Genomic DNA, 121,896 nt, shown 5'->3' on the forward strand with positions numbered 1-121,896 from the left:
AAAGGACAAACAATAGTGTAAAATTTGCAGATGCATGCAGAAATGCACTTATCAGATGAAGACGAGTCACTTCATAATTAAAAATAAGATTTCTTAATAATCTAGATCTAGACTAGATATGAATTTTACTACATTTAGTCATAAATTTGATTGCTTACCAAACATTTAGAGCACCAATGAGATAGGAACATCCTCAATTTTTCATACACAGCCAGTTCATGTCTGATAGATATTGGTGGCCCACCAATAGGAGAAGATCTTTTATGACCAGCGAGGTAATAAAACTGTATTGTTTTTACTCAGTCAGTAGCTATACGTTGTGGGCCCTATAAGGATTCGGCTCAGGCTAGATGGATAGTGACTTGGGCTTCTTTTAAAGGACTCTCTAGGGTTAACTAAACACAACCCATATGGTCAAAACCTGTTGGGCACCCAATATAAGTCTTAGATGGGTCTCAAACGAGTATTAAAAAAATCAGTTGCAACATACCTAGAACATATATTGGTTCCACCTTATATCCTGAGTTGTCCTACATTCAACCACAATAGGCAGATAGCATGGGATCATCATGTAACCCACAGGCAATTCTCATACTTTTTTCAGCCCTTTTTCTACCAATGACATTTAATAACTGTTGCTGCAACCGGTCATGATTTGTACTGCACTACAGCAGGAGGACATGTTAAAGATATCTCCATCATGATTGTTCACAGTCCACAGTCATAGCAACCACAATACTGTCACTCTAGCAATGCCAGGTGTCATTCCAACATGTCGGACAGGAAGTCTGCTCCCGTCACCCAGTAAACTTTATTAGAGGAACAGGTAAATACCACATGGTTCAGCTAAGCCCTTTCATTAGATAAAATGGAGAAAATTAGGATGTTACCATTTCATTAACACACTTTTGTCAAGAAACTTTGATATTTTGGATCAGTGAGGCTCTTTTCCATTAGTACCAGCTCAGTTCAGCTTAAAAATTAACTCTCAGAATAGCTAAGTCACCCTTAGCTGGTTTGATTTTTGTAATGGTGCGTTCACACCAAACGCTATTTCTGCAAATTTTTTGGCCTCATTTGTGTGCTTTTGCCCGCTTCACATTCCGCGTGAACTCCGCATTGGCATTTGGCAACAAGCGGCAACGCTTCGCCGCGTCATCAAATAGGAGGAGCTTCCATCTGCTGCTTGCTGGTTTCAACTGAACATGCTGGACATGGATTTCACGGATAATCACGGTGTTTTACCTGTGGAGAGCTGAAAAACGCCGCCGACGTCAACGTCCCTGGTTCACCAGATTCTTCAGGAACGGGAACAGTTCGGAGATTACCACCACCTACTCCAGGAGCTGCGTCTGGATGACGGTCGATTTCAGCGGTACTTCCGTCTATCCAGGACCCAGTTCGACTATCTGCTGCCCCGCGTTGGGAGACGAATTGGCCTCCGGGATGCCAACTACCGGCGACCGCAGTGAAGCCAGCCCGAAGCCGGACACCGGACACTCAAGCTCCGCGGAGCCAGCGGCATCCAGCACACGGCCGATCCGAGTCAGGCACCCAGATTTCGGCTAGCTGCTCTCTGTTGCTCCCTCTTCTGACGCGCGGTGGTTCACTAAGGACCGTCAATAAGTTTCCGAACCAAACAATCGTGGAAAATCTGAGTGCCTGAATCGGATCAACCGTGAGCTAGATGCCGCTAACTCCGCGGAGCTTGAACATCCAACATCAAACTAACTTCACCGCAGTCTACTGGCGCTGTATCCCCGCTGCTGAACGCCTGTCCATCTGTCTTCGGTGAGTAAATAAATCTCAGCTCAGTAAAAAAACAGCCAATTTTTAATGTCCACATCTCCTAAATATAAGATATTTGTGCCTAAACATAACCAGGCCAGGTCCTTTCTGTACTTGTCTCAGTAAAAGTAATTAGTTAAGTCATACAACTCTGGCTTGCCACACACCGCCACTATGATTTGGTCCTTCATCTTCACTGACAACCGCTTCTTCTCCGCTTTGGTCCTTCACCCTACGTCACAGCCACATCTAGTCCCTGATTGGTTGATGCGACGCGAATTTAGGAAAAAGTTCAGATTTTTCAACTCGTCCATCGCGCCGCTCCGCTTCCGCTTCGCTCCCGCTTCGCTTGCCATGCCTTCCGTGCCGCGACCTCCGCGTCCTTCGCACCGCGCCACGCCACTCCGCTACTGAACGCGCCTCTACATAGGAATAACATGTAAATTGGCCGCTCCTTTCGCAGAAATCGCGTTTGGTGTGAACGCACCATAACAGAGTTCCTCTCGTGACTCGACCGGTGATGCCACCCCCTACCCAATCATTGACTGGAAATCTTCTGACGTCCCATTTTCAGCTCGGCTTGGCTCGATTGGAACTCCCTGCCAAATAGATACTAAAAAATGAGCTCGTTCGTGGCAACAGTAATGCAAATCACTAAAAACCATGCTGAGTCAAGTGGAGTCGAGTCGATATGGTGCCAGTGAAAAAGAACTTGTGGACTATTTGGCCAACTGAGACTGGCTAAGTGTGTTTTTTAGTTTGTAAAATGCTCTTTTGGGTTTTGCCTTATAGTATTTTGTGTGGTTTTCCTGTATATTCTCTTTTATCATTTAATATACTGTAATATAGGACTGTGCAAAAATGGCAAACAACACCTAAATACTTTATATTTGCCTTCAAGGAGCCACACTTTCTTGTAATGTATTAAAGTGCTTGAGGGATTTTCTGTGGACTTTAGCTGAATTTTACCTAGTTTGTGTGTATAAATTGTAAATTGTAAATACATTGTCTTGTAACAGACTGCAAATGAAATACCTAAAGATCCGGTTTAAAATTAGATCTTCGCTGAGTTGTCTAAAATGTTCATCCACTGAGTTAAGGAGCGTTTTTTATGCCTAAATGATTAATTACAAACAAAGGTAGGCAGGAAATAATTGAAAAAGTAGCCAAAGTCCAAAGATAAACTTCCAGAAAGACTGGAAAACTCTTGCTCAAGACCCCTTTTAAAAGCATGGAAGCAAACTCATTTTGCACTCTCAAGGCCAACATGAATCCCCTGCAAATACTAACTATTTAACAAACTTAAACCTAATAAACAGATACCCTCAAATTACTGCAGTCTGCTGGTTTAAAGAAATGTACGGCAGAATATTAACGGGATATGATGCAATGATCCATAAATCATTGTATAATTGCTCTAATAAAAACAGAAGCTAAGCTTTAACTGAATGGAAAAATAAGCAAGTGGCCCTGAGAATTATAAAACCAATTTACAAGCGGATGGTGGAAGCTTAGACTTGCAGCGTATGGTTGAATATGAGGGATTTCCAGACTGGAGTTAAGAGAAAACCAATGTTGTAATCGCTCACTGTGAGGCTCATGAGAGAGGAAATGTTCCCATGAGACCAGAGAGGGAAAACTCCCCATCGTCTGCTTCTCAGCTAGTGTCTCCGAATTTGCTGGGTTCCCACACCCTGAGGCCCCGTGGCTACACACATGGAGGACCCAGGTATGTGCGGTATGTCACCTGCACACCATGGCAGCCATCAAAGTCCCGGACAAAAGGCTGTTACACCCCCCCGGTGAGAGACTTTATTTAATCACTCAGGATGACATGTAAGAGTCTCAGTTCCACGAGAGGAGTTCAAATTATGTAACCGGCAGCCCACCCAGAATGGCCAATCACCCCCACACTTTGCAGCACATTCTCAAGACCCACTAAGTGAGCAACGAGGGAGCACCCATCCCGTAAGCTTGGCACCCTGTAATGCACATGGCGTGAGAAGGAGGCCCCCGTTGGGGACGGCGGTGTTGCTGCATTTCCACTGTACAATTACACTCAATTAGTTTGAGCTACTCAGTAATACTATCAAATCTCTTTATCTGACAGCCTCACAATGGCAGAGCCAATCAGATAACTCTGAGCATTTCTACCCATCCAAGCCATTGGCTTTTCTCCCCAGCGTAGTTGTATGTCTCCACTCTGCATTGTAACAACCAGCTATAATGAGAAGGAGGAGGAAATCCAACCTCCCAAAAAAAGACTTCATGCTGGAACAAACAATCTCGGTTACTTATGCTTAAATTTAGCGTGGATGCGACTAATTTGTCTGTTTTGGAACAGTTTTATTGTTTTGGACAAATGAGCCAATGAAACAAGCTCCAAACAAGAGTGTGGCACCAAATCAGCACGTAAAAGAGCTTTATACAAGGAGTTGGCTTGACAAAAGCCAGGGGGATTGGGCTGAACTTGTACACTTTTGAGATAAACTGGAAAGCACAACCACATGCTGTTTATTCAATACAACTCACGGCTATTCAGCTAGCGTTTAATCAGTAATTTGGAGCACTTGATTATTAACTCTCCCCCGCAGAGTGTTTTCAATTTAGGCTTTTGTTATCAATTATCTCTAAGGATGGTTGCACTGCTGCACAGATTATCAATGCTGCTATAGAAAGAGGGGTGTAGAGGAGAAAATAGGGACATACCTTCGCCAATTTGGGCCTCTTTTGGTTGATGAGTGACTTTAAGGTTTCTGGAAATCCATTTGATGCCTCATCTTAGAAAGAAGCATGTGAGGCTGATTTGCTTGATGGAAATTAAAACAAAGCAACCAGGACAATAAATAAAAATCTAGTTATTTTGAGGTGTTCTTCCCATTTTAAAGACCTTTACACTCCAAATTAGGAACATGAGGCATGTGTTTGTCAAACCAGATGCAGCAAGGTGGGAAAACTGGCAAAGCTCCCAGCAATGTGCAACTTCTTGTCTACACATTCCTTGCTTTAACGCTGTTTGTGTATGCTGCTTAAATCCTCTACACACAGCACATCATCCCTGAAAAGCACTGAAAAGACCTAAAAAGGTACTCTAAATATTATCCAATAAATTGCTAGTGAACAGAATACTCCATGTTGTACAAAGGGGATGGTCCTGGCAAAATAAACCCTCATAAAAGGTATTATCGTTCAGATTTCTCTAATTTCGGAACCTCTTGGACTGGTATCACTGGTTTAAGTTCTGCACCTTCAACATCTCTTAATTTCCAAGTTTCTAATGTAGTTTGATTTTATTGACTCTGTCTAATAATCAGGACCTAAATGCTCCAGGTACTGAAAACTTGGATGATGCGACAATGGTATAATGGTTAGGACCCACATGTATTCATTATATTCTCTGAGAAACTACTTTTATCATTAAAAGCTACAGTTATTTACCCAGACTTAGTACAAATGAACTGTTAGGGTAAAATCTATTAAGGTTCTAGGATGTTAGTTGTGTACCACCTGTACCGTAACTCATATTTTAATTTAAAATACCCATGTTGTGTTTTTCATATTTTTCCCTGGTGGGGCCCAATCTCCTGTGTTGTGTTATATGAAAATGATATGAGAAGTTAAGACGTGGCCAATATAGAATCCAAATTTTGCATGCAGGAAATAGAAATGAAAAGTTGATTCAGTATTTTTTTTCTTTTGCGAACAGAGATGTTTCTCATTAAATCTGTATGGGTAATTAAATGGGGCTAACCCATGTTGGTCAGGTCAGGTAAAGCAAAAATAGATGCTAGCACACAAAAAGCTCTCACATGGGGCCCTTAATTTTGCTTACTTCCTAATCAAATGGGATCTCTAAGAGATTGTCCATTGTTAGGCCAAAGTCAAAATATATGGTTGGTACCTCCTCCATAGATTCCAAAAGAGAAAAAAAGCCCATTTTAGCCTATTTCCTACCCCTTTAGGGCCCATTTGAGACTGTCCATAAATTTAGGATAAAGCAAACAAACTCACAGTGTCTACAACAGAGAGATCTAAGAGTTAATTTAACACTAATTTAAATAGGGCCCCTACCAGATTATCCAGGTTAGACTAAAGCAAAAATATACATTTGTCTACAACAGACATTATGAAAAATCGCAACTGCCAGACATTATTCTAGTTATATATGGGCCATATATGAGACTTCCCCTAGGTTTAGGGACAGTCTCATTGTGGGCCCACTTCCTCAGTCTCATTTAGGAGATAAAAGATTAAAATAGATAATAGGTTCCAACAGAACTTGTGGGCATTCTTGTATGGGTCCCCTTTTCAACACATTTCCTAGCCATTTGGTTCGCATACGAGATTATGAAGTATGTTAAATAAAAGAAATAGATATCTAATTTACTAAATTTAACAGGCAAAAACCCATTGCTATGCTGTATGGGGTCCATATTCTGCATATTTCCTACTCATATGGGCAAGATTGTTTCTTGAGTTTTGTTTCAGCACCTAGACTTCAGGCGGTGTATCTGGCCAAATGACCTAATCTAACTAATTTAGCTCTTAAGGAACCACATCTACATCAGAAACCTGAGAATTTCTGAAGTGTCTTTTTCTTAGAACAATATATTTATTCCATAATATAGTTGTTCCTTCTAACCGTGGTCAGTGTTTGACTTTCTCTGACAAATCTCTGCAATTTGAAAATAAAAATTGAAATCACAATCATGCTGAATCAACGTCTACATTTTTATTTTCGTTAGTACTTTTGCAACCTTTATGATTTGACTGAACTGAACTAATGTAACAGTCTTTTCTGTGTATAATGGACCTCTGACTGTGCTGACCTACTTAAAGCTGGCTGGCAGCGTGAACCATCAGCTCACAGAACGTCCATGCAGGGCCGTCGGGTTTCGCCGTGCACATCCTGGCATGACGAAGAGAGTTTCATCTGCAGGCGGGCATCAAACGATAAAAATAAATAGGGGCAACAGAATCAACCCAGCAACATGACAATTATGTAACGCAAGCGGTGCCCCAGTTACTCACAATGCTGCTGTATATATGCATGGAACAAGCTGGAAAATATGATCCAGATCAGATGAATTAACCAAAATGTTAGATTAGTAAAGGCAAAAAAAACCTTAACAGACTTCTGAGACCATCGATGGATGTTTTCTATGAAGATTGGTCATGAGGTTGAGATAAGGCCTTTTGTCACAATTTCTGGGACCCTGGTGGGAAATCTCTCATCTTGACACCCCAACAGAACAATACCTCTGAATCAAATTGGTTGAACTTCAAGTTCAGCTGGTCCTAACTGGTTTCCAGTTGCCAGCAAAGGAAAACCAGATCAATAAAAGCTTGTCTCCACTGTAGAAAGCACCTCCTGTGTTTTCTCAGATGCCTGAAAAAATACATATATCTGAGGCTCATATCCTCCCAGGAAAAGTAATGTTTATGAGACTTGGTGGGTTGATCCTTGCCAGGGGCCAGAGACAGCAGGTGCCCCAATTTAAGGGTGGACTAATAGACCAGATTAAACTCGAACTGAGCATTCTGCAACCGTGATTTATACATATTTAACCAGCTATGTAACATTACATCCAATCCAAGTGATTTGAGCACAACAAATGTGTCTCTTGGTGTAGTAAATCATGTCAAATATCTGCATATTCAAAGCAAACCCTTTACGTCTGAGTCTTCAGCTTCAGATTTGCTGCAGAAATGGAGGCAGTTTGCAATTTTTAATGCTGGACGTTTACCAAAAGGGCTCCAGGCTCCTCTGTGTCCCACTATTACAACAACTCAGCTTCCCTGTGCTCCTGCTTCTCCAATAAATCATAGAGGGATGAAAAAAAAAAAAAACAGTTTTTTTTTCAGTTGTAAATGACATGTGGAGAAAAAGAGGGAGAAAAAATGCACGCATGGATAGTCGAGTGGACAAATGCGAGCGTGCTGAATCATAAAGCAATGCTGCAAACATGACCCACTTTCAGTCTCACAGCAACATGAGCTTCTGTGTGCTCAGTTTGAGCAATTAAAGCCACAGTGTCAAGCAAAACCGGTACAGAAAAAAAACAGCCATCAAACAGTAGACAATATGGTGCCATCATCCAGACGTCCAATGCGTTGAAGAAAATCAAACATTCACAAAACTTGAACCGCTGCAGGGAATTAATAATAAATCAGGATGCGTCTCGTCTCATCAAGTGTGTCGCTGTGGCATTCCTTCCAGACTTACTCTGTTATCTCAGCTCAAGTGGAAAATGATGGACTGATTCTATGATTTTATGCCAAGCAATACAGAAAAATAAATCAGCATGGAAGCTCGATCAATATTTGATGCACACAGGATTAGAGATGTTATCTTTTGATTAGGGTGCATGTTTTAATTTTACATGTTGCATGTTTCTAAAAGAAAAGTAAACATCTAACTGTAACTGTAAAGCATGAGCATTTACCTGTATTTGCCAAAGATAAGTCCAGAGAACATTTTAGAAGAAAATAATATACTTTTTAGTGGAAAACGTTTTTCAGAAACCGCTAAAAAGGATGGTTGGTTGTTTAGCATGCACTAATGTACATTAAAATTCAACTGCACCGCTAAGAAACTTATATATAATATAAGTTATAATATAAATGTTACTTCACATCCTGCTGCACTATGCAGCCTCTCTGTCTGAGAAACATCTACTCACCTCGGCATGCTGAATGCTTCTAGGGGGAGGTGTGGCAGGGGAGTTGGCCCATTTTGAGCAACTGGGGGCACTCACAGACTATGTACAGTTCATTAAACATTCAACCATATATGATCATGCGATAATTAAGTATGGGGGAAAACATTACGTAAGAAGTACTCTGTCCTGGTGTAGGCAGATTTCTACAATCCTTCATCCCAGTACACATGTGCAATACAAGACAGGATCTTAAGCAGCAAATATTATGTACCTGACAAGACTTCAGTTCATTTTTTTAACGCTTAGACCCACATTGTACGCATTTGGATTTTCAAAGGACAGTTCTCCCTTTCAAAGGCAGGGCAGCAGGACGATCTTTACCTCTGACTGTCTGGAGCTAAATGGTAAAATCAGGTTGCAATGTGGGAAAGGGGGGCGGCGAAAAAGCAATCCCGCAATCTAGAGCCATTTCTTTGAAATGGTGTGGATTGAACAGTCTTAAATCTAAATGTTGATTTTTCAACAACAAAACCTCTATTACTGAGTGAAATTTGAAAAGCATTCTTTGGTGTTAATGCACTGCACCACAGTGGGCATGACGTTGCAGGTGACCCACAATCTTTTCCTTCACCACTAGCTTTTGATACCATCTTTTCCTTCATTGCTTGACCCAGGGTAGGAGAGTTAAATAGTTCAAAAACTGGGATATATATAAGCAGGAGGGGATTGTTGTTTTAAAATATGCCAATATTTAACTTATCCTTAATATTTGTAGTTTTGTGTTTTACTTGGCTGATTTACTTCTTAGCTCCACCACAGTTTACGAAGGTGTTACGGTTTCTTCGCCACCTACGGAACCAGGAGACCTGTACCAAACAACTCAATCTTATCCCTGTAAAAATCTTGAGCAAAAACAGAAATTCTGCAAATATAATTAATTGCTAATAGAAAAGAGTCAGGCACACCAGTGGAGCCACTGGAAAAAAGATGTCTGTAGCCCTGAAGAAGAGCCAAAGATGTAGCAGCCTTTTCAGACCAGCTATGCTTAAGTCAGTTGAATCAATTTATAAAGTTTATGTTCTCCGAGTTAGTACACTGTTTAACTTCCAGGTACTGTTGCTTGTCAGAGTAGATGGGTAGTCCCATCTACCCTGGCCCAAAGCCCTTATAACAAGTCAAGTCACTAAAGTAAGCTGACCTGTGTCGGCTTTATTAAAGCCTGACAGTAAGTACCAAACAAACTAAATCACAAACCCTTGGAAATTGAACTTTTTAACAAATGCTTAAGGTGTTAAATCTTGCATTTGTCCCTTGAAATTAAAATAACCATTTCCAGTCACTTGATTTATCATTTCCTGTGCAGTCACTGGATATCTGCTCCAAACAAGAGGTTAAGCTTCTGCAGACACAACGCAGGAGACAGTGAAAGGCTGCACTTGACATTCCAGCCATGAGCCAAAACAAGGTTTCACCCCTGTTATTCACAGGAGCGACCCAGCATTGAGATAAGCTTGTCAATCACTGCTGTATTTAACGAGAACAGGTACTGGAAGGCTGTCTGTTCTGCCCAGTCCCTAAAGATGGCTGGGCTTTAATTGAAAAGGCGTAATGTTCGAAACACAGGCTAATTTCTGTTTACTTTAGGAGATTTCCTAACATCTTTTTTAACTTAACACCCAACAGAAGCGGATCTTTCCTGGGAAACAGATGCATGAACACAGGAAATGAAACTTGACACTATGAGAACTTTCTAATTTGTTGCTTGGTGAGAAGTGCAGTCCAAACAAGCCAAAGACAGGACACCAAGAGAGTAGAGAAAAAGCAGCCGATCTCAACCTTACTTTTGAACATTAAGCTGTTTAGTCAAGGACAATTGTAGAATATAGGATTCACTTACCGGTAGTCCCCCTTCTAGAGACAACCTTTTTAACTGCTCTCTCCTCTCCAAGTGTCTGTTCATGGCCCCACTGCCAGTCAGTGATCCGCACACCTGGGAAGCCCTGGAGGAAGGACAAAAGGGGAGGTGTGCTGAAAGTCAACAAGGAACGCCTCACATCCGGCAGGTCACATTTGCACTTTTACACAAGATCAGAGTCCAGCTCAAGAGGTGTTACCTGTGGCTGCTTTCAGTTTCTACCTCCTCTTCAGTAATGCTCTTTAGCTTGACAGGACTGATGCTGCTCTCTCTCTCGCTCCCAGATTCCCGCCCTTCCACCCAACTGTTTTTCTAGGACTTTCCTAACAGAGCTGGGAACCAGTCAAACCTTGCCTGAATGAGCCTACTGCAGAAAACAAACACTTCACTTCATGCATACTACTCTTCTACAAAGAAACCGGGGTTCTAGGCTCATTGGGGGCAGAGTAAACAAATTGGTGAGGATGGGGTCAGGGGTTAGCTCTTGGACACCTCAGGGTGAAACATCTATTTCGATTTGCATTTAAGAGTAAGCAAACATGAGACGACAGTAAAACAATCTTGCAGGAATTTTGTGACCACAGGAATAGGGTTGAACCACCATATTACCACCACATCACATCAGTGATTGTAGACAATATGAGACAAAAGTGCACAGAAGGTTGAAAAGGAGCTGACAGCAAAACTGAGGGAGCTACAGGAATTTTTGATAAGTACTGGTTGTTTTCTATATGTGACAACAATATGTTAGGAATTAGGACCAGGAATGCAACACAGAGGCAATTTCCTCCAAATAACAAAATCCAGGCCTAGCTAAAATCTCCCAAAACCTCATAGGAGAATATTTTCTGATCCGGTGAAACCAAAGCTGAACTTTTGGAACACTATTCCAAAGATTTATTTGGCCTTAAAGACAAACTCTCCACATCTCTTGAGGAATCAAATCTAATCACAGCGTTGTTTTTTCGTGTTTTATTTTCATTAAGGTCAATGCAATTTTGAACTGTTCAAAATAAAAGTCAGTTTTGACCCAAAACATTCAGATGTCAACCGGAAAGCTGAAGACGAAGGGGAATTTTAGTCCAAGTCCAGAACTAAATATGTGATAATCTGTGAGGTTACCTGACGATTATTACGCCTTTGGTATTTCTGACATTTTCCCTGAACAAATGTGTTTCTTTAGTTTAGTTGTAGAGGCTAAATGTCACAATAAAAGGTAAAAAAAATATTAAAAAATTAATTCTCATCATCTTATTATTTTTAAGTCATCAAAATGCCTTTTTGAGGTGTGTATACTTTTTAGATCAGCTGTGTTTGAAATAGATATCTATACTGTATCATATTATTCAATTTGGCTATTTGCCATCCAACCCACTTCTCCATTTGCACATCCCAAACAGTGCCCTGTGCCTCTGCTGTAGGCTGGATCCGTTACACCCCGTCTGAGGCTTCATTAGCATGACTGCACTTGTCAAACATCAGCACACATCAGCACGACATGTTCCATATACCCCCGATCTGATGCGTCCGAGCTTATCGACAAACAAAGCCGCAAAACATCGAGCTGCCGAAGCTCCGCTGCTGATGTTTGTACTTCTCAACTTTGCACAACCTCCCTCTCTGCCCCCATTTCTGATTCACTCGGTGGGGCAATCCCATACAGGAGGAAGTTGCCTAATCAGTGAACAGGATGTGGGACGCAGTGCTGTCTTTAATGATGCAGAAACATCAGATTCATGCCTGTTGTTTGCTCTGGTGCTGGGACGACTAATTGAGTGAGTGTACACGACTCGCGAAATGCTGGTTTATGTTTGGGTTAAAATTCGGTTTGCCCTAGAGATTAGGAGAGGAAGGAGACCCAACAGACACTCTTGGGTCAAAGATTACTTGGGGCAAGTTCAATGGAATGGAGAGTAAATGATTAAAATGGATTACAGAATTACACAAACCTGGCACAGAGAAACACTGACAGTTTCCGTTTAAATGTATAAGGGTTGTAGACCGATCAGAAGTGATAAAGATTAACCAAACACTTTACAGGGCAGATGTCAGGGGCATTTAGATAAAGGCAGGTCATGAAGCACAAGAACATGCATACAGCTGATGTTGAACAAACTGAGTCAGGATCGGTCTTTCTGATGCCACCAGCATTTCAGATCGTTACATAAATGAGAAGGTCATGTTTGTCTAGAGCCATAATGACTTCAATTCGTTATGTATTCTATGCTACAAACACACTATCACTAAAAATACACAATGCCATGTATTGAATCTATTACCATCAATAATATAATACCAAGAAGAAATGTTTCTATTTGGAATTTCCAGATCCAGATTTGCTGGTTTCACAGGAATTTATTAAGGGGTCTCTTAGTAAACAAAGGCTAAATACAAATGCTGACCATGAGTTCAGTGTTCACTACTGTTGGTCTATCACATGAAATACCAATAAAATACATTTAGGTTTGTGGTTGCAATGTGACAAAATGTGAGGCAAAAGCTCAACAGGTAGTGATACCTTTGGAAAGAAACGTAAACGAAAATTTCAAAGAAGTACTCTTAGGACAGATGCTCAAGCAGTGAGTGCTCTGGATGTCTTTATTCTAATTCATAATAAAATTAAAGATGTCTGAAATTACTAAAGATGATGAGTTTTCTAATATCATAGTGATGACTTGCTTGCACATCAGATTGAATTTTCTTTTCAGACCAAGGGCCTAATTGCAACTACAATCTGTGCCACCTTTTCTGTGTTGTAAAGAAGCCCTCCTCCAGTGCATCCAGACACAACGGTGTCGTCCCATAAAGTGATAGTGCGCTAGAATTATGAAAATGCAGCTCCAAAATGGCATTGCTGGATGTATGATATCTCTATTATTTTTATTTCTGACAGTCAAAATATGTTGGCATGTACACAGGTTCTCTCTCTCTGCCATCTGTCTTTGAACCTCGCCACAATGACCGCAGACATTTTTCCGCACCAGTTTGCGCCTACATTTTAAATGCGCTAAATTTAGATGCAGAAGCTGCCTCTGAAATCAGTTCCTGGTTTGATAAATCTTGTAGTGGGCTTATAAGGAACTACATTTACATATCTTCCCATAAATTTGTGCGTTCTGGTTATCAGCATATTCATAAAGGCAAACACGCCAAAAAGTTCAAAAAGCTAATTTTACACACGCAGTATAATTTGCACCTGGTTTCTAGATCAGCTTTGCGCACGCAATCCGGTTTGCATGTGTTTTTATACACGCAAACCTTTCGAAGATCAGTAGCAGCTTCAGCCTACGTTTAAAAAAATAATGCAACTAACTTTCATTAAAACTCAATTTAATTTATGTTAAGATCCAAACAGTTCCAAGTTAGGTTTTTTTGTATAGTTTTCCAAACAAAAGTAATTTTGAAGCACATGACAGTAAATTAAATTCAACAATCCAATTCAGCCAACTTTTGATCCAGTACTCAAAAACAGGTACACGGTAATTTAAACTAGTTCCAATATTATTTCCAATTTATTGCAAATAAATGCAGTCCATTTCCAGTCAGTTCTAATCATTTGTCCCCAAAACCATTAAGACTTGACTGGATCAATCAAGCCATATTAGAAATGGTTAAGGTTAACAAAAACAAAATCAAGTTCATTCAATGGCAAAATGAAATTGAATTGCATCTTATACTTGAAATTGCAAGGCTTTAATTCTCTAGAGGTTATGTTGAGGAAAAAGCCTAATTAATTTCTGCTTTTCTCTATTAAATGTCTATAAGAAACTGCATTTTTCGTTGACTTACAGATCACATTTCAGGCTGTGCACGGTTTTATAGAAGTGGTAACCTGGATCTCATCCTTGAACTATTCACTGGGCAGAAATCTGACTGGCTGATGAAATTTATAGTTACGGCTGTGGTCCCGTGATGTAAAAAAGCAGCACCATGGCCAATTTTCCTCAGACGACCAACTTGTTGACTGTCCACAGATAGATTAAAAGGGAAATGAAACACTTAGAAAGACTTGGCATGGACAAATGGTGTTTTAAAAATGTGGTGACAGGATCCATTGACAAAACCTGATTCAGTAACTAATAAAAGTGGATACAAAGATCAAAGCAAAGCTATTTAAAGTCATGCCATTTTGCTGAATTCAGCTTAAGATGTACCTTTTTTGACAGCCCAATGGTGGTCCTTGTATTAAACCTACTCATGGCTGCCCTCCTTCCACCACAAATTCCAGTGATTTACACCAAAACCAATTACTGATATGTTAAAGCATTGTGGTGTTGACCAAAGTGACACGCGTCAACCCCTATAGGCCCACACAGCTCCCATCCGGCCCCCCAGCCAATGAATGTTCATGCCAGTGGGGTGGAAAGGATATAATCAAAGGAGGCCAGGAGGACTCTGACATCTGGGAGTCTTTGTGTTGCCGGCCTAATTAGATGCCAGGGTGTAGGGAGGAGGCGAGGCAGGATGGTGTGTCTGTGTGCAACGAGGTGGTTGTTTGAGGTGGGAAGGCTGAGGGTGGGGTGAGTGGGGGAACTCTCTTCTTTAACATCTGCTCCAGGAACAAGGGAGGACCCAGCTGAGGTCACAAAGCCCCAGACAGCTTCCAACTATACCAGGGATAATGTGGGGGGGATAACAGCTTAATGATAACACTTAAAGCTATTGAGAGATCACGGTTCTGAAAGCAGACTATGTGCCTAGCAAATAAATGGTGATAATAAGCACAGATTGTCCATGAATATGGATTGCCATGGCTTAGATTTGATACTGTTCCTTTGTAGGGTGGGATGACTTATACAGATGTGAATAAAAGGGGATTAGGTTTTCACTGTTTCTGCAGTTCCAAGCAGAATGACCATTTAGTTAAGGTCTGCAGAAGAATCATAGCTGTTCTGTTTTTTTATCTTTTAAATGACTTTTACTCCACCCATATTCAGAAATAGACAGATATTGGTGCTTCAGTCTCAGATTTAACTTTTCCAGATTGGAGTCAAAATCTGGATAGATTTCCCGAATTAAGATATGGGGTGTCACTGATCCATTACATGATCTTCTATTTTTGTAGGTTGTCGGGGGTTTATTTGTGCTTTACATCACTGTTCAGTTAAACAGTTAAACTTTGATGATTTGTTGTTCAACTTCGTAACTATTTCTTGGAGTTTTTAGCTGATAATATCCCATCTAATAAAGTATTCTGCCAATGGGTTTTGATTTTAATGGGTTCAATCAGATTTCGTCAAACTTGTTTTGTAAAATTTACAATTTTCTCATAGAGAAATTAAAGAGACACCAAGGAAGAATTAAACCATTGGGAATACCCAACCAGTTAAACATTAAACATGTGCCCCATCCTAAGAGGTCGAGGTATTCTCAAAAGTGTTGCCTCACCATTGGGGCAGTTTATCTCTCAGTTTAACCCCTGATTTTTTTTAAATGCCTAAACTTTTGATCCTGGGCTGTAAAGTGGCAAAGTTGTTAGCACGTTTGCCTTCTGGGTTTGAATACCGGCACTGGGGTCTTTTTGCATGGACTTGGCATGTTCTCCCTGTGGTTTCGAAAGTTTTCTCTAGGTATTCCAGATTCCTCCCACAGTTCAAAAGTATCCATGTTAGGTTTATTAGTCTCTCTTAATAGCACATAAGGGTGAGTGTGTCATGCACGTTGCTGTCCAGAGTACACCCAGGACAGCTTTTCCAATGAGCATTGGAGAAGGACACCTGCCCTGGCAATCTTGCAAGGATAAACGGGTGTAGACAATAGATAGATGGAACCTTTTAATTCCTAGAAACATTCCTCAGTCATAACACATCTTGAGAGCAATCAGACTCCAACATGATCAGCAATACTGCCCTTTGTAACCTAAAACACTCATGCACTGTCACATCTATAACAGTGTGCACAAGTAAGATATTTTTATCATTGTAGGCTTACAAAGATAGCCAGGGGGTGCCTTGAACTTTATCCCCTTTTCATATTTGACAAAACATTTAATTGAGCAATAGCCACATTAGAAACAACAATCAAAGAATCCCCTGTGGTCTGCAGCCTTGAATGGCCTTCATTGTGAATTGGTTTAGTCATGGGTTATACATTAAGCTATATTAAAAATAATGAAGCAGATACATTTAAGCAAATATTTAAATGGCCATCTGGAGGAAAAGAATGCAGAAGGACCAGCCAAAGATGTAAGAGGAGCTTGCGTTCAGCATGAGTTTTCAATTATATCTGTTGTCTGCTGTAAGCCTTTAGAAAATGTAGAGAGCTGAGAATCAAAACCCTCTTGGCCAAATAGTGTTTCTGTGATCAATACCCCTTAAAAAGAGCACATGCCAGGATGTGCCAGTACCAGAACATGGATGGAAGGGGAGATTGGACATTGATTGGTGCACCCCTTTTGCCCCAGGAACAAATTCATTTAGTCTCCATGTCCCGTGCCTGGTTTGAATGAGAAGGACGCTGAAAAGAGGTCAGCGCAGAGGCACCCCCACCCCTTTTCTAGGTGCAAAACCCACTCTCTCTTCATTTGATTTTCTGAATGATTAATCCAGATTGTCACCTCCTGAGAGAAGAATGACTGACTTGGAAAATTATACGTTTGAGTTACTCTTTTAATTTGCCTCCTTACATGGAGGAAAGAAGGATGGAGAGGTTGGGGCTGGCTGCTATTACTTTCCATTCAATGAGGAGAAAATTGAAGCATGCAAGTGTCTGATGTGAGGTTTACGATGTGGACAGAGCAGTCCATTTTTGTTCTAGCAGCACAGATGGTCTACAGTTATCGGATGTTAGGAGTCCCCCTACTGGCTGGCTTTTCTGATACTGTTTCTGCATGTGTAACTGTACAGTTGACACCTGGCAGTATCTAATGTGGAATTACATCATAAAGGAGCATATTTTACATTGACACATTCTTCTGCTGCTCTCCTGTTCTACCACACCCCAAAGGTGCTCTGTTGTATTAAAATCTGGTGACTGTGGAGGGCATTGGAGTCAAGAAACCAGTTTGAGATTAATTGTGCTGCGTGACATGGTTCCTTTATCCTGCTGGTGTGGCTACCAGAAGGTGGGTAAGTGGTACTAAGAGCCTCAACGTATCCTAAGAAAATATCCCCCACACTCTTAAAACACCAGCAGCAGCCATCGCATTGTTCATCCATTGATTCAAGACAATATGGATCCATGTTTTTATGTTGTTTATTTTAAATGATAAATGTTGCAGCCTAAATCAAGGCTCTCTGGACCAGGCAATGTTTTTTTCCTATCTGTTATTGTCCCATTTTGTTGAGCATGTTTGGATTGTATCCTAATTTCTTATTCTTAGCTTATGAGTGGCACCAAACTGGTTGGAACAAGCAATACTCTCTTCTCTTAACTAACAACGCCTATATGACATCTCCAAGTTACACACAAAAAGAAATTGGGATGGTTTAAGGGTTAAATTATGACTTACATTAAAATAGCAAAAATGAAATTTTGTTTAGAAGGCAAACTATCTGTGGCACAAGTCTGACTGATTTTAAGCCCAAGTCCCACAGATCTGCATTTGGCTTCTCAAGCACAAGTAGAGTCCAAACATTAAACTATAGACTCCTTAATAAGTAGGTGTAGACACAAATGATGCAATTTTTTCACATAAATATGCAAGTAGGATGTGCTCAAACCTTTCAGTATAGCTCTGCATCCTTGAGAAAGAACGTCCCACTCATCCATCCATCCATCCATCCATCCATCCATCACTCTTTACTCTTTACTAGAGCGGCATCGGGGATGCAAGGTTGCGTACGATCTGATGTTTGTGTACATGTCAATCGTAAACTGGCCAAAATTAAGGCTAGCTATTTTAAACCTTTCTTTCTGAGCTTATGCAGAAAAATAATCTGAGCCAAAGAAGAGACAGTATCTAAAGAGAGGTTGTGTCTAGGCATATAAAAATAGTTCAGGATAAAACAATATAAATATTATTTATTTCGTTGTGTTTTGCTTTTGTTGGTATTTGTTATCTGCTAAGCTAATGCTAACGGCCCTTGAGCCTGAGTGCTAACAGGCTTCTAAGCCTTGAGGCTAGTTTATTTGTTGTGGGTTGTGTTTTAAAGTTTTGACAAACTGTACTTGAATGAGTGGTTTAAACACAGATCAGCCATAACACACTGACAAGTGCTCATACATACATTAAAGTATTAATGATGCTTTAAGGCACATGTAGATTTTTAAGGGTTGCCATACCCGACCGTCTGAAAGTTGTTTGGCTAGTGATTTCCTGATTAGGAGGTGCCCTGGTGATTTTTAGTCTGACTAATTATATTATACTTATTAATAGTTGCTAATAGTTGACCTGCTGATCTGAATGTGACAAGTCCACGCTAATTGTCCCTTCGTTCGCCATCTGTTGAGAGATAATAATATTTTATTTACCCATAGGATTTGCAATGTGAACTGCTTGTTTAAACACATATGAATTGTTCATTTATAATTTGACCTCATTTCAAAATTCCTCAAAACAAACCTTGGTTCTTAAACGCACATATTCACACTGAACTGGGATATATCATTGCATCATTTTAATGGTTTTGTTTTTTTTCTTTGTTCCATTTTAGTAGTTATTAGTTTTCCTCATTCTTCTCATTTTTGCTTAGTATTGTAGTTGAGTGTTACTAGTCTAGTAGAAGAGTTCATTAATTAAATTATTTAACCTGAAGTTGAATTATCTTTGTAAAACAATTCTAATATTTTGGAATGTTGTTGTGTGTTTACTCTGTATATGTGTGCAGAGCTTGCTGTTCCAGAACACCAGTACTTGAATCTCCTCTTTCATCTGTTGTTCTATAATACAGTTGTACCACACCACATTGGGCTGGGATTAACAGGACCATACCTGACAGTCTAAAAGTTGTTTGGCTAGTGATTTCCTGATTAGGAGGTGCCCTGGTGATTTCTAGTCTGACTAAAAGTTGTATAATCTAACTTCATTAGTGATTCTGTTAATATTTAATTGTCAATTATAGTTATTAATTATGGAAGCAAATCGTTACCATATTTCAAATAAAAAAGCATTTTCAGAAATGCTTTTTCATTTTAAGAATGTGGCTGCATTGTCTGACTCATAAAGGAAATTAGTAATCAATAATCCTATTTGCATTTGCATTTTCTTCTTCACAACTTCACATTTTATGCCATAATCAAAAAGAAAACAAAGCAGACATTGCTTTTTCGTTTTTGTGGTCTGCCTGCAAAGTACTGCCCAGAACTCGAAAACAAAAAAGCATTCCGAGCGGCAGGCGCAGCAGAGTGACGTCAGCAGCCGCTCTTCCTCAGCTCCCTGCTGACCGAGCTACCCATCTTGTTCGGTAGGGGGCGCTGTGCACGTCTGCATTGCATTACATTGCAAACATGCCGAGAAATTGATTGAATTGCAGCAGGGCCGAGCTCAATTTGTGGCAGTGGCAGGCAGAACTGGTAGTTCCAGTGCCAGGCAGTGGCAGTTCCGCCACAGCCTGCCACCGAACTGCCACATCCTGATGCAGGGTGGCAGGGGATTCCGCGAGGATGCCTGAAGGTGCCAGACCGGCCGTAAAAGCTTGCCAATGCGGTTGCCGCTGTTTTTGTGGAAGCTAATGCTGATTATCGGCAAATGGGATGTCATTGTTGTTATAGCCTGTTACCTTTAAATAATGATTTCATTATTGATTATTATTTAATAAACAGCTTTAGACCCATAACATCAGGTGATTGTATTTACTTGACATGGAAAATAAATAGCACTATGTGTATGTGTGACGTGGTGAAAGGATGACGAAGATTTATTGCACAAACAGCCGGTTTATTATAGATCAAGAGCGGCTATTCTGAATTCTCACTCACAGAAAATTATATAAATAAATGCTTAAAAACACGCTGGATGTCCCAGGCCATAAGGCTGCCACGAGGGTGCCACAGCCTGCCACCGGAACTACCAGTTCTGCCTGCCACTGCCACAAATTGAGCTCGGCCCTGCTGCAATTCAATCAATTTCTCGGCATGTTTGCAATGTAATGCAATGCAGACGTGCACAGCGCCCCCTACCGAACAAGATGGGTAGCTCGGTCAGCAGGGAGCTGAGGAAGAGCGGCTGCTGACGTCACTCTGCTGCGCCTGCCGCTCGGAATGCTTTTTTGTTTTCGAGTTCTGGGCAGTACTTTGCGGGCAAACCACGAAAACAAAAAAGCAATGTCTGCTTTGTTTTCTTTTTGATTATGGCATAAAATGTGCAGTCGTGAAGAAGAAAATGCAAATGCAAATAGGATGATTGATTACTAATTTTATTTATGGGTCAAATAATGCAGCCACATTCTTAAAATGAAAAAGCATTTCTGGAAATGCTTTTTCATTTTCAAATTTTACATTTCAAATTTAATTTTGGTATCTATTTGCTGGGGTACATTTTGAAAAATAAATCTCAAATGTCTTTTTCATTTTAATTAAGTGAAAGAATGAGCAGTCTTGAAGAAGAAAATTAAAATGCAAATAGGATTATTGATTACTAATTTCATTTATGAGTTAAACAATGCAGCCACATTCTTAAAATGAAAAAGCATTTCTGAAAATGCTTTTTCATTTGAAATATAGTAACAATTTGCTTCCATAATTAATAGTTGCTAATAGTTAAACCAACCACTGTTGCCCAAGAGAGGTGCTGTGGTTTGTTAGACTGAAAAATCAAAATTTGTTCATATTTGTTAATTATTAATATAATTATGAATAGTTGTTAAAAGTCAAGCCAAACATATTGTTGCACAGCAGTGACTGTACTAAATTCCACTGCCAAATTCAAATTGAGGTTGTATACACACGCTAACCTGCTTAGAAAAGCTTGTCCAACACAACTAAGGCTCCAACCTTTCAGCACTTTAAGACAAGGCTTAAAAGACTGAATACACCGGTTCTCTGATCTTACACTAAGCAAACATCTAAATAACCTCTTGACCTAAAACTGTGTCAAACAAGACAAAGGGAAACAAACTGCTAACAAGAAAATGCCTTTCTTTGACACATTTAGTGATAGGGATTCTGTCTGAACTTGTCCGAGCAGTTTTAAATCTTGTTTAGTCAGCAGTGCTTAGCAGGGAATTTTGATGTGGGTTTAACAGAAGGGAGGGGTTGAAGGTCCAGTGGAAAATAAAGAAAAACAATGACTACAATGTCGTCATTTCACTCATAAGGGGACTCCCTGCAGCTCCCTGTGCTTATCCCATCACATGCATAGGATGCTTTAATATACATCCTGGAAAAAAGATCAAATCAACTTCCTGTTGTGGGACCTGCAACTGCAACCTGGTGTACTTTAGGCAGCAGCGTGACTCTCTGCTGAACTCTCTCATGACAGTGCTGCATTTAGAAAAAAATGCCAGAAAAACACTCAGAATGCCCAAGGGTGATGAAGCAAGCCAAGAGAGGGCAGAGGAATTTTTCCAACCATTATCAAAATATACAACTCTGCCAACACCCCCCCCCCCCCCACACACACACACACACACACACACACACACACACACACACGCAGCTAGGTAAGCAAGCATCATGCGATGGCAGGTCACCAGAAAACTGAACACATGCATTTCATCAGCACACTGCTGACAGCTTGAGAAACAACAGTGTGTTTATGCTTGTGAATGTTTCCACTTGAGGTTTTTCTCTCACGGAGAACTATTGTAGACATTGGTTTGATGTGAAACCAAGCGCAAACACTTAGTTTTTACGCACAACAACTGATTGTAAGCACCAAATTACGGCAGTCTGGAGGGAAACACTAAAGTTCTTTTTTGATTAAGAAATGCATACAAAGCTAGTCATATTTTGTAAAAATATATCAAAATTAGCTTTCGGGAACACTGGGATAAATTACTTTTACAATTTGTCTGAATTCCTATTTTCCAATAAAGAATTTTTAGAACCATTCTTAACTATTTTTTTGCTAAAAAAATAAAAAGTATTTCCCTGCATAAATAAAGCTACACCCAACACTTAGGTTTCTAATATGATCACAGCACAAATGGAGTAGTTTTATCAAGCCTCAATCAAAAACGGCAGAGAAAATATTTATTTAGACCACCTTCTCTTTTAGACTAACATGTAGACAAACAACAACACAAAATGCAGAAATAGCTTTATGAAATATTTTTGTATTGTGTATGAATCTGACTTGACTCAAGTCATCAAGTTAAAGTCCACAACTCTGCTGAATTTTAAACATTTGATACCTTCAATTAACGAGCGATAGATATATAGCAGCTTGCCATGAGCTAACTAGCTTGCACTATTCACTATCAGCTTAGCTAATTGCTAATTACTTTTAATAAAGTTAAGTTACATTTTGATTATCTTTTACCTTGAGTTAAGCGGCAGCTTTGTTTAATGCTAATTTTATGGTTGTTTTTTTTACTAGTTTACAAAATTTTACTAAATTAACAAGCTAATCAGCAAAGTAGGGAGATATCACAGTATATAAGCAGATATTTTAGCAGACTTATCAAGATCAATTTTTACAACATTCAAACATTTTGGAGCTGCACGGTGGCGCAGTTGGTAGCACTGTTGCCTTGCAGCAAGAAGCTCCTGATCGGGGGTGTTTCTGCATGGAGTTTGCATGTTCTCCCCGTGCATGTGTAGGTTCTCTTCGGGTTCTCCGGCTTCCTCCCACAGTCCAAAGACATGACTGTTAGGTTAATTGGTCTCTCTAAATTGCCCTTTGATGTGAACGGGTGTGTACATGGTTGTTTGTCCTGTGTGTGTCAGTGTTGCTCTGCGATGGGTGTACCCCACCTCTTGCTTGTAGACTGCTGGAGATAGGCACCCGCCCCCCCACGACCCTGTATAGAAGAAGCGGGTATAGAAAATGGATGGATGGATGGATGGATGGATGGATGGACGGACGGACAGACGGACGGATTGATTTAAACATTTTGCAAGCTAGATTTACTGAAGTTAGACTTACCTTTATAGTGCGAACTGCAGTTTGCACAACCTTGCAAAATTAAGTAAGTATAAACTTTGGTGGCTGTTTTATGCAGTTACTTTTTGCTAATTTTACAAAACGAAATAAATTAAATAGCTCATTAGTAAGGTTAAGGCCAATACATACAATGCAACAACAGAGAAAATGATTATCTTACCAAAGGCTGCAAGAACAATAACAAAGCTCTTTCTGGCCAGGACACTATACTTAACAAGAACTAAAGTGCAGAACTCACAGGAAGTCCTCAAGGGCCTCTTCTACACCTACACAACCTTCATATTTCTCTGACACTAGACAAGAAAAAAGTTCTGCCCTGAATATGCATCAAGAACAAGCTGCATGAACAGAATGGTGTCATTTTGTTCTGTTAGAGAGAAAAAATGCCTTTATTCTTGAGTATGTATTGGCCTTTAGAACATGTTCTATTATATAAAGGTTGATTTAAAAAGCTCAGTGGACACTAATTATTACCTTTGGTAAATGGATTTCCTACTGGCTTAAAAATCAGTTTAGATACCTTAAGCTAATATGCTAGGTGGCAACATTGGTTGTTTTACTTTGCTTCTTTTTTATTAAATGTTATTTCATCTTCTAATGTAAACATGCTTGACTTTAAGGGGATATCTTGGAACATTATTTGTAGACAATTTTAAAGTTTTTAGTACACTACAATTAGCTTGATAGTAATCTCATCAATCTGAAAACACAACTAGCCAGAACAGTTAGTTCCTTGGTTTGTTCATAGAGCAAGCTGTAAAAGATCAATGGGTGCTGCACCGTGAGTCATGACAGCATGACAACATAACAGAGGCATCTATTTTTTCTTAATATCTTATGCAGTAAGTTGTATATAGCTCTTTTTTAAACCATTTTACAGTTTTGCAGTTAATTTGATTCAAATCAGTTTATCTATATAATTCTCAACATGTGGTTCAGATCAGTCTTGATAGATTTAACAAAGTGAAAATTAATTGTTCAGCTAATTTGATATCTAGTTATACGGTTTGTATTTTTCGAGAGACGGCATGAGCACCATGTTTGATTTTAGTATTTTTTTAATTTTGCATATTTGCAAACAGCTATGTATGTGTTTGTGATGAATTGTGATGAAATTCCTTTCTGTATTATTTGGTGGCAATTGCACAAATCTTATTTAAAAATACAACTTAGGGTTTAAGTAAAGACTAATGTTTTTTTGTGTTTGTTTGTTTTATTCCTAAAATAAATTCATGGCATAAGGTTCCTGTTGCTTGACTATTCATTCATCCCATTACACTCTGCACCCCGTTTGGCTCATTTCCCCTAACTATGTGAAGCAGTAACAGATGAACTCCACTACACAAATAAGCAGGAATTTAAACTTACTCAGCACCGGCTGGTTCCTCTCCACTCAACAGGTCTAGAACTCCCAGACACTCTGAAGTGTTTTGGTTGGGAAGACAACATGATGATGTGGACTCTCCTTTCATGGCAGCTGAAAACATGCTGTTGTAAATTCCCCTGGAAGTGTTGCAGTGGCGGCGGGGGGAGCCACACACAAACACACACACTTTAACCCACTATCTTTCCTGCCTAAGCTGGAAGTCTGCAGCAACACCCAGTAAAACTTGTAAATAGAAAGGCAAGGGAGGTGGTGCAGGAGGGAGGCGTGGTGGGGCGGGAGGAGAAGGAGAGTGAGGAGAAGTTCCACATTACATCACCAGCAGCTGTTGACAGGGCTGTGTTTATTAACTAACTGCCAGGGCCTGAGGAGGCGCTCCACATGCCTCACGCTCTCATTGACCTGAAAACAAGACAATCCTCACTCGGATTAAAAAAAAAAAAATCATCTATCTGACAGATTAGCGTTTAGGTCCAAAATACTTAAACATTTAAGGCTCCCTTTAAAACAAAGATTCTGATACGTTTGGAACATCTTACCCAGATATTTCTATTTCAGGCCTCCCTGTTTAGCTTTGTGCTACCTGTCATGTGTGTACACTGGCTATGAGAGCTGCTGACTGTCGCTGCTGACTCCAACAGCAGCGACTGGAAAGAGGAAGCTGCTGCTCCTGCCGCTTACATTCCTCAAGCGTCTTGGGCTTGGCAGAGCCTCCAGTCTCTTAGCTCAGCCTGCTGCTCCCTCCAACCCCTGCTCTGTGTCTGTTTCCTTTCTTGCCTTCCAGTTTAAATGGAGGAACATGACTCGCAGCTTTACTGCCAAGTAGACTTCTCTACGCCGGCTGGTAGCCACCACCAACACCTCTGCTTTTCATTGGCCTCTCTGCAGGGACCTCCTTAACTACATGTCATGCCACCCATCCAAGACTAAAGAAACCGAACCCAATCAGTCAAATTAGCGTTATTCCTTTCACATTATTTATTTCATTACATTTGCTTTTAGATTTTGAGACGCTTTAAGTGAAAGAAAGAAATTATTCGACCTCTTACAGAACTTGTCATGGAACAAATTTTAATCTAAGATAAATATAACCTGAGGTAATACAAAAAGCTATTTTAAGTGATAAAATAGGTTAAATTTTGGTTAAATACCCAAACCAACCAAATCACTTCAACAAAACCTGTCTGACAACATGAATAGGCTGCAAGATCTCAAAAAGCAACACATCATTTCCAATCTAATGAAATTCAAGAACTGATGAGAAAACAAGGTAACTGACATCAATCAGTGTGGAAAATCAGTGTGCTTACAAAACCAATTAAGACTTTGCAACCACAATGACAGCCATTATCCACAAATGGAAAATACATGGGACAATGGAGGACCTTCCCAGGACTGGATGTCCTACCAAAATTATTTCAAAAGTGCATTGATGACTCATCTAAGGGTTACAAGAGAACCAAGGACAAGATCTAAGGCACTGCAGGCCTCACTCGCCTCAGTTAAGGCCAGGGTTCATGATTTAACAATAAGGAAGAGTTTGGGCAAAAATGGCATCCATGGGAGAGTTCCAAGGCCAAAAACACTGCTGACCAAAAACAAAACAAAGGTTTGTATACAATTTCACCAAAAAACGTTAGTGACCCCCAAATTTTGGAACATTTTTCGGAAGCTGTGCCTCCTGTAAAACTAACACAGGGTCATATTGACAGTCAAACATGCTGGCAGTAGTGTAATACCCTGTGTTGTTTTGCTGCTTCAGGACCTGGAGAACATACAGTAACAGATGGAACCATGGGTTCAGTTCTCGAGCAGAAAATACTGAAGGAGAATATCCAGCCACCAGTTTGTGCTCTTTAAGCTCAAGCACAGTAAGTATGTTAAAAGTAAAAACAGAAGAAATCTGTAAGGGGGCAAATACTGTTTTCATGGCACTCTGCTGCATTCCTGATGTTTGCAAATAAATTCCCTTCTGTTGTGTTTCCATTCAGTTCTTTGGCTCAATAGGTTCCCACCTGGATGATTGTTCAAATGAAACTGAGAAGGTGGGCGATGCCGCAGGATTTAGAGAAAAAGAAGAGCACCCAAAAGAAGAAAGCCACGGGTTGTCTTTTCATCTCAAGCATTCGGTTTAATGTGAATGTCAGGAGCTAACTGGATACAAAAGGCACTGAATTAGGCTGATTGGGATCAAACATTATGAAGGAGAATAGTAATATATAATTAGACTGGCTATAATTTCTCTCTCTCTCTTTGTTCTTTGATTGTGACATTGGAGACTTGTGATTAATTCGTTTAATCTAATAGGAGAAATGAAGAAAAGACTTGAATATAATCAAAGAATGCATGACCTTTAATTTGCACAATAAATGATGTGGATATCTTACTTGTTAACAACAGGGACAGTCGTTGGCTCAGATTTCTTTTAATGCCACTTTAAATGTCTTGGCATAGTTTGCTACCTTTGAACACCAGGACAATAATAACGTATGCACATCTTGTGAGCATATGCTCCTCTTATCAGATACAATGCTTAGATCCCCATTTTCCATCCTAAATTACATTCTGTCTTCAATTATCTCCCCCGCCATTTACTCTTATCTTGCACTAAAGAAAGACATTTCTACGCTCCTTAGGTCGCAATCTAAAAGTAGCCTTAAGTTCCTCATTGTGGGCTGCATTTTCTTTGGTTTGCACGTGTTTGTGCCCCTAACAGCTCAGCAGGAAAGTAATGGCTAACCATCCCAGATCTTGCTTCTTGACCCGGGGCACATCGGGATCCATACCATGGAAGAGGTTCCCTCTCTTTCATGTCACAGGTAAGAACACTGCAGGAGAGCTGAGGAAATTATCAGGACGGAGTAGCAGTAAGCCTGTCACAGTCAGTAAATGTAAAGTTTCAACAAATAAGGTTAAAGGAATATACAATAATCAGGTCCTTATTAGGTCTAAAAATCAAACGTTTAAGACATGTGAAGAAAATAGTATTGTATAAAAGAAAAGGTCCACCTTGTCTATTTCTAAAAAATAAAGAGTTACTAGCAGCAGTAAGGAAAGCACTCAAAGTTGGAATGAGTTGAGTCATAATCTGCTGCGATGTTGATGAGTCAGAAAGGAACTCACATTTCTACATCTTCCTGTCTTCTAGTTATGCCGCTATAGCCTTAGGTTAAGGCTGTTGAAGGACTTTTATTTCCCACAGAAGGTACTCCTGGCCCAGAGCTTCCATGTTTACCTGTGTCTCCTGGAAAAAGCTATTTTAGGGGCTATGCTGCATTTAACCTTTTTAACGTTTTTAAGTACCCCTGGTTCAGCACTTCTGTGTTTTAGATTGCTTTTACACCAAACCTTTGGAAAGCTTTTTACCATGCCAGAGTCTGGTATCTGGAGCAGATCATGCTAGTGTGAACCAACTTGGGACCCTGAAACACCACAGAACTATACCCTGGCACGGTTACAACTACCGGTCTCAGCACGGTTCATCCGGATCCTGGAGGGGTTTCCTTGCAGTGTGAACCTGTGCCGGGGCAGCATACCAACACCAGGAAGAGAAGATGTAACGTAAGAGCAGTGCAGTGCAGTTTCAGTAGAAGAAGAAAAAGCAGAGCAAAAACAAAGTGAGAGCGTCAATCCAAAGAGTTGAAAATGTCTTGTGGAGCTACGTGGAGTAGTGAAGAGGTGCAGAAGCACAGCTATATTTAAAAACCAAAGTGGCAACAGTAACCCCGACTTTCCCATTTGGATTTCTGTAGTTATTGCTGTCATACAGGTGTACTTTTTACATGTTTCCCTTTTCCATGGAAAATACCTTTGTCCCAGTGCTTCTGTGTTTAGCTGTTTCTTTTCTGGATGTAGTTATTCATGGAGCTACTTCTGCCATTGACTTTTTGTCTGGTCTTTGGTTTTCTTTCCTAAATAAGTCACCCCTACCCAAGTGTATCTTTATTTAGCTCTTTCTCATTTGTTGGCTAGATTTAAAGAGCAAAAGAATTTTGATGTTTCGTCTTATAATTTGGATTGAATTTAACAGTATGTGACTGATTTGAATTGAATTGTAATGAAATCTATATATTAACATCTGTTGTTAAATGTCCATATATGAATGAACTGAATCAGACAGAACATACGACGTCCATTGTTGTTTGTCTTTATGTTGGGTGCGTGGGTGCGAGTTTTTTTATGTGTACCCATGAGGGTGGGAATGTGTTATTGTGTGTGCCTGTTTTTTGCGTCAGGTTGGGTCTTGGACTGCTCCTTCTGCTGGATCAGTTTCCTCCCTATTTCCTCCCTGCCACACTACCTGCCGGTGGCTGGTGTCTGCCCGCTGGTATACTTGTGGTTCTCAGTGTCCGGGGCTGGGTGCTTTGGTGTGTGCCAGCTCACTCCCAGTGACTTCTTGCCGGGGCCTGAACCCCTGGGCTCTGTCGGGCCTCCACTTGGGGGGTGATGTGTCCCGGGGTCTCTGGGTCCATGGCCGGATCGGCTCGGGCGTAGACAGCTGTCGGTGGGGCCTGTGGGCTCATCGCTGCAGCTCCCTGGGGCTTCTGCACTGTCGCTGCTGGGTGGTTCCCCTGGCACCCTCCCCTGATCTTCTTTCGGGGGGTTGTGGTAGTCCCGGCGGTGGTTCTCCTGGGGTTCCTGTGCTTTGGGGGACCTTCGGATGTCTATGGCTCGGATCTCCTCCGTATCTGTCCCAGGTCCAGGATGGCAGGTCTGTGGCTCCTCACACTCAGTATTGCATATTTTTATGGAGAGACTTTGTATACACAAGCACGCTCACACTCAGACCCACAAGTTTTTAGATTCAGGTGTTAACAGATACACAAATGTGCTACATTGAGCTGCATTTACCACTAAATACATGTTGCATTCATAAGTACCGTGCACTTTTTGGTAAAAAAGCTGTTCTGCAGGTGTAGAAGCAAGCTGGGTGTTATCTTGTATACTCTTCATTTTTCTTTCTTTCCTCAATTATTTTCTCCTTCTCACCCCTTTTCCTTTTTGCAACTCCTCCTTCTTGTTTGTGCTTCTTATTTTTTTCCTTTTCATTTTTGTCTCCGTGTCTGAAACAATTGAAATAATCCCAAAGAGTTACTAATAAAGTTTCTTTTTTAAATATCAAGCAGAACTTTAAAGCGTTAGCTGTAATGCTCCACTCGTGAAAGTAAATCTGTTGGGCATTTTCTCGGCACTCAGACAACAATTCTTAGCACTACTCTGCTAGACAGGGAAAAAAAAAAAAGAATCAGACAAAACAGAATCAAATTGTTACAATCAAAGTTGACTGCTTTTTCGTTTAACCACATTTTTTTCCACCTCAGCTACAGCTGCAGCAAAGACCAGAATGACCATAAAGCAGTCAAGTCCAAGATTTACATTTTTCCTTATCAGCAGGAATGTTCAAAGATGAAACTACTACAGACTTTAGTAATGAAAGCTCCAGATAGTCCCAGAGGTCCAGATGTGCTGCAGCTCTGTCAGGACAGAACATGAATTGACATTTATGGAGAAAACAAGTGTGATTTTCAGATATCCACCATGATCAAAGAGGCCCCAATGCTAATTTACATAACAAACATTTTGAAGCCTTTAACTGCAAACAGAAACTGACGCAGAGGCGTATGGTTCGGATTTCCCTCATGAATATTTGCATTAAGCTGCAGGAAGTGACTTTGTTCATAACCCACGTTGCTCCATCATGTAGGAATACTGCTTCAATGTTATTTGCAGCTGCTCTGGGAACCAAGTAATGTACTGTTTTCTTGCCTCAATGGACCAGCGAAGCAGCTTTATTGGAGCGGAGACCCGAGAGAGGCACATACGGTACCATACGGTACAAATTTCAACTTCCACAAATCAGAGTGAATTGCGGCGTCTGCGCTGATGTCAGCTACTCTGAGTCCACAGGAGACAAAGCTAAAGAGATTTAGATGGGAAACAAATAAAATGGAAGAGACATTATCCAGCTTGGACTGTGTCAGTTCTTTGTCCTGTCAAGAATACTTTACACTGAGGTGATAAATTATCTCCTGGTTTCTTTTTTGTTCACTTTTATGATTCTCATTTGAGCATTTGAATCACAGAATTCCTACACATTTTCCTGGTCAAAATGCAACATTGTTTTCCAAACTTTGCGGAAATCTCAGTCTATTCCCATCCTGGATAGACGGACGAACGAGCAGACGGAAATTTGGCATGCATCTTTTAATAATTTACCAGTAGGATAAATGTATTTTTCAGAAATTCAGATATTTTTCATGTTCACAAAAATAATTCCATAATTACCCAAACCTTGAAAATGCTTTTAAGTCCCTGTAGGAATTCTGGAATCAACAAACAAGCCAATGATGTCTCTATAATATCTGAGGAATCCATACTTGTGTGTGTCTCCTACAGATTTTTCCCCGCTCTCTGTGGTAAAAGCATACACAAACGGGCCTTGTGTTTCACTCTGTGTTTGTATGCAGTGCCACAGCTGGGCTCTCTGCCAAGTTCTCCTCCTTTTCTTTCCCTCACTCAAACTGCAAAATCCCCACTGCCCTTTTTTTCCCCCCACTTCACCCATTTCTCCTCTTTCCTCTCATCCCAAGGCAAACACAAAAGGAGGCAGAGTCTGAGTCGAGGCGGTGATGAAGACGACCAGGCAGAGGTGAAGGATGAGGGGATAAGCCAGCTGGGATGAGGGGAGGCTTCTTTTTTCTACTTTATTTCCAGTGAAAGCACCGCGTGCCACCGACATTTAGAAAGAGTCTGACAGCTGACAAGATCAGAGCTCTGTAATTAGGTGAGGATGTAGGATTGTTTGCCTGTGGGTAAAATTCGGAGTTATCCTTCAACCTACGTGTGAGGTTTCACACCAACTCATTGCATCTCATGGTGCTATAAATCAGAAAGTGCGAACCGTGCCTTTCTGACCTGTGGTGGCCCAGATCGTTAAATAATTATCAAACCTCTTCATTTCTTTGGGGATTCACAACTGAGACATTTATCCATGGAGACACAGGTGTGATAAGCCAACTGTGTATAAAAGCCAGGCTCATAAATCACATCTGGACTGAAAGTGGAATGTGCTAAATAGTGTCTTCATTTCATTTTTATTTTTATGGTAGCAAATCATCTGTAAGCAAGAAAAAGTGTTCACAGAATAATATTTGAGATAATCGTCAGGGTTAGGGTTATTATGTTAACATGTCATAGTTTTCCAGGCTCAGATTTCCAGAGTTTTCAGTTCTTCTGTAGCAATTTTTATTACAAAATGTACAAAAAAATGGATGAATGGATGGATGGATGGATGGATGAATGGATGGATGGATGGATGGATGAATGGATGGATGGATGGATGGATGGATGGATGGATGGATGGATGGATGAATGGATGGATGGATGGATGGATGGATGGATGGATGGATGGATGAATGGATGGATGGATGAATGGATGGATGAATGGATGGATGGATGGATGGATGAATGGATGAATGGATGGATGGATGGATGGATGAATGGATGGATGGATGAATGGATGGATGGATGGATGAATGAATGGATGGATGGATGAATGGATGAATGGATGGATGGATGGATGGATGGATGGATGGATGGATGGATGAATGGATGGATGGATGGATGGATGGATGAATGGATGGATGGATGGATGGATGGATGGATGGATGAATGAATGAATGAATGGATGGATGGATGGATGGATGAATGGATGGATGAATGGATGGATGGATGGATGGATGGATGGACGGACGGATGGATAATAAACCTATGAAAATATGTTTCCATACTTATCTTGACCCAGAAATTATTTATATCCCGTAATAGGCTTTTTCAGTAAATGTAGGAAATCTATATAAAGAACAAAATGGTTTCTTTCAATCTTGGGAATCTACTGCCAATCCTTTCATCAGCTCTTATGCGGACTTTTCCTCCTGCAGAAAGTGAATCCCTTTTTAATTTAAGTCCCACGAAAACCGCAAATTACTGTTTTTACATTTCACCACGTCACACAAAGGATATACAATAGGTTAATCAGCCGGATTTAGCTGTGTTGAGAGATGTATATCAACATGCTGGGTGAAGATGGAGATCAACTAACTCAAAGTAAATATTTTTTCTTGATGGATGGGTCTTTGTTGTGCTGCTGCACACCAACAGAAGCTAAAAATGTTTTTCTACTGTGGTTAAGCTCGTGACTTTACTCTTTTTGACAGAAACCTCGGGTTCATGAAGGGTTAAGGGAGAGAAGCACATCTAAATCTTGAGCAACACAGAGCTCAACCCATGCTGTTATACTGCTACCCTTTCCCATCCAAAGGACCTCCTTGTTCAGGACAGTGCATATGTGTGTTCAACAGACAAGTTACCTTGGTGATTAAGCTCCTCTTTCAAGTTTGGGTGTCATCTGAAGGTGGATGCTGTCTTTGAAACAGAAGATCTGGGCTCGTGTCAAACCACCGAAAGGCACTCAGACCGGCCTAAAAAAACGGCTGATGACAGTTGCTGTTCAGAGATGAGAGGAGCCGTGGCATTGCAGAGGGCATCAGAACCTACGGGACCCGGCTCTCCCATGGGAACCTGTGCGAGCCCCTCCTGATACATTGTGAGGCCATCCATATCACCCAGCCTTAGCTTTCCAATGAGCCCTTTGATGTCTTTGGATGTTCTGGGCATGCCATGAAGGCCTGTCAGCCTGCAGGCAGAGATAGTGTAGAAAGTTAGCCAGCATTGAGGGATGGAGAAGAAGATAGAGGGATCTGCCTGATAGAATTGTTCAGTGTAAGCCAATAAAGTATTGCTTTATTGCAAGTTAGGACGTTCTTGAAAAACTAATCTTACATTCAAAACAGTGCTATATATACTGTTCGGTTCTAATTACCTAAAATGACAGGAATTATTTTTTAAGTAGGACCAATTCAGAGACAAAATATATGAAAAAGGCAAAGGAAAACTAAACATAAGCCACACATTTAGACATGTCAAGCTTGAGTTACAAATATTTCCCTTTGGAGAAAGATTTCTTATATAGGTTTGCTTGATCTTCTTTGAAATGAATGATCGCACATGGTAGCCTAAGGGTGAAGTAGGTGGCCGAGACACACAGAAACATGGAATAACCACAATGCGTACCAAGGCTTGTAAAATATTGGCATGAGTATAGTCCTGATAAAAGACATTTTACTGCCCTTACTAGAAGGTACATAATCTTTTAGAGTTATGCAATGTTCTTACTGTTGTTTTCAGTTTGTCTGTTATTCAGCTACTATCAGCTTTCATTATCATGTTTGATTTTCTAACTTTAAAATAGACTGTTTTAGTTCAGCACTTTATTTTTGACCAATTTTGTTTTTTTTAATATATGAACATTCCTTGTAGAACTAGCTGATCTACAATCAGTTGTCAGGTACTTACATTAGCACATGTGCAAGCTTACATTGACAAAACAAAGTCTTCTAGCAACATTTTTGCTTGAGCACTAGCTTATATAAAGAACCATTGGCTAAAATGGTAAAAAGCTAACGTCAGATGCTAAAATTAGCAAAACAGAAGTCAACAATATTTTTAAGTAAAGTAAGTATTTGCTTAAACAAAGATCAATTCACTTTTATCTGTAGATTACCTTGTTTTATTTTATTTTTTTACATTTCTTTAGACCTGTTAAGCTTTTGTTTCATCGTCACATTGTTTTGTTTTCCTAGATCTTTTTTAGATCTGATAAGGTCTTTACAAGGCCTATAAAATCAGTCACAACTTGTTCAGATTGTAACATGCTGGTGCACATTTGATTTCCTAACTTTTCATTTGACTTAATGAGGCTGTCTCTTTTGTTGTGAACAATCATTTGCAGATCCCATATTTGAGAAGGTCTTAACTGATTATAAAATCAAATTGGTATGGTATCTAGTTAGATTGTAACAATCTTACCAGTGTTAAGGTTGTTAAAACAGGGGTTAAAAATACTTTTGTCTGAATCCTGGCATGAAAAAAATAAGAAAACTTTCATTTTGTTTTCCTATCTTCTCTTTAAATAAGGGCTTTTTAAAGGTTGTAAATAATTCAGAACTTGTTCAAATGCCAATATGCTAACGCACATATGATTTCCAAACTTTCATGATTTCGCTTCATGTTTTTAACAAATCACCTACGAATCTCACATTTGGGATAACCATAACTACCGATAAAGGAAATAAGGGTATCTAGTCCGATTACTAAAAAGTCTATGTCAAATGATGAAATTAGCTTAGATGCTAAGACTAGTCATATAGAAGTTTTCAACAATAAATTTGCCTGAAAGACCAATTGTTTGAAAGAAAATGTAAATAAGCCTTAGTTAAAGCCTCAGTACTAAGAACAGTTAAAGTATAAGTTGTAACAAGTTAATTAACTTTAGCATATTAGCATTTTTTGATATTAGCGTGTAAAATGCTACGTTAGCTTTTATGTAGGCCTCTGTGAACCCTCAAAACTATAATATTCTTTTTCTTTCGCTTTATTTTTAGATGTGTATTTCTTTTTAAAATTATGTACCAACAAAAGTGATTTTAGAATCAGATTCCAAAATGGAAAACCAGAAAAGAACAAACCACATAGACAGACAAAATGATGAAACACAGATAGTCTGGGGAATATCAAAGGTTCTCTCTGAACGTTGGGACAAGGAAGCCATTTGTTCTTTAATCCTCGTTACAGTAATTTTCATGGGAATCACTTTCTGCCCATCACAGATTTTGGAATACTCAACTCAGTCACTCAAAACTGAATATCCTCATCTAAAAGGAAGTGATTGGACCATAATGGATTTATAAGTATTGTGTAATAACACAGCTTTCTTACGTGTTAATTACAGATTAAGACAATGTAGATTTGAATAGTGAGATGCTACACTGCTGCAATGCTTGCAAGCTGGTTTGTGGCACTGATGTTTTCCTCTATAAAGAAAAAAAAAAGACTGCAGATTCTCAGGAACTGATTTTAATAAGAAAACAATTCCACATGAAAATAGAAAATAAAATCCAATCTTGGTTTTCTGGGATCTGTGATATACATCCATGTAGTGATATAAAAGTAAAAAAGTGAAGACACTTCAGGCAGTTACACAAAGGAGGCATTCTGCCACAGAAATGGGAATTTGGACCCACTAATACATCATAAAGGAAAGCTTTTGATAATGTTGTTCACACAAAGTGTAAAAGTAAAAAAAAAAAAAAAAAAGAAAATACACCTTAAATACTCTTCACATGCCACGTTGTATACTATGTTGTGCGTTTGACTTTTGAATCTCTGCTACCCTCTAGCGTTGGGAATTGAGGTTGCAGGAGCAGCAACCAAAACAGTACAGCTACAGGCTGGAGTACTACATGTGCTCAGGGTGGTTCTGCAGACAGGTGATGAACTCTTTCACCTCCTTCCCTTCATAGCAAATCTGGTAGACGGCAGCAAACAAAGGAAACCTATTGAATAAAAAACAATTTTCCAGCATTAATTGCATTAATTTGCGAATGGTGAAAGAAAACAGAGAGCTGGGATTATGAACACATATTAGGAAAATATTTCTTGGGAATATTTGATATAAATTTACATTTCTGTACCACATTTACCACAGCAGTATATAGAAACACTGCCACCTGCTGACATTGAGTGAAACCAGTAGTTTAAGATGTGCAGACTTGAAATGGCGTCAAAAATTTAGCTTCTATAGATTTTAGAATTTATATGAACAAAACCCCTCAGCTAAATTAACAGTGTTGTTTCTTCTAATTTCAACACACACACTATACTGTCAAATGTTTTGGGTTAAGTGAAATCCCAGGGTTCCATAGGGTTTAATATGATGCTGGCGCACCCTCTGCAGCTATAACGACTTCAACTATTCTAGGAAGGCTTTCCACAAAGTTTAGAAGCGTGTTAATGGGAGCTTTTGACCATTTTTCCAAAAGTCCATTTGTGAGGTAAGAAACGGATGTTGGAAGAGAAGGCCAAAATTGTTCTATTGGGTTGAGGTCAGGCCAGTCAAGTTCTATGCACAACAAACTTGCAATGATTTGGATTACCTTTTGGCAACATATTATTTTTGTGATTAAAAAAGAACTTTTAGAAGCTATTGGTACCACAAATGAAAAGGAATACAGTTGATTGAGGTTATATTTGTTGACATGGTGGAGTAAACCTAAATCGTGGTTTGATACGAGGATGGTGCTGTGCAATAGCAAAAACAAAACAAAACAAACATATATGTGCAGATTCTTTCAGCTTAGTTTGCTCTATAGAGGCCATATGTCCAACAGAAAGTTTTATCTATGTCCAAAACCAACAGGTCTGTTTGGCCTTAGCTTCTCCCAGAGCAAAATAAAATAAATAAGCTATAAAACTGTCTAACCTGATGAGGAGACACTGTTTGACCAGTATGTACCGTATTTTCCGCACTATAAGGCGCACTTAAAAACCTTTAATTTTTTTTAAAAATGACAGTGCGCCTTGTAATCCGGAGCGCCTTATATGTGGATCAATTGGTCAATTGGTTGATCCATACTGGTTGTACACGGCGCTCTGTCAAAATGTTTCAGTACGACTGGTAAACTACAAAGCCGCACCGCTTGCAGCATTACGGCTACCGTAGTCAGGGGCGTTGCCGAAGTAATAGCGGTAAACACCTGTACTGTGCTTACTCCTAGTCCAACACCACTTGTGTGTGTATAACGTTTGAATGTACTGTTGCAGGAATTGCCTGAACTATATGTGATTAGAAGCTCAGTGTGTGGGGTGTATGGAAGATGTTGACATTACTCCTCCGGACAGAGGTGGCGCTGTGTGCTGCCGTAGCTGAGAATCAAGAGTGAAGGAGTGACGTCGGTATTATTGTGTGTGTGGGGTGGGTAGAGACGGCGACCGGAGCAGCGGTGTATGAGTCTGTAAGCCCTGTGTTTTTACGTGCTGCAAAGTCATTAAAAAGAACCCCGAATCTCGTCAACAACTCGGTGTTTTGATGCTGTTTCTTCATGCTCAACTCAGCAACGTATGAGTGAGGGAGTTAACCCCGAGGAAACTAGTAACTTCGGCCCTGGAGAAAGCGTCTCCCCTGTGTCATCAGACTACGGTCAGGGGACAGAAACAGGAAAGGTTAACAGTACTAACGTTTGATTTAGTGCATCAAACTGTTACTATTACGTGTTTACTGAATCAGGGAAAAGTTCCCTTTCACGTTTTAACTAACGTTTGATTTCAACTTCAACTTCATAGACTCCAATGCATTCCTAACGTGCGGTTGGTTCTATTCAATATAATTCTATGTAGAGGAGACCTTACCATGAGAGGGAATGGAGTTATCAGAACGCTGGTTTGTAGTGTATTAATAAAGTTTGACTGACTGACTTATCTGACTGTTTTGTTGACATTCTCTTTAGCACAGCTCCATCTAGTGGATGCATAACGCAACCCCAGTCAAACGTTTGACTGCAGTAGCTTCTATTCTATGCGCCTTATAATCCGGTGCGCCTTATAGTGCGGAAAATACGGCAATCCTTGTTAAGAATCTAGCAACATTTATTATATGTCTGGTAGCATATTAAACGGCATTTTTAACTCTCCTAAGGTGGGGACACACTACAGCACTTTCACAATATTTGCAAATTTTAAAAAGACTTGGAGGTCACACTAGCAAAGTAGTTTCACCACATTTTTGTTTCGCGACATAAACACCGGGAATCACACACCTACCTACTGGACCTGCTGAGGGATCACACATTGCAGGTTTTGTCAAACCAACTAAAGCCAGCTGACCGATTTTAACTCTGGTGAAAACCCTCAAGAGGACAACAGATTAAAAGGCAAAATTAAAAAATAAACATACTAGTAGGTGGCGGTAACGAGATATTGTCAGAACTCAAACTATATTTCTACTCTGGAACTGTTCATGTTTTTTGTTTTTCATGTGAGGCTGTTAGTAGGTTTTGGACTCTCAATGGTGGATTTACTCTAAAAATATGATGTCTACCATAACAGATAAGGCTATAATGTTTGGACTGGGTTGCATGAAGAACTAAAATAGAAGTTTGGATAAACAACTTATCTCTTATTAGAAAATATTTTATCCATAAATTCAAAATCAAATTCAAAAATGCTTTATTAATCCAAATGGGAAATTTAATGTTGTTGTACCTCATATTATACAGGTTTCTTCAAATGTTGATTTTTAAAACTAAACCCAACATAAAACACTAGAAAATTGTTTAAAAAAAAAAATGCTAAAACTTAATTAAATCAAAGAGAATTATTACCATAACGTTAAAAATTTGAAATTTTTTTTTATTTTTTTTTAATAAGGCTCTTCAGTACTAATTTTAGATCTGTATATCTGAGAGCATTAATTACTGAATAAATACACAAACCACTTGCTATAAGCACAATTTTTTTTCTGACCAATGACCAATTGTCTACCTACAAACTGTTGCTAGGTAATTTTATACTGTACTATGGTAGAAGTTGAAATAAAACTAATGTGTCTCAAAACTCTAAAGCTGCTATTCGTTATAGGAACCTACTTTTTGACCATGTCTCGCTTTTGCAGAATCTTGTAGACCTCAGCCGCGGTCTGTGGACCCTGGAGCTTCTGGCCGTTGAGCATTTCTGCTTCCAGCTCAGCGATAGACTGCAGAAATAAACAAAAAGCCATTTTTATTTTGACGTAGAGGATGCAAAAACGGGTAGCTAGCTTATTACAGTTAAACTTAGTGTAGAAGAAGAAAAGTCCTGCAGCTTTTTGTGTTGAACTGCTTAAATTCCTTTAAAAGTTTGGTTTTGGTTGAAAATATGTTGTCCAAAAACCTTGCAATGACTAACTTTTCTGCATTTTTATCTTTCTCAGTTGGATACAAGTTAAGAGAAGCTATTGTGGGTTGCAAAGACAACTTCCTGTCTTTGACGACTCACTTTGGACGTTTTGACAAAGGCCTCCGCGACTTTGCGGTTCCGTCCTCCATAGCAGGTCGTGATCAGGTCCGCCACGCCACAGCTTTCCAAGAAGGTGCTGGAGGTCACCCCGCCTTTGCAGAACAGCTTGGTGAAAGCGACCATTTCCATCAGCCCCAGCCTGATCACCGCCGCCTTGGTGTTGTCGCCGAAACCCAGGCCGTCGCAGAACCCGGCACCTACCGCCACAATGTTCTGGGTAACAATTAATGGAAAACATCCGATTAGGCAGGAATTGCTAGAGGCTTTGGTAACGAAATAAACGGTAATTTATATCTACCTTTAAGGCTCCACACAGCTCCACCGTATCACTCTCAGACACAACCGTGATGCGAAAGTTGGGCGTCTGCAGCAGCTCTTTGAATAACTGACCGTGTGCCTCGATTTTTGCGCCTTTATTGAATTCAAGAGAAATGGGAAACACGACTCAGACTTTAGAAACTGGGACGTTATGCCGTGCCAACCACATCGACACATCAGCACATTTGCTTTTGATTGCATTAAGAAAAAGAGAATAACAAACCGATGGTGGTTTCACAGAATTTCTCATCGGCCACCTCGTTGGCGATGTTAGCCCCCATCAGGACACTGACCTCAATCTCCAGCTTCTCTCGGATGATGTCCGAGATGAGCTTCAGTCCATTTGGACCCTCATCGATGCCCTGGAGAGCAATAAACTATTCAACAGCAGAACCTCTGGCCTGGATTCCCACTGTATTGCCCAACTACATCACACTGCTTCCCATTTTTTACGGGATCTTACTTTGATGAGGGATATTCCGATGGCTCCCTCCGTCACGTGAGGCTTCATCTCATTGCAGAGTTTGCCGATGAACTGGTGAGGGATTACAAAGATGAGAATCTTGGCTCCCTTCACGGCTTCAGTGATGTCGGGAACAGCCACCTGATCACATATTAAGCTTCAGATTAGTTCACTAAACACCCAAAAATGGGAGGCAAATGTCTAAAAAGCCTTCAATTAACCTTTTTCTTGCATGGACCGGTCCGTTCCATAACTTTACTGTTCTGCATTAAAGTAGCTTTGTGTTGGGTTCACTGTGCTTTTGGAATAACTAGTTCCATTTAGGTTTTGATGAGCTACTTGTTGGAAGTTGAATCATTTTATGAAATGAATCATTTCTAATTATTCCATCTACAGACATTGCTTATGACAGCACTCACTGGCAAGCCAGTCTTTTTCATGCTAGCTAATACCAACCAAGAGCAGCAGAAAACAATTATCACCACTCACAATTTATTAACTCTTGGACTTTGGACTTTGGACTACAACTGAACAGAGCTATATTATCCTGGTGGATCAGGATTTGTTAAGGCACCTACACGCTCCAGGTTTCCAGGTTTCAAGACTTTCATGGCAGAATGCATAACCTGTAGCAACAAGAATCGGGTGTGTAATTGAAGGATTAAAAAAAAAAAAAGCAGAAACAACAACACCCTTACCACATTCTTGGGCAGCTTGTGACCAGGCAGATATTTAACATTTTCATGCTCGGTGTTGATGATCTCCGTCAGCTTTCTCCCGTCGATGATCTCCTCGTAAACCCACATGTTCACCATGGGGTTGAAGCGGTTGGACGCCTTGACATTGTGGCCGATGATTTTGGCGATGGAGGATCCCCTGAAGGAACAAATCAGACGTTCAGCAGTGCTGGATGGAGGATTTCATCCAATCACAGAGCATTAAATAAATGGAACCATGTGAACCAGGCAGATTTCAAATGTATCTTAGTTAAAGCTTTGATATTAAAGGCTGATTCATATTATTATAATACGAAAACTGTACATTTAAGTGTCTGCGGTGACAGCGTAGAGATAATAAGATTATATTAACCCAACAGGTTTGAAGCCGCCTAATTCAATATAAATTAACAGCTGATCGCAACAAAATGCAAATATAAACCAATAAAACATGTATTGAAAGTCACCAGTTTCCAGATCCAACGATGCAGACCTTCTGAGCAGGCATGTTGCAACTGGACAAATGCTTTGTTAAACTGAAGTGTCTGTAGTTCTCCACCCGCCTGTATAACTTCCTTATACGCCCTGTTACTGCGAAAAGAGACCCACTCCACCCTGAGCACGCCACGGCTACGCCTCCTGTTTTCTCCCCAGGAAAATGAAATGACCTGTCATGTTATGTGGAGCAGAAACCGGGTAATCTCAGCGGATCTCCACACACTTCCTCATTTCAACCGCACATATAATGTTTAAACGAGACTGACGAGCGGAGTTAATGAAGCCGAATAGTTGCTGTGGGTGCGTTAAAATAAATTATCTGAGGATGTAAAGCGCACTGATGTTTTAGAGGTCGCCGATTGATAAATAACCACTTAATAAATGGGAATCCGCTTATCAGAAACTAAGCAGCGGTCTGAATTGTTAGGGGATTTCCGGTTGGTGTGACTTTCAAAATAATGGTGGAAATGGATAAAAAGTAAAAATCCTAATTTGAAGGAAAAGATTTTTTCTTTTAAAAAAAGTATTGGAATTTTTTTCTTTTAAAAAGCTATGTTCATATGGTTTTGCTACACTGTGAAAATTAGCCATAACTGCGAATTGTGTATTTTTAAAGTATTACATGAAAAATGAAAAAAATGAAACGTTGCACATTATTAGCTGGAATTGTGAAACAGCTTCTTATGAGATTTTAAGCTAGGGCACAAATGTGTCTTCCGAATGGACGACCCTAAACATTCTGCCGTATTAGAAAGAATGTGTCTTAAGGACAACAAAGTCAATGTTATGGGGGGACCACCACAAAGCCCTGAGCACAGTCATACACAACATTTGTGGGCAGAGGTGAAAAGGTGTGTGGGAGCAAAGTTCTGCCAGGACAAAACTCCAGCTAACTATCGTGAGAAGCTTGTGTAAGCAACATTTTTTAGCCAAGTTTTACAGTTTAAAGGCAATACTTTAACAATACTAAGGAAAAGGTATTTAAACTTAAAAATCTAAAAATATTCCAAAAATCTCTCTAAATCTTTATTCTGGAATTTAACAATTAGAAGTAATGTTGGATATCCTAACAGTTCTAAAAGGGGGAAAGCGATCCAAACCATCCTGAAATAACTGAAAATACGTCTTTTATATCTTTGTTGAGGATATTTTAGCCCACTTTTCCATGCAAAATTGTTCTAATTCAGCCACACTGGAAGGTTTTCAAGCAGAAACCGCCTGTTTAAGGACATACCACAGCATCTCAATCAGATTTAAGACCACACTTTGACTAGGCCACTTCAAAACCTTATATCCGTTTTATTTAAGCCAGTCATAGGTGGACTTGCTGTTGTGCTTTGGATCATTGTCCTGCTGCTTAACCCAAGAGGGTCGACCTTAAGGTCACGAACTGGTGGCCAGACATTCTTCTTTAGGATTTTCTGGTTGGATTCTATTCATGGTTATGTTATGGTAAATTGGACCACCCAAACTGCCAAAATCGTCACCTCCTTTTAATCCCTCTTTTTAACTTTTATTTCGTGGTATTTAGCGGGTTATAGTAGATTTTTTTGTGTTATTTTATTTTTTAAACACAATACGGAAAGGCGCTTTCGTAAAAAGTCACGTGACCTTGTTCCTGCCGAGGCAGTAAATATCAGAAGCTAGCACTGACACTGCTAACCCAGCTACAGGTTTTTACCCAGTTCACCCCACCATGTATTCCGGGCCGTAGTGTTCTTTGGGTCCGCGGGAGGTCCGGTTTCCTCTGAAGGATGAGAGAACTTTCCCTGCCGTAGGGGAATAAAATAAATACGGAGGCACGACCGGGTTGGTCAAATCTCAGCTTAGCATCAGAAGTTTTAGCCGCCGCAGCAGCAGCAGCAGCAGCAGCAGGGCTGACGGAGGTAACGTCTCTGCCTTGTGACTATGCAAGGGGACACTGCGGCGGTTCGGGTCGCGGAAAACGAGGGCAAGCTGGATGGGTTTCCCCCGAACAGGACCCCGAATTCGGGGAGGAAAAGCTGGCAGTACAGGTGGGTGTTTTTGCTTTTTGTTTACCTGCCAAACTGACTCACCTGTAAAATGTGTGTACAGGTTGACACGGGCGGACTTTGCCCTGTGCGCTGACTTTAAGGAGTTCCTGCTGATAAATCTGTATGTGTAACTTTGTTTATGGGCCAGCCCAAGCATTTCTGTTTTTTCTCCTTCTATCAAGTGATCACATGGAGAACATTGACGGCTACTTGATGAAATATACAAACCTGGTGACAGGCTGGCAGTACAGGTGAGTCCTGAGCCAACAGAACCACTTTAAATCAGGTAATCTGGTCTTTAAATGATCTGTTATTTTTTGGCCGGGGGTTGTTCCTCCAGGTTCTTCGTCCTGAACAACGACGCAGGCCTGCTGGAGTATTTCGTTAATGAGCAGTCTCGTCCACAAAAGCCCAGGGGTATGCTCCCCCTGGCCGGGGCCGTCATCTCTCCCAGCGATGAGGATTCTCATACCTTTACTGTCAACGCCATCAGCGGAGAGCAGTACAAGCTCAGAGGTGAGTGCTTCGTTTTGACTCGCATCATCATCCATCTTAATGGTATTGATCTGGATGGTTTCCATTATCTGCAGCCGGTGAGGCGCAGGAATCGATGGGGGGGGGGAGAAAAGATCGTCCTGGACTGGCTCTAATTTGCTTTTCCCCCTTTCTTTCTTAGCCAGCGATGCCAAAGAGAGGCAGCACTGGGTCAGTAGACTGCAGATCTGCACACAGCACCACACAGAGGCCATGGGGAAGGTAAGGGAGAGAGCTTCAACGGTTCTCTTGTCGTATTCCATGGAAGAAATCAAGCTTCGTTTGTATATGAGCAATGATCACTGGTATTGATTGGGGGTATTGATCTGCTCAGCATAGCCTGCTTTAATGATTCTAGAGACATACCCCATGAACCTTTCCACATTAAAACCCCAAATGTGTTATTTATGGAATCTTTTGGGTTAGACCAACACAAAGTAGAACAGTAGTTGGACGCTAGAGAAGACCTGTGACTAGGGTGGAGTTTCACTTTCCATCTGGAAAACAACCCTAAACCGACGGCTAGATCTACAATGGAGTGGTTTGGATTCATGCATTTTTATGTGTTTAGAGGGGCCTAGTCAAAGTCCAGACATAAAAACAGATGTTTGTTTAAAAAAACATTAATACCATGTATCCTTTTCCCTCCACTCCACAATTATGCTCTTGTTTTGAAGGCCCCACATGAGAACTACCTCATTATTTTAAAGATGTCTTGTGTTTTTCCTTTCTTTCCACAGAGTAATCCCCCTCCTAATTCCCACAGCTACTCCGTGGCGTCTCAAAGCAGCGCCAGCTCGCCAATGTCGCTACGGCGGCCCAGCCAAAACGCCACCGCCTTGTTCGGCTGGGCGCAGAGCCACAAGGGCTCGTCCATCTACTCCAGCAAGAAGTCCTTGATGCCGGACCACCTGTTGGACGCCAGAGAGGTACAACAAGCTGAAACTGCTGTTGCTTTTAGGAGTTAGGACTGATGGGTGAGTTTACTTTGGTACCGGAACGAAGCAGAGGTCTTCCACAACACTGGAGATGCTGCAAAATCCCACAGAGCTGCACCGCACAGGCCTACAGGACAATGGGGCTGACACCATCTGGACCTGCAGCCTTGTTCCAATTCGGTCTCCAGCTGCCTCTTTAACTGGGATGTGACAGGGGGCTGTGGGTTAGAGAAAGGTTGGAGTTCTTCTTGGATGTTCCTGGACTGAACAAATAAGTCAAGTTAAAGAGTGTCTTAAGTTCATTAGCTCTGTCCAGACTTCTATTAATCTCATCACCCTTCTGAACAAACAGTTCTGTAAAAACTAGCTGTGTTCTCATTGAACCCCTGAACATTCGCTTGTGTTCCGTATATTTGACCAATTCATAAATGTGAGTTAAAAACACAGAGGAAAGTCTCAGTACTGCTGGGATGACTGAGTCAAGAGCACGCAATGCAGAAGTTAGTTTGTCAACAGGGGATTTTATCCAGTTAAATCACGATTTGCAAGAAAATAGCAGAACAAACAAAACCAGTTGCCAAGTTTTTGCCCTGTTTTGTACTTTGCGTTTGGCTGATAACTGGTGGCTGACGTGTCTGCACAGTAATCTGACCTGATTATCACGAGAAAGCATGAAAAACGGATCCAAATTGCAGATTTTCCAGTTCCGTCAGCAGTGGGCTGTGAGTCAGATGGTTGTCAAGCTATTACTGGGTAAACAAAATGAGCCATAAATATAATCACGCCTCGTCGCATTAATAAGCTGTCATTCCTGGCAGGTTTGGGGACAAAAACTTTCACTCTGACTGTAATGAAGAACAAATACAGGGCTTGTTTACAAGTGGAAGATGATCTTAGAGTTAGTTTGTTTGTCATCCATACCTCCAAGAATAGAGAAACTGTGTGGTGAGAGACAGACTCATCCTTCTCACTCATTTTTTAGGGATTATTGATGCAACTGATGACTGGTTTGACTGGATCCAACAAAGCCTAAAGCCGATATTTTTCAGAAGGTTTTTCAGTTTTCTGCCAAGAGTTTGAATAAGGTGTTCATTGTGTTAAAATTGAACCAAATAAGAGCTGTTAAACTGATTGTTCCAGTTTTCACGTTTTTGTTTTTTTTTGTGTGTGTGTGGAAGCTTTAAGATATGATATTTGAAGAAACCACCCTAGAATCTTAAGGGCTCCTTGGAAAAATTCTACCACTGCTAACAGGTCCCTAGCCCCCAAAGGTTTGCGAACCCCTGACTTAATCAGTTGAGTTGTAATGTATTATGTGTCCACCAGGGGACCTCGTTGTATAAATATCAGCTTTGAAAATTAAGGTAAAATCTGGTAATAATGAATAAAATCCCAAACAAATGTAGCAATCAGAGGCTGAAAGCTGGTAAAAAGGATAAAGTAGTCCTTTAATATAAATTCTTCTTCTGCTCCCCCTCCAGATGATGAGCCAGGCCCAGGGCCAGCACAGGGACCTGATCCAGGGCATCGAGGGGCTGCCGGCAGTCCCCGGCCTCTCCCCTTTGGACCAGGACCTCCTGATGCTCAAGGCCACGTCCATGGCCACCATGAGCTGCCTGAACGAGTGCCTGCACATCCTGCACCTGCAGCAGGTCGCCCGCCAGAGGGCCTCCCTGGGAGGTGAGTGTCTAAAAAAATCATAGCCTCTAACATGCCGCCCTTCATCTAGAACCAGAGCGTCCTGCTTGTGTGGAATTATTCTGCATTATTGATGAGGAAACCGTACCTTTTCTTACCATCTGTCTGGAAAGGCAATTAGATCTGTAAATATTCACCCGAAACACTTTGAGGAGTGAGCGGCGCTCGGATTCAGCTGCGTTCCAACCAACAAACTGTAAACTAAAGTTTAGATTCGCAGATATCGTTTTTTTGATTTGGTTAGAATGTGTAAATGTGCCCCAGTTTTTCACAGCAACTCTCAGTTACTTCATGCATGTTTCATCAGGGCAGGGCCAATCAGGTGGCAGAGTAGCAGGTGAATCTGCATGTGCACTAAGACAATTAACCAATCAGAGGAAGGGGATGCTTCCTGTGGGCGTAGTCAGGGTATCTTGATACCTGCCTCCACAGGCGGTGTTGGGTTACTCTCTTTAGGTCCAGAACAGTTGTCTAGGGAGCCGCCATCTGTCTGTGCAGCAGCAGGTGGATGTTTGCAGAGCTGCTTGCTGTATCTGCAGCTGGGGGTGGGTCTCGGGAGGGGAGGGGGGGTTAGCACAATGACCACGTCTGAATCCGCATCCTCCGCAGGACCTACCATCGAGTGGTTAGAGCCCAAAGTGCCCGACATCCTGAAGAACGGCAGCAGCTCGCTGAGCGACTTCACCACGGGGGAGGCCCCGTTGGAGGGCGGCCACCTGGAGCTCAGCCCCCCCGACTCCGGCAGCTTCTCTGGGGTAAGAAAACGAACCCACTGTGTCCGTTATCGTTGGAGTCAGACTTTCTGCCGGGACTTAACTCTTGGGGGTCTCTGTGCCAAAGAGAAAAATTATTTATCTACATTTTTGTTACGTATTTATTTAAGTTCAATTCTCACCATACATGGAAACATTCAACTATTCTTTTTTTTTTTTTTTAAGATTTCTATAAACTCTTTCGCAAGGGCCATCTTTAATTTCAGCCATCCTGCATGTTCATGAATTTTCAGAATTTTTTCAAGTCTGTTTACTTTTAGAAAAAACACAAAACGTTGATTGTTTTCCAATCCCAGGTGTGCGTAGGCGAACTGTAACAGAAGGGGTCATTTTTTTTCATCCGTATATATCAGTTCCTGAAATCACATCTTCACCAAGCAGAAAGTAATAAAACCTGACATTTTAACAGGATTTCAACCTGAGGGAAGAAAAAAAAATCAATCACTGTAAAGGGAAGGAAATTTGAGTTTTAGTTGAAAAGTCTGAAAGAAAAACGTATTTTATTTATTTATTTATTTTTCCTTCCATTAAAAGTTGTGTTTTCCAGTACATTTAACATGTCCATGCCTTCCAACCTAAACAGAGCAATCAGTCTTCCTCTGGCCTTACTTATGCCTTTGACTCCTGTTTAGAGTGACATGTTAATAAGCGACCGTCATAAGTTGATTTCATTCCCTGGCGTTAGAATCCTGTCACAGTTTTAGCCCGTGTTTGATTGCTTTGGTGAAATGCCTTTCATTTACTGTGAATCTACCAATTTTGCATATATTTAAAGAAGTTATATACACTCATGCATGTATGCCTAAAACATTCAGTTTTATTTATATAGCAATTCACAACGCATGTCGTCTCAAGGCACTTTACAAAGTCAATTCAATCGAATCATACAGATTTCAAGTCGGGTACATACATTCCAATTAAATTAAACTTTAAAAAAATGAAGAACTTTATAAACTTGAATTGTTAAAACTGTACGTTTTCCAAAATGTTGAACCCTATTTTTATATATATATATATATATATAGTTGCTGCCATTTTGGCAATCCCAGGCTTAAATAATCCCTACTAAATCTTACACTTGGCATACATATATTTTGTTTTAAATAAATAATAGAAATTGGCTTTCATAGGTTTAAAAGCAAAAAAAAAAAAAAAAACTAAATAAATATTTATTATGTGTCAACTGATGTTATTAATGGCATTAATTAATATCATTAAAAAACTGATATGTAAAATTGATATTCGTAGCACAAAATCAATGGACCACCATTTTTCCATACTACATCTCAAATGACATCTCTTTTCATCTAAAATCTTGCTTTTTTCCATCAGGTTTATTATTGTATGTTTAGGCAGTTCCTTTCAACTATGGAAAAGTTGCAAAAACCTTGATGTATTTTGGCTCTTTCCACCACTTCTTCTGTCAGGAGCAGGAGGAGATCGATCCAGAGGATGAGGTTGAGGACTCCTTCACGGATCAGGAGGAGGACCTGGGAGCTGTGGAGGAGGAGCGCAGCGTCATCCTGCACCTGCTGTCCCAGCTGAAACTCGGCATGGACCTCACACGAGTACGTTGAGCTCCACAGATCCAAAAAAACAGAGTTTTCTACTTATTTATGGTGTTTTAATCTGAAATCAATTCTGTGTCGGGAATATAAAGTTCTTTAGGAGTACTCTGTTATACCTGGATTAACTCCTCCACAACCACAAATCAAAATGTATTGCTTTTTGTTATTTTTAATTTTGTAGCTTTATGATCAGAAAAAAATGAATGACTGAAACCTTGATGAGCTTAATTGTTTTTCTCTGTAGGTTTTGTAATTAAAACCTAAAAGTGGCTTAAGATGTCTATTTTAAGATTCTCCCTATTTATGGTTCATGTCCCTAACCTTCTTATTTTATTTCTCTTTTTTTCTCATAAAAGTGCAGAAAAGGTACATGCTTTTAGCTGATGCATTTACAGACAGAAAATAGTTGGAGTTCTTAGTTTTGATGCATAAAATCAGATTTTTCTGTTCATAATATGGATTGCAACTAAATGTGGCTGTAAATGGCACCACTGACTCAAGTGGAAGGTGGTGTTTTTACTCCTGCAGCTTACCACGGTGTTTAATATTTCAAACCCAGATCCTGCAGCTTTTTAGTGTCGGTTCAGGAGTCGCCGCAGTTGTTAACGTCACGGTTCGTCTTTGCTGAGCAAACCCTGCTTCACCACAAACACGGGAATAAAACTGGAGTTAACATTTCTCCGTCACCGGCTCCCCCTGGTAAACTTAAAAGGAGGTGAAGGACGCCAGTAAGTGTAGCGTAGCAGAAGATTTAGATCAAATATTCATTTATTTCAAGGCTTTCTGTTCAGCTTTACCAGCGGTTCTGATATTTGGGGGGGAAACCCATTTAATGAAAGAATCTCTCATGGAAAAAATATCAAATATTAATTATAATATGATAATTGTTTTTGAGAAAACACCTTATACACACTTCTAAGCACAGCAGAGGATCTGTGATTCTGTGAGCCTTGTTCTGTTCCAAATGCCTCAGAAGCCTTTTTAAAGTCCATGGCACCGTGAAGGACATTTAGAACAAAGAATCTGATGCTCTATGTCAGAAAACTGAAACTTTTTAATGGGTCCTCCAGCATGATAATGGTCCAAAAGGTGGCCAAATGTTTCACCAAACCCAAAATGATCTATTCCCATCGCTGTCTTAGTCCCCTAGACGTAAATCCTATAGAAAACCTGTGTGGTGAGCTGAAAAGAGGATCCAAGGCTCTGGAGGATCTAGAGAGATTCCTTAAAGAGGAATAGACTAACTTTCTAACCGGTAACATGGAGTATAAACAGCCATCGGTGGTTTCTTTGCCTTTTTGAGCTTTATGACCACAAGACGTTAGTGTTGTACAAGACGGAACTTGATGCTCTTCTTCAGTGCTGGACGTTATGCTGGGAACACTTCGACTTGGAGCTGCTCAGTGTAAAACATTAGTTGTATCTTTCAAATGTCCTTCCAGGTGGTTCTCCCCACCTTCATCCTGGAGAAGCGCTCTTTGCTGGAAATGTATGCAGACTTCATGTCCCATCCAGAGCTTTTCGTCACCATTGCAGACGGCAACAGCCCCGAAGACCGCATGGTCCGGTTCGTGGAGTATTACCTCACGTCCTTCCACGAGGGCCGCAAGGGCGCCATCGCCAAGAAGCCCTACAACCCCATCATCGGCGAGACCTTCCACTGCTCCTGGAGGGTTCCCAGGAGGCCCGAGACCTCCGCGGAGAGCCCGCAGGATAGTCCGGAACCCTCCGCCGACACCCAGGAGCCCTATCAAGTGCGCTTCATGGCGGAGCAGGTGTCCCATCATCCACCAGTGTCGGGCTTCTACGCCGAGTGCCAGGAGAAGCAGATGTGTGTGAACACGCATGTGTGGACCAAGAGCAAATTCATGGGGATGTCTATTGGCGTGTCCATGATTGGAGAAGGTCAGTGAACGCACCGTCTGGTCATTCTACTCTTCAGCTCAGCTTTGTTCTTTGATTCCTGTCTGAGAAGAGGTAAAATATCCTTAATTGGCCAAGAAATCAAGTCTTTTTTATCCGTATTCAGTTGGGAACAATATCTGGATATGATCTCCTGAAAATCTGGAGAACCAGTGGTTTTCCTTCCTAATTTAAGTTCTAAATCAGTTTGAATTGATTTCCTAAAGGCATCGAATGCTAGAAACTGATTGTTTTTATGTACTTAATGCAGATTGGAAAGAACAGATACCACCCAATATATATTTAACGACTGCTTTAAGTAATTAATGAGGCTTTATCAGAGACTGTAGCAGTCTGTGAGGATTGAATTTACAGCGCCTCATTTCAAAGGAGGACCGGAACCGCCTTTCTAGGATTTATCTGGCTCTGATTCCTTACGTTTCTTTCTAGGCTGTTTGCATTTACTGGAGCACGATGAAGAGTACACGTTCACGCTGCCATGCGCCTACGCCCGCTCCATCCTCACTGTTCCTTGGGTGGAGCTAGGCGGAAAGGTCAACATTGGCTGCAACAAATCCGGCTACTCCGCCGTAATCACCTTCCAGACGAAGCCCTTCTACGGCGGCAAATTACACAAGTACGTACCCCCTGTGGCGCCATGGAAACAAGTTTTGGATGGATTTGATGCAACCTTCTTCCTAAGCATATGCTTGAATTAGCTGGCTAAAAATATTTAACTTGTTTTTTGTCAATTAAAGGAGTCACATTTTAATGACATTTATTAAGTTCAGTCTTTTTGAAAATAAGAGCATTTTGCTGGTGCACATCTTCAGGTTTCCTTTACTTCCCCTAAACATTTGCCAAAAAAACCAACATTCTCCTTAAAAGGACCTATTAACATCATAAATGTGTAATAAATAGTTAATAACTCACTAAGATTTAAACATGATGTTCAAACGTACTCTTTCCATAAAGTTAACGTTCTTATGGGTTTATTTTGTGTTATTCAGGGTAACAGCGGAGGTCAAGCACAACCCCACCAACGCGGTGGTATGCAGAGTACAGGGTGAGTGGAACGGCGTGCTGGAGTTCAGCTACACCAGCGGAGAGACGAAGGTGGTCGACGTCACCAAGCTGCCCGTCACAAGGAAGCGAGTCCGGCCAATAGAGAAGCAAGCGCCGACCGAGTCCAGGTGGGACCATTTGGTTTTGATTTGCTTGGAAACTCCGACTGGAAGTAATTTGCCTGCTACAACATGGTGAGACTCCGATGCTTTTGCAGACGCCTGTGGCAGCACGTGACGGAGGCCTTACGGCAGAAAGATATCGAAAAAGCTACTGAGCACAAGAGAGTCCTGGAGGAGAGGCAACGAACTGAGGAGAGGCACCGAGCAGAGACTGAAACACCATGGAGGACCAGATACTTTGATCGGGAGGTGGGGATCTCATCATGTCTGACACCTTCACTGATATTAGGCTGCAAAAACTAAGCTTCTGCTGCTTGTTTGTTTTCTCCAGGGCGAAGGCTGGGCTTACCGCAAACCTCTCTGGAAAAACTCTGCATCGAAGTCCTATGTCTCATGTCTTTAAAAAGTGTTGTAGATTCTGGAATGTGAGTGTGAGCGGGATGTGAAAGGAAGGCCTGCCCTGAAAGCCTCATGGGGAGCGACGGCCTATCAGGTGACGCTCACAGAGCCTCAGAGTTTGAGGCCACATACCACTGATCTGTTGGTTTTTTTTTATAATTAAACGTCAATGAATACATATTCTTGTACAGGTACTTACAGCCTTAAGACAGTTTGGATGAATGATGCTCCCAGGTTGGGGATCTGCTTGGTTTCCTTCTTTTTTTTTTCACGTTACGCTTCAGCTTCAAAAAAAAAAAAGGGGGACGTTTGTTCCTGAAGTGACAGAGAAATAACCACAGTGCTGCCTCGTGTAGAACACACCCTGACATTGCTTTGGAGGAAGTTCTCTTTTCATGTTCCTCTACAGTCACGATGTATTTCATCACGGTGATCTATGTGGTACAAATTACGGACATTGCTGTTGGATGATCAGGCAAAGTGCAACACAGGTGGTCTAGGGAGTTTTTAACATAAATTTGATGGAAAAACAAATTCAGATGTTTAAAATTGAGCTTCAAATCTTGGGAATCCCACAATAATGGCTGCAGATTAAAGCAGCTGTAGTTTTGTTCTAAAGGGTTACAAAAAAAAAGTCTTGAGGTTAGACTATGTCGACCAAGTAATTAAATAAATTAACCGGGAATTCATTTTATAAGCTATATTCATGAATATATTTTAGCAAGAAAGACACATTTTGGCCTATAATATCTTTATTCTGTTATTTTTCTCCCACACATATGAATTAATTTGTGCTTTGTCTTCAAGTGTTAAGCTTTAATCTCTGACATATTTCCCCCAATAAAATGTATGATTTCTTTCCCCCCTGATAGGCTGTGCTTTAATTAGATTTTAATAAGTTTAGCCTGATTAAAAAAAAAAAAGAATTACATAATTTTGCTTCAAAGTGTCCTATTTGTATTCTGTCACAACAAATCCTTCAATATATTCAAATAAGGTTCAATTTATTTTCTCTCAGTAGATGTAAAACTCTTCAAATTCCAATTAGTAAGTGTTTATTAACATTATGAACATGTAATAAATGATTAATAAGCCACCGGCCACAGAACCCTAAGCATATTTCCAAGCTAGAAAATCCAGTTTTTTTGTTTTTAATAATTTATTGCATGTTTATTCAGTGATTAACATTTTTATATGTACTAAATAGTTAATTTTAAACTAATGATGTAATTGGCCTAAAAACACTGTTTAATAGTGTAATAAATAACAGCTTACTAATAACATAGCCCTAAGCATGTTGTTTGCACGCAGAAAATACTTTCCTACTATAATTTGTTTTAAGTTTATAACTCATTTATTACATGTTACTTTGCTCACTTTGAAGACTTAATTGCTGGGAAGACATATGTCCTTTGGAGCTGACCCTACATTCGGTTGTCACTTTGTTTTCTGTTAGCAAACACTTAAATGCTCTTAATAAACATTTGTTTGTAGTATAAATATGTAATAAATGGTCATTAACTAACTAATAACATTGCTTTAAGGATATTGCTTACTTACGGACTTGCTTTTAAATACAAGTTTGTTGTTTATAAATCATTTATTACATGTTTGACTCATGAATGCTTGATAACACATTGTCCTTTTTAAATCTGACACTACATGTGATTGCTGGGTTTAATTAATTTAGCTGCTAATAAAATGTTTGTACATAATGGATGTTTTGATGAAAGTACAAATCTAACCCACTGCTGGAATGGCATGCAGTAGAGTAGGTGTCAGATAACCAAATCTGATGACATAAACTGTTTAGTCACATGTATATGCATCTAAGAATTGCTCCCAAGCTGTTATTTTAGGTTTGTCCCGCATGGTGATAAAGTCTGTCTGCTCTCATCAGTTGCACCACGTCTTCCTCCTGTAAATGGAAATGCTTTTAACAAATTCTTTTTGTCTTGCAAATTCATCTTTTCTTCCAACTCGTTCCTTCTCCCCTCCCCTGTGCTTTAATTGCCTTTTATTTTTAAAGCTGCTTTTTGTAAAGAAAGTCGCTTGCTCCACAAGTGGTTCTTTGAAAATTTTCTTATACTGTGATCCATTTTGTTTTACCCCAGCTGAAACCTTTTCTCACAGCGGGCCCTTAAAAACCGGTTAAATCCACTCGGCCATCGATAAGCTACTCCCACTGCAGTCCTGGTGCCTTATGCGACTTTTTCCTGTGCGTCTCTTTCCTGGGAAGGAGCACAGTATTTCCCAACAGTTATTTACCTGAATGATGCACTGATGTATGCTGTTTTTGATGTGTATTATTTTCTATTTTTCTTTGAAAAGAGTCAGTGCTTGTGGTCGAAATGAGTCGGCGGAACACGTTTTATTCCAAGTTCTGACATACTGTTGTCTGTCTGATTTGTGAAATGCACTGATCTTGGTGGAGACCTGATAATGTACAGGAAGGGGCGTGTGGTAATAATCAAATAAAAATGTGTAAACTGTGTTAACAGGCTTTATTTTTTAGATTTAGCTGCAGTCTTTGCACTTGTACACAGTACGTTTCAGAAGGATTTAGAACCCAAACTTCAGAGTATTTTACTAGGTTTTTATGTAATGCAACAAAAAAAAGTTTGAAATTGTCAAATGGAAGGAAAATGATAAATGGTTTACTAAACTGCTTACAAAAAACAATCTGAAAATTGTGGCCTGCATTTGTATGTACCCCCTTTACTCTGATATCCCTAGATAAAATACATTGCTTTGGTTAAATGAGACCAAGTTTAAACTCTTTGGCCCACATCCAAAATGCAGTTGGGACGAAAAACGAAGGCAAGTAAGATGTTAAATTTTTGAGGTTCAAAGTCATACATTGGCCTTGTTATTGCCAGACCAGTAGAATCAATAAATCAGTTTAAAGAACCTGTCTGACAACTTGAAGTGGGCTAAAAGTTCTCAAAAAGAAACATCTTGCCCTGATCCAAAGAAATTCCAGACTGGATTAAATAAAGTCATCGACATCTGTTAGTCTGTAAAGGGTTAAAAATCAATTTTTAAGGCTTTGGGACTCTGGCAACCAGAGTTGGAGACATTTTCCGCATATGGAGCATGTCTTCAACAGAGCACTGAACTCATTCAGGAGGCCACTAAAAAACCCAGAGCAACATCTAAAGCACTGCAGGTCTTACTTGCCTCAATTAAGGTCAGTGATATGGGAAAGGGAGTGGGCCAAAATGGCATCAATGGGAGAGATCTGAGGCCAAAACCACTGCTGATCAAAAATAACACAAAGGCTCATCTCACAGATGTCTGGGGAAATATTTAGTAGACTGCTGAATAAAAAGTGTAGCTCTTTGGAAGGTGCGCATCCTGTTACATGTGTGGTAAAACCGACGGCATTTCAGAAAAAGAACCTTCAGTCAAACATAGTGGTGGTATTGTGATCATATGGGGCAACGTTGTTGCTTGATGACCCACACAACTCGCACCAATTGATGGATACACAAACGAAACCAAGTCCATTTTTGAATGACTCGACAAAAGGTTGAAGGTTGAACATGGTTTTGGAGCAGCCTAGTCAAAGTCAGGACTTAAATCTGATTTAGATGCTGGGCATCACCCTAAACAGTCTATTCATCCTCGAAATCTTGTCCAGGTGTGTATTTGGTGATACAAATCTGAATGACAATCAAGATAAGTTTAAGTTTAAAATCTAAAAATTAATGTGAGAAGCTTGTGGAAGGATGCCCAAAGGACGTGCATGCAAACTTCTTTCCACTTGGGGAAAAAGACACATTTTTAATTAAAGATAAATGATTCATTTGACATTGATACTCATGATTAATTTCTGTGAACCAGAACTATGTGTGCATTAATATTGTGCTTGTGCACATGTTCATCAAGAGTTACTGTTTGTCTTTCCCGACCTGCCGTTGAGCCTTTGCATCTGGATTTCGGCTGTAGTTTCCATCCTCTACACGGTTCTTGGAGGTCTTTATTCAGTTGCTTTTACCGATGTCATCCAGTTATCACTGGTGTTGTGCAGCTTGGTCAGTTCAGCACATTAATAGGGCAGCAGAGGTAAACAAAATAGAATGCATTAATATTACCATAATGTGCATAAGTATAGCCTTCACTTAATTTAGGCTTTTGCTGCTTTGATTTTTACAGATTTTAGTGACTCTGGGCTCCATTCATTCTGGCGAGTGATGTTTACTCTGATCTCAGCCTGACGGCGTTTAACCACGCATCCTGGGGCCCTGGTTTGGATGACTTGACCCTGACAACCTGTGGAGATGGACTGATTGTATACCAATTCTAGGAAGAACCTGGCTTATGTGCATTTGGGACCCATATGGACATGCTTAGGCTGGAAGGGCAGTAAACTGGCTTGGGCTTTAAGTAGGCTTTTAGCATGTGGCCCAATTGGGTTGACTAAATACAACCGTGTAACCATGTTGGTCTTAGCTGGGTCTAACTCTGCATATAATATTTTTACATTTAAGTTATTTGTGTAAAGGGATTATATTATTCTTCAACTAAGGGAAAATGTTATTACCACCGGGTTAATTTAGCGTTGATCTGCCATCAGTGATTCCTTAGAAACATGTTACAATTTAATCTAGAGCCACATTAATCCCAGATAGCATTATGTCGCAAAGCTTCCAGGCAAGAATGCCCACTCGCTACATTTTGCAGCAAATATAAGGCAAAATGAAAAATATTATGCATTCAAGATACATTCCAAAAAACTCAGACTTTACGCATATAATTTATTTTCATAGGATCCCCTGCAAGAAACTTTTCAGATTAAAAGAACTCCCTAGACTTAAATTATACAATGTGGAAAAGAACTATACTCATACTCATCGTCTTCCCATTATTCAGGTCACGGGGGCAGCAGTCTCAGCAGAGACGCCCAGACTTCCCTCTCCCAAGACACCTCCAGCTCCTCTGGTGGAAGCCCGAGGCATTCCCAGGCCAGCCGAGAGACATAGTCCCTCCAGCATCCTGGAGGGATGTCCTGGGCCGTTCCCTGGGCCTCCTCCTGGTGGGCCTCCTCCAGAAGGCATCTGAAACAGATACCCAAGCCACCTCAACTGACTTCTCTTGATGGGGAGGAGCAGTGGCTCTACTCCGAGCTTGTTCCGGATGGCCGAGCTCCTCACTCTAAGGGAGTGCCTGGCCACCCTGTGGAGAAAGCTCATTTCAGCCACTTATATCCTGGATCTCGTTCTTTTGGTCAAGACTCAAAGTTCATGCCCATAGGTGAGAGTATGAACGTAGACCAACCCTAATGGACCGGCACAACGTCCTCATTACTACGGCGGACGCACCGATCTGTTGATCTCCCGCTCCATTCTCCCCTGACTCATGAACAAGACTCCAAGATACTTGAGCAAGAACCATGGCCTTGGAGGAGCTGATCCTCAACCCCACCACCGCAAAAATAACTATACTTACTTGTAATTTTTGTTTTACAAACAGGTTTGGTGAAGAGTCAGACTGTTTACATGGATCAGGCAAATCTTTATGACAACTTGCCTAATTTTGTATAGGTCTGCCTTTTGCTGTTAAAACTGACCTGATTTATTGAGGCATGAACTCCACTAGACTCTGAAAGGTACGCAGTGGTATCTCTCACCAAGATATTAGCAGCAGATCCTTTAAGTCCTGGGAGTTGTGAGGTGTGGCCTCCATGGAGCAGACTTGTTTGGCCAGTACATCCCACAGATGTTCAACTGGTTTGGGTTCTGTAGAATTTGGGGGCTAAGCCATCAGCTCTAGCTCATCGTCTTGCTCCTTAAAACCTTTTCCTAAATATTGGTGCTGACCACTGTTAGCAATACAAGCAAATAATGTGTTTCACTCAGTTCTATGCATATTTAAACACTAAAAGGTACACGTTTACAACTCAAGAGTTTGACCGTACAATGTGTGCTACTGGTTTAACAAGATACACAATAGCTTACACCTGCAACTGCCAATATGTATATGTATCACAGCCATTCTGGGAATTGAAATCAGGCCTGCTTGGTGACCTCTGACTTTCTCATTCAGGATTTCAACTTCAGGGGGTATTATTTTTGCAATTCGCTGACAAACAGATATGCACCGTTTATGGATTCATATAAAACCTCAACAGGTTGAAGCAAATTTCATATTTCTTCAACATTTGAAATGGAAAAAAATGCTGTAATAATTAAACAAATTTTTGTTTTGGTCTTGATCCCACTCTTCATTCACTGAAGGCCTATTTGGAAGGAAGGAATTCCATATCCAGTCCTCACACACCGGCTGTTTTATTTAAGGACTGCATAGGTGTCAACAGCCTACTGTAACATACTTCGTAGTAGGAGTTGATCCAAAAAATTGCTATGATAGCCATGTATCAGAAAGTACAGCTTTCTATCTGCTTTGTTACCACCTCTCCAGAGTTTGGCAGCAGGTGGATATGAGAGGATCTTGGATGTCCTGAAGCGTTCTTCACTACAACTCAGCCTCTCACCTAGAGGTCTAATTTGACAGAGCAGAATGTTTAATGTTCAGACACTGTAAACAATATTTGTTTATTTAGATATTTGAGAAATATTTAAGGTTTGATCAAACAAGACAGAATGTAAGACATTTATAAAAGGAAACAACAGTTCAACAAACTTAACACTTTCTTAGTCTGGCAGGTTTGGAATATACTGCCACATACTGGCAAAACAGTGTTATAACACCAAGATTTGATATTGGTGTAAGAATGAACCAAGTACACTGTTAATTCGCTTTATATAGGACAATAATGTGTTTTGCAGCCATGATTACAGGTTTCCAATCAAAGAGTTGTATTACCAGTGGACAGAAAACAGAAAGCAGCTATGACCTATTGGTGTAGATTATGGCACAAAACACCCAACATGATCCGTGTCAGTTAACATTTTCCTCACTAGAGATTTTACTGAAGCTACACAGATGCATGGATAAAGAAACATTTCCTCCTTAAGGCATGACATGAGCATCGCTTCATCACAGTTGGAGTCTTTCTGCTGAACAACAACATCATGGACACATACATCAGGACAACCGTCTAAAACATTTTGCTTCAGAGACAGCAGTTTGGTGAAGAACACAATATGCAGAGACATACAGCAGTACAAGAAACAAGCAAATTAGAGATAATCTACAAGTCCTCAAGGGTTCCAACCTTGTATTTGTCATTTCCATAATTTTTTCTATTAGAGCACAATCAATGCATAATATCTAAATATATGCATAATCTATATGTATATTTAAAGGGGCACTGAGCTGATTAAATATTGCTTTTCTCTGAAAATGGGCCAACTGTGAAAGTTTTGCTGCTTTGCACTTCACACAATCTGATGGCTCCTCATGGCTTAAAATACATATTTTTATGACCAGGTCACTAACACACACAGAAATATTAATACATTTTCACTCCTATTTTACTATGTTTTAAATACATACATAGTATAACAAAAAGACTAAATTCTTTTTTCAGAGGTTTTTTAGAGGTTAATATGGTGAAGATTTGTAAAAAGCCCTCAATAATTGCAGGTTTCCTACATGTTTTGTCATGTACAATTTCCACAACTGTCCAGACTTCCCAGAGTTTTTGGTCTTTTGTATTTTAAAATATAAAATACTAATAAGTCCACAATTTATTTATAGCTGATATTTCTATAGTGAGAAGGCTTTAAATGAAAAAAAAAGAGCAACTGGAAGCAAAGAATGGAAGGATAGAGAGAAAAGAAGGAAGGTAACAAAGAAGTAAATAAGGAAGAAAGGACACAACTGTGAAAAGACAAAAAGATGCAAATACAGAAAGAAGGGAAGTAGGACACATGATCTGTGCCCCAAATGCCTGGGCGTGGGTCATATCAGGGAGGCGCTGACGGACCCATGTATGAACTGTAGCAGTTTGCCGGTTGCCAGGAAGTGGACTCTTTGAGGGCTGAGGTGGAGCAGCTCAAGGCTTTACTCAAGGCTCCAGACCCCACGCCTTCCTTCCAAGCAGCAGCTTGGGAGTCTGGGGAGGACCTGGAGGATGATAGAATCTCTGTGAGGGCCTCCAATTCAGAGTTTCAGTCCCTTGAGGACCAGGGGGACCCCTTCCCAGACCCACGGGGTCGGGAGGCATTTAATCTTGACATGCGCGGAGCACGAGGAGACATATCAACTTTGTTTACTGCCGCTGGCAGTCATCCAGGAATTCACGAAACCATAGCCATAGTTACAGCGTAACTTCCGATGTTCCTCTGCTTCAACACACCTGAATCTAATACTTAGGTCATTAGCAGGATACTGGAAAACTTGACTGCATACTGAGGAGTAATTTGGCCAAAGATTCAGGTGTGTTGGACCAGGGACACATCTAAAAGTTTGAGGACACCGGCCCTCGAGGACTGGAGTTTGACATCCCTGCTTTAAATGAAATGCACTTAAAAACAAATCCCATCCTGACATTAAAACATCCTATAAAACAAATGTAACGGAAGAATTGTTTTAATCTAAACGTTCCCTTTTAAATTCAGAGCGTCTAGGAACTCTATTAAACTGCGACTTCCTGGTTCCCCTGGGGTATAAATATGGTGAGACTAAGACACGATAGGTACTCCCAAAAACATCTGCATTCAGAGCAGTAAATAAAACATCTAGAAAATCAAGTACTGTGACAAGACTAGACAAGGGCCCGTGTTCCCATAACAACCATTAGACACCATCTACCTGCTGACCTCTTGTTTGGGAGTGATGCCAAGAAAAAGCCATTTCTGTCCAACCATCACCAAAATAAACTTGTTGATTTTACTAAATTCTACTGGGATTTTAACTGGCATAAAACAAAGCAAATAAATTAGGTACAGTAGAGGAGCTGTGATGCTGTGGGCCAGTTAATAGTGTATGACATTTGTGATTTTTTTTTTTTTTTATCAACTGAGTAAATGGAACTCAAATTAAACCCCTACCTACGGTGGCCAACAGGTGCAAACGTGTAGCAAACGGTTGAATGAGCTGGAGAATGATGCAAACACACAAACCCAAAAAACAACTGCAAGTTATAAAACAACTGCAAAGGGAAAATGCTGCAAATGGCAAAACAACTGCAAGTTAGGAAAAACTGCAAACTAGCTCCACAAAACAGATGTGCGCCAGACCACTAGTAGGAGTTGACCACCAAGTCCAATGGGACCAGAGCCTTATGCCCCTTTTCCACTGACTGGATTTGGCCCTACTCGACCCGCTTTGCGAGCATTTCCATTACTGTTTTTTCGATACTAGTACCTAGTTTTTGGTCCTTGCTACTATACAGGTATGACCGGGGGATAGTCGGGATTACATGTGATGTGAACAGACTCCTGTTCACTGATGGTCATGGGATCAGGAGAAATGAGAAGGTTTTCGAGGAGGTAGTGCATGGAAAAGGTAATAAAACTCAAGAGCAACTACAATAATATTAAGGACCACATTTGCCAGTGTTGGTCAAATTGAAATATAATTTTAGTATTTACAAATTATAAACAATGCCTGAAGGCTGAAAGAAAAGAAAAAGGACACATCAGCTTTTTGAACCTCACACAGGTGGGCTGCTGTATTTAATAACATCCTAAACCAGCTGATTACACATAATATCAGCTGTCAGACGCAAAAACATTTCCCCCAAAACACAACAAACAACACAATGAAACAGTGTGTTTGGTTTGGAAATTGGAGGAAGATCTCACTGAATCCGCAGTGCACCAATATCCAATATCCAACCAAAAAGTTACTTCACCGCGGTCAGAAGTCTGTGTTTTTGCGCTTTAAAGCTCTTGTCCTCGTTATTGCCATGGATGAGACAAAAACTTCATCAGATAATTACCCCAGTAGATCATTTCAACCAAGAAAAAAGATATATAAGACATCCTTGCATTCAAGCATTATTAGTATTTGGTTTATTTATGTTTTCTATTTAATTATTCATTTTTTTATCGTTTCACGCAGATTACCGTCATGTGACAATGTCACACAGTAACGTTAATAACAGCACAGCGCACTGCACTGACGGCTGGAGGTGGAGCTTCAGCCTTCAGTGGGTCAGTGGAAAAACAACTGATAAACCGAGTAGAGCGAAACAGAGTGGAGCTGAGCCACGAATCCTAAAGCGAGTGAAAAAGTGGCATTGGTAAACATTAACTGATAAGAAACTTGGACGGAAGATAGAAAAGGTACATTTTCTTTCGTGTCTTTTTAAACACTTAATCTTTTACAATATTATAGAACTGAATATTTACGTCCTTAATATTAGCATTCTAGAGACTTTGATTTATAATAGTTTGTTTGTAATAGTAATGTTAGTCGTTGTAGCAATCTTCATTGAAACCCTTGTGTCGTGATTATATTTAAGTTAAACAGCTGTTTTTCTCTGCATTTGTTTTATAACTTTTAGTTGTTTTTTTGTGTTTGTGTGTTTGCATCATTTATGTGTTCGCAGCTCGTTTTGTGTTTGCAGCACGTTTAACCATTTTCTGTGCATCTCTCGGCCACTGTATCTACCTGCCTGAATTTAGAATTACACTTACAAAAAAGCTTATTTTGTTTTTGCTGTCAAGTAGATGCCAACTTACATAGAAATAGTTTATTTGAATATATGGCACATACATTAAATATGAATTTAGTATGCACATTTGTGAAATTAGACATAATTGGGCCTAACTCCTACTTCTAGGTGGCACCAAAGTGCTTCCAAATTCAATCCCTGCTGTGTGTAAAATGTGCAGCAACCAGCATTAGTGGAGTACCTACGCCATCTTGGCTGCATGAAGTTGGAGGCAAATTCCTAATTGTCTGTAAGCAGTTAAAGGTGGATTTTTCTACATTTGTCAATGTGAGATTGTAAACTGCAATAAATGAGAAAGGCATCTTATGCCAATAAGCTCTTATATGATATTGGTTCTAATATTTAAGAATCACATGTTTGAGTGAAAATATTATTTAAAAAATAAATCTCTGTGAAGGAAATTGTTTAAAACCGTCTGATTAAAAAAAAACTATGATGGAGTTGATGAGATAGGTAGATGTCTGCTGTAGTTAATATACATTCATCCCATTGTTTTAGTCCAGTTCTTCAAACGTTTCGATTGTCACATTGAAAACCTAAACCGTAATGAAAAATACTGTCCTTGGGTCCTCTCACACGTGGGACTCGTCCAGGTCCAAGTCGACAGGGGAGAGAGGGAGAGGGGATCGACGGGGGGAGCGTCGAGCTGGCACGGGGGACAGCAGTGGGGCGAGGAGCGGGTTCTCAGTGCCGTCGTCCTCGCTAAGCTGCAGCAGGGCGTCACCGCGGGGTAGCAGCGCTGTCGTGTCCTCATCTCCGGGGCTCTCTCTGATGCTGGAGGGCGCAAGCGGGAGCAGGGAGACCGGCGGCAGCGGTGGTGGCGGGGGGGGGCCCGGGGCGGGTGCTGTGCTTAGCACTGGGAGCGGAGGAGGAAGCGGGGAGGAGGTGCGAGACAGAGGGAGAGGGGTGCAGGTCCGGGAGGGGGGTGTGGGGGTGGAGGGCCGGGAAATGGAGGGGGGAGGGGAGAGACTGCTGCGGAGACCCCACTGCTCCCTCTTCTCCTTGCTGCTCAAGGCTGAAGGAACCTAGGTGCAGTAAAAGGCCAATTCGCACAAATCAGAGAATCCTATTAACACCTTTTGCTTTTATGACCGGATTCTTCCAGCTTACAAGAGAGGAAGAACTTTTTCAGTTTTTAAAGAAAACTACTAATAACATATCGTAGTAATCAGGAATTTGTTATGATGCCGCATTATCACATCTTATAGGGCCCACTAACTGAAGGTGCAGTTCTGATTGACTGATTAACTGATTTCAATTTTAGCCTTTTCTCTCCAAGAATGAAAACTGGAACCATAAAGAATGACAATAAAAATAAATTGAATAAGATTAAAAATGTTAAGTTATTAGAAAAATAAGATCAAGTAAAAATATTATTAAACGTAAATAAACTAAATTGAATTCAAACTATATAAATATTTAATTACAAATTAAGTACAATATAATAAATTCAATAAAATAAATTGCAATCAAATTTAACTGAAATCATATCAAAACTTTAAATACAAATAACTTGAAGTAAAAATGTTATTAGAGAATTAGATATTCAGAAAAAATTGAATTAAATTAATCAAAAATAATCCTATTTTTTTATATCTCCATTGTTTACTTTTAGACATTTTTCATGCTTTACTGATTTCACTGACCATTATTAAACCTAAACAGCATAACCTAACTTTAAATCTTCTTGGTCAAACTGAAAATTCACCTATTTTGGTCGCTTTGAGCAATCGGCGCATAAATATGTGATTTTCTTTTCTACTGATGCATTAACATCCTACCTGTGTGTTTGCAGGCCCATGCAGGTCGGCTGTGACTGTAGATGAGGGCACTTCCAGTGTGGGGGACTTTGACTGAGCCGGACTGGCCTTCCTGGCTTCACCTGGAGGCTCTGCAGTGTTTGGTGACGCCTGCTGGCCTTGAGTCTCTGTAAAGGTGACAGACCTCTTCTGGTCTCCATGTGCTGTGGGCACACATGCAAAGACATGTGGTTAAAACACATAAAAAGAGAAATTCGGCAGCAAGCGACTCGCTAACACTTCAGCACCACCAAATGTAGTGGAGGCTCAGGGGCAGGAAGGGAAAGAGGGGGAGGGAGGTAGGGTACTGGGTGGGGAAGCAAGACAGACATGCAGAGCGCCCTATTGGGTGAGGTTGCAGATAAAAAGGGTGGAGAGGAAGGGTTAACGGTTGTGTCTCACCTTCACAGTCCAATAAAGTTTCTTTATTTCGAAACATAAGGCATGAGACAGAACAAAGTGACAAGAGTCAGTCTGCTGGCAAGTGGTACAACACACAGCTCTGGAACAAAGAAAGAGGTTTGAACGGGAAGGACTGCTCTGTTACAGAAAGTGTTTTAATGGGAGACTTGTTTAGAGTGTGAGTGGGTCGCTGAAGCTCAGGATAAGATTGAAGATCAGTTTTTCTGTACGTCACACAAACTAATCTGCCCTGCCTTTGTTGTGTCATCTAACAGAAAACACACAGTTGGCAGAGAACGAGTTGTTACCCAGGGGTTTGTTTTTAGGCTGGATGCTCCTTCGAGTTGTGGAGAGTCTAGCTCCCGAACGCCCTCGCGGTTCAGTCTTTGGAATGGACAGCAGGGGGCGTCGCAGCTGCAGGAAAACAACAATTACTTTCAGTCATGTAAGGGTTACCATCAGAGCCTCTATCCATACACAGGATCAGGCATCAGTCGGCATCAGACCAGGCAGATGTTTTCGCATCCTTTTTGGTATACAATAAAATAAAATAAAAATGACATCCTATTGGATAAACACTGTAATACATATTATCTCAGCATTAACCATTAATCACATTTGGACATTGGGAAGGAGAGCAATATCAAAGTGAAACAGACCATAAAGCAGGATGACCTGACCTAGCAAAGAATGCTAACACTTGACAATGTTTTTGAATATTTAATTGGGGAAAACCTACATAAAACCTCTAAAGTAACAGTTGAGCATATTCGGCACTGTTAAAAGCAAGTAATGAGTAAAAAAGCGCCTATGCACGGGAAGACATTAACATTAAATCTTAATGTTAGCAATAGATAGCTTAGCGTACTTTCTACTGGATAAAAATGTTGTACAATGCATTTAAGTGAGCAAGCTCTGATAAAAGAAACAAAGCGTGGTAACATTTTACATTAGGTAGCAAGCTAGTATACAGGTCCTTCTCAAAATATTAGCATATTCTGATAAAGTTCATTTTTTTCCATAATGTCATGATGAAAATTTAACATTCATATATTTTAGATTCATTGCACACTAACTGAAATATTTCAGGTCTTTTATTGTCTTAATACGGATGATTTTGGCATACAGCTCATGAAAACCCAAAATTCCTATCTCACAAAATTAGCATTTTTCATCCGACCAATAAAAGAAAAGTGTTTTTAATACAAAAAACGTCAACCTTCAAATAATCATGTACAGTTATGCACTCAATACTTGGTTGGGAATCCTTTGGCAGAAATGACTGCTTCAATACGGCGTGGCATGGAGGCAATCAGCCTGTGGCACTGCTGAGGTCTTATGGAGGCCCAGGATGCTTCGATAGCGGCCTTTAGCTCATCCAGAATGTTGGGTCTTGAGTCTCTCAACGTTCTCTTCACAATATCCCACAGATTCTCTATGGGGTTCAGGTCAGGAGAGTAGGCAGGCCAATTGAGCACAGTGATACCATGATCAGTAAACCATTTACCAGTGGTTTTGGCACTGTGAGCAGGTGCCAGGTCGTGCTGAAAAAGGAAATCTTCATCTCCATAAAGCTTTTCAGCAGATGGAAGCATGAAGTGCTCCAAAATCTCCTGATAGCTAGCTGCATTGACCCTGCCCTTGATAAAACACAGTGGACCAACACCAGCAGCTGACACGGCACCCCAGACCATCACTGACTGTGGGTACTTGACACTGGACTTCTGGCATTTTGGCATTTCTTTCTCCCCAGTCTTCCTCCAGACTCAGGCACCTTGATTTCCGAATGACATGCAGAATTTGCTTTCATCCGAAAAAAGTATTTTGGACCACTGAGCAACAGTCCAGTGCTGCTTCTCTGTAGCCCAGGTCAGGCGCTTCTGCCACTGTTTCTGGTTCAAAAGTGGCTTGACCTGGGGAATGCGGCACCTGTAGCTCATTTCCTGCACACGCCTGTGCACGGTGGCTCTGGATGTTTCTACTCCAGACTCAGTCCACTGCTTCCGCAGGTCCCCCAAGGTCTGGAATCGGCCCTTCTCCACAATCTTCCTCAGGGTCCGGTCACCTCTTCTCGTTGTGCAGCGTTTTCTGCCACACTTTTTCCTTCTCACAGACTTCCCACTGAGGTGCCTTGATACAGCACTCTGGGAACAGCCTATTCGTTCAGAAATTTCTTTCTGTGTCTTACCCTCTTGCTTGAGGGTGTCAATAGTGGCCTTCTGGACAGCAGTCAGGTCGGCAGTCTTACCCATGATTGGGGTTTTGAGTGATGAACCAGGCTGGGAGTTTTAAAGGCCTCAGGAATCTTTTGCAGGTGTTTAGAGTTAACTCGTTGATTCAGATGATTAGGTTCATAGCTCGTTTAGAGACCCTTTTAATGATATGCTAATTTTGTGAGATAGGAATTTTGGGTTTTCATGAGCTGTATGACAAAATCATCCGTATTAAGACAATAAAAGACCTGAAATATTTCAGTTAGTGTGCAATGAATCTAAAATATATGAATGTTAAATTTTCATCATGACATTATGGAAAATAATGAACTTTATCACAATATGCTAATATTTTGAGAAGGACCTGTAGCTAATGCAAATATTTTTCCAAAAGTTAGTTTTTCCATTGGATAAAAGCTACATATATACATTAAAATTTTAATTTAAATGTATATATGTAGCTTTTAATTAAAATTAGACATTATTTGCCTTTGGTGAAAAATAGGGTTGCACCAATATGAGCCGATACTTATATCCGATATATATATATATATATATATATACACACACAGTATTTTTCCTAGTCTTTCGACACTGAAAAAACGACCACACCGCTAACATTGCTTTCCTGCTTCAGTTAAACACCCCACAATCCTGCACTGCATCACTATCACATAACCAAACAAATACCACATGGCCAAACCCCTTCAGAAACACAAACATCAACAAGATGAAAAGAAACATTGGTTATTAATATCAAAACAGTTTTACTTATCGGACCAATACCGATACTGATGTTAATGCCGATATAACGTGCATCCCTACTTAATAGGTTAAGTAAATGGTAAGTAAACCAGACGATAGCCAATAGAGCATGACAGTGCTGAACATTCCTGTTAGCATGCTAAAACAAATTGGAATTCCAACGCTAACCTCCACAACTATTTGTTGTGATATTCAAATTAACCGTACAATATTTTCCTAGACTAATGGGCATTTCACAGAAAAAGATGCAAAAAAGGGAGCCATTTCTGCTTCAATATGCCTATGCTTCTCTTCTTTACTCACACATGATAGTTAATGAAATTCAGAAAAATTCTGGTGACAAAAACATCTAGGTTTGAGATTTTACTGAAGTTTGTATATATTCACCATAAAGTGCATGAATATTTATGGGAAAAGTCTGGTCTCAAAATGTGTCAAAAAAAAATTCTAAAGACTTAAAGTTTTCCCAAAAGCTAGTCCAGTAGATAAACCTTTCCAAGATAGAACAGAAGGGATGTCCATACCTGTCTGAGTCCGCGCTTTCTTCCTAGTGGCGCTTGGATTAGGAGGTTCTGCTGGCCAGGTTCACTTTGCACGCTGGCAACTCTGGTTCAGTCAATCGGATTGCCGCAAAGTACAGATGCATTCACCCATGCAAACACACACAAATGTAGGAAACACATAAGTATATTAATGTGAAGGGACCAAAAAGGCAGATGCATCAATGTACGCTGACTGAACCAACCCTTTGATTTCAACAAGATGCTGCTGCTAAACTACTCATCACAACACACAGTATGCTACAGAACACCAAACCACAGTGCTGGAAAAACAAAGAAGTGCTGCTACGCTTTAGACACCAAAAAACACAACAGGGGGGTAGTAGGGGCTGGAGCAGCAACACCTTTGACATTATGCATTTCCTTAAATGTTTGCCATATAAACAAGGTATGGGATTTTCTGGTTGTTTTTTTTTTCTATATTCTACAAAAGTGTACTAACTCCTAAGTGTTACTGAGTTGTTGCCACCCCAGTTCCCCCTTTGCCCCTACAGATTGGTATCCACAACAGGACGCCCAATTTGATCAGCAAGAAGCCTGATAGACATGTAAACAGTATGAGACACCAAGGCACCGATGGAAGAAAGGCTGACTTATTGTGATGGGACATTGACTGGAAAGACCCACAGCTAACAGGAGGAACAGGGCTCCCGGAACCTAATGTAGAGCCCTCTGTAGGTAAGGGAGGGGGGTGGGGGTCTGGTTAGGATAGCACAGCAGATGAGCTAAGAAGATGAGGGTCAGTGTGGAGCTCAAAGGGGTGAGGGGAAAAACACACTGGACCCACATAAAAAGAATAAGAGACAGAAGAGTAGGGTAGTGAGAGGGTTGTGACGTGGTCCAAGGCGATTTGATTAGATGTAGATGAGTGATCAACGGCCAGCAGAGGAGGCCGTCCCGAGGCCATGCCCCCTCTCAGTGGTGGACAGATGCAAAGAATGCACCAATGGGACACACACAACGATTGGGCCACTGTACCTAGAGAGGTTACCCTCCTGCAGAAGGCCCTGGGATTCATCTAGCACATTTGGTTCACTGTAAAAAGGGGGGACGGAGGGAAGGGGGAGAGTGGGAGTTTAGGGAGTGTAGTTGAGATATTTCGCCACCCCGAGCCCTTTTATTTTTACGATGTACAGCCGGGAACTTTGCTTAAAAAACAACCAAAGCTGGAGCAGACTTAAAATCTTGTCTGGATAAAAACAAAATGAACTGCTGAATTAAAATAAAGATTATAAATAAACAGATATATACACAGAAAAATATGACTGTGGTTGTGGGGTATGATTGGGTTCAAATCCTGCATGCTACATAAACAAAACCTGAATCTGCAATAGAAACAGAAATACTCTGTTTTATTTAATTTAAAGATGAAAGATATGATATGATCTAAAACATTTTTACCTTTTTTCCTTATATTCTAACACAATGATCTGGAAAGAGGCAACATGATATATTTCCATGGCTTATTAAAGGGATAAAATTCAAATTTTTGCATACAGTCCCACTGCCACGTCTACAAGCATTAATAAGCAAACTGTGGCAGAAGGATTTAAAACCTTTTCCTAAATTTTGAATTTTTTTCTTTCTAGGGTATGAAGAGTTACTTTAATTGATTACCTGGATACAGAAATAACAGTGTAATATACATATATTAGTAATCAATATTAACAGATAATTAACTTTTGATGTTCCTCAAGGATATATATTTGTCCTCTTGCCATTTTAGTTTTATACTATACATCCTTCGTCTACAATAAAACTGAAACATTTAAGAATGACAAAAAGCAAAAACAGAAGAAATCTATAAGTGTAGATACAAATGGACTACAACATATACTACTACTACTACTACTACTACTACTAATAATAATAATAATAATAATAATTCAGGGACAATTTATTTTATTAAACAAAAACACATCATCAAAGTAAAACCTCATATTCATCCGTGGCCTAAGTGAACAGTTTGGCTAATGTTAAACGTTAGCGTTATTATGCTAATGTGGGAAGTTACCATGCCAACACCAACATTGTGGCATTCTACAAGGATGTGTTTTTGTACTCTTGTTTTTAATTTAGATATATGACTTAACAGGCGGATAAATCAAAACTGGGTAACAGACTTTGATAACAAAACTTTCCTGTTATTATCTTCAGTGTTTTAAAGTCCAAATACTTAAATGGGGTTTTCTTGATTTTTTTTCCAAGTGGGATTAATCCTGCCTCCATATAAAAGGAAAATATCCTTCATTTAAATTTAAGCACTAAGCTAGCCAAGACTTTAAATGTGTTAGAAAATGTCTTTAAATTTTAAATGCTAAATCTTTTGTCTGCAATCTGTTTTTTGTGCTTGTGTGTGCGCTGGGATACAACCTTTGGCTGGGCAGCATGGTAGTGCGGGGATTTTCAGGTTGAGAGGTCGCTGAGCCGGTGACATGGCTGGAGAAACGCCGCTGTGACATTACCCTGGGCAGGAAAGCCTCATGCTCACTCACAACGCTGGGAATACTTATGGAGTCATCTATGGCGAAAAGGATGTAGGATAGTAAGTTGACATCAGTGTAAAAATGTGTCAAACAAAAAAAACCAAAACATTTTTTAAGTAGGGGTGGACGATATAGACTTAAAATTTTATGATGATTTTTTTGTGTTATTTATTGTGATAATAAAAGTGACGATAAAAAAAAACTTCTCTCAGCAAACACAGCCACACAAACGACAAATACCTCTGAAATATTTTAAATAGGCTTCTTCAGGACACCAGTTACAGGAAGTGAAATTGTTATCACTGAACTGCACAGAGTTACTGCATTTAATCAAAGATATTTATTGATGCTCTCATGAAACCAGCAGTGGAGAAAATAATAAAAGTAATAATTGTGACAATACAGTCAGTTTTTGGGGGTTCAATTTATCATGATAAATCCAAATTCTTATCACAATAAAAAATGTATGATAACGATACACTAAAGGCCCATCCCTAATTGAAAAGTAGTATTTCTGACTCTCTTCATCGTCCTCGTCAGTGCGGCTGAGTGTGTCCTGTGATGGTTGGCGTGACGGCTGGCTATCCTGTTCCCAAACCGTGCCGGTGCCCGTATTGGAGCGTGACATGGTGGCCAAACTGAGCCGGTAGGCTGACGTAGAGGTGCCCACTGTGCTGATTGATGTCTTTCCTTGGTATGCTGTTGGAATGGAGAACAAATGAGGGTTAGTAGTCCAAATTTCTTGATTATTATTTTAGGAACATGTAACAGTTTAATTATCTGACCAGAGCCACTGTGTACAGCCTCTTTGAGGATCTTGAGTTCATTGTTGAACTCTGCAAAGAGTGAGCTCTTGCAGAGAGGTCTTGGGATGAAGCGTCGCTCAAGCTGGTCAGCAATGTGGTGGCGTGCGGTAATCTCCTCTTGGGAGTCAGCTGGTTGGGTTAGTAACTACAAAACATAGAAGGAATTAGCAACCTGTCTAGGGAATACCGTGCCTTTTGCCTATTGACTGCTGGAGATAACCACCAAACCCAGTGTGACGCTAGGCAGAGTACCGGTAAGTGAATTTAAAAGAAATGTATGGATTGACTGCTAAAGTTACATTCATAGGCTCCTTACCTTGCATTGTATGAAGGGTCTCAGGAGGACAAAAATAGGGATGCGGGTCCGCACAATGAAGTCGATGAAGTCCCAGAAAGCCAAGCCACCCACCTTCCTCAAAGCCATCTCTTTGACCTGCAGACTCAGACGATACCACTGGTTTCCCAGTGAACGTTCAAAGCAAACCAACACCACCTTCAGAGCTGTGGGGAGTGAAGCCAGATAAACCAAACGGACAGCACTAAAATAAATGGTACAATGTTTTCACCTCTTCATCGTACCAAGATATGCAGCCTGGCTGGTGGACTCTGCTAATCCCTCCCTACGCAGATCCTTCCCCGTGTCTCCGGGTGTAGAGCAGTGAGCCGGCGACGCATCCAACATGAAGTTCTTGGTGCGGGAGGTGGAGATGATCCGAGGAGGTAGCAGGATGTTGATGACAGTCTGAAGGAGCAGGAAGATCTCCGGCTGCTCAAGGTGGGGGCTATCTGCAAAAGGACAGAAAAGTACATTAATACACAAATAAATTCAAGAATGATTTTGTTGACAGAGGCCTGTCATTCTCACCTTTGCTTCCAGAGCCCACTGTCAGAACAAAGGGAATAAGCAGATTAAGCAGCATCCCCTCTCGCCTCTCCTGATTGGTGAAAGGCGAGATCACGTGACTGAGAGGAAAGTCGTCTTTCAAGGCCTGAGAGGGAGAAAAAAAAAAGGATTCTAGCATATGAACAAGTTTTTTTTTATGGGTTAGCTGAATTTCTAATTAGCCTGACGCACCTGAATCTGCAGAGCAACCAGCCGGACGACAGCCGTACTGAAAGGAAGCGGAGGAGAGAGGTATGGGCTGAGGTGGAGGAGGGGCAGTCCATCCGCCACGCTGGAGGGACCAACTACACCCATCACCTGGGGACAAATGTAAACAGTAGCCATGTACATTTATACCTTTCTTTAAAATGGGTGAACCTGGTTTGCTTACAAAAAAAATGTCCAGTTTTTATTTTTTGTTGCTTTTCTGTTTCCTAATGGCTTTTAATACTGTCATTGTCAATATTCTAAATTGTAAATTACAAACACCTTTTTATTTTTATGGTGTTTCTTTAAAATGGTTACATAGATATAAACAAGAGGGAGCACATATTTTTTTAGATGTCACTCACAATATTTTTATTACTAAATAACAAAAAGGTTGCACCTTTTTCATGGTATTCATTTAAAATGACAATATAAATATCAGTGTGCTCTCACCAGTTGGGTTTGTGGAAATATAAATGCATTATTATTAGTAGCTAAGACTAAGATATATTTGGGACTCTGTTGTTTATAGATTGATTTTAATGAGGAGTTTTAGTTATGCTTTTGATAGTTAGAAAAAAACCTTAACATTAGCCTCTAATATCATAACATAATGAGTGGTTATTATTAAAGGTTAAGGCTTGCAGGTGTTTTCTGTCTGTACCATGAGGAGCCAGGAGTGTCTGTGGGGCGGTGTGCCACTCCTCTCTGTGCTGACCAAAACTTCTGATAACAATTCCACCCAGAAGACGTGTGCAAAACAATTCTTTAATTAAATGATGAAATGTATCTCTGTTTCTTTGATGCTGTTGTTGGGGAGACATCCACAGATAAAATGATTGTTTATGTAACTGAAAAAAGGTGCAGCACAGCAATGGTGGGGTATAAAATGGAATGGAACGCAGCCCCAGTCAGACAACACACAGAGGTTTCCAGGTAGCAGTGTAAGTGTGATGTCTCCCTCTCTGAATTCAGATTGGTTTTAATAAACTTCTGGAAACGAACAACTGATCTCTGACTGAGGATTGTCCTTTGGGGTGCCAAATAAAAGAGTCAATGAGAGGTAATGAGTGACGAAATAATTAAAGGACGGCCAGTGAATATTTCCTACCTCGACAGGTTCAGTTGTGTTGAAGAAGGCCAGCATGTAAAACATTTAGGAGGTCGGCCTTTGAGAACCACAATTTGCCACCTCTTACTCCGGCTTTCTTTGGATATAGTGAAAACCCCATTATACAACCAAATTATCTTGTGGTGTTCATCAAGGACGTATTTTATTGGACCATTGTTATTTTTTATTTACATTAATCATATATCAAAGATCTGCAATTTAATTTCATGTGATGATGTGTGTTACGTGAAAACATTACGACAGAAAAACAAGTGATGTGTGGTTTCAGAAACAGACCCCTGTCTTAATGTGAAAAATCCATTCTATAATTTTATCTAAGGTAAAATTAAAATATTTTTTGGTAGAATTAAAATGATAGAAGTTTACCATCAATAATTTCTGAGGCTTTATAGTAGATAATAAAACTGACTTGTAAAGACCAACACTGACAGGTACTGTCCTTGTTATGAAAATGAAACAAAACAAAACAAATTATGCTTATAATAACCAAATGGATCAGATGTATTGAAAGTATTGAAACACTAAGTGGCGTTTGTTAAGAATCTAGTGATTAGTACCACACCCAGTATCAACATTTATCGAATAAATAGACATACTGTTTGCTTTACCTGATATTATTTGACCATATATACACTGCCATTCTGTCACGGGAAACCCCAAACTACTTTGAGCACTACTAATTTAAAACAAGCAAGTGGATCTTCAGCCTCCTGTGAGTCATTCTTGTATTAGTTTGGCGTGGAGTGCTTCAGATAGTAGCTTAATCTACCTATTTTAATATTGTATGCAAGTGACTTCTCTACTGTGATAGCGTGTTTAAAAAAAAAACGACTGTTACACCCATATTTATGATTAATTTTAAATTACAATTTAATTTCTCCCTATTTCAGCTACTTTGACATAGACAGGTTGACAGAAGTACAACATATTTTATTTGGTTTTTAACCAATAGTCAAGCATCAATCTATTAAAATTCAGGACTATTCCTCTAGAACCGGGGTCTGCAACCTGCGGCTCCTGGGACGCACGTGGCACTTTAGACCCTCCACTGTGGCTCTAAATAACTGAAATAACTAAAATACCTACATACCTCAATAATGGCCAAAAATGCAAAAGAATTGATTAAGCCAATCTTAACTTTAGCCATTTTTTTCTAGGTGTTTTCATGCAACGCTTGAAAATTTGACAGTGATAGTGTAAAGAATATTCCTATGTCAATATGTTGCAAACTATGTGCTTTTTTCCATAAACTTTGAATGTCCCATTGGAGAAAATGTATTAAGCCTATAAACAAAAATAAAATTGTTTAATTTAAAAATCTAAAAAAAAAAAAAACATTTCCTATAGCAAGTATTATAAGAACAAGCCATTTTATTTCTTAAGAGTCTTTCTGTCTTTGTATCTCTAAACTATTTTTCTTTAGCTGGACCGAAGCCAAAAATAGCACTTGGGGTTGTAGAGGTTGCCGATCCCTGCTCTAGTAGAATATAGAAAAATCATTCAAATCTGTTAGTTTTATTGTCTGTGTTTATGTTTTTCTTTGTTATCAAGACCTTTGTAGCCACTCCTTTGACATTATTTTCTTGTGACTGTTTTACAACTGAAGCAAAAACAGGACAAAGAAAAAGTCCAGAATAATAGGTTTGTGGCCCGTTCCACTTTCATACCAGGTTCACGCAGACGTTAATCAGTGAGCGAAGGTGTGGGAGGAAGGAGATGATTGGCTGGCGCTGCAGAGTCAGACAGATTCCTTCAATCAGATTGCTGGCCGCCTCCCATTCCACTTGTCTCCTGGAAAACCACGGAGTTCCACATGACCAAAAAAATTAACGAGCGCAAGAAAGCCACAGAACAAACAAGTTTAAAATGTCTTATTCCTAAATCTCCGATGAAAGTTGTAAAACAAAGCATTTTATCACTTATCAATGTATTAATTACTTTCTACAAATTCTATTTTAGTTAATTTTGTTAAAAAACGAAATGGGTTGACAGTGACATCAAATGTAGCAAAGCTCATCAACAGTGGCAGCAGTGAATTAAAATCTGTTATCTTCACAAAGTGAATACCCCTATGCTAAGAAGGAACACTGCCACTGGTCCACTGTTAGTCCACAAGTCATTACACACCTGAACGCCTCACACTCAGCCTGCACAGAAACACACCAGAAGCAGCCACTTACGGTACAGCACCCACAAGGACAGCTCGATGGACGACAGCGCAGAGAAGCCGTCTATCTACTGCACACACCACGGCACCACCGCCACAGCACGATACAGCGACAACAGAAAAAGGAGTCATATGTTCAACAGACCTTGTGCACAGTGCCTGTGGGCGAGCGCACCTGAGCGTGGGCATCTTGTGGATCTTGTTGAACATTCGGTCCAGCCTTTTGAGGATGAGGATAAGGGCGGGGCGCACGGCTTCAGATGACCAGTCGGTGATGGGCAGCATCTCCATGATGTAGCGCCGCAGGCCTCGGCTTTCCATGGTCAGGGTGTCGTAGGGCGCCAGCTTGAGCAGGGCGTGGGCGATTTCTGCCAACCTGAGGGAAAAAGCCGAAAAAAAGTCGACTTTGCAAAACCAGTTGGAGGAGAGTAGCTCAGAACTGTGAAGTGGAAGGAAAATGAAAACATAATTTTGAAGTGAGATGGACATATCTTTTAGCTGTTTGCCATGTTGTTAGGCCCCTTTACTCTGATATCCCTGATAAAATCCAATTACATTCAGAAGTTTCCTAATTTTTATAATTTCATGAAGTCCGTGAGAAAAGAGAGCCGTTGCTGAAAAAAACCCAGGAATTCCATTTTTAACATGTTATGTGTTAGAAAACCACCAGTGCCCACCCCCACGGTGATCCATGGAGGTGGCAGCATCATCCTGTGGGGATGATTTTCCTCAGCATTTGGAAGTCCTGGAAGAAAGCCTGTTAAGAGGCTGAAAAAGAATGGAACAGAGTTTCAGGGTCCAGCAGAAAAATTGACCCTAAACAGCCAGAGCTTCAGTGGAATGGTTCAGATCAAAGCATATTATATTAAAATGGCCTAGTCAAAGTCCAGAAAGTTCACCTTCCAACAGGGTCATTATCCTGTTGGAAGGTGATCATCCACCAAGTCTTTTGTTGGGTGTTCCTTTGTCTTCATGATGCTGTGTTTTTTCCAATGTTCTCACACAAACTAAGATTACGGGTTTTAAATAAAAAGTGTGTTCTAGAAGTTAGAACACTTGTTTGCTCAGCAGTGGAAGTATTTCTACCTCATGTGGGATTTGATGTCCAGTAGCTCCAGTGCAGTGACCCGTGGCTCTCCAGCGATGTTCTGCAGGATCTTGAGTCGAGGTCCGCAGTGTTTATAAAACTCTGTGCAGATGTTTAACAGGGACTCCCGCGGCCGGCGGAACTCCTCCCTGGCGAGGCGCTCGTCCAGCTCTTCCCTCGGCATGCCTTGACCCTCCTCCAGTAGGTGGAGATTGTCCCTGTGAACACAGACCTTTATGTAGTTTTTTTGTCTCTTGGCTTTGTGGGAATTCTTTCAGGAATACAATATCCACTCTCACCTGGTGTTGACGCCTCCGGACATAGCATGGTTGGCTGCAGTGCCTCCCTTATGGCCCTGATCGCAGCGGGACATCTGTGGGGCGGTCATTGGTCTGTAGATGGATATATCAAGCATTGAAAGCAAAGACAAAAACAACCAGGACTATTTACTGCTGGAAACCAAACCTGGTGAGGGCCTCAGAGCTGTAGAGAAGAGCCTGGAGGGATGTGGCCATTGCGGCAATGGCTGCTATCTCGTCCCTGGCGGCAGACGCGGACTCCATTGTGGCCGTGTTGCTCTTAAGCTTCTGAAGGAAGCAGGGAACCAAAGCTTCCAGCACCATCAGCATCTGAAGGCTAAAAAGAGATCTTCATCAGGACCTGCTTGCTGTGGAATAAAAGTTAGGAACAAAACAGAAAGTTTGGAGGGTTCGTCCTTACCTCCTGAAGGACTCAGGCGCGTAGGCGACAACAGTTACACACAACTTGATGGCCTCACTGATGGAGAAGGCTAAGTCTTCATTACCGTAGCAGAAGTCTGTGAGGGGAAAAGAAAAGCTTCAGTGAAAAGCAAAGGTATGTTGGTAAGGTCTGCCCAGGGTCCTAACAGTTTTCCTGTAAAGGGAACAGGTTTTATTAGACTGGTCTTTCCTTTATGTTCATTTAACAAATGTTGAATTCACATATTCCTCCGGTGGGAAGGCCTTAAATAATGAACAAGCATAGGATGGATGGATGGAAGTTCCCATAGAATAAAAGGAAAAAAAGGAAGGAAATGACACAAAAAAGAAAGGAGGGAAAAGGGAATAAAAGGAGGAAGGACAGAAGGAAGATAAAGGAAGGACAGGAGGGAAGACAGCACTGAGGGAATTTAACATACAAAAATATTCTTATTCTCTTTTTACCTAATTATCCAGACCTGGAAAATACCAAAATCAAGTTTCAGACTTTCACTATCCAGATTGTAGTAACCATGCTGGTTTATGGCTCATTTGATGCAAGGTTGAAAGAGTAATACTTTTAACACTGATTAAACCCGGCATCAGTTGGAGTTTTTGGTCTTAAGTCAATGAAAACTGTTCCATGTGTCAAAGTGTGAGAGGTTACCAAGAGAGCGAAGAGGTTTCTCTGCCTTGACCAGCTCCAGAGCATCCAGAGCGTCCTGGGTTTCTCCTTCCAAAGACACCAGCAGGTCGAACAGACACTGAGCCGACACTCCTTTTGATAAACCGGTGCTGGTACTCGTCTAGGAGATCAGTACAGAACATTAAAGGTTGCAGAAATCACAGGCTGAAAACTTATTTTAAGGTCTTGGTGGTCTATGAAAGACTTACAGTGAATTCCAGCAGTGGAGCGACACTTGCAAACAGCTGGAGGATGAAGGGCTTTCTGTGGAGGATGTAGAACTGGCGGCAGCAAAACTCAATGCCCTGTCGTAGCAAAGGGTTGCTTTCATAGTCTGCATACACCTGTACCAGCAGCACAAAAAGGACAAACCATTCATTTTGTATACCATCACCCTGGCTCATGAACAGGTAGAGCTCTCAAGCTCCCTAACTGAACATACGGTTGTAAAGTTGTGAGATCTCAAAATCTGGAATGTTAGCAGATAATATTTATATAAAGGGTATTGGAAGACAATCGATGGATCATTCTAATACACAAATATGCTTTGATCTAAACCATTCAGCTATAGCTCTGGATGTCCAATGTCAAGGTCCTGCTGGACTGTGAATCTCCGCCCCGTTCGTTTTCTGCCTTTAACAGGTTTTCTTCCAAATAAAACATTTTGAAAAGCTTTCGAGGAGTGAGCCAGAGACAGACAGCGTCTGGACTTAAGATTGCAAATTTTCTAGCCTTGCAAGTGCCGAGGTCCCTCATCTGGGCACTGCTTTGAAAATCAAGTCAAGACCGATATTCGCATTGTGTGGTTTTCATACCTGCATCATAGTGGGCAGGATCCACTGGTATCCACTCAGGGAAAAGAGGTGGTTGAAGTGGACGGCCGTGTTGATGGCAGTGGCAGTGTACTGCCTTAGGAGGGAGCTGTCCTCCGGGTGAAGCAGCAGCGCTCCGTTGAAGACATTGAGAAACAGCATCATTTCGTCCCCCCAGGGGTACTCGCTGGGCATGCCCAGAAACATTTCCTCCAGCAGCTTGATCCACAGCACCTTGTGGAGGGTGTCCAAACCGAACAACTCCTTGCCTGGAGAACCGGGGGATATGGTGGTGATGTCCCCCGTAATAATGTCTGTTGTTTATCTGCATGATGATAGAACCAGTGCCTCACTCACCTTGTGGCTCATTGAAGAGGGAGAACTCTGCATCAATGGCAGTTCGAGGGAAGGAGGGAAGTCGAAGCAGGTCTTCCTGCAGCAGGGAGACGTGGGACTGCTTGTGCACCGCTGGCATGTGTTGGGTGAGAGATATCAGGAAGAGGACCCGACCAACTTCCTCCAGTTTACGGGTGAACACCTGAGCAGGTGGATTAAAGATGTTTTAAAAAAAATAATTTTAGGATAAACTTTTGTCATTAAAGGAGTTTCAAATCTGAAGCCTGTTACCTGTTTCTGGATCAGCTCTTGTCCTTTCTCAGGCAGCATGTGGACTAGGTTGAGCTGAGGAGAAACTGACCTTCGGAAAGGGTAGATGTCTCTAACATAAGTCTGAGAAACGAAAAAGCAGACTTTGAAAAAGCTAAAAAATTCAAAGAAAACCAGAAACTTCTCTACTTCAGTATTAACCGTAATTGTAGTGCATCAGTGGTAGTTTTAAATACCATCATAGGAAAAAGTAAGAACACCTTATTTAGCAGCTTGTAGAACTCCCTTTAGCAACTATAACTACATGTAGTTTTCTGTCTGATTATTAGTCGCTTGATGATTACTCCTTGCAGACTGATTGTCAGTCGCCTCCCTAGTAGAATCTGAAATGGTGCTTTTAGCTTTTTAGCATTTTCTCTGGGTATTTTGTCTGCACAGTCTAGTCCTTTGGGTGAATTTCCTGGGATGTCCACTCCTGGGAAGCTTGACAGCTGTCTTAAATGTTTTCCACTAATAATTATCATCTCTCTCTATAGAAAGATAAATTCTAAATTGGTTGGGAATGATCTTATAACCCTTCCCAGATTATTGAGGAGCAATTGTGGTGTCTACATTTGTGTACAATGTCTATGTTTTCTGCACTTGTTCATTTTTTGTCTACCCATTCTCCCTCATTACATTCCCTCAGTTATCTCTGTCCTTATGGCTCTGCCTCAGCTGTTTCCACTAGCCTGCCACCTGTGTCTCGTTCCAGTTCAGCTCTCCTAATGTATCGTCCGTTGTGGCTCTCTCTAAAAGAGGCCCTTTTGAGCCATGTATGCTGGTACTCTCCGTAAATGTAATCTTCATGATGTGGGTCTTTGAAATGTCTGTGTTTTTCTTTAGAATTCGTTTTACATAACACGAGTATTCAGAGGTGTAAAATCTATTTCTCGTGAATGCACTTTGCTGAGAATGGTGGATGTTGTCATGGTGTTGCATTCAGTGGCATGCACCAAATAGGTGCCACTGACATACTGGGGGTATCCCAGTTAACTGGGTTAAGATAACACATTAGGGCTGGCCAACTCTTCCTAAAAATGTGGAATCACCATTTTATAAAGAGCAATCAGATCTAATTATCATGTTTTCCTCAAAACATAACAAAAAGTGTACTAGGTAATTTAAGTTGAATAGATTTTAAGTACACGAGAGTCTATCTAGCTGGATATGAATTGAACCCGTATGTACCATAAACTGCGTTTAGAAGATGATGTCATGAATCTATTTAAATAAAATAAACTGAATCCATAATCATGGCATTAACAGCTCCAGATACTGCCAATGTTGGTTCCTGTAATCAAAGCTAACACAAATTATGATGTTTGCAGATGACATTGATATCTATGGTAAAAATAGGGAACATATCGAAGAGTCTGGAGGACTTTCCTCACTTTCATTCTCTCCTTTTTCCTTATTATTCAATGTTGAACATCTGTCGTGAACGAGGAATTACTTTTTCAAAACTGCTACAGATCAACGTTACCAAGATCAAGAGGTCAAAAACATCTGAAAAGTACAAAAACTGTAAAATTTGTCACATTTCATTCACTTTCAAGACCAGGAATACAAAAATTCATCTAAGTTCTACCTTGTTGTAGTGGATGAGGTTCCATCTTTTGTCCATTAGGAAGTAGTGAGCTGATCTGGCTTCAGGAATGTTGAAAAATTCAAGGCACTCCTGGTCAGAAGAAGATAAATAACACAAAGAATAATTTTTTGGTCACTCTGCTTTACGCTATTTCACTGGTGAATCGTTTATTCAGCAAAGTTATCTACACCCATTCTCAAAGAAGGCAGGCATTTGATCACATTAAGGGTTCAGGTTAAAGTTTAGAGGGTACACATGGCCAAATCTCACCGATATGGAAGAAACTAAGTTGAAAGAACTCCTTCAACATGGATGGTGGTCATTTTGCCCTGTCGTCATTATGTAATTTTTGTAATTTATGCCATTTTGTGTCGACTTGAGAGGTTTTGTAATGATGAGTCTCACCAGGGAGATGATTCATGCACGCTTTGGCAGCCAATGATTCCACATTATTTTCTATGATCTACTCATTGTCTGCTGTAAGAAATGTTCTAAATTCTAAAAACAGAAAAGGATACATAGAAATGAAATAGTCTTGACCCTTAGTACAGCTCCAAGAGATACATTGTACAACCATTTCAGCCTTTGGAGACCTCTTCATGGCAGGCTGTACCAGCACCACAAGCTTAGACAAGTAAAAAGCCTAGTTTCTTGACTGCAAACCATCCAATAAGAATGTACCTTTGCCTGATTCCATTGTGAGCATCAAACGTCCATGGAAACATAACATGTTCGGTCTTTACCTTCAGTAGAGCGTCAAACTGGGTGTCTTCATGGACAGGCAGCTGAGTAGGGATGTCACACTCATTCTGGCCATGCACCACAAGTGTTTTAGTTCCTGAAGTGACCCCAGTACAGAAGACATTATCTTAAAGGAGATGTTGCTTGGATCATTAATGTGACCTAATGTTAGCATGCTGACCTGGCATTGACGCAGTGACGAGCAGTTTGACCTCACACTGCTCCTTCTTCATGGTCTGCTTCAAGTCTTTAAAGAAGAGCCCCTCCACGTAGCCGACCACCTCCCACAGGAAGGTCAGCGTGGCCGAGATAGCGTCCATTCCCCACTCGCAAGGAGTGCGCACAAAGTACATGATCAGCCCCACCTGGAAACAGAAGTATGGTTCAGGAATAATTATTTTGACATAAAAAGAACTCAAGAGTATGGATATTATCGTATGTTTCACCAGGTAGTTAAAGAGGATATGAGAGGTCTGAGCGGGCAGATCCCCGATGTTTAGCAGCAGCTTCCTCAACATGTAGATCAGCTCATCCTGGAGTAAAACACAACTTCAGCTTGTAAAACGTACATTTTACCCATTAATCAAGAAAAAAACCCTCTTGATTCTAAGATTCATTTTTAAAACTGTCATTTTTCAGAACCACATCATACGATTTCTGGAGTTTAACTTTCTTTGAATGAGATGCTCGATCATTTGAATGATATAGTTGTGTTTTCTGGTGATATATAGTGGGATGTATCAGTCAGTGAGCTGTGTAACATAATTATCAGAAAGGAAATGCCCTGAATTTATAATTCAGCTAATTAATTGGACCAACATCAACTTTTGAGGTTCCCACATTGTAGTTTTTTGCTACTTTTATGTCATGAAAACATTGTATTTTTGTTCTTTACTGTCAGAAATTCATATCAGGCGATGCCTTATCATAAGTTTTAAAAAAGCTCTCCCACCTGTCTGTTGCTCACAGTGAGTTTTTCCAGGAAGTGTCGGAGAACCAGAGCGGGATCTTCAATTAGGCAGTTCCACAGGATCTGCTGGGCAACAGCACTCACTAAAGAAACATAACAGGAAATGGTAAGAGAAAATCAACAGTCAAGTATTCAAAGACGAACCGACAATTCTATTTTTTTTTTTTATATTGAGTTTTCTGTGATAAAGCTGTGCATTACAGTAATTTTGTATTGGGAAAACAATAAATCAAACAGGCATTCTTGCCTGCGGTCACTAAGCAGAGTTTGTGTAGGAGGTATTCTGTATCCCGGTCCAAATATCTTCAGCATTAACCTAAATAAGCAGCATAGATTGTAATAGCTGTTTTAATATATAATATAAGCCAATAACATTTAGAGTTGTGGCCCTTTCAAGATGTCTAAACCATAAAAGTATGCATTGTTCTAAAAGCTGGTTGAATACATGCACTCTTTCCACCCTGGATGTGTTAGCCAGAAGGCTGCGTGAAGCTAGAAGGGCATCCACTCTCTTTGCTGCTCTTAACAGCAAATTAGATTTTTGAAATATTCCTCCAAATGGATTGTCTGAATTTGGTCTCAACTGAGTATCTACAGAGGTGTGTTCTGACTTGTTGAACCGGGTTGTTCTCATGTTGTTCTTATTCTCATTTACATTAATGGTCTCATCCAACTCTTGGATATGGGCCCCATATGCATTTTGCTCAGGCTGGATCTGTACTAAGTGGGCTTGGGCTCACGATGGACTTCTTATAAAAGGACACACTTGGCCAAATGCAATCTGTTAAAGCAAAGCCAGTCACCCAATATAGGCACTGACTGGGTCTCATATAGCTAAAACTGGGTGAAAAAATCTGCACACATTTAGAAACCACATGGGTCCCATTTTTTTTTTTCTTTTTTACCAAGAAGCATTTTGCATCACCTCTGTATGGACAATTAACATGGTCATTCTGGAACCCACAGACACACACATCTGGGGCCCTTTTTTAAAACCATTTCCTATCCAGGTGGGCCCCAAATCTATTTGTTAGCTAGGTTAAATGCTTGTCTCCCGTTTGTTTTTCAGGTTGATTTTACATTTAATGACATTTGATAATCAAAAATATGAAATACCAAGTGATTGTTAAAAATGTATATTCTGTCTAAATCTAATAATCGAGGCCTGGGTAAGAACTGGCCCTTATGGGCACCTCTGACATTACATCACTATAGTTTGTATTGTAAAGTACAATACTGTGGACAAAATATTAAATGATATTTAATATACTGTCTTATGGACCTACCAGCCACGCCATCCTCTCTGACTTCTCCGTCTTCCATGAGGTGGACTATTGGTAAGACTGCAGCACAGATGCATGCTGGGAAGACCGCTTGAGGCGGCTGAACCATGTGGTGAGTAGGAGTGTGATCTGTTGTGTTTTCTTCATCTTTAAAAACACAAACCAGTGAAGTTTAGCAAACTAAAGTTCACTGTGAGTTTATTGCAGATGTTTTAACAGTGGCAGAATTTATAAATCAAACCTGCAAACACCAGAGAAGGTGAAAAGAAACTACAAAGGAAGGCCAAAAATAAGGATACAAGGAAAGACTGGAAGGAAGGAGACAAGCAAGGAAGAAAAGGGGGAAAATATAATTAACCCAAGGAAAGAATAAAATGACAAGGAGGAAAGAAAGTAAGAGAGGAAACAAACAAGGAAAGAACCCTGTTGAATAAAAAAAAAAAACATTCAATTTTTATACCTTCTGCACTGGCCATTGAGCGGACGGACCAGACCGAGCCACGGCGGAACGAGTAGTTCCTGTGGGAGTTACTGGAGGCACAAGACGGGCTGACGGACAGACGGCGGGATGCCAGGTTTACCACTTCTTCTGCTAGCGGGATCAATGTTAAAAACAACACGCTGTCAGACAACAGGGACACCATTAGAGTTGGCTTCCTATGTGTTGTTAGCCCCACCTTCCTCCTCCTGCTCAGGTGGAGGGCTGCACGTGGGCTCATAGCAGGCCTCCTGAGCCACGGGGATAGCCGTAATGATGCTGGCCTCGCGGCCTAGGCGCCGCTTCTCCTCCTCCTGCTGCAGGTTCTTTAGAATGTGCTCGGCTCGCTGGTGGGAGCGTGACACGGCCCGGGCAGAAAAGGATTTCTAAACAAAAGAGAGGGTCTGAAGTACTTTTAAGTCCTTCAGGAATGTGTTCAGGGCTGTTGTGAGGAGTGCGTTCTCATTTTAAATGACTAGAAAAGATTATACAGTAACTTTCCTCCAGTACACTGGTCTGAGGACCATCCTGAACAGCAATGCTGAAGTAATGAATTGGATCATTCCTGACAAATGCTAACACAAATATTAGGGATGCACCAATCAGTCAGCTTGACAGAGGAATCTTCTGAACTTTAAAATCGTTTTTTTATTTTCCTCAGTCATTGAAATCACAGTAGCTAAATGGTTATATTAAGCTAGCAACAGCAGGTTTAAGTTATAACTATGTAAAACGCCTAACTGTTAGCCATCTTTAATATCAGCGAGGAGTTTAAAAGTGAAATCAGAGCAAGAAAACATCAGGGATGGTCAGGGCGGTGTGCAGTGTTAGTTTTCCACCACAAAGCGCATTTGCAAGTTCAGTTTTTTCCTAATCTGGCAAGTCGAAGCTTTAAAAAAATCAAAATCGGTGCATTTCTAATAAGGGCATGTCTGTAGGCTGATGCTGGGAGAAAGTTATTGTATCCCTCAAAGTGTTCACGTGTATCTAAATACAGTCCTCTCAACAACATGATACAATCAACATTCAGCCATTCTCGGTCGATGAACCATGCACGAACAGCACAACAGCTACAGGTCTGTACGCCTGATGCATGCTGTTATTTTTCACGTTTCTTGCAGTCAAAGCAAGTGCTTGAAGACTTTTCCAATGATGAAAGATGCAGCACAGGATTGGACCACTATACCCTCATGTTTTTGTTGATCTGAGTTAACAAGATGCATCAGCGCAAACACTTGGACAGAGATACCAACTTACTATGGTATGGACTGATTGAATTAATGTGGGGAACTAAAAACAAAGACAGTTCATAGGTAAAAATTATAGTATATAATGTGTGTCTCTTTTGATTCTGGTTTTCATCAGAATCAAAAGAGAGTCTGGTAAATTACTGTAAAACATTAAAAGTAACCCATTTGTGCGTACAGACTGGTCTTCATTTATTGGGTCCTGCACGCTGCCGGTGGTCTGCGGCACCCAGGGGGGATCGAATATGGGGACACAAGGCATGCCCAGGATTGGAGACGGCAGAGTGAAGTTGATGCTCGGCGGAGGGATCTGCCAGATACAACACAGAAGATGGTAAAATTGGCTGGTTATGTGTGTGAAAAACTAAGTACACCCTAAAACTAAGAATCAGCCAAGTGCTGCTAACCAAATACAGGGGTTGGACAATGACACTGAAACACCTGGTTTTAGACCACAATCATTTATTAGTATGGTGTAGGGCCTCCTTTTGCGGCCAATACAGCGTCAATTCAACTTGGGAATGACACATACAAGTCCTGCACAGTGGTCAGAGGGATTTTAAGTCATTCTTCTTGCAGGATAGTGGCCAGGTCACTACGTGATACTGGTGGAGGAAAACGTTTCCTGACTCGCTCCTCCAAAACACCCCAAAGTGGCTCAATAATATTTAGATCTGGTGACTGTGCAGGCCATGAGAGATGTTCAACTTCACTTTCATGTTCATCAAACCAATCTTTCAACAGTCTTGCTGTGTGTATTGGTGCATTGTCATCCTGATACACGACATCGCCTTCAGGATACAATGTTTGAACCATTGGATGCACATGGTCCTCAAGAATGGTTCGGTAGTCCTTGGCAGTGACGCGTCCATCTAGCACAAGTATTGGGCCAAGTGAATGCCATGATATGGCAGCCCAAACCATCACTGATCCACCCCCATGCTTCACTCTGGGCATGCAACAGTCTGGGTGGTACGCTTCTTTGGGGCTTCTCCACACCGTAACTCTCCCGGATGTGGGGAAAACAGTAAAGGTGGACTCATCAGAGAACAATACATGTTTCACATTGTCCACAGCCCAAGATTTGCGCTCCTTGCACCATTGAAACCGACGTTTGGCATTGGCATGAGTGACCAAAGGTTTGGCTATAGCAGCCTGGCCGTGTATATTGACCCTGTGGAGCTCCCAACGGACAGTTCTGGTGGAAACAAGAGAGTTGAGGTGCACATTTAATTCTGCGGTGATTTGGGCAGCCGTGGTTTTATGTTTTTTGGATACAATCCGGGTTAGCACCCGAACATCCCTTTCAGACAGCTTCCTCTTGCATCCACAGTTAATCCTGTTGGATGTGGTTCGTCCTTCTTGGTGGTATGCTGACATTACCCTGGATACCGTGGCTCTTGATACATCACAAAGACTTGCTGTCTTGGTCACAGATGCACCAGCAAGACGTGCACCAACAATTTGTCCTCTTTTGAACTCTGATATGTCACCCATAATGTTGTGTGCAATTCAATATTTTGAGCAAAACTGTGCTCTTACCCTGCTAATTGAACCTTCACACTCTGCTCTTACTGGTGCAATGTGCAATCAATGAAGACTGGCTACCAGGCTGGTCCAATTTAGCCACGAAACCTCCCACACTAAAATGACAGCTGTTTCAGTTTCAATGTCCAACCCCTGTATATGCAATATATGAGTTAAATCGCAGTGAATAGTTTAGATCAAGCCAAAGAATGTTTAAATTTAACCTTAAGAATCCTACCAACCCCCCCCAGAATGTCTTCTGTAAGACATTGTACCTGTTTTTGTTTTACCTCAAAACACATTAGATAACACATTAGATACATTGATGCCACCCCTGTTGTGGGTGGCATCATGACAGTATCCCCCCCCTCCCCCAAAAAAAACAGGGGGTGCTGTCATGGATGCCCCTCTGTAACAGTTATTGAGTTTGTATTAATTTGGTTGCTTACTTGCCCTACACTTAGCAAATCCCTGCTTTACATAGATTTTTGATAGATTTTATTAAGATTGATTGGTTTATGAACATCAATGTAATATGGTTGTACAAGCTGCTGGATCATGGGCTGTACACAAGTTTTCCATGTTGGTTTCATCTTAGCTTCAGAAATAATGGCAAAAAAGCTACAGTTTTTTGTCCCCACTTCTGTTACATACTTTGAAAATCTGCTGGGCTCCCTCCTCCATGCGAGGCCACACCTGGTAGCGAAAACGCCACAGTGTGTAGAACTTTAGGATGGAGTTAATGCGCTGACAGGCCTCCTGGTGCTGGAACTCAGTCATCATCATTTCGGTCACTGCATCGGGGACCTTGACAGCGCAAAGGAGGAACATGGCAGCTGGAGGGGGTTCAGAGAAGTAAGGGTGAGCAACCGGTAAGGATAGATGAAGAAATGTTAATAATAGGAGAAATATTCCCTAATTATGATGGCTAACCAAAAGAAGCTAAACTAAAATCTTAGTTTTGCATGAATTAAAAGGATCACTGATGCAGAGCCTGACTCACCAGCTGCAGCCGCCATATGTTCATCCACGCTGAGCAGCAGCTCCCAGGCAGCAGGCTGGATATCTCCATACATGTCATCAGTAAGGATGGGGGCAGCCTTGATCAGCAGCGAAAGAGGAGCTGGGGACAAACTCATTACCTGAAAGAAACCAAATTCACCAATCCATGGTAATTTTTCTGCTTTTAAAATAAAACTTGAAATATCAAACTTGAACAATTGTATGCCCACTGGGATAAATTGTCCTAAAATAATTCTTAAATTGAGATTTAATTGGTCGAGCCAACCAGCCGACCTGGTTGCGGATGTACTTGAGCATGCCTGTGTCCTTCTTCCCTTCTGCATTGGAGTCGGTTGGTCTTCTCTTCATGGACGGCGTTCTCAGGCAGGATTTATCTGAACACTGAGTGGGAAAGACACTTTTAGAAACTTCTGATTCAGGCATCCTGAAACCTTAGTAGTTCTTGTTTTTACCTCCTTGTTCTTCTTTGGGCGTCCTCCGATGTTACCAGAGGCGCTGTCCTCTTTTAGGCCGTCCACCGTCTCACCGTAAACGAGCTTGATGGCGCGGACGAGGCGGGCGCAGGAGCGGCCGTGGTGCTGGTAGCAACGCGGGTGACAGAACTCTATATGTGTGCAGATGAAGCTCTGCTGGTTGCACAGCAGAATCATAATCTGTACAGAGATATAAAAATAGAGACGGCAGAGAGGAAGGAAGTCAGAATGTGTGAAGGAGGACAAACTGTACGACCTTTAGCTCAGGATGATGGACGTACATGGAGCCAGGACATGTTGCGGTGGTAGTTGTCTTCAGTTCCTCCTGAGCTCTGACCCTCAGGCTCAATGCTGGGTTCACTGGTGCTGAAGGGACTTCCTGCAAAATTAAACATGAAGACATAAAAAATTAGGGAAAATGTCAATATACACTGTAAAACGTTAAAAGTACCAGATACGATTTGGAAACTGATTAAACTCTAAAAAACAAACATTCTTTATAGGGAATGTAATGACAGGATCCATTCAAAATGTTGCTCAATTCTATGAAATAATAACATTCAATATGCATTAATTTAGGTTATTGAGGTTAAATTTAACTGAAATTTTATTATAAAAGTTTGTTAAATTCAACACCCACCCATAATTCGGTTCATAATAAAAAGTCTCTTTTTGGCACCCTTTAAATTTCATTTTTACAGTGTATATTAGAGAAAGACACATCTTAAACTGTTTTTCTCCTTCTAGGTTCTAACCAAATTTAACTCTAAACATTCTTAAAGGTTTTTAAGGGTACAGTCCAAGGAAAATCCCTATGTTAGAATTCCAGTTTTTTCTTTGACTTGTGTGTTTCATCTCCACCTCACCGATGTCAGTGACTGTGTCCCTGCTCTGCGTTTGTGACAGCAGCCCTTCTTCGTTCTCCGACTCAGAGTCCTGCCGGGACAGCTTGGTGCTCTTTAGGCTCCCCGCCCGGCGGATTGAAGACAGGGAGCCACCCTTCTTCACACGGAAACTGCGGGCCCCTTTGATCTGAAGCAACCGAGAGCCTCCAATGCGGATCTTCCTGACAGGTGCTGGGGAACAACAGAGGTAAATGAGAGATTACCTACTATCAAAAGGAAGCGGTGAGAAAAGACAGAATCACTATGGTCTCACCCTGAGCCTCCTGGGTCTTTTTCTCATCTCCCGTGGTGTCAGACTTCAGAGTGTGGCTGCTGCTGTTGAGAGAATCATGCCCGTCTTCATCATCAAGGATGCCCGCGAAGCTGATCTTCCTCTCGTAGCGATGGCGGCCGAGCTCAGGGTCCAGACGCAGACGGCAGCTGTCCAGGTCCTATAGCGAACATTTCAATGCCTCAGAGTTATTAATACAGCAATGTTCTCCTTTTGAACATTAACAGATTTTGGGACTGACCACGAGCGGCTCAGTTCGAGGGCGAGGCAAGCAGGGGAAAGTCTCTCGCAGGAAGGTGGTGATTTCCAACAGCAGCTGACAGGCGGCCATCTTCAGAGCAAAAGGGCAGCCGCATTTTGTGGGATTCACCGTGTCTTTAGATACAAAAAATGATTAACCCTTTTACCTTTAAATGTTGATCAGCAAATATACAGTAAGCATTATAAGATAGACCACCTAACATGTTCAATTTATTGAAAATGAAAATATTAAACTACAGTCTCTTTATCAGAGGATAATTTTGGAAATATTTAAATCCTGAATTCTTGACCTTGGGAGTACTAAATTCTAAGGGGTTATGAGGAAATGTGTATATATAGAAAACAATGGAAAAACGTTTAAAGTTGCTGCTATCTGGTGGTCAAATTGAAAATAGCTCAAATCGCTAACTCAACCTTTTTAGAACAACTGGTTAAAATATTTTTTTAAAACTTAATTAACCTTAAGACATTTTAAGTACAAAGAATTCACATAAAGATTTACTTCCTTTAAATGTATGAACAATGGATATTTTCTCAATGTTCACAATTGGGTGAACCTCCGCCCCAGTCTCAAGTTGTAGTACCGTGACATATTAAGCAAAAACTTCAATTTCATTCGATCTGTTTATAAAGATAGCGATGTGACTCACTGTCCTCCAAATAATCCTCCTCCTCGTCTTCTTTTCTCATTCTCCGCTTGGTCTCTTCATCGTAAATGTAGCCCAGAATGTTCGCGGGACTCTCGCTGTCCGAATGACAGAGCTCACTGAGCCTGGTGCCAATTGCCTGAGAAGGTAAAACACAACAACAGTTAATGAAGGCACATTATCAACTGTCACCTGGACCTTCCCATGTATGTTTCACTCACATCCCCCCACTGGCAAAAATGTTTGGCCGCGTTCCACTGGAGCTTCTGGTTTCTTTTGTTGCCCACTATCGGCGACCGACCCCTGGATAAGCCCTTTTTGGTTATGTTAACATGGTGGCCTTTCATCCACTCTGGCCAGTTCCCACGGTTACAGCGGTGGACGAATCTGGCACATTCCAGGAAAAGGGAAGCACGGGCCACAACTGGAGCCTCCTAACAACAGAAAAGGATTTAAAAAGTGATTAAACGGATCAGGTTTGGCTTGTTTGAACTATTTTGAGAGTAACCTCTACCAAGTCTAGAGCGGCAGCAAGGATCGAGGCATCAGGAATGGTTCCCGGCTCGCAGCAGTTAAGAAGAAACTGGAAGCGCTTCATCCCCTGACGGATCGCTCCCAGGTTCACCATATTCTTATTCTTCATGGCCTCCTGACTGGCTGCTAAACGCTCCTGAAAACCATGAGGTCCTGGAAAACGAAAAGCAGCTGGTCATAAGATTATTTTCAAAGAAAAACTTCAATGAAGATTGACTCACTTTGTATGAGGCAACGAGGGTCTTCCAATACATTTAACAAATATCGAATGAAAAATGAGCAAGAGATGACACACAGCCACAGACTGAGCTAACACTTGAATTTTCTATTCCCTTTCCTGCTCTAGGTGAAACATATATTTGCCAAATGATGCTAATGTATTCGATATATGTATGTTTAAATCCAGTAAATCAAATTGAAATTACAAGTGTGAGCGCAGCCCCACAGAAATCAAGCTGTATGCAGACGATACTGTTTTTTCTTAGGCGCTGGAAAATACCACCACAACGTCACCACAGAAGAGACAGAGGGAGCACGAACAGCACCATGCTTGAGCTGACATGGAAATATGCTCGGCAGCAGAAAGATGGTCTTCAAGAGATGAGATTTAGAAACAATGTCCAGGTTTAAAGAACATGATGTACATCCTTTGGAAAAAGTGGACTGGAGAATTCAAGAAACAAAAAAAAAAAAAAAAATTTTAAGTTTAATTTGAGCTTTTAAAAGATGTCTACTTATAGAAGAAATCATCATTTTAGGAATCGGGTTAGTTTTGGATACGCCTGAATGTTGCAGTTTTGCACACAAAGTTTCAAAAAGTCAAAAACACTGAATGCACTGATACTTAGTGAACTGATGTTCAGTTCTTTTTTAAGAATTGTTAAACACCAGTTGTGCCCCATTCATGCCCAGTGTAATCTTGCAATAAGAATATGTTGAGTAAAATGGTGGAAATATTCCCACTTATGAAGCATGTTTTTCTCCTATGTAGTACCTCTGCAGTACCTATACAAAACCTAAAGATAGGGCCAAAAGAGATTTATACATCCTTCTTAGATAAGTCCCATTTACTGGTCATAGCTGATCCACATCACATCTATATCAGAAATGAACATGGAACAATTATGAAACCTGCACACCACCTTAGACAGGGCCCATATTTTAGTCAATTTCCAAACCTTATGGTCTCCATATACAGAACTCTTGCTGGTAATGAAGCCCTGAACTCAGGCCTATACAATTTAACTAGCTAACTAGGATATCCATCAACACCCAAATGTATCTTTTCATAATGAGTTTGTCTATCTTTTCCCAGATGGGTCCCCCTTTTCCGCAAGCATTATAACTAACCTTTAACTCATATTTGTCCTGGAAAGATCCATAGTACTCATACACTTGAACTTAAAGATGGAACCCAGATAGATTTCGGGGCCCATTAAGTAATGGACTATTAGAGAACCTATGGATATTTGCATAGGGAACCCATTTCAGAGCCTATTTCCAATCAGTATAGCCCCATATGTAAAGGTTGTCTGTAAACAAACCATTCCAGTTGCTGCCACAAGACAAGAATCAAGTTGTTTGCCAGCAATGAGAAAAACAAAATATACAGTACTGACACAATCAAAATTAAGTAATGGTTAGGGTTATATCTTGTCTATCTGTCCCAGATTGGTCCATCTAACTAGTCACAGCTAACCCACATCAAAGCTATTTGAAAAATTACCATGAAGCATACCAAATGGGCCCAATTGTTCCATATGTAATCGTTTGCTAGTAACAAATCCCAGAGTTCAAGCCATTAACATTGTGCTATCCATCAATACCCAACTGTACCTTGCCTTAAAGTGTTTTGTCTATCATTCCTACTCTGGTGGATGATTTTCCCAAGTGTACTTTTACTTCAAAATTAAATGGGTAACATTTGGTACATTGTACAAGATATCCCACTAATAGGCCATATTTTGTCCAGTGTATCACATGTATACTACTCATACAAAATGTAAAGGATCTAAATGGATTATATATCAATTTCCCAGATTGGTGACCTGCATCAAAACTATGTAAGGAATTACTATGGAACCAATATGGAATGGAAAATCTCAATTTAGTCCCTTCCCAAACCATATGGGCTCCACATGTAAACACTAAGAGAGGACAAATCTCAGACCTCAGGTCATTAGTATCTAAATTGCTAATTGCTGTATCTATCTACACCCAGGTGTATCCAGGGCATCAGTGCATTGTTGTTCATACATTTCTGGAAACTTTTTGAAGCAAGACTTTTTAGAAATATGATCAAAACACGCTGATGGGGCTGAAAGGGTTACATTCAGCAGCTGGCAGCTCTCCAGTGATGGATGGTGGACAGAAGATCTGGCAAAAAAGGAGAACAGATCACCACGACTTGGCAAAGACAGGACAAGACACGACACCACTCAGACAAAACAGGTGGAGACAGAAAGCGAAGAAAGAGACAAAAGCACGATGGAGAGTGGGACACCCCAATGTAGGGGAGGTCTACCATCTTTCTCTTCTGTGTGGTGAAGCTTGGATGGATTCCTCCTTCCAGACCTCCATTTACCGAGCCGCTTGAAAAAATTCTCCTCCTCGTCCCTGCCGTACTCCGGCACCACAGCTCCCCCTTCAGACAGCTTCACAGCACTTGTGAACTTCACCTGACACACATGAACAAGAAAACATAAACGTGTTATAATGTGTAGTTACAGTCTAGGTCTTCTGCTTGGTCATGTTCCATTTATCAGATGATACACATGGCCCTGTCATTTGGTGTTTAACCCTGTTTTTATTCTAGATATGGGAGCTATTGGCTGTGCTTTTTCTATGACTAAGTGTGTCTCTTTCATACTCTTGACTTGAAAACTGGCTCAGTTTATCTGCTTAGCTGTGTTTCTCTTCTAGATGAAGCCTATAAAAGGTGCTACTTCTGCATTTAATGTTTTACCTTTCTTTCACCTAGAGAGTACCCCTGGGTTAGTGCTTCTGTGTTCTCTCAAACCCCCAGCCAGTCATGGCAGCTGGCTGTTGACACAGAGGCTGGTTCTGGTTCTGCTGGAGGTTTCTTCCTGTTAAAAAGGGAGTTTTTCCTCTCCACTGTCGCTACCTGCATGCTCAGTATGAGGGATTGCTGCAAAGTCAATGCAAGCAACTGTCCACTGTCTCTACATGCTCATCCAGGAGGAGTGACTGCTGAAAGCCACTGACTTCATGCAATCTGCTGGGTTTTCTTAGATAAAAAATGTTTTAACCAACTCAAACAATACAATGAATTTGAATGCATTGTTTGATAACTAGAAGCAACTGGAATGTATGTATTTAACTTGGAATCTATATGATCAAACTAAAATGACTTTGTAAAGTGCCTTGAGGCGACGTGTTGTGAATTGGTGCTATATAAATAAACAGAATTGAATCAAAATCCTTGGTTTTATCTTTGTGAGCATTAACTTTTAAACCCTTGACCAATGTTTCTACAACTAATTCTAACTATAGTTACAGGTTCTTTTTAAGCCCAGGTTCTAGTAAGGAGGCTGTGTTACAGCTGCTGACTTTTGAGCTCTGACGTATGAAGGAGAGCCGGTCCACTGAGCTGATATCCAGCAGGTCCTCCACACCATCGGTGAGTCCAGACAGGGAAGATCGCTTCAGCCAGTTGCCTGGAGAAATCAAGAAAGTAAACATCTGATACAAACTTAAAGAAACACATCACACTATGACTTTATTACACACTTTTAGTTAGAATGCAAATAAGCATGCAGGGTCAAACAGAGAGGAAACGCACATCTAAACAAAAACACTTCAACAGCCATGATTCACAACCTGAAGTTCCTTTAATAATACTGCAGATTAGAATCTTGCAGTAGATAAAGTACCAGATAAAGTTTCTAAAAGTACCAATTGATATAAAAGACAACCATTTGACATTTTAGGAGACTTTAATTCACCTAAAAGCTCATTTATGGCAAATCAACATGGAATACTTTATTATGGAAGTTTGAACTAAGGCTGTGAACTATAAACATGAATTCATTTAAGCTAGTTCTTTTCCAAAGGGAATTTACACAATACTGTTCTGAAAGCATAAAACATTTACTTATAAGGCGTGACCTGGATATTTTAATCTTGGCCAGTCTGAGTTTTATAATTAGGACTTTAAAGAAACATTTTGTAAATGTTTTATTTTAATGTGAAAAATCATGAACCGTCATAGAAAGAAAATGTGCTGAGGGTTCCTTGATAGAGGTAGAACCTTTGAATACACCAGAAAATGAAGGGATCATAAGATGCAAACTACAAGATTTGGGACATTTTTAAAAACTTCACTTTAGCCAAACTTGTCAGTGGTGCTCTGCAGGGTTCACCCTTAAGCCCACTAATTTGTATAATATATCGTCTACTTTGATACGACATAAATTTTCTTTTTTTTAATGACACCAAGGTCTATCTGTTCCATGGTACAGTGTGATTTTAAAAAGGTTCCAGTTTAAAAACTTCCTGTCATCCCATTCCTATGGTTTAAAATCCTTTTAATTAGACCCCAGAGTGTCCTCTGTGTGTGTGTAGTATAGAGTAATGCACCGGTGCTTTTCTCCCAAACATTTGGTAGTGCGGAAAGTTGTCGATCTTAAACTACTTGAGCGCCACCTATTAGGCTTATTAAGGTAACACTTTTATGAAACTGCCTTTGGCAAGCTATGACAGGCAAATTAAGCAGCTGGATACCTAGTTACCTGAAAAGATAGCTCGACTAGATAATCAGCTGATATTAGTTTTTTTTTACTTTTATTTTTTCCCTAAAATGCAGAACAACCAAATGATATTCAGCTCAATAAACGAGGTAAAACTATTACCAAATGTAGGAGCCTTATTCTACGTTTTCGGAAGTCTAAGGTGTAAAATTACAAACAATATTTATAACATCATTATAACATAATTATAAATTAATTACTTTAACAGCAGTAGGAGCAGTTGTTGCCTTTTTTTATTCTTTTAATATTAAACTCTATCAGTTACACATTTTTGTTTTATATTTTTGTGTAATTGTTTTAACTCCAGATTTGGAGTAGTGTTGTTTCTCTTTTTATACCTTTTTAGATATCCAGCAGGTGATTCCTTATAGCTACACTCATAATAATTTACCATTAAATCTGAAAAGTTGATTAATTTATGCAGAACATTTGCTTGCAATTTGATAATAGCAATACATGCACAAAACCTTATAAATACATTAGCATAGGTGCTTCTTTTTTTTTTTTTTTTAGGTGCAGAATATGGTTGCTTTATTTTCTAGTACAATTCAATCCCAGTCTGGAGCAGCGTGCAAACATAGGATACAGATGACAAAGACAAATGGGCATGACAAAAAAAGAAAAAAAAAAACTGCATGAGAATTGTTTGAAGCATGGATCCATGTGCACATACGTAAGACAGAGCGAGTGATTGGAAGACGGGCGGTCCTACGACATACTAAGGCACACAAAGGGACAGGAAGCAGATTGAAGAGATGAAATGATCCAACCTCTCAGGATGACGGAATGTTGGACAGACAGCACACATATTTTAAATTGAGATACGGTCATGGAAATGAGAAATGCTGCTGTAATCAAAGAGACTCGGTCATTAGCTTTTTTAGAATAATTTAACTTTGAGCTTTTTAGAGACATTTCTATATTAATCAACTGTTTGAGAATTTCAGACTCACCTATCGGCAGTTTGAGTTTCTTGCGGAGCGAAATGCGTCGAGATCTGGATCGAGAGCGGCGATCGGTAGTTGTGCCGGAATGTGCAGTGGTGCACTCCGAGGTGTCCTGCTCTGACTGGCTGCTTGTGTCGCTGGCGGCACTCTGGGACTTAAACATCTTCCTCCAGAAGTCCTTCCTGCCAAGAAGAGCGCCCGGGATCTGTTCGTCACTAGTGGCACATAGGTGAAAGAAAGAAAGGGACGATTTGAATACTTATCCGCCAAAAAATAAAATAAAATAAGATCACACAAAAGGGGAGCACAGACAGAGTTTGAAATGGCAGCTGGGATCAACATGAATGATGTTTTATGGAGATGCTGTGAGGTTGACACTCACTGTTCGGGGGTCTGGGGGGGTCTACTGGAGATGTAGCTGCGACACTCATCTGCAGCACTGGACACCTGACCCTTCTCCCCGGACACACCCACCTCAGACCTGCGCGCACACACACACCGACACGGGCCACTTGAATAAGACACCAAATGAGTTCATTTGATGCAGTGAGGTGCAGTGCACAACATGCATGCCATAGAATGATCCTTAATTAGTCAAGTATTGAGCAAAAGTAGAAGTTAAGTAAATCTTGAAATGAAGCCAGATTTCTGCTAGAGCTACGACCCATATGGCAGCAGCTAGGAACAGTTCAAGAGGAACTGGCATTTTTGTCAAAGTGGATAAGATTATGAAGGAAAGTATGCCCAAACCATAATGGTACCACCACCATATTTCACTTTGGGCAAGCTTAGTGGTGTGTTTTTTTTTCCCCCAGGTCAAACAGATCTTTTTGCCCAAAAGTTCAACTTTGATTTTAACGAACCATAGCTAATTCTCCCACAAGGTTTTAGGAGATTTTCCAGGCCATGTAAGAAACCTTCTCTTCTTTTGTAATCATATTCCTCAGAAAAATGCAGGAGATAGTCATATGCAGAACAAGAAGTTCCTGTAGCATCTTCAGTGTTGCTGTCAGGCATTTTGCAGGCTCCTTGACCAGTTTTTTTCATCAGTTTTGGAGAATCCAGTTCATCCTTATGCCACTGTTGTACCATATTTCTAATTTACTGATGACTGTTCAACAAGGGGCGCCCCTTGTTGAACAGTCCAGAGCAGAATCTCAAAGAGCAGTCGTTGAAAATGGAATGTTTTCAAACCTCAGAGTTTTCACTTTGCTTTATGCAGATGATGTGATTCTGTTGGTGTCTTCAAGCCAAGACCTTCAGCATGCACTGTAATGGTATGTAGCCAGGTGGGAACTAATGGGGATGACAATAAGCACCATTTAAGGCTGAGCCCATGGTTCTTCTTCAGAGAAAGATGAATTGTCCCCTCTAGGTCAGCAGGAGACAGATAGACAGATTTGGCCTCTCATTTGTAATAATTAAACTGTTACTTTTTCATGGTCTCAAAAACGCTGAGCAATCCTTTTGAAGTACAGGTAAGGGCTTCCAACCTTTCCTTTGGTCATGAGATGTGAACCACGGCCTAAAAAACAAGATCCTGGAAACAAGTGGCTGATATGACCTTCCTGCATAGGTTGGTTGGAATAAGTCTTAGAGAAAGGGTGAAACTCAAACTATAGCTGAAGTTCCCCAGCACTGAAATGAATTTTTTGAGGCGAGTTTGGGACACAGTGCTTTAAACAGTGAGTTCAATAGCGAAGCAAAAATGCTGGGCTTTGTCTCGCCCATCGGACGCTCAGCGTCTCTGGGGGTCTATGGGGCAGTGGGCTGGCCTCGGCTGGCCCGGAGGCTCATCTTCTGCATGATGATTGGATGATCTGTCTGAGGCTGAATCCCTTTTTGATTGACAGCAAAATGAGCGAATCAGCGATTTTGAAATTGAGCTTCCCTTCCTTGAAAGACCAGCATCTGCCACTGATTATATATATATACTCGTCGTCTTCCGCTTTATCCGGGACCGGGTCGCTCGGGCAGCAGACTCAGCAGAGACGCCCAGACGTCCCTCTCCCCAAACACCTCTTCCAGCTCCTCCCGGGGGAGCCCAAGGCGTTCCCAGGCCAGCCAAGAGACATAGTCCCTCCAGCGTGTCCTGGGCCGTGTCCTGGGCCTCCTCCCGGTGGGACGTGCCTAGAACACCTCCCGAGGAAGGCGTCCGGGAGGCATCCGGTATAGATGCCCGAGCCACCTCAACTGGCTCCTCTCGATGTGGAGAAGCAGCGGCTCTACTCCGAGCCCCTCCCGGATGGCCGAGCTCCTCACCCTATCTCTAAGGGAGTGCCCGGCCACCCTACGGAGGAAGCTCATTTCAGCCGCTTGTATCCGGGATCTCGTTCTTTCGGTCATGACCCAAAGTTCATGGCCATAGGTGAGGGTAGGAACGTAGACCGACCGGTAAATCGAGAGCTTCGCTTTTCGGCTCAGCTCTCTCTTCACCGCAACGGACCGGCACAGCGCCCCCATTACTGTGGCAGCCGCACCGATCCGTCTGTCGATCTCCCGCTCCATTCTTCCCTCACTCATGAACAAGACCCCGAGATACTTAAACTCCTCCACTTGAAGCAGGAACTCCCCTCCAACCTGAAGAGGACAAGCCACCCTTTTCCTGTCGAGAAACATGGCCTCGGACTTGGAGGTGCTGATCTTCATCCCAGCCGCTTCACACTGTCAGATTACAGGGGAGCTGAAAGTATAACTGCTAAAAATAATTCGACTACTGTTAAAAACTACAAGCTATAGTTTCTGCTGTTGATGTGGTCACATGTGACAAACACATAAGAATTGCTCAAGTGTTTAATTATATTATTTTGAAAATAATGTCATCAAATCATTCAATCAGACAAGATGGTGACAATGCATGAGGAAAAACGACCAAGCAGTGATGAGAAACGGTCACTGTGATTGGATACAAAGAGGTTTGTTTACAAAGGTAAAAGACAAGGATCAGTATTCATTAGAGAAAACAGGACGGTATTCAGAATAACTCTAGCCAACGATTGACCACTACCTCCTTGGTCCGAACTGTTTGCAGTCCTCCTTTTCGTCAAGTTTCTTAGTGGCAGTGACCTTCTCAGCGCTGTCCAGGAGTGCGCTCAGTGCCACCCTCCGGAACACATTTCCATGGGTCTCTTTTATAAACTGAACCAGCTGGCGGATGTCGCAGTACAGACCCTGTAAAGGAAGAGTGAGATCGATTTATGTGCTTGGCAATGTGCAAATGAGAAAACTCTTTAGAGAACTGACCTACGTTTAGGTTGATATTACCTGTTTATTTTTATTCATATAGCCTGGGCATGAATTCCTTGCAGAAGCCCTCTAGATGTTTTAAAGGACCAGCTTTAGCCTGCGAGTGGGAGGCCTTTTTAATCGGTGCGAGACTAAAGCCACCTTAAAAAAAGTGTCTGTCCTCTGTCTTCAAAGTATACTAGTGATGTAAACACTGACTTACAATCTGAACTACAAATAACAGAGACTGATCCATAATATCAGGGCTCCAAAACGCTAAACAATTTTCACATTTCGACAACATTGCTTGCAAAGTTTACTACATGTTTGTATCCCAACATTTAATTATTACCAATCTGTAATGTTATACAAGAGACAATCAAGAACCAAGTAGTTGGATGCCAATTTTTACTTGAGGCAAGTAAAGGAGGTGCCATATATTAACATTAAGGCAATCTCAGGGGGGTTCTCACAAGGCTCAATACTTGCGAATGAACTTCATCAAAGGCATGGATTTGCATCAGTGCCAACTGTAGCTGTAAAGCTGGGTAAGTTAGCAGTATTTGTTAGGTTTTAGCAATTCACACCAACAACAACAGCCTTTTAGTCAAAATTCTAACTAGCTAATGTTGTCGGGCGACCAGAGGTCCCCAATTTCCAAGGACAACCCCCGTTTTAGACGACCTGTCCCCGGCTAAAGCTGTCCCTGGTAATGTCCCCAATTTTACCGTTTCGTGAATGACAAAAAAAAATGTTGCGTGTAGACTGTTATGACGGTAACCAGATAGAAAGCGCATAAGAACATGTTGCACGCAACAACAGTTGTTATGGTAGCTGGTCGCGCTGCTGTTAACGTTACAGACAGAGTAGAAGAAGAGCTGAGCTAGCTGCTATGGACAGGGCTGATCCTTTTTACTAGTGATATCAACATTCCCTGTGCCCAGGTAAAAAACAAAAATAGGGCTGGGGTGTTTTTTGTTTTACTAAAAGGACCCAAATGCAAATAAACCAAGCTTTGAGAAATGAACAGAACAAGAGAAGGAAGGATGAGAGCACAGGGAGTAGCTGCAGCTGAGTGAGAAATCACTTAAATGCTGCCTCAAGTGCTGCCTGAATTAGGAATACGGTCCGCCACAGTGTCAACAAGGATTCGTCCAAACTAAGATGCTTTAAACTTGATTGGTGACCTTTAGTTTATATTTTCAGAGATAGTTATTAGTTGATTTGTTCATTTATTGTTGTTATATGTGAACACAGGTTGAGGGGTGTTTGTCCACTGAGTTATGACATATGAAAGTTCCTCATAAAAAAATAAAATAGTAACAGGGAAGTGAATGTGGCAAGAATTGCATGAACTGAGAATGACGAGGAGGGAGAGAAAATCACCTGGTTAAACGTGCATTTCTTCTGTTGTATGAACTTGTAGCTCTAAGTAAAAATAGTTGGGGTTTGTTGTTAAATATAGAAATTTTGCGGTTTCATCAGCTGAAGAAACTGGTCAAATAATTAAAGAAACGTTAGAATTATTAAGCTTATATTGGGATTACCCTAGTTTCTCATCTAAGAGGAAAGAAGACAGACATTACTACGGCTATTACTTTATTCATTTTATTACTCTTAGGAAATGCTGACAACAGTGTGGATAGACATTTTCCTGCTATCACACTTGATTTTTATTGTTAATTTTAATGTTAATTATGAATAAATATTTTAAAATAAGTGAAACCGTAACTGTACCAATGTTTTCACTATATCTTGATAACATTTAATTCCCTCATCTATGAGCTGGAAATGTCCCCGGATTTGATTTCAGAAATCTGTCACCGAGGTGTCACTGTCATTTCCCACGTGGGCGTTGAAGTCCCCCGGCAGAATAATGGAGTCCCCGGGAAGGGCACTATCCAGCACCCTGACAGGGACGCCAAGAAGGCCGGGTACTCCGCACTACCGCTCGGCCCGTAGGCCGAAACGACAGTCAGAGACCTGTCCCCAACCCAAAGGCGCAGGGATGCGACCCTCTCACCCACTGGGGTAAACCCCAACATGAGACGGCTGAGCTGGGGGGAAACAAGCAAACCCACCCCAGCCCACCGCCTCTCCCCGTGGGCCACTCCAGAGTAGAAGAGAGTCCAGCACCTCTTGAGGAGATGAGTTCCAGAGCCCACGCTGTACGTGGAGGCGAGCCCGACTATTTCTAGTTGATATCTCTCAACCTCCCGCACAAGCTCAGGCTCCTGCCCCCCTAGCGAGGCAACATTCCACGTCCCTAGAGCCAGCCTAAGCATCCGGGGATCGGGCCACTGAGGTCTCCACCCTTGTCTGCCGCCCAATCCTCTTTGCACCGATCCCTCACGGTTCCCCCTGCAGGTGGTGGGCCCACTGGGGGATGGCCTCGCGTCTCTCACTCGGGCTTGGCCCGGCCGGGTCCCGTGAGGAGCAACCCAGCCACCAGGCGCTCTCCGGCGAGTCCCGACCCCAGGCCTGGCTCAAGGGTGGGACCCCGGCTCCACCGTACCGGGCGACGTCACGTGCCTCGATCTACTAGTCCTCATGAACAATTCTTGAAAAGGGTGGCTTGTCCTCTTCAGGTTGGAGGGGAGTTCCTGCCTCAAGTGGAGGAGTTCAAGTATCTCGGGGTGTTGTTCACGAGTGAGGGAAGAATGAAGCGGGAGATTGACAGACGGATCGGTGTGGCTTCTGCAGTAATGGGGGAACTGCGCCGGTCCGTTGTGGTGAAGAGAGAGCTGAGCCGAAAAGCGAAGCTCTCGATTTACCGGTCGGTCTTCGTTCCTACCCTCACCTATGGCCATAAACTTTGGGTCATGACCGAAAGAACGAGATCCCGGATACAAGCGGCTGAAATGAGCTTCCTCCGTAGGGTGGCCGGGCACTACCTTAGAGATAGGGTGAGGAGGTTGGCCATCCGGGAGGGGCTCAGAGTAGAGCCGCTGCTCCTGCACATCGAGAAGAGCCAGTTGAGGTGGCTCGGGCATCTATACTGGATGCCTCCTGGACGCATTCCTCGGGAGGTGTTCCAGGCACGTCCCACTGGGAGGAGGCCCAGGGGACCGCCCAGGACACGCTGGAGGAACTATGTCTCTCGGCTGGCCTGGGACCGCCTTGGGCTCCCCCCGGAGGAGCTGGAGGAGGTGTCTGGGAAGAGGGACGTCTGGGCGTCTCTGCTGAGTCTGCTGCCCCCGCCACCCGGTCCCGGATAAAGCGGAAGACGACGACGAATCTGGTCACCTAATAATGTTGGCTTATAAGCCAATATTCAAGCATTTTACCAAAAAGTAGCTAATAAGCTATCAAGCTAATATTGGCAACCATGTATGCTAATATGACCACGTTGGCATGTTAGCTAATAATAGCTAACATGCTAATTATCTAGTGTAAGCATGTTAGACGATTTTACATGAACGTCCAGATACACATGCAATAAACTGTGCAGGCCTTTTCTGTTTCAGTTTTTGAGCAATGCTGTGTGACTTTAAGTCTGTGGCCTTGAGTTGGAAGCAGTGCTTCCCCAACAGTGGGGGTGAGGAGCCGCTGACCTCAAAGGAGGGACACGCCTTCGCTGGTGGAAGCAGAGACTGTGGATTTAGGGTTGAATTATTCATCACCCAGGCCAAAATCTCATTCATCACCCAGGACAGGACTTTCATAGATAGGATTTCTAGTTCCTGCCAAGGGCCGGAGCGAGTCTGGTTCATGGACAATTTGATTTTGTCTCCTTTTTGCCGATGTCATAGTCCTGCTGGCTCCCTCTAGCCAAGACCTAGAGCATGCACTGGGCTGGTTTGCAGCCAAGTGTGAAGCAGCAGAAATGAGGATTAGCTCATACGAGGCCAAAAAAAGATGGCTTGCCCTCTCTGGCTTGGAGGGGTGTTCCTCAAGTGAAGGAGTCCAAGTATCTTGGGGTATTGTTCACGAGTGAAGGGATAATGGAGCAAGAGAGCTGAGGCGATATGCAAAGCTCTTTATTTACTGGTCGGTCTACATTCCTGTCCTCACTTATGGGCATGAATTTTGGGTGATGATCAAAAGAACAAACACCCGGATCCAAGCGGCTCAAATTAGCTTCCTCTGCAGGGTGGCCAGGCACTCCCTTAGAGATAGGGTGAGTAGCTTGGCCATCTGGGAGGAGCTCAAAGTAGAGCCGCTGCTCCTCCACATGTAGAGGAGTCAGCTGATGTGGCTCGGGCATCTGTTCCAATGCCCAAGGGACATGTCCCACCGGGAGGAGGCCCATGATAAGGCCCAGGACACGCTGGAGGGACTATGTCTCTTGACTGGCCTGGGAATGCCTCGGGCCACCCCCAGAGGAGCGGTTGGTATTAAGGTAGGTATTAGATGGCCCGTTTGGGGAAAATAAGATCCGATTACACACTGAAGTAGTAAGTCAAGATTATCCAGTATATCCATGACACAACGTTATGCATGTTTACTAACGGCTTGTCAGTACCATAATTCCGAAGTTAAATAAAAATCACAGGCCGAAAGAAACAGATGGAGCAATGATTTCACACCCTACTCACCAGGTTCTCAGGGCTGTGCAGCTCATGTGTGGTCGAGGCACAGCGGGTGATGAGAGACTTGAACATGCAGCCCACCACCACCGCCTCCATGTTCTGTGCCAGCGACTTGTTGTCCCCCGTGGCAAAGTTGTTGCCAAAGCCTGCCTTGTCTGGAAGCAGCAGGAAAGCATGAGAGACCAAGGATGATACAGGAGGTAGTTTAGTCAGTCAGATAGGAGGGTAGGGGGAGAATACTGACCAGCCTGAGTAGCGAGCCCATACAACAGAAAAGGAGGCAGGGGCAAAAGAAAGGGTATCATAAAGCAAATGGGGGAGAAGCAAACTTAAAAGGATTCTGGGTAAGGAATAGGGAATACATGCAAGTGACTGAGGCCTGCTTTAAAAACAGAGTAAGGGGCTTATTGTCTGGGTCCAGTTAGATGAAACTGCAAAAAAGCCAGATTCAACCACACAAGTGTAAATTTAGGAATTGCAGGCGAGTTTGTCACTTTCGGACAGAGTGAGGGGTGCAGCGATGAAAGCAGTGTCTAGGGAAGGGTCTGATTGGGTGAGTATAGTCATCTTATTGCTTATGTTATTGACTGTTATTAATCATTAATCGTGTGTATCTACCGATGTTTCTTTTTTTCGCCCTCCTGGACCTCTCACCTGCACTGCCGTACTCTGCAAGAGAAAAGAGGCGGGGCACAAGTTGATTGACATCAGGCCAGCACAGACATGTAAGGTGGTCTCAGAAAGGACATGGCACCCCACCTCTGCAAAGAGGTGACCTCAAGATGTACACAGTCAAAAATAAAACACAACAAAAAACTAAAGGTGCCCTGTTTGCTTTCATCAATAAAACACTCATCGCTTCAGTACCTTGCCAATTGAAAAGTATTTTGAACGAAATGATGGTTGGTTGCCGCTACCATGTACAAAATACTTGAAATTTCAGTGCAAAACTAGAGAACTGGCATGTTTGATGAGTCTCAATGATCTGGAGTAAAGCCACTGTTAGAGCAGTAATGCAATGGGAAAAGCTTCGGATTGGCAAGTGTACAGAATGGATGAGTGAGTAAGGAAGTCAGGATTCGGCTTATAGAAGTGGATGAAGAAAAACTAGGTGTATGTAAGCAGGAGGAAAATATCGAAAACATGACAAGCGAAGACAAGTGAAAGGAGAGGAGAAAATACAGATATATACACACAGAAGTAGGGCTGGAATGCAAAGTCAAAGTGCAGGGTGAGACAGCAGCATTAAAATGTAGCTTTGTTAAGGTCTATCATGTTACTTTTTTGTTGAAGTGTTTCATTACAAAAGGCCCTTCTACATTAGTTCTAGGATAATCTGCCTGCCAGAAACTGAACATCAAACGCTGATTTGGCTTACTCGCAAAATAGCGTAATACCAACTCTAGAAATTTGTTAAAGCATGGTTCCCAAATCTTATTCTAGGAAAGGCCTGTAGTCTTAGAATATACAATATTTACACTTTGTTAGCTCTTTATACACCTGACTTGGGTGTCTACTTCATGACTCTACAAGTAGAGCGGCTAATGGTTTTAAACCTTTTAAACCCCAGATATTTGCTAATATTGTCAATGTGTCCAATTCTGAAACATTTTTCTTCAAGAGACTTTCTCACCCTCTACCCTTGTGTAGCATCTCTTCCCAAAAACAGTATAGATGTTTGACAACTTCGCTTTAAAGTCCTTGTTACTTAGCTTTTTTGTGTGTTTTTTCACTAATATTTATTTGTAGAAATGCTAATAGTCTCAAACTTTACAAGGCCCATACAGTATATTTGCTAATGTTGACATTTAAACTAGAATGGTGTCTTTTCCTAACAAGAGATTTCCATCTCACCCTTCAAATAGGTTACTTCTAGCAATCTTTTGTTGTGATTAGGCATTTTTCCATAGAAATTTACATGTAGGGATTCCTGTATCAAACTTTAAAAGCATTTATATTAGCAATTTTATCTCTTGGTTTGGTCCGTTATTTTTTCTTTACCTGACAAGATGGTTACTAAATTACTTTTTAAGAAGTCCTTGTATATGCTACATTTAACATGTTTGTGTTAGTCCTTAACCATGTCTATGGTCTTTGGGACAATAAACATGCTAATGGTCCCAAACCTTACACGCTGCCACCATTGTTTTAACTTAGACGTACTATCACACTCTTTAAAATGCCATTTTATATTGTGCTGTAAACATTTTTAATGTCTCAGTTTGGAATGTTTTACCAAACTTTACATTACGAGAGGATTACTATTTTAAAACTTTACAGACTGTGGGTTTATGCTAATATGAGCATTTCTGTGGTCCTACTGTAGGGCCTTTTTCCAAAAATTAATCTGAAAATTCTATTTAAAAAAATGTGTAGCACTTTATCTTACTTTAGTGTATTTTTCAAAATTTTCTATCTGTAGAGCTGTTTTTTTCTAGAACTTTACAAATCTCATGTGTATGCTAATGCTTGCATTAGCAAGCAGGGGGGGGGGGGGGGGGGGGGGGGGGCTTACCCTCTCGGATGTACGATATACTCACTGTCAGTAATGGGCTCCATGCAGAAGCCCAGCAGTGCGTGCAGGAAGTCCACAATGTTATTGAGGGAGTCTTTGTTGACATACTCGCGCATTGTTTGGCGAAACTGCACCTTGTCCAGCTTATACAGATTAGTCAGGCAGTTCTGGGCCTAAAATGACAGACATGGAAAATAAAAAAGGGGGCATTTAGAACAATATACACAAAGAACTGTTGGGAATGTCAGTGTTCCTTGTTTAAGATCCAAGCAATAAGTGTGTTCCATGTTCACTGAGAAAGAAATAAACATCATCCTCAGAATTCAAATTGTTTTTGCACAGAGGATGATCAGTTGAGACCAGGTGTCCAACCTGCATCCTAAGCCGATCTCCGGATAGTCCTCGATGCCCCTCCCCACAGCCGTAAGCGCAGCCCAGAGACTTAACTATCTTTATCAGCATTGTTAAAGCTAGCCGGTGGGTGCTAAAACCAGAACCCTCTTCCTCCTTACAAAGAAGAGAAAGAAGAAAACAGGGCATTAGATATCTAAATCTACAGTAGCAGAACTTAATACACTTTTAACGCACCTTTTTGTCATTATCCTTGTTATTTTTAACATCATCCTTGCTCCCTTGCCCGCTTCCTCCACCACTTCCCCCTCCTCCACCTCCATCTCCTCCCCCACCAGCTCCTGGAATCGGTCCACCTCCCTGGGCACCCCCTCCAAGGCTATGGCCAGCTGGCTCTTTAACCCGTGCCTCCTGGTTTTCCTTGTTATCAGGCTTGGACAGCTTCTGGCCCATCCCGGGAACAACTCCCAGCTGCAGCAGGCAGTCGATGATGTTGAGCCCCACATCGCAGATCCTGGAGCTGATGTCGTGGCTGAGTACAGCGTAAAGAGCCCGCAGCACGGCCTAATTTACAAAAGAGGAAGGGAAAATGCATTATGCTGCTGGACAAAGCTATCAGAAGATGGTTACACTGTGGTTGGAAAAGTTATAGACATGATCAGCTTCTAGATTGTGGTAGGTCTGGATAGTTCACCCACCGTTAGGTCCAACATGCCGTTTTTCAGCACAAAGTTATTGGTCCCCTCGATGTTCTCCCCCTCCTCCAGACAGGAATAGTTGATGCACGAGTCAGTGAGGCTCCGTGGAAGGTTGGCGCAGGCCAGCGGCTCCACGGGGATCTCGGGCACAGCGACCGGGTTGCACAGTTTCTTCATATGCTCGGTAAAGAAGTCCGCGTAGCCCACATTGAAGGACGCAACCGTTGTGTTGAATGCCGCCATGGTGATGGTGGAGATCTGAGATCGGACTTCAGGAAAACAGTTGGATACCCAACATTTTAACTGAAAGCTACTGATTGATATTAAATAAGAGTGGGATTGTCAAACAATCTCCCCCCAGAAAATTTGTAATGAATTTAACATTTTTCCAAACTACGTTCAGTTAGTTTGCTATTCTTCTAAAGAATTCTCAGAGAACAATATTTCAGCAAAAACTGAAGAAGGAAGCCCAAGTTAGAAAATAAAGACCATAATAAGGTTGCAGCATCGGGATCGATTAGGTTTTCTTTTATTTCCCCTATGAGAATAAAGAAGAAAAATACTTTACCTCAAATTGCCTACCGCTCTGCGTATCGGTGTATGAATGTGAGCGCATTGGCGAGTGCGTCTGGGTGAATGTGGCTCTAGTGTAAAGCGATTTGAGCGGTCATTATGACTGGAAAGGCACTACATAGGTTCAGTCCATTTACCATTTTTATTATTATTAATAACAGTAGTAGTAGGAGTAGTAGAAGTAGAAGTGGTAGTAGTGTTTTATTTTTTTAAATAAATAAATAAATTGTCTTTGATTTCAACTTTAACCCAAAAAATTCTTCAGATTTTGCCAATAAAAAGTAAAACAAATGTTAACAAGCTCAAAGTCTGGTACAAAGAATAAAAATAAATTTCTACTCAGGCTCAGAAATGAAACCTTAGATTTTTGTCCATTTAACTTTTATGACAGACAATAAAAAGTAAATAAATGAAATGTTCACAGATAAAAGAAAAACTACCAAAAAACCATTTTGTCAAGTTGGAGTCTATTTTTGTTTTTATCATATCAAGGTGTTTGAATCTTTGAAAGAAATCCAGTCTTAGATTTTTTTCTTTTTTTGCTTTGCTCGCAGGGCTGACTGAAAAAAAATTTAGACAAATGAAAAATGAAGAACGGATTTCAAAATATGATATAAATAAATTACCTTTTGACAGCTCCTGATCAGTTATAAGGTTATAGCAAAAATAATTTGATCAACATTAGTTTTTTTTACTTTAACTAAAACTCAAACAAAAAAAAGATCAATGACTCTTTTCAATAAAAGGTGAACTCATTAGAAATGAAGTTCCTTTGAATCTCTCTGTTTCACCTCAGGTTCGACATGTCTTCACCAGCTGTCTTTTATTTAATACCTCAGTGTAGATTGGAGTTTAAAGCCAGCGTTGTCTAAATAATACCTCTGTTATATAACCCTGCTGTATTTCTGCTCATCTTTCTTCCACTTTTAATAGATCTAATCATCTGGAAAAAATTCCATTCCAGGACTCAACCCTAATAAACCTCCAAATGTTTTACAACTTCACAAGCATCATCACCTGAATTCTACTTCCTTCCCCCTTTTGCCCGCCGCTCACCTTCCTTCACCGTGTTGTCGCTGTGGCTGTTAGAATGGTCGGGCATGTCTCGGAGCAGAGAGTGGTGGGAGTGGGAGTGCTTGGCGCTCAGGCTGTCCGCGTCGGCAGCTGTGTCCGTGCTGCCTCTGCGTGTGAATTTGCCTGGAAAGTGATGGGCACGTGAGACAAGGCAAAGTGTTTTTGAAGAAAAACCTGAACAGCAGATGGTGCTTGATGCAGATGAGCTGTGAAATCGGAATCAGTGGCGTGAAAAAGTGTCACTGCAGCTCAGAAACAGCGGTATATCCCTTTTTCTGTTAGGGTTATCGTTTATAGAAATATTGATGGTGAAAGCTGACACCAGCTTTGGAAATACTGAAGCAGCATCTCCAGACATCAGCCAGGAAGTTAAAGCGTGGACACAAATGGGTCCAAATGGTCAACAACCCTAAGCCTTGCACTAAATTAGCTACAAATGACAACAAAGTCAATATTTTGGATCGGCCATCAGAAAGTCCTGATCTAGAAAATTTGAAAGGTTGTGAGAAAGCTGGCCTACAAACCTGACCCAGTTTCACTAGTTCTGCCTGGAGGAATGGGCCAAAATTCCAGCAAACTATTGTTAGAAGCTTGTGGTGCAATACCCAAACCATTAGGCCAAAGTGTGACATTCTACCAAACATTGTTCTGACGTATAGCAAATTGAAATACCTTTGGTAACCCCATTGACCTAAAATAGAAAATGTTTAGTCTGATTTAAGGTTTAACAAAGAAAAAAAGGTGTTACGTACCTGGTTTCAACTGTATAAAATAGTAAGATAAAAACAAGTAGAGGACTCATGAAAAATAAGTTTTTAAAAAGTCAGTTACCCTCAACAGAAAACACAAAAGGTCTTTGAGCCGGGAGAAACATTTAAATCACAGTTTGTCAGAGCTCACTAGCTGAATCCTCTGACTCACCACACCTGACTAGAGGGCAAAAGCATTATCACCTACCCATGATGGTGGCCTGCCAGCCACTGCGGTCCAAAGCCCGCCGCTCGTCCCCTAGGCCAGGGAAGCTTCCGAAGGAGAAGGTGCTTCGTGTGGGCGAGACGTCCAGGTGGTCGTCGTGTAGCAGGAACGGTACACCCATGCGACGCTGGCGCTTCTTCCCAGTATGATGGAAGGGGATGGAGCCCTTTCTCTCCCTGTCCTCCCGCCGGTTCTTGAACTACAGCAGAGCAAGAGGATGCAAGTTGTATTGTCCTTATTTCCCCTGACAAAACAAGAAGCACGTTCAGGGCACAAACTGGGCATCAGACGCTGACCTTCTTGAAGATGTTCATTCCCAGGTCAGAGGACAAGTCGGGGACTGCCTGTCGTCGCAAGTTGGTAAGGGATACCTTCGCAAAGGTCTCTGTGCTCAGAGATTTGGCTTCTTCGTTGCACTTCAAACTCATGTCCTGAAAGGTATAGTGAAGAGCACAAGTGTGACACATCAACAAACCTCAAATATTTTATATGACTGAATATAAAAAAGTAAGACATAATGCCAATCAAAAACATTCCCACAACATGATGCTGCCACCACCAGATCTCATTGTGCTGATAGTGTTGTGGCCGATGTGCAATTTTAGTTTTCCTACACGCATATTTCGCCACTGCCATAAGTCCAGATTTGTGGAGTGCATAACTAATAGTCCCTTATTTTACTGTGGCAGCATCACTATAACATGATACAACATAGGGGTGCTCTGTTTAGGGTGATGTGCAATGTATCATTTTCCTTCCACTACACTATTATGCACTACTTTGTGTTAAAATATAACCTAAAATCCAAATTAAATTATCAGTGGTTGTAGGGTGAATAATGTGCAAAAGTCTGAGACCTTTGCTGAAACTGAAATTCCCAAAGCCAGAACAAGTAGGTGTTACATTACATCTCGAGACAGACTTCCTGTCGCTACCTGAGTCTTGTGAGTGTTGACCAGCGAGGGCGTTGCGGCCACCATGGAGCTGCTTCGTGGACGTGGCAGAGGTGTGATCAGGGGTTCTGGGTTGCGTTCAGGCCTCTCCTCCATGATCTGCCTCAGGCGCTGCAGGTAGTACATCAGGGCCCAGTGCACGCCCTCCTCCATCCAGTGAGGATGCAGCAGGCACCGCAGCACTGCGACGTCGAAGTAGGTGGCATACCGAGCTCGATGTGCCAGAGACGCCGGCAGGCCGGCAGGAGCTGAAGTCCTGCAGAAGAGCATTTACTGTAACTATCAGGGACAGCCCTATTATGACTTTGGATTTTGTGGCATTAATAATGCTGTCCTATAGTACAGTATTCATGATTACTTTGTTATGTAACAGGTTACACTCAAATGTGGACACCAGCTGGCACCTTGAACTGGATGCTTGGTTAAGATGATTGTAGTTTTATGATCTTTTTTTTTTCTGAAGTGTCCTTGATAACAATGGTCCTCATCATCCCCCAGTTACTGTGACTTGAGGTCAATAGAAACTAAAAATATTTAGTTTGTTACTTAAATAATCTGATTAATTAATTATTAATTACCGTATTTTCCGCACTATAAGGCACACTTAAAAACCATTAATTTTCTCAAAAAATGACAGTGCGCCTTGTAATCCAGAGCGCCTTATATATGGATCAATTGGTCAATTGGTTGATCCATACTGGTTGTACACGGCGCTCTGTCAAAATGTTTCAGTACGACTGGTAAACTACAAAGCCGCACCGCTTGCAGCATTACGGCTACCGTAGTCAGGGGCGTCGCCGAAGTAATAGCGGTGAACACCTGTACTGTGCTTACTCCTAGTCCAACACCACTTGTGTGTGTATAACGACCCCAAAATTGCACCTTTCAAGAGACACGCTTACGATGCTGAGTTCAAACTCAAGGCTGTCAGCTACGCAGTCTAACGTTTGATTTAGTGCATCAAACGGTTTCTTTTACGTGTTTACTGAATCAGGGAAAGGTTCCCTTTCACGTTTTAACTAACGTTTGATTTCAACTTCAACTTCATAGACTCCAATGCATTCCTAACGTGCGGTTTATAATCCGGTGCGCCTTATAGTGCGGAAAATACGGTAATCAAATTATTTAGTTTGTTACTTAAATAATCTGAATAATTAATTATTAATTAATCAAATTAATTCAGTGGTACAGCTTTACTTGGAATGAAATACATTTTGGGGATTATTTTATATAAAGCTGAAAAAATAAAATAAAATAATGCAATTTAAAGATAAGAAGGGAACAGATGTCACTGAGCATGCTCTAATAAAATCAATATGATCTCAAAGCCTCCAGATTGCAACTAATTCAAAACCTTTTTAGAGAATAGAGGATTTTTCCTTCAACCCTTCCAAGCAAACTCTACTTGCTCTGTTTTGCTAACTGAACAAGACCACTGAGGCTTGTGGAGTCTGAGATGAAGCTTTTAGGCCTTTTTTCAACTGCTCTGATCATTACACTCTGTCCTTGTGGGGAATTTCTTGGGACGTCCACTCCTGTGAAGACTGGCTCAAATCTGTTCTTGTGAATAACTTCTCCCTGTAGAAAATTATAAATGGAAATGAAAGTATAACTTTTTCCCAGAATAAGCTAATCTTGTATCTTTCTGACTTTGCTTCCCCATTTTATAACACAATAACATGCCTATATTATGATCATTGCTGACTTCTTTCCACCCTGGCATTGTGGGGTGTGCATGTTGTAAATATGTATCTTTGTAACTGAGGTTTTTTCTTCTTGTATATTGTCTATGAATGTCATTGCTGATTTCTGTCCATCTTGGCATTGGTTTAAGAAAGACCAGCTACTTTCCCTTATTTGTGTAATTATGGATTTTGCTAACAGTTTCCCATTTTATAGCGTAAAAGGTTGTCTATCTGGCGACCTGTCTAGGCTGTACCCTGCCTCTCATCCACCGACCACCAAAGTATGGCCCAGCTCCCCTGTGCCCTCTCCATGGATAAACAGGTATGAATAACAGACGTAAGGTGGTTATTTCTATCGTCTTTACTACTCTGCGCTGTGTTAACTTACACCTGCTACCTTCCATTTTAAACAAGGTCATAATGGGTCTTTCCATCCAATTTTATAATATAGGCAGTTCTCCATGAAGGTCATTGGTGATTTATTTTAACCCTGGAATTGTGTTCACACACACCTGCATGATCCACACCAGCAAAGTGCCACATCTCCAGCTTTTATGAAGGTGTTCACACTGATCAGAACCAATTGATAAGGTGTGTCTGATTAGTAGCAGCTACAATAACAGTGTATCTCAGCTTCAAAACAAGATAATTCTGGAGTTATTTCAGTCCATCAAGGCCAAGTGTTCAAGCTTAAACTGACTCTCCAATCCCTCTGACAGTGCTGCATTGAGGTCCATAAATCATAGCACACATTACTGCCCCGGCCAGGGATTATTTTGGGAGACGGAGTTACATTTGGATATGGAGTGAATAGGACAAAGCTTGACACAGCTTGTGTTCATGCTGTCTAGACCCACTTCTGGGAGTCTAACAACTCTGCAGCTTCATCTGCCTTTTTGCATTTTTGTACTGGTGATATATTGGCTACAAGCAGAAAAATACATCCCACTTCTGTGCATCTTTAACTTTTAAACTCAAGAGTTTCAAGTTTAATATAGAAATCTGTTAAGTTTGAACCATCGTGCAGCAAAAGTATCATTCTACAGCTTTAACCTTTAAGCTTGTTGTTTCTTGGCTTTCATACAACATGCACAACAATAATACTATGTGAATGCCTCCTCCTGTCAAATTAGCCCTGTTGTCCACTCCTGCCACAATGCCTCATTAATAAAACATCAAAGAAGGACTGTGAAGAAGGGCAAAACCCCCTTCAGCATCATTCGGGCAGCAGCAGGGAGACGGGGAGCCTTGGCCTACGTGAGTCCACTATAAATAAGCTGGAATGAAGGTCAGTGGTTGCTGCAGAGCTCAACTGTGGCGAAACATATTGAAAACCACAAGAAGCGGAGCGACAGACAGAGGGAGGCTGGAATAATCTACAGAGAGCAGGAAACGATGCCCGATCAGTCTGAGGGAGGCTGCTACTCCTTCTCCCTGCCTACCCCTCTGCTGTTGTGTCAGGTTGCCATGGAGACCGAGTGACGACAGTCCCCAGCACTCCGCTCTCAGAGAGACAGGGAAAGATGCAGCAGCAGTAGCAGCCAGGCGTTGTCATGGAAACCACCTCCGCATCAGAAAGAGTTGGAGAGAGATGCAGACCGTGGTGCCGCTGGACGGAAGAGAGCCGTATTAATCACCCCACGCCGGAAACAATCGCGTCCGGGCAGAGGAGGGGATAAAAATAGGAGTCTAATTGATGAAGGAACACAGACTAGACTCATCCAGTCATGCCACATTAAAATTCCCATCACATAAAGAACGCAGGTAATCTGACTTTGTTCTGCCAAGCAGAAAAAAGCAGAAGGGATAAACTTCTCTGTCTATCTGGATTACCTGTGATGCAGGAACAGAGGGGTTTGGGATAGAGGAAGGAGAGCTTCTGGGGTCTTGTTTTGATTTACAGGCACTCAGATTCTGCCTGCCTCTTCCTCCATCTCTCTTCCTCTCCACCCTTGGGTGATTCAGAATTATTTCAACCTGCTTCAAAAACAAAACCACCCACATGGAATAAAACTACATTTTAACGCCAATAAATCAGGAGATTGCTCAGGAGATTTCTGAGCAATCGTCTGTTGTCATTCATGAAAACTCTCAGTGCATTGTTTTAGATTTTAGGCCAAACTGGGAAAACAAACCGAGCCAGGCCACATCAAGCCAGACCAGTGATGCCAGAGTCAGACATGTGCCACATTACTTAAGCATAATTACCCTGGTTATGTGGGTTAAAGTCGGAACAGTGAAACAAGAGCCTCTGTGTCTGCCTGATGAGACAGAACTGCTCGAAGCAACACAGCTATTAATATAAACTGTGCAGTTTATCTGACAGAAGCCTGAAGGGATCATTTTTCGCCACCACCAACATGATGATTGCTCTGACTATTACTTTGGTAGTGTAACTTTTCCAGGCTTCGTAACAAAAAATTTGAAAATTTCTGCCATGACTACTGGAGGAACTACCGACTCAAAAAAGGCTCTAGTTGCTATGGCAACACCTACATTACATGGATAGCAGTTGGGAGGTGCAGTTTTAAGACGAACAGGCTCTGTGCCAAAACTATAAGTCGTATCAAAAAACAATATAAAACCCTGAGAGGCATAACCCTCTACTGAACACATGCAAACGTCCATGTCTGCAGTGTTGCACATGGGAGATGTGACAGGTGACAAACATCCTTCACTTCTAGTTTTAGAAGAAAACTCCTAAAACTAAAAGCGCCAAAGAGGGGCCTGGTTTTCTCACTTCTTTTACCAAAATCCTATTATTACCTATGGGGCCAATTTCACACGGTTTTCTAAAATATCGAAACTTATATTGCAGCTAAAAGTTAAAGCACACTGATCCAGACCAAAACCTTCCTTTTTCTGCATGTTTTATGTTGTTTTTTTGTAATCACTGTAGAAAGAGTGGCAAACAGAGCATCGCCATAGAAACGGAAAAACAAGAACCTTTATGTGCACACAATAGGTGTGGGTTAGCTTTGATAAAAATAAACCTACCGATGATTATGACCTATTACTGATAGCCTGAGACAGCTGAAACAAGCTGCCACCATTATAAAATTTGATGTTGCAAATGGGAAGACCCTACAGTCAAATAAATGTATAGGTGATTTCTTAAAGTGAAAAAACAACAACACATTTTGGACTTCAGGTTACGGTAAATATTGGTGCTTACTTTTTCTTTGAGGGGCCTTTGGTTGATGGGGGTTGCTGGGAAGTGCCTCCTTTCTCAACCGAGTTGGCACGACGACAGCTCTGCTCACCAGCTGCTGGGGAGGAGGAATCTGACTGGCCGGCTTCACAGACCACCTGGAAGCCCTGTGGGTTGAAGATGGACAGATAATACAGGTGGGAAGGAGATCAGGCATGTCCTGCTGATTAAAGAGGTTAGAGTGAGGTTTCTGTCATGATCCCAGCTTACCCCGCTCCCAATTGGCTGGTGTTAATGAATACTAGCAGCCTGCCCCCAGAGGCAGAAATAGGAGGGGGGCAGGATACTCTTGCCTGAACACATTTAATCAACAGGGGAAGCTGAATCTGACAGGATAGGAGCTAAATACACTCACTCACCATGGGACTTTGGTTGGCAGATCCGCGGGGGCTACACTGGTTGTTGACTGGGGAATTCCTCTTTGCTGTCGGGACAGAACAGAGCCGATTATCCTAATCATGAACAAATAAAAAGAGAACTCCAATAGGGATTTGTATTTACCCGTCACAATGTTCCGGACCGGTTTGATGAGGGAAGTGAAGGCAGGGATGTCTGGCTGCCGGTGCTCCCACATGGGCTGCCATATTACCAAGCCACTGGCCAGCCTGAAGGTCAGGTCCGACTCCTAAACAAACAACATTTAGATTCCAGAAAATGTCCAGCCTGTGATTTGTGTTGAACGTGAGCCTACACAGACCTTGATGCGATGAATCAGTGGCGAAAACAGGAACACGAACAGCTCCACCGTGGCCATGCTCTTCTGGAACAACTTGGTGCGAGCGTGCTCGTCGTCCTCCAGCAGGGAGCTGCTGTGCTGCGGCCCCGATCCACCGAGGGCTGACTCAGAGCCAGAGCCAGGAGCTCCCGGGGAGGATCCTTGATTCCCCACAGGCTGGAGGAAGGCGCTGCTGCTGCTGCCGCCCTGGGACCACCCCTGGCTCAGAATGGGCTCATGATTGCACTCCTGGGCGGCATCGAGCAGCATCCAGTGCAGCGTGTGGAGCAGCTTGGTCTCGGCTACGCCTAGCTTATCCTGGTGGCCTGTCGGAGGTTTTAAACAAGTAAAAAATCTTTAAATTCACTTCTACATATCTAATGTTGAGAATTTGCTACACTGAAATGGGTCATGTTGGCAGTTGCCCAGGATGGCATGGGGGCACACACGCACCAGATACCCAAAAATATAACAATCAGATTCGAGGTGAACTACTGCTTTTATGGATGTGTAGTCATGTGTATTGAGTAGGTGAACTCCGACCACCTCCCCTTGCTGCAGAGAATATGGAAACTAGGTAATGTGCTTTACGTGCAGAGAGGGACATTTCCCTGCATTTTATTTGGCTGTGGGACTGCAAACGGAGGAGCTCGGCCAAGGAGCAAGAACCACCACTGGTTAAGAAGTTGACATTTTCTCCCAATGTTGCTCTGTCTCTTCGCCAGGTTAAAACGTCATTAAAGATGTAATCTATCTGTCTTAATTAGATTATGATAGGATGTATTTGGAATGTTGGAATGAATCAATTGGAATCAGATTCCAATCTAACTTGACTGGCAATCTAATGCCTGCATAAATTAGGATTTCAATTGAATTTAAGGCAACCTGAGATTATCTTTGTTTTAACTAGCAACGGAAAAATATGGTTTTCCGAATCTTTATTGATTCGTAAAACCATATTGCTCATAACTGCCCTGAAAACCAAGAAGGGCAATATCCTGCTGTACCAGGCTTTAACTATAAAACCATATTGGAAATTTAACCATACTGAAGTTAACTGGATTGAACTGGACTGTATGTCTGGCTTTAAAATTGGTCTGAATGAAAGTGATCTGAGATGGCTTTTGCCTTGAAATGGAGCTTGACCAACAGGCTCAACTCCTTAACTAATTAGGTCACGAGTGATCTGATAGACCATACCTTAGTCGGTCACAGCAGAGGTGACTTGCTTTAGATCTGATCTACCTGAACAGAATTTCACTGCAGACAGTATGGCCTGTATCGCCAGCCATTTTGGACTCATAACTGGAATGAATTGGAATGTCTATCACTGGATTAGAATTGGACCAAATTAAAATAATTGAAGGTATAGCTCCTAAAGTAAGTGTTTAAACTGAATTTTGGTAACATTTATTGAAAGTCAATTAGCTGCAATTTCTACTTGGACTAAGTTGAATTAAAATTGATTGCAATTTATAGAATTGCATGTGAATTCTTATGTTTTACATAAACTGATTATATGTAGGCCTAATTTTTTAAATAGAAATGGACTGAACTGAAGTAATTATACTGGAAATGTTTGTATCAATCCTTGTTACTTTGGAGCTGAAACTAATTGCAAAGAAGTCCTTTTGGAGGTTCATAATTTTATCGTTTTAACTGTTTTTTTTTTTTTTTTAACTCATTGTTTTATATACCTGCATGCATTTTGTCAGCAAAGACATACTCCTCTAATTCTGAATGAAAACAACATGAGAAAAGGCCATCGTCTCGGTGCGTCTCACCCAGTTTGTTCCTGTTAGACAGCAGGATGGAGGTGCAGTGGAGGACGTGAGGCAGGGCTGCCTGGACCAGCTCCCAGCGGGAGATGCTCTGGATGGCCTCCGACAGTGCCGGTGACAGCCCGTGCAGCTTGTTCTCCACTAGTACCCGCTCAAAGGACTGGGAAGGCATCCAGAAACAGAAGGGAGGATGAAGGGAAAAAAACCACACATGAATTAAAGCAGCCATTCTAAATGTCCCACATGGCCACAAGCAGGGGAGATGCCCTTGGGAAAGACAGGAGCAGCTCTTGTTTGGGAGCTGGAGGAAGCATCATTATAAATATGAGTTTACAAAAGCTCTGGCTCCTGGGTAATAGGAGGAAATGGGAGGAAGCAAGGGGGAAAACTCATTTGTTAAATGTACAAAAAAACAAAAAAAAAACTAATCTGCAGGTGCATTAAGGGTAAAACAGATTAGAACCAGGAAGAGAGAGAGCGCTTATTGCATCTAATCATGAAATGACTCACCACACAGGAGGCTTCATATTGTTTCCCCAACTTTGGCCGCAGGAAAGCACTGAAATGACATTAAAATCATTGGAATCAGGTTACACAGAGCAGAGCATGGCAGATCTGCTTGTGTTGCCCTATTATTGTTTTTATTTTGGTGCAAATTTGCGTTCCAGGTGCGGCACCCTACATTAAACATGCCCTCCTTGGTTGAAAACACGCCACTACAGAACCGAGCCTGAAGAAGCCTTCTTTCTTTCCACCAATGACAAACACCTGTTATCTCACACACTAACCTGGTCTGCCTCCAGAGGAAGGTCTGGATAGGGAACGGTACTCCCTTCCCGCACTCCGGCTCGTTTTCATCCAGGCTTTTCCTCTTCACCATTTTTTCCCTGGATCAGTCCTGCTGGACGTACTCCTTCCCGGCTGACTGTGTGGGAGCTCCGCTGCTGCTGCTCCTGGCTCTGTCCAGGTGATCCAGCCAGTCTTCCTCCCCGCTTCTCTCACGACATGATTGGGTTCATCCTGCGTAAAATGGCTGCAAGTGTCGATCGGCGGCTTTAGAAATTGAGTGAGAGAGAGAGCAGAAAGACGGGAGGAGGGAAAAAAAAAGGGGGGGAGAGCGATCGGATTTTTCTGCACCTCCGTCAGCGGACAGCGGCTGATGATCGGTGGTGCTAATTTATGGTTTAAAGACGCAGAGTGCTGCTGCAGGACAGATGTTTCTCCACCCTGTCGACTCCCTCTGCTCGGTGTGCATATGAGATTTCAGAAATTGTGCATCTTTATTCATAT

At 41.4% G+C, this 121,896-nt stretch overlaps 4 protein-coding genes and 1 long non-coding RNA gene across 16 annotated transcripts in view; 2 read left to right on the top strand and 3 right to left on the bottom strand.

Moving 5' to 3' along the window:
• Nucleotides 1-24,893, bottom strand: part of LOC124861545 (nck-associated protein 5-like) — a 190,493-nt gene extending 165,600 nt beyond the window's left edge. For both annotated transcript variants that reach the window (XM_047355351.1, XM_047355350.1), the window contains exons 1-2: nt 24,719-24,893; nt 10,348-10,450 (exon numbers count right to left, since the gene is read on the bottom strand). In XM_047355351.1, the coding sequence (XP_047211307.1) occupies nt 10,348-10,450; nt 24,719-24,837 (222 nt within the window). In that variant the 5' untranslated portion in view covers nt 24,838-24,893. The remainder of the gene's footprint in view (nt 1-10,347; nt 10,451-24,718) is intronic.
• On the top strand, nt 12,039-27,134 carry LOC124861546. Its single transcript, XR_007036663.1, has 3 exons — nt 12,039-12,140; nt 26,497-26,605; nt 26,726-27,134. It is a non-coding gene; the product is annotated as an uncharacterized LOC124861546 (long non-coding RNA).
• Nucleotides 27,135-35,692: 8,558 nt separating this feature from the next.
• LOC124861273 (glycerol-3-phosphate dehydrogenase 1-like protein) lies at nt 35,693-42,056 on the bottom strand. Its single transcript, XM_047354846.1, has 8 exons — nt 41,648-42,056; nt 41,163-41,340; nt 40,465-40,605; nt 40,225-40,363; nt 39,982-40,094; nt 39,663-39,896; nt 39,275-39,381; nt 35,693-36,187 (listed from the first exon to the last, which is right to left on the bottom strand). Exons 1-8 carry the CDS (start codon nt 41,686-41,688, stop codon nt 36,091-36,093), a joined length of 1,050 nt encoding a protein of 349 aa, XP_047210802.1. The 5' UTR covers nt 41,689-42,056; the 3' UTR covers nt 35,693-36,090.
• Nucleotides 42,057-43,264: 1,208 nt separating this feature from the next.
• On the top strand, nt 43,265-55,186 carry LOC124861757 (oxysterol-binding protein-related protein 11-like). The gene is made up of 13 exons (XM_047355693.1): nt 43,265-43,693; nt 43,876-43,944; nt 44,034-44,209; nt 44,370-44,449; nt 44,968-45,156; nt 46,647-46,845; nt 47,473-47,618; nt 49,064-49,204; nt 50,647-51,109; nt 51,557-51,743; nt 52,117-52,299; nt 52,389-52,542; nt 52,625-55,186. The coding sequence occupies exons 1-13, from the start codon at nt 43,587-43,589 to the stop codon at nt 52,694-52,696; spliced, it is 2,166 nt and encodes a 721-aa protein (XP_047211649.1). The 5' UTR covers nt 43,265-43,586; the 3' UTR covers nt 52,697-55,186.
• Nucleotides 55,187-59,230: 4,044 nt separating this feature from the next.
• On the bottom strand, nt 59,231-121,645 carry LOC124861581 (protein unc-80 homolog). Of its 11 annotated transcripts, none has more exons than XM_047355420.1 (66): nt 121,395-121,645; nt 121,117-121,165; nt 120,610-120,766; nt 118,808-119,151; nt 118,612-118,735; nt 118,470-118,534; nt 118,075-118,217; nt 113,197-113,470; nt 112,558-112,692; nt 112,244-112,460; nt 111,269-111,409; nt 109,640-109,908; nt 109,179-109,505; nt 108,963-109,097; nt 108,616-108,763; nt 106,694-106,744; nt 106,082-106,230; nt 101,326-101,489; nt 98,701-98,799; nt 98,325-98,533; nt 96,173-96,279; nt 95,127-95,280; nt 92,583-92,755; nt 92,290-92,502; nt 92,072-92,207; nt 91,402-91,535; nt 91,143-91,320; nt 90,851-91,060; nt 90,266-90,363; nt 89,964-90,164; nt 89,785-89,892; nt 89,492-89,630; nt 89,143-89,324; nt 87,140-87,271; nt 85,914-86,100; nt 85,697-85,828; nt 85,240-85,383; nt 83,936-84,036; nt 83,430-83,516; nt 83,165-83,348; nt 82,986-83,080; nt 82,243-82,332; nt 80,634-80,735; nt 80,364-80,544; nt 80,010-80,275; nt 79,404-79,538; nt 79,177-79,315; nt 78,511-78,607; nt 78,256-78,426; nt 78,090-78,182; nt 77,790-78,008; nt 76,879-77,079; nt 76,204-76,327; nt 73,390-73,515; nt 73,180-73,303; nt 72,894-73,100; nt 72,631-72,815; nt 72,294-72,459; nt 72,028-72,207; nt 71,396-71,543; nt 70,001-70,057; nt 68,987-69,068; nt 65,793-65,898; nt 65,485-65,505; nt 65,065-65,246; nt 59,231-64,308 (listed from the first exon to the last, which is right to left on the bottom strand). In XM_047355420.1, the coding sequence occupies exons 1-66, from the start codon at nt 121,484-121,486 to the stop codon at nt 63,856-63,858; spliced, it is 10,242 nt and encodes a 3,413-aa protein (XP_047211376.1). In that variant the 5' UTR covers nt 121,487-121,645; the 3' UTR covers nt 59,231-63,855. The 11 variants fall into 11 exon arrangements, with proteins under 11 accessions (XP_047211376.1, XP_047211374.1, XP_047211373.1 ...); XM_047355418.1 differs by having other exon boundaries at nt 76,849-77,079; nt 85,697-85,825; nt 121,395-121,644; XM_047355417.1 differs by having other exon boundaries at nt 76,849-77,079; nt 121,395-121,644.
• Nucleotides 121,646-121,896: the final 251 nt, after the last annotated feature.

The sequence above is a fragment of the Girardinichthys multiradiatus genome, chromosome 24, assembly GCF_021462225.1.
Source record: "Girardinichthys multiradiatus isolate DD_20200921_A chromosome 24, DD_fGirMul_XY1, whole genome shotgun sequence".
Classification (NCBI taxonomy): domain Eukaryota; kingdom Metazoa; phylum Chordata; class Actinopteri; order Cyprinodontiformes; family Goodeidae; genus Girardinichthys; species Girardinichthys multiradiatus.

Excerpts from the sequence above, each read along its gene's own strand:
- LOC124861273 (XM_047354846.1), bottom strand. The coding sequence starts at position 41,688 with ATGCCTGCTCAGAAGGTCTGCATCGTTGGATCTGGAAACTG. Across the intron at positions 40,364-40,464 it reads TCGGAATATCCCTCATCAAA|GGCATCGATGAGGGTCCAAA; the intron begins GTAAGATCCCGT and ends ATTGCTCTCCAG. Across the intron at positions 36,188-39,274 it reads AAGCGAGACATGGTCAAAAA|GTTTCCTTTGTTTGCTGCCG; the intron begins GTAGGTTCCTAT and ends TTTATTCAATAG.
- LOC124861581 (XM_047355417.1), bottom strand. The coding sequence starts at position 121,486 with ATGGTGAAGAGGAAAAGCCTGGATGAAAACGAGCCGGAGTGCGGGAAG. Across the intron at positions 101,490-106,081 it reads TGCACAGCCCTGAGAACCTG|GGTCTGTACTGCGACATCCG; the intron begins GTGAGTAGGGTG and ends CTTCCTTTACAG. Across the intron at positions 71,544-72,027 it reads TGACGAGGACGATGAAGAGA|ATGACTCCATAAGTATTCCC; the intron begins GTCAGAAATACT and ends TTTTCGCCATAG.
- LOC124861757 (XM_047355693.1), top strand. The coding sequence starts at position 43,587 with ATGCAAGGGGACACTGCGGCGGTTCGGGTCGCGGAAAACGAGGGCAAG. Across the intron at positions 43,694-43,875 it reads AGGAAAAGCTGGCAGTACAG|TGATCACATGGAGAACATTG; the intron begins GTGGGTGTTTTT and ends CCTTCTATCAAG. Across the intron at positions 51,110-51,556 it reads CGTGTCCATGATTGGAGAAG|GCTGTTTGCATTTACTGGAG; the intron begins GTCAGTGAACGC and ends GTTTCTTTCTAG.